Consider the following 139,065-nt stretch of genomic DNA (forward strand, 5'->3'; position numbering starts at 1 on the left):
GATAATATTTAAAAAAAGAAATAGAGGATTGGAAAATGTGAGCTATAGGCTCTAATTCATATCTGATAACTCACTGTTTTGTGATGGAATATTTAGAGACAGAGACATGTGGCTAAGACCATCTGGCCACCCCATAGGTGAACTCAATGCTTTTCTAACTTCCAGCAGAGAGTCTAAAGCCGTCAGGAATCAAGGTAAAATGTCCTTGTTTTTTTGGATGAGCTCTAATGGGGGTTTTCTTCTGCCCATGCCGAGTGTCTTGGAGTGCTACACGTAGTCATACTTGGAAGGATGAGATTGTACCTCGTCCTCTGTGCGAGCACCCCCACCATATATCTTCTTGTTTTTGGTGGTGGGCTCAAAGCCAGTGCTGGCCTTGAAACCTCCGGTCTTGTAGGCGACATTGTGGCCCGAGGCGTGATAAGACACGGCTTTGTAACTGAAAGACAAAGGAACATTCCAGGATCATAGATGTATTTGGGAGGAGGCCAAAGCACCTCATTTATGCTGGAATGTCTCAGTTTTAGCACCAAAGTCCAGTGTCCCAGGAAACCCATAGACCTGGGCAGACTGAGAGAATTGGTCACTCTAGGTTTTGGGACAGTGGTTTTTTGACCTCTGCAGTGGAACAGAATTTCTCGCTTTGTATTAGAGCTGGTAGTCACTGACTACCAGTTCCCTCTGTTAATCAATTCAAGCAGGGGTGGGGAACCTTTTTTCTGCCAAGGGCCATTTGGATATTTATAACATCATCTGCGGGCCATACAAAAAAATCAACTTAAAAATTAGCCTGCTATATTTGGTCAAACATATAATTAATTCACCCCTTAATACCTTGGCAGGGCCAGACCCAATGATTTTGTGGACCTTATACAGCCCAAGGGCCGGATATTCCCACCCCTGAATTAAAGTGAAGCTGAACCAGAAACAATGTCCAGGGGAACATGGTTGTGCCAAAGAATCATAGAATTTGTGAGCTGGAAGCCCATCTCCTCTACTCCGCTCAGTTTATGGGTGAGGTAATGGAGGTCCAGAGAGGGCAAATGATTTGCTAGCAGTCGCAGGGCTAGTTAATAGCAGGACCAGACTTTGATCCCGGTCTTCAACTCTGTGCCCATTTATGGAGTTACAGCAAGGTTTCTCAACAGCAGTATTATTGGCATTTGGGATGTATGCTTCTTTGCTGTGGGGGCTTGCCTGTGCATTGTGGGATGTTTAGCAACATCCCTGGCCTTCCCCCACTAGATGCCAGTATCACTCATCCCCCCATACCAAAGTTGTAACAATCAAAGTGTCTTCAGATGTTGCCAAACATCCCCTGGGGGCAAAGTTGCTCCAAGCTGAGAGCCATTGAGTTACAGAATACTAGAGCCAGAGAGAACCCCTGGATGGTCCCCCCTCCCCACACATCTCCCTCCCCACTTTCAAAAATTTAGGATCACACCTAAATTTGCTCAGGTAGAAATATTCCTATTTGGGTTTTTTTCTATTTCCCATAAAAGAGAAGGTTCAGACTCAACAATGTTATTCCACATGCCTAGACTGATCATTCTGGCTGGAAATTATATGTTAAAATGGAATCCAATCAGACCTCTGATTACATTGGGATGGAGAAACTCACGTGGTTTCATGGGTTGCCAGGCCCCGGCAGGCGATGCACATCATTACTCCCCCAATTAGCGTGAGGCCTCCAGCGACCCAGCCCACGAACAGAGCCGAACCAAAGGTGTACCTGAGCGGGGAGATGATGGCTATGAATGTGATTGACTCTACTCTCCAGGTTCCACCCACTGCGTTTGGCCATGCCTATCCTCTCTGTTTCCCCTTTGGATTCTACACCTATCCTTGCCCATGCCCCCTGAACACATGTGCCTTTGGGTCACAGCCAACTGAACAGGTGCCCTGGATCATAGCATTGGAACTAAGCTAGCCAGCAAAACAGCTGCAAGATTCTTGGACCTCTTAGATCACTGAGGCATCACCAAAGGGGAGAGGCTTGACAGTGTAACCAGAGAAGTTTGAGAGAATCAGTTTCAATTTCTGAAGGAATTTTGGTGCCTTGAGTTCTTACTGTGGTCCAGGAAGCATTCATCTCACCCACCTCCATGTAGGGAGGAGTACCGTCTTCATAAAGAACTAAATTGATGTGACCATCTTATAGATGAGGAAATTGAGGCTCTGAGAGGCTAATTAACTTTTCCAAAGACCCAGGAAGAACATGGCATTTCCAGGATTCAAATGCAGGTCATTCTGCCTCCCTAGCCTTCACTGTTAATCATTAAACTACACCATCCTCTGTGCATGAGGAATGAGGTCGCCTTCCTCAACTTAGACACTCTTTTATTTTTTTTTAATTTGCCCATTTTATTTATTAACTAGAGGCCCGGTGCACGAAATTAGTTCATGGGGGGGGGGTGTCTTTCAGCTCAGCCTGCACCTTCTCCAATCTGGGGCCCCTCGAAGGATGTCCAACTGCCCGTTTAGGCCCGGACACAGGATTGGGCCTAAACGGGCAGTCGGACATCCCGCTCACAATCCAGGACTGCTGGCTCCTAACTGCTCGCCTGCCTGCCTTCAAGATCAGATGCACATTGGTCTTCAGACATTTTCTGTCGATAACGCCGGCTTCTTTCGGCTTCAGAGCTACTTTGTATCAATAGTAGATGTTTAGACATAGTCCCACCTCCCTGCTGTCAGGTGAATGAGAGTCCTGGCTGTCAGGTGGCAGAGAGCTGTCTGACCAACTGCTGATTCTCTAAGGGTGGGACTTCCTCCTCCCTGCTGTCAGAGTCTGGGCCAGCACAACTGTGACACAGCATCAAGTCCCCCTGTGCCAAAAGACCCAGAGCCAACTCCCTGCCCACTTGCATGTGCTCCCTGGATGCAGCATTCACCCTCATGGAGGGGCTGACAGGCCCAGACACTTCCAGAGGCTGGGGAGCAGTAAGGCTGGATCCGCCGCTGGAGTGGGTGGATCCCGCCTTTCCCCTTGGTCCCTGTGACCCCTGGCTGGGCCAACAGGCCCAAATAATCCAGCCTCGTTGCTCAGCCCCAGACACTCCAGAGGTGGCAGAGCAGCGAGGCTTGATCTGCTACCAGAGTGGGTGGATCCCACCTCTCTGCTTGGTCTCTGTGACCCCTGGCTGGGCCGATAGGCCCAAACACTCCAACGGTGGGGCTGCGGGGACTGGGCGCCACCATCTTGTGGCTATGGGGGCTGCCATTTTTTGTCACGGAGTGATGGTTAATTTGCATATTACTCTTTTATTAGATAGGATTTTTTGTTAATTCTCACCCAAGGATATTTTTCCATTGATTTTTTTTTTTTTTAGAGAGAGAGTGGAAGGGAGTGGGAAAGACAGAGAAAGAGAAACATCCAGGTGGGAGAGACACATCAATTGGTTGCCTCTGCACTTGCACTTTCCCTGACCTGGGGCCGGGGATCAAGCCTGCAACACTATCCACTGAGCCAAACCGGCTAGGGTAACTTAGACACTCTTTTTTTTTTTTTTTTTAAAATAAATCTTTATTCAGATTATTGCAATTATTTCTCTTTTTTCCCCCCATAGCTCCCCTCCACCCATTTCCCACCCCACCTTCTGCCCTTACCTCCCCCCCACTGTCCTCATCCATAGGTGTATGATTTTTGTCCATTCTCTTCATGAACCCCCCATACCCCTTTCCCCCTGAGAATTATCAGTCCACTCCCTTTCTATGCCCCTGATTCTATTATATTCACCAGATTATTCTGTTCCTCAGGTTTTTAATTCACTTGATTTTTAGGTTCGCTTGTTGATAGATATGTATTTGTTGTTCATAATTTTTATCTTTACTTTTTTCTTCTTCCTCTTCTTTAAGAATACCTTTCAGCATTTCATATAATACTGGTTTGGTGGTGATGAACTCCTTCAGCTTTTTCTTATCTGTGAAGCTCTTTATCTGCCCTTCAATTCTGAATGATAGCTTTGCTGGGTAGAGTAATCTTGGTTGTAGGTTCTTGCTATTCATCACATTGAAAATTTCTTGCCACTCCCATCTGGCCTGCATAGTTTCTGTTGAGAAGTCAGCTGACAGTCGTATGGGTGCTCCCTTGTAGGTAATTAACTGTTTTTCTCTTGCTGCTTTTAATATTCTCTCTTTGTCTTTTGCTCTTGGCATTTTAATTATGATGTGTCTTGGTGTGGTCCTCTTTGGATTCCTTTTGTTTGGGGTTCTGTGGGCTTCCTGGACTTGTAAGTCTATTTCTTTCACCAGGTGGGGGAAGTTTTCGGTCATTATTTCTTCAAATAGGTTTTCAGTATCTTGCTCTCTCTCTTCTTCTGGCACCCCCATAATTCTGATGTTGGTACGCTTGAAGTTGTCCCAGAGTCTTCTTACATTATCTTCAACTTTTTGGATTTTTTTTTTTTGCTTTTTGCTTTTTCGGTTGAGTGTTTTTTGCTTCTTTGTATTTCAATTCTTTGACTTGATTCTTGTGTTCCTCTATTCTGTTTCTGGGTCTCTGTATAATATTTTTTATTTCAGTCAGTGTATGTTTAATTTCTAGTTGGTCCTTTTTCATATCTTTGAGGGTCTCGTTATATTTATCGGCCTTTTCTAGGATATTCTTAAAAAGTCTTATCACCGTGGTTTTGAATTCTATATCCAGTCGTTTGTTTTCCTCCATTTCTTTCGTTTGTGATCTGATTCTTTGACCCCGCATTTTCACTGATTCCCTGAGTTGGTAAGGTAGATATTTGTGCTAGGTTTCCAATATGGCCCAGTGGGTCTGCTTCCCCAGTTAACCTGAGGTGGACACTATTGGTGCACCCCTTTGTGGACTGTGTGTACAGCCTTGTTGTAATTAAGTCTTGATTGTTGTTGGTATCACTGGGAAGAATTGACCTCCGGGCCAGTTGGCTGTAAGGATCAGCTGTGTCTATGCTGGGAGAAGTTCGGTGCTGGAGACAGCCTTATAGGATTAGACTTGCCAAATTGCAATAGCCTCTGTGCTCAGCTTGGATGGGGTGGAGTCTCAGTCTTGGCTTCCTGTCAGCCTTGCCCTTGTGCGCATGTGCGCTTTCAGTCCTCTGCCTTCCCCAATTCGAGTCTCCGCCTGAGAGTCCAGACTCCCCCCACAAGAGCGTGGGTCCCCAGGGGCTCGCCTGGAACTGGGGTTCAGTGCAGTCAGAACTGGGGCTCAGTGCAGTCAGGATCCTCTGACTCCCTTCCACTAGGGAAAGCCTGTGGCAACCTCCGCAGCCTTTGTGCGCACTGGGCCGCGTGCACCTTCAGACTTCTGCCTTTCCCAGCTCGAGTCTCCGCCCGAGAGTCCGGACTCCCCCCGTAAGAGCGTGGGTCCCCAGGGGTTCGCCCAGAACTGGGGTTCAGTGCAGTCAGAACTGGGGTTCAGTGCGGTCGGAGGCTTCCTTCCCCCTTCCGCCAGAGAAAGTCAGCCAGGCTCTCAGCCGCCCTTCCTCTCTGCGCGCACAAAGCCCCTTTGCCGCACCTCCAATTCTCTGTGAGCTTTTCTCTTTCTTTCTAGTTGTAGAATTTTCACTCAGCCAGCTTTCCTGTGGTTCTGGATGGTGTCCGTTCCGTCTTTTAGTTGTAGTTTTGAAATTGTTGTGCGAGGCAGCAGTTTAGGTGTTTACCTATGCCGCCATCTTGGTTTCTCTATCACTTAGACACTCTTGATCAAGGTTAGCAAACTTATATATCTATCTGGGACAGGTAAGAAACTTAAAAGAGCAAAGTGGGCTAGGTGTTAGGAAATATTTCACTTTCTTAACTCTTTATATGGAGGGAAAAACCATAAACGTGATGATAAATGATTTCAGAGTTGGGCATTTGAGAGTAGTGGGGACTGTGGCAACCTGGAGAGTATGAGCCCCAGTTCAAAGGGCAGCTGCCCCTCAGCTGCAGAGATGTTGCCATCTGAGAAGGAGGGCCCAGTGCTGCCAGCTCTGATTTTTTTATAAGAAGGTGAAAAAAAATAGACCTGTGTGTGTATGTGATGTGTGTTTGCATTAGAAAATCTCTGTGTGGAAGGTTCAATGGTGCTCTGCCCAGTTCCCCTTTGTCCCTTTATCCATTTCTGTGCCTTTCCCCCGGCTCACGTGTTATTTTGCCTTTACCTGCTGGTCCCTGAGACTCTCCCTTGAGTTCTGGCTTTGGTTCAGCTACTGGAGTCCCCACATGCACAGAGGCTGGCTGGATGCTGAAATATGAAAGACCTCACAGCTCCCTAGGATCAGGCTGAGTCCAAGACTTCATCTGCGATCACCCCTTCCCTGTTCTGCTTGCCCCACGCCCTAATCTGTCTCTCTGTCCTTAATACATCACTCACACACGGATCCTCAGGATCTGTTTCTGAGCAACCCAACCTGAGGTACTTCTAATTTTTAAAAGTTGGTTATAAAATGAGATGTTTAGGCTAATACAAAACACCTTGCAAGCTGTCTACAGGGCAAGGTCAGACAGTTTGTAGCTCTGGTCCAGGGTTTAGGTTCTGCAAGTGTCAGGGGTTGGGGGGTGGGGTGGGCAGGGCAGGAACCAAAGCCCCATCGATTGACTACCAAGGTTTTTCTTGGCAGCTGTGCTCTCTGTATAGAGAAGATGAAAGGACAGAAAGAGGAAAAATGCTGCCCATCCATGGAGGAAAAAGTTCAGGAGGCCAACTGGAATCCTCTGATCTCAATTTCAGGCCTGTCAGGTGGAGATGGTGTGAGAGGTTGATGGCACACATTAGCACTGGGTGTCAGGTGGGTGGTAGGTGGCTCCTCTGGGCAGGAAAAGTGACTCTAGGCACATAGAAACTGTGGACAAGGTGGGCTCTTCTGATTTGCCTGTCACAGAGGAGCTTTCTAGGACATGGGACTTTCTATGCTAAAATGGGGAAAGTCCCAGGCAAACCAGAATGAATCGGTCAATTTACTTCTGAGTTGCTCTTGTAACCAAGAGAACCTGGGGGACCATGGAAGCAGATAAGGGCAGCTACACTTCCTTCCCATTCTTGAAGCAAAGCAGGGACATAGATGGGGATAGGAGTTCCAGGGAAGCCAGAGAGTAAATGGTTTTATCATGTCCTTACACCCTGTCTGTATCCCATAATTGTGTGGCTGAAGAAATACCAAGTGTATTTACTCCAGAGATGACCAGTTACTTAGCTATAATATTTGCATTGCTCTCTTAGAACAAGGCCTTTTTCCTTCAGGGATTTGCTGCTGCTTCTTACTATGAGAAATGTCCCTTTGAAGTTGCTATGAATACACATGTTAGAATTGCTTTTTCATCTTTTAAAAGTTCTGCCCTCCTTCAGATACCAATTTATGTGGGGTTTCATGTCCTTTTGCTACACCATAACCTCCATGAGAATTGTGAACTTGTCTTTACCCCAGCACTCAGAACAGTTCCTGGCCCATAGTAGGTGCTCAAGACATTCATAAAATGAATGAATTCATGAACAGGAGAAAGAGTCAAGCTGAAAGAGGACGAAACATTACTTTTCTCACCTAATCTTGCTCAGTTCTATTCAATCTTTTACCTGTCCCTAACTGGGTTCCCATCATGGACTAGAGATATGGGTTGATGCTCATTTACATGCCTTGGTTAATAGTGCCACTTTCATGGCCACCACAATGGGGTCTGTGTAAGAATGTTAGATAAATATCATGAACTGTCACTGTATTTCAATGCAAATGTCAGATCAGCCTCAAGTCATATCACCAAGGATATTTCACTGAAATGAAGGTTATGAATTTACAGATCATTGTTGATTTACAATATGGCTTGGTTGCCTCTGATAAATTTTTGCTATTTCAGGCACTGACAGTCACATTAGGTATATGTGTTTAATTGGATTTCTACAACAATATTCACCGTAGAATCCTGAGACCTAGATTAGGAGGTTACCTGGTTTGAACGGTCTGCACCATCCCGCCCATGCCAGAGTACATGTTAGCTGTAGACATCCAGAAGTTAGTAACCAGCATGTTGGCAAACACGGACACTCCAGCTATTGCACAAAGACCTGTAGATAAAGAACAAGAAAGCTCTGGAGTTAGCTTTAAAGTGACCACAATGTTTCTGAGGCAATGTATACTTAAATGAGTGTAGAGGAATAGGCTTCAGAACATTCCATTCCTATAACAGACAGTTAATCCAAGCATTGATTATTGAATTCTCACTGTGTCCTAGACATTGTGCTAGGTGCTTGGACTCTCTTATCTCTCTAATTATGGAAGGATTTGAATATGTGCAGAAAGAGATTTTGTATGCATTTTAGAACCAATGGTTAATAGTACAAACATTTGGGACCTGGTTCTTTGACAATGTTAAGAACTCTTCTCTTAAAATCATTTTCTAGAATCTTATCAAAATAATGCCTTTAGGAGTTGAGTCACATGACTACCTTAGGGTTGAGAATCCTATATAATAAAAGGCTAATATGCAAATTGACTGAACTGCAGAATGACCAGTTGCTATAATGGCACTGACCACCAGGGGGCAGATGCTCAATGCAGGAACTGCCCCCTGGTGGTCAGTGCACTCCCACAGGGGAGTGCTGCTCAGCCAGATGCCAGGCTCATGGCTGGCGAGCGCAGCAGCAGTGGTGGGAGCCTCTCCCGCCTCCACAGCAGAGGTAAGGATGTCTAACTGAGGGCTTAGGCCCTCTCCCTGCAGGCCTAAGTCTTCAGTCGGACATCCCCTGAGGGCTCCCGGACTGCGAGAGGGCATAGGCCAGGGTGAGGGGACCCCACCTCCCACCCCGCCAGTGCATGATTTTCGTGCACCAGGCCTCTAGTCTCTTACAATGGGACTGGGGTGGCAGCTAAGAGGGACATTAGTACTCATGATAATTTTGCATAACAGAGATGGGGAACTTTCAATCCAAGGGCTATATAATTTGGCCTGGCCCTGCCAAGACAACAGCAGACAGGACTCGAAATGCAATAAATCTAAGAGCTTTTTTCATAATAACAATTTTTAAGTTGATAATTTTGTATGGCCCATGAATGATATTATAAATATCCAAATGGCCCTTGGCAGAAAAAAGGTTCCTCACCCTTGCTGTAATCCAGTGTGCAAAGCTCTGATTTGTGCTCAAGCTATGCTCAACAGGAAGAAGCAGTGTTTCCTCTGCCAGAATGATTTTGACATTCCCAGAAGCATGTCTGACATCAGGAACCCCAGGCTCCTAGTTTACCTGAGATAATGAACATGATTCCAGAGGTCAGTGTCATGTTGGCTTTGGCAGAGTCCTCCATGGTGCCAATGCGGATGCACTTCAGGGCAAAGATGGACACCAGGAGGCCGATGGCACCCAGGACGATGCCCACGATCATCAGAGCTCGCACCGCCTGCAGCATGGCTGTGGGTCAAGGGGCAAGACACAAGCAGACAGACAAGATCATCGCAATGTGATTGATCAGGCTCTGGTTTAATAAAACCCAGCAACCACAACCAACCAGCACTGAGTTTCTGGGGAAGAGCAAGTCCATAAACCATAATGTGAACCTTGTTATTGTCAAGGGATGTGGAAGTGTGGGAAATGCAAAACCATCACTTACAATCCTCTGATTGATGAAGGACATGCATGCAAATACCTGTAGAATGAGAAAATTATGGACAGTTGGAGCTGGGAGGGCCCATGGAATTTATCTATTTCATGTCCTTATTTTAAAGCTTGATATCCTGGGGACCAGGAAAGTGAAATGGTGTGGCATTAAAAATTATTGATAGAGCTTATAGTAAAACTGGGTTGCTTTGACTTCTAACCCAAACATCTGTCTTCTCTAGTCTTTCCATGTGGGCTCAATGTTTCATATAGTTGTGTCTACTTTAGAAAAACCCAGTATTAATTTATAGTTTATAATGAAGTAAGGTCACTAAGTGATATAACAAGGGCACTGTATTTTTTGCCTCCTCCCAAGGGGGCAACTAAGATCATGGTGAACTGTAAGTTTTAGGTACTTATAAAAAGATACTATATCAGTCTCAGGCCTTTCAACATGACCACACTTTACCAGCAGTTTCCTTGTCAGGATCAGTGGAAGCTGTAAGTCCTGCTGGGACTCTCCTGCAGTGACCTTCCCTTTAAGGACACCCTAGAAACCTTCAATGATTTCTAGGGTGTCTCTAAAATGCAGTGATTAATCTCAACAGTTTTCTACTGAGCCCCATGACTAGGCACAAGATGGGAGCAATTAACAGGGCAGACATGGTCTTTGTTCTCATGGAGGTTCTACCAAAGTGGGGAAAGACAGTCAGTAAACATGTCCATTGCAAGCATAATGAATCTTACAAAAGGAAGACTTGATGTCTTCCAGAGGGAAAGGCCCCTAGCTTGGAGAGTTCTTAGAGCAGGACTGGAGAACAGTATGGAGCAAAGCAGAAAGCTCCATCCTACTCGAGCTGTTATAGTAATCAATAAAATATATTGAAAAAGGACAGGTAGATCATGTGGAATTCATTAAAGAGCGTTCCGCAGTCAGAGGAATGGAGGCCCTTTTTCATCAGTTATCTCCATGTGTAGAAACAATGGTATCCAGCTTCTCTAGTTCTGTGCCACTGACCTCCATTTATTATTATTATTATTATGTTCTAAAAATATATTTTTATTTATTTCAGAGAGGAAAGAAGAGGGAGAGATAGAAACATCAATGATGAGAGAGAATCATTGATCTGCTGCCTCCTGCATGTTCCCTACTGGGGATTGAGCCCGCAACTTGGGCATATGACCTGACTGGGAATGGACCTGGTGATCTCTTGGTTCCTGGGTGGATGCTCAACCCTGAGCCACACCAGGCTGGGCTGACCTCCATTTATTAGGTTCTGACTCTCTTCTCTATAAAGACACTTCTGATTTTAAATTTGCTTCTCTCCTGAGAAGAGGATTCTACAAGCAGCCATTATCAGTCTTGGTTCTATTAGCAACTATAGTTTCAAAGTAGATGTGTTGGTTTATGATGTGGATCAATTCTCTGTGATCTGACCATTCATTCCTAGGAGAATTGATGACAGTGTCATCTTGGACCTGCAGCTGAATTCTGATGCTAGAGCCATGGTAACATCACTAAGGCAAAGAACTCCTGAGAGTGGCCCTTGAATCCATTTAGAAAACAGGAGGGCGCTAGGGTGTCACCTCTGACCTCCCAAGCCTTGCCTGATGGCTTTGCTGGCCCCAAAGGATTTTGGTAACAAACATCCTGTTCATCCCCTCATTGGCAAATGCAAGCATGTGTCACCTATTAGTATATTCATTTACATATTTCCAGCACATGTTGCTGTACTCCCATAGTCAAACAACACATTCATATGCTCAACCAATCAACCATCCAACTAGCTAACCCACCAAACAATAATTAACTAAGTAGGATAAAGGATGTCTTTTTCTCATTCTATGAAAACTTACACTTATCACACACTCTTGGCAAGGATAGGGTCATCGAAACTCTTTTGATTGAGTGATTCTAATATTTGTTCCTGAAAACATATAGCATGTATGCTGTGGTTATGGCTGAGATATGTGACCTTCCCTGACACTGTTGGATGAGAAGGGAGGGCCATGCTGGCAGGTGAGAGGTGGAAGCACTGAGGGCTTGGGTGATATGAAGAATTGCTGCTGGTGTGCCATAGGAGTCCCTAGGTACTGGAGCCCTGGCCAGCTTGTCCCAGTCAACCTTTGCCTTAGGCTTTCAGATGCCCTCTTGCCTCTACTGGGGTCAGGTTTGCATGACAAGTCCTAATTTCTTTCCTGCTCTTTCTTGACCTTTGGATTTCTGATGAACATTGGAACCTGCTTTGAACCAGGGGGTCCATCCAGACTATGAGCTCCTTTTCATATCTGGAATCTCCTTCTAGCTTACTCCTACCTCTTTATTTCAGCCTGCAGTTGGAAAAGACACAACTTAGTTTTATATCTTGTCAGAACCAGAATTCAGCCTGGATGGATTGACCAAAGTCTTTCATGCTTTGGAGACACCTTGGGAGGTCCTTCTGAGAGTGGAAGCTGTGATGGAGGCAGATGCCAGGAAGTAGGAGGAAATGTTCTCCATCACTCTCTGCTAGAATCCCCCTATGTCTAGTAATGATGATGGTGATACATAGTTGTGACCCAAACTTCCTTTCTAGTTAGAAGATTCTACCAACTGGGATTCTAATCCTTTTCCATAGACAGTTAAGAGAAACTGCTCTTAAAGGAGGTAGGTTTCTCTTTTAGCCACTCTGCCTCTTATTTGATATTCTGAGCAAGAAGCATAGGCTTATCAGCTGATAACAGGTGAGTCAACGGGTTCTATAGATTGATTCCCTGCACCAAAGGTGTGATTATAGAGTTCTTTCCAATGAACAATGAGGCATTATCAGACATGAAGGGTGGGCAGAATTCAGGGCTGATAGAAGCAAACAGAAAAATGGAAACTCAGTGCTATCTCCCTGTTGCAAAATTTCTTATTCCCCTAAAATGAACTGATAGGCCAGGTGCCTTCAGGTGTGGTTCCCAACCTGGGCTGCACCTTAGCATCTCCTGGGGAAACTTTTAAAGAAATATTAATGTTTTGGCCCTATCCCTAGAGATTTTCATTTAGTTGTTTATTAACAAAATTTCAATTGTTTAACTTGGGAAAACTGATATCAAGAGAGCTCAGGAGGAGGTGCTCAGAGTGGGGAGTTGAGAGGAACTGAGTGGCTGACATCACTGAGCTGGCTAGGGGTGAGGGTGGGGCTGATGACACAGCAAGTCACCAGGAGCCAAAGGCCTGGGCCTGGGGCCTTTGATAGGGCTGGTGGAGGAGGGGAGCCTGGAGGAGGCAAGTCTGAGGTCAGACCTCAGAGGCAAGGCCATTCAGAACAAGGTGAAAGGCCTAGATTTTCCATAGATCCCAGGGAACTAATAGGGAGGTCTTTTGTATCTCGAGAAATCCTATAGAATGTGTGATGCCAGGTAAGTTGTTAGGAAAGTAATTTAACCTCACTGTAACCTAATTTCCTCAACTTGGAGTGGGATAGAGATGGCTTTTGCACAGAGATATTGCGAGGATCAGATGCTACTTGGCACCAGCATAGAACTAAGCCAGGCTCAGTAAATATCAGTTCCCTTCTCTTCTTCAAAAAGAAGTTACCTCTCTCCAACTCCTCATGGCTTTGGCTTGTACTAACTATGTACAAACCTGAATCCTCTCTCCTGGTGACAAAATATGGTTGAAGATTTTAACTCCCTCATGGGTGAGGGAGTATAAAGGGCAATAGGGGAAGAAGATTTGAGGGAAAAAAAAAAGGAAGAAAAAGGCATGGACTAAGGAATGAGGGAAGATCAGGGAAAATGGGCTCAGGATCAGCTGGCAATGAACAGGGGAAGTGGGTGATGGATGAATCAGTGTAGGTGGCTAATATCCTCATTGACCTTTCTTTTCACCTCTAAGATGGGGTCCAACTATATAAGTCTCACAATGGGTGGCCCCACCACAAAATGATGCCCCTCCAGTGACTAGCCCATGCTAGGGCTTGAAGCTTTGTGGGCGACTGCCCTACTATCCAAGCAACTACTTCCACAACCACAAGCTGAGGAGGCATTCAGATTCTTACATAACTTTGATTATGAGAAATCAGGCCTAGCAGCCTCATTTTTATACTCAAAATACAGGTTCTCTTGGACTTTGTAGATGTGTTCTCTGTGGGATTTCCTTCCATGTACAATAGTGTGTACACATTTAGATGTTTGCCCACATATTTAAAAAGGCTAAAACATCTCTCTCTTTTTTAAAATATATTTTATTGATATTTCACAGAGAGGAAGGGAGAGGGATAGAGAGCTAGAAACATCGATGAGAGAGAAACATCGATCAGCTGCCTCCTGCACACCTCCCACTGAGGATGTGCCCGCAACCAAGGTACATGCCCTTGACCGGAATCGAACCCGGGACCCTTCAGTCCGCAGGCCGACGCTCTTTTTTTTTTTTTTTTTTTTTAAGAAAGGAAATGCAGCTTGACCAAAACCTAGGAGGCTCCTACAAATCTCATTTCAACTTTATAACTAACTTATAATCAGTTCACCTCCTAGGGCCAGTTTCTTCTACCATACACTGGGGAAAGACAAGCTGGTTTTACATGATGATGAGCATTAGACTTTATGTGAAACAGCCAGTTGTAAGAAGAAGCAAACAAGGCAGCTCCTTTAGAAAGGATACTAAGAGCAGTTTCATAGTTTTTTTTACCTTAAGGATTTTTGCTTTAGATTTTATCAAAGATTTAAACCGTAACCTTTTCTGCCAATTCAGTCCCACGAAATGTCTTTCCTGGCTTTTGGTGGAATCCTGTTTCCCCGACCCAGATGGGCAGGGCTGGGGTACACCTTTTTGATGGCTGCCTGGGTTTCTCAGCTTTCAGATTTGTGAGCAGAGTCATGGGGGGAGGGATTGGGGGGAATATGCTCATTGGTATCAGAGTGCTCTGGGTTTGGTGCAAAGGTTTGTGGGATCCTAGTCAATATGAGGATGTGAAGAGGCTTCAGGGAAGAGGTGGTATTTGAGCTGGACCTTGCATATGGTAAGATTTGTGAAGATGGCATTTGGGGTGGTGGTGGGGGGCATTTTGGCAGTGGGAACAATGGGTGTCCAGGACCAAGCCCAAAGTATCATTAATGGACAGGGAGAGACAGAACTTGACAATGACCAGAATTAAGAGAAGATTTCCAGGAAAGGAGGATATAAGCATAAGTCAGGAGGAGAGATGAAAGAAGCAAGAAGGAGAGGGACTAATCAGCTGAATGACCAGACAGGATGGTGTGGGGCCTACAGAGCTCTGGTGGAGAGGCCGGCTTTGCACAGGAGAGAGAGGGGATCTTGTTCTGCAGAGGGTAGAAATGTCAAGGGGGAGAGGAGGAGAGTTTCTCTCAGTAAAACCGGAAAGACAAATGGGTTTGGCCAATTAGAAAAGTGAAAATATTTGGGAGTTCTACATATGGAAAGATAAAAAAAGAGCAAAAGGTTGATAACGTGTGGTGAGTTTCTGTGAAGAGGTTATGGAGTATAAAGTCATGGGATGTCATGCCTTAATTTTGAATATGAGGTCAGTCACTTTTCTTCATTTAACAGTTCAACAATCCATGGTCTTGCAAGTCCCTTCTGACCTCTCTCCTCACACTACAGCATATCCCTCCTTCATAGGGTTCCTTTCTTCCCTCTGGCCAGGTTCGACCTCCCCTGCTTCCCTAAGCAGGTCTTCCATGTAGTGTGTGGTCCTGTTGATCCTGCAATACAAGTAGCTTCCAAAAATGGAATAAATAACCCAATTCTTCTACTCTGCCACCCATCTTCTATTTCTTTCCAAAAATAAAGACAAATTAGATAAATTGCTTTTCTCAATTCAATTTCAAGGGCTTCACAGGTATTTAACAGTTTCATGCACATTTATTTCTATCTATCTATTCACAAAGTGTTTGTTTCAGAGGCAGAACCCAATATCATTTTCCTTTCCTCACCAAACTCATATCCTGGACACTCCTTAGAGCCACTGTTTAGCCTGACCTTTTATTTTCTCTTTTCTTTCTTTCTTCTTCTTCTTTTTTTTTTTAAAACACAAGTAGAGCTCCCATAATACCCTATGATGTGTATTTAGTTCATCTTCAGGGGTGAAAGGATGTCACTTTTATAATTATATTTAAATTCTGACATTATTATAATATAATTATAGTTCTATAATTATATATTTTTAAAGGATGGATGGGTGGGTGGACTAAAATAGATGAATGAGTTAATCATTTAGAATAAATGATTACTTTCAAATCATTGAAGAATGAGTGAATAATTTTTGCCAGTTTCTTCATCCTGTATACCTCTAAAGTTCTGAATGTATTTTCTGAATTTAAACCTGAACCCTGACTGAGAAAATTTGAAATATTATCTACCTTACAAGAAATCTATACTTTAAATGGGAGGCAAGTTAAACCATAGAAACCAAGCCATAAAAATTAGAATAAGTGAAAAATTATGGGACATAGACTTTGAATGCTACAGGCATTCAAGGAATGGTGAAGTCTGTCCTCCAGTTCAACATACTTGTCACTTACTCCTGATCCAGAAGGATAAGGAGAAGGTAGAGCAAATAAAAACCAAACTAAGTGGGCCAGGCCATCAAAACAGAAGGAGAGTTGAGATCAGAATGGGGTTAGGAGGGAAACTCAGGACATTGAGCCCTTCTGGGTTTCATTCAGTGAAGTATGTGTTCATCCATTGTTCACTGTCCTAACACATATGCATGCCTGATGCCTGTGATAGTTATTTTTAATGTGTCAACTTGGCAAAGCTATAGCACACAGTTATATAGTTATATTCTGACAGACATTGCTTTTTGGAGTGCATACTAGAACTTCTCACCATAAATGCAGAAAAAGACTATGATTTAATGGCAATGTATATATTTTTTAGCACCTACAGAGACCCAACTTTTCAAAGAAAAACTTAATTGAATAAAAAATGAAATAAAATTAACTCAACTTTTTGGCTGTAAGGAAATAGTCACCATCCTACTTCCTTATTCCTATGTATGTGCAGGCAGGAGCAAGTCACACGCACATACATGCACACAGTTAATTTCCTCCTTGAGGATCCCTAGTCTGTTCTGGCATCATGAGCATGCCCTTACATCAGACCCATCCTTTTCATGACCTGCGTTCTCACTACCAGTTCCTTTGACGAATATGAATTACCTGATTTTCTCCCCTATGCTATTGCCCTCTTTGACTTGGGGCCAACGCTTCCTAGTCACACATTCCATTCTTAGCCAAACCTGTTCCAAGGTTCCTCCTGGCTGCAGTGGGAGCTCACAGCCCCTTCCTGCCCTCACCTGGTGGGGCCCCTGGGTCCTGCCCAGTGCCTACCTGGAAGGCCCAAGATGGTGAAGAAGGGCCGGCATTCGGTGAACCCTGAGCTCTGCCTCACACAGCTCCGCCAGAGCCCTTCGTACTGGAACACGGACGTGACCGGGTTGTCGTACAGGTCCTGGGTGCTCCACATGTCCATCCCCGTGGCGGTGATGCAGCCCGCCAGGCCCAGAATGGACAGGAGGAAGCCCACCACTTGGCATGTGGTGGTGGACATGGCGTTGGGCCTCTGGCACTCTGGCCTTCGCCTTGGGACCAGCTGCCACCTTCCTCCGGTGGAAGGTGTGGGCCTACCGTGCTCAGGAGGGGAGCCGCTCTAATCAGATGGTTTCCCTCAGCTCTTGGTGTTTGCTCACAGTGTTTTCCTTAGATAGTTCAGTTTCACTCTTGGTTCAAGGGCATTATTTTTTCATTTGTTAGGGAAGCAGCCCCAAGAGGCACTTGTCCTGCTGATCTGCGCAGGCCCCGCTGGTTTGAGAGCAGGGCGGGCTGAGTGGACACCCTCCCCCAGGGCCGTGCCCCATTCCTGGTTCTGGCTCTGCCCCCAGCACGCCACCCTCTGGGGGAAAAGCTGATGTGTCCACCGCTGGGAACCCCCACAAGCCCTTCCTTTAGGCTCTGCTCATCACAGGAAACCACCTGGCTGACCTCACTTTTGAAAAATGGCCCAGGAATCTCCATCTTAAACCAGACTTCATATTTTCTCCTCACAACTCATAAACCACTTTTCCTTTATATCTTTTCATTTTAATCTTACAGAAATGGGCAGGGCAGTGTTACTATTCCCCATATATATATATATATATATATATATATATATATATATATATATATATATATATTTTTTTTTTTTTTTTTGCGGGGGGGGTGGTGTGTGTGAGTCAAGTGAGGTACAAGTAGTTCAAGGAACTTGTCCTAGTGAACACAGATGCTTAAGTCAGCAAAGGTGGAGCTCCCTGATCAACTTCCTCTCTGGTGCTCTTTCTCTATTTCCATACAGAGAGCTAGGGTCAGACTAAGTTTCCACACTTTTGAGAACAGGAAGCCAAGTCCTAGAGGTATTGGAATTGGGATAAAAAGACATGAGACATCCTATTGACCTCCACCTCACCCTTTCACTCATGCCACAAGAAGCACATGAAGACCACGTGGCAGTCACAGAAGGTTCCACAAAGGCCAGAGGAGGGACTCGGGCTGGCTGGACCCTGATGGGTTACTGAGAGGCCGAGGATCTGCTCCTGACACTATCACTAACACATGCTGGGCTGGGTGATTTGGGACAAACTGCTGAGCTTCTGCAGTTCACAGTGTCTTCATCTGTAACATGGGGACTAAACAAGGACACGCCAAAGCCCATTCACATTTTACATAGTCTTCTACATTTTGCAGAAAAGTTTTCACTGCAATTGATAAAAGTATCAGGAATTATATAATGACACAAAAGAGAGACGTGGCCAGAGATCAGCCATTGCATTTTGTCTGCACACTTTTTTTTTTTTTTTAGAATTAATTGAGTGTGCATTTTGCCTCTGAATTTAGACACATTTTAATTAGAATTTCTCTAAATCTATATTTCAAGGCCCTGACACACACACACACACACACACACACACACACACACACACACACACCTCTAACCTGGACAGGTTCTCCAGGAAACAAGCCTGAGCAACTGGACATTTCAATGTTATCTTGGGTGCTCCCAACCACTGCTCTCAGGACTTTATTCCCAGCAAACACAGAAAGCAAATATGAAAGGTCTCCTTCCTAATTTGAATGGAGGCAACACTTCCCTCAACCACACACCTTGCTTTAGGTTCTGTGGACAGGGTGAGTAGAGAATGAAGTATGAGCCAGAAATCCCCCAAAAAGAGAGCAAGCAAGAGTCATATATGACTTAAGGTGATAAATAGTGTTGTTGTCTCTGTACCCCCTGAACTGAGCTACAAGGCCAAGTCTAAAAGGTAGGGAGGGGACAACTAGCAAAAGTGACTATGGTCTCTGCTGATGGGCAGGGATTGACCAGTTAGTTTGGAAAATGGTGGAATAATTCAGGAATGATTCTATCACTGTTTCTGTGGGCAAAGTCCATTTTACTTACTTCAACCAAGACACAGGCTTTTAATTCATAAAGAGAACAATAAGAGTTTTGTTTTAAGTTGTTCATTTTATGCCTTTTGTCTAACAACCCCCAACACATTGACTATAATATCACTAAAATAATTACTGGATAATGGAAAAATTAAAAAATAGGTTATTATACATTATCTATTCTCACTCCCATTTCCCTATGCAAATGTTTTTATGCAAAACTTCAAGACAGGGAAATATTATGCAGGTATAATGAATCAAGCTTTCTTTCTTGTTTGAGATGGCGACAGTAACTTTATTTTTTGGACAAAGGAAAGGTTAATTTTAAAGAATAAACTAAAGCCACCCCTACCTAGGCAGAATACTGAATGAGTAGAGAGAAATTGTAAGTCTACATGCTTTTTTATGTGAAGTAAACATTGACTATGTTTTAAAACATCTGGAAGATGGGATTTTTCATTTCCTGGAGTTCCTGTGCTTTGAAGTGAGATGACCACGGTCCGAGCTGCCATTTCCAAAGAGTGAATAAGGTCCGCAGGGGAAGAGCCGGCTTCCCCGTTCATGGCAATAGGTGTCTTTTTTTTTTTTTTTTTAAATTAAATGTAGATCTAACAACACTGATAATTCATGGTTTGATTATAATAATATGTAATAATAATGATAATTCATGGTCTGATTCTGTCTAACAATAATGTAATAATGTTGGTACTACTTAGTTTAATCATTTTTAAAATGGAGCAAATGTTTTGCTGACGTCTTAGGGAAAACCATCCCTATATTCAGGGTTAAATATGGTTCTGGCAGTGCCATTTCAAGTTATAAATTTCCAGAAGCTTATATTATTTTACTGATGATGGAGAATAAATTTCCCTCACCTTTGCTTTACCATATTTTAGGAATATAAATATAAATCATGTGTGGTAGTTAAGCAAAAATGGTGGTCTAATGGCAATATAAAATAAAATGTGGGAGGAGTAAAATTAGTAAGCTAGTAATAAAAATAATTGATACATCTATTAATTTAAAAATATATTATCACATTGTACAGGGTGGGGCAAAGTTAGGTTTATAGTTCTTCATTAAATAATGCAATAATTAGTTAACACATAATAATACTATGTGAATAAACTCTGTGTTGCACAAACTCACAACTGTATACCTACTATTGTAGCACCCTGAATATCTCTAATTTCTGATTCCATCTTTTGGTGCTCTTAATAGAAAATTTGTAAGTAGTGATAATTTTAACAAATCACTCATAATTTTAAATCCTAGACAAAATTTGTAATACTTCCTTTTTGTCCATTCTCTGTATATAATTTTTTACCTGATTAAAAAATTATACCATTTGATGTTTTTCTCTTTTCACTTAATTACATATATGTACAATCAAAGCTTTATAAACACCACTTAATATATTTAATGTTAAATGTTTAGTTTGATATGAGTAAAATAGTATTTTAATAGGAGCCTATTAGTATTCCATTACACAGAAGTGCTATTATTTATCTAAACATTGTCTACTCCTTTTAAAATTTATTTTGTTTTTAATTTTTTTTTCCCAGTTATAGTGACCTTCAATATTACATTAGTTCCAGGAATACAGCATAGTGGTTAGACATTTACATGACTTACGAAGTGATCTCCCTAGAAGCTGGGACCAGGCACAAGGGGGCCTGGAGAGAGATTCACAGTCCCCAATTTAGGAAGGAGAATCTTGGGGCTAAAGTCTGGGCCTCCTGAGTCCTGTTACTGTGGGTGATTGAGACTCAGTGCCATTGCTCACATAGAAGTTATTTTTAAAATGTGCCACTTGGGGAGAATTGGGCATTATCCAGTGAGGGGAACAGGAGCCCTGACAGCTCCAGAAAGCTCCCCTCCCTAAGGTGTCTGTGGTCCTGTTCTTACCCTGGTGGTGGGGGCTGTTGCTCCTCCCTCCCCAGCAGTCCCTCCATGGTGCCTCAGGTAGAGGCCCAGCGGCCCCTCCCAGCCTCCCAGCCTCCCAGCCACCAGCCCTTACCTGGCAGCCCCAGCATGGTGAAGTAGGCCCGGCACTCAGTGAAGCCAGAGCTCTCTCGGACACAGGAACGCCACAGCCCTTGGTAGTTGAATACAGCTGTTACCGGGTTGTTGTACAAATCCTGGGTGCTCCACTGGTCCATGCAGGTGGCAGCAATGATGCCCCCAACCCCAATCAGTGAAACCACAAACCCCAAGCCCTGGCAGGCGGTCACGGTCATGGTGGGGTGCAGCGTAGACACAGGGCACCACACGCCAGAGGGACAACACAGTTCTGAGAGTGCTGAGTGTAGGGATAGAGTTTTCTGAGACAGGCTGGTGCATACGTCACAAATGGGCCATGAAATGGAGGAGGGGACTCAACAGTGCCACCTGGGCTCACCCTGCTCCTTTATCTACCCCGGTGAGATAATTTCCACAACATGGTACCAAGACCCATTTGTTTTCCACCATATGTACACTCTCCTCGCTGTTTACCTTTTGAGGGAGTTTCTTTCCTCATTAGCCAGGTTTCCTTCTGTAGAGGGTAAAGCAAGTGCAGAGGGCACTCTTGGAAGGTCCGGCTGGTTGGCCAGGCAGGGCCTCTAGGAGCTAAAGCTACGAAATACTTGGAGATAAACGGGCTTCATCTGATGGCTCTCCCAAAGTGCCATTGCCACTTTAATTTAAAAACTTAAGTAACACTGGTTAGGAGGCAGAGTGAAGTACTCGTTAATCACGGTAGTTAAGTTCTAGAGTCACCAGGAACACTACATTAGCAAATACTGAACCATTGCCCCTAGAGAAATACAGGGTTAGGTTCCTGCGAGCCTCTGAGGGTCACAGTGTCATCAACTGATCAATAAATAATTTTGTTTTGTGTGTGTTTCTGTTTAAAGATACCCAATTCAATCTTTATTGTTGCTTCATTAACGTTGACCAACAGCACTGTAACTCATGCCTGAACGAAGCTTATGTAACACATGCTTTTCCCTGAAAGGCACCAAATAGCCTTTTTGCACTGGGAACCACCAGACAGCAGCTTCAGCACTAGGATTGGGAGCCATTTTAAATAGAGAAATTCATTTCACAGAAATGTGGAAACATGGCATTAAACATGAGGACACCAGATTACAGTAGGAGAGCTGAAACGAGGGGGCAGAGCTTTGCCTTGTTCCAGGTCAGCTGAGAGCACGCACTTCCAGCAGCTCAATGCATGTGTCCAATAATGACCAAGGAATTGTTTGGAGTATTAATTTTGGGGTATAAATTTTAGTGAGTAGGTAAATTTGCAAATATGAATCTTCAAATAATCAACTGTAGTTATTTGATGGGATTGAGTAGTTAGCGTAGTCAAGCTGTCTGCAGCTTCTGTGGCTTTGACTCGGCCTCCAGCAGAGAGACCATGGAGGAGGAAGACAGCAAAGGCAAGCAGCAGGAAGGGCCTGGGCTCTGGGGCTAGGCAGCCCTGGTTCAATCCTCACTGCATTGCTGACTGGCTGTGTGGGACAACAGCGAGGTCACTTAACCTCTCTGAGCCTCATTGTCTTCATCTGTAAAGAGATGATAAGCATTTTATCTTCCTGTATTGTTTTGTAAATCAAATGTGATTATGCATTCGAAATGCTAAGCATTGCATGTGGAGCAATATACTCAGACAATTATAGCAAACACAAAGCAAGAGCAGAGGTCATATCTTGGTGATGTGGTCAGTCATGGGACGGTCTAAAGTCAGAACACACATTCAAACTCCCAGTAATGGGGTAATTGTGAAGCCTGAGATGAGAAGAGAGAATTCTGACGTAACATGCCCTTCAGTAACTATGAGACTTGCTCCTGGTACCTCTGCCCCTCTGGCGGCCAGAAGTCCACCTTAGCCCTATGGCCAGGGGAATACTCCTCATGTCTGACCTCCTGTCCAGATGGTCAGTGTTCAAGAATTATTGGGAAACTTGTAGAAATTTTTATTTTATTTTATTTTTTACCAATCTGGGAATCAGAGGCAAAGCATTTTATATATGTATGATAACACGTGAAGGTGTTCATGTCCTAACTCTGGCATTGTTGTAAGATTTTACTTATGCCATTCAATCAAAATTGGCCCTCTGTCTCCCAGAGCAATAAAGACTATTTCTCATTTACAGTATAGAAAATATTTTGAGAAATAACAAACTGAATATCACTATGTCCAGAAGTCTCCAAGCACTGAATGTGGGCTCTGAAAAACAAAGTCAGATTTCTGGAAGTGAGAGAGCCAACCTGTTCCTTCCAGGTGAAAAGTCCATCCCAGATTCTGTAGGAGAAACTCAGCATATTCTTGACATGAGCTCATGTTGCCAAGTCAGAGATGACTCAGAAAAATGACCACTGAAACCTGATTTTCAGCCTAATATGGGTGTTCCAGGAACAGGATTCAGCCATGTAGTGACTCATTTCCATTTGGTTTGGCTTGTGGGAGGAACAAGATAATGCTCCCTTGACTGTGGACCAGGGGTATAAACGATTCAAGTACCCACCCCATTTCAGTCTCAGGAGTTCATTCAAAAGCCAATAAGCATGGCCAATCAAAATGCCACCCAGCATCCATTGGCTTTTTAGATCTGGATGTGTTTTGAGTCTCAGTTTGAGTGTATAAACTTTTAATAAAAAATATGCCTAGTATATTTGGAAAATAATTGAACATTACACATCCTCTCAGGCAGGACAAAAATTAGGTCCCTATTTGTTTGCCAAATAGAATTTTAGTTGGAAAACCCAAACCTTGTTCCCTTTGGTGATAGAGTAAGATGCAGCAGAAATATGGACACTATCCACTTTGTCCATGTTTCTCCAACATATGCCAATATCAAGGTATACCCTGAAATATAGAAGGCCCTTTGAGGACAAAATTTCTGAGACAGAATCAGCCCTTGGCATGGGTGTGATGACATCTCGGATGATTCTCTGACTCCTCTGTGTATGTTTCTCTGAGATTGCCTTCCTCACTGATGTTCAGTACCCCAGGCCCCTCACAGTCCCTCTCAGATCTAAACTCTGCTATTGTTATTAGGAAAGAGATGTCCAAGGCATGATGATTAAATGGCAGGCTTTAGTTTGTAACCTCTTGTGGACTATTTATATTTTACTCCATGAATTGTCTCCTGGCTTCACCTTAAAAACAAATCAAACAGAACAATTTCTGTTTGCTGATGGGTTGGTGATCCCAGACTTTTGGATTGTATGAATGAGTAAATTTGTATACAAAAGATTTCAGGACCTAAAGAGGACTGCCAACTTTTCATTTTGTCCAGTAAGAACAATAACTAATTAGCATAATCACCATCATTCATAAGAGAAAGAATATTTTATTTTATTATTTTCAGAAAATAATTTAATAGGGAAACAATAAATGATACACTTCATACTGGCCTCTGATAGGGCAGAAAAGATGACCCTTGCCCTAGGAGGCACTGAAGGGTGGAAAGGTTAGAAATCACCAACAGCCAGAGTTTAAAAAACAAATCCCCAAATAACTCCTGGTATACACATTGTTCTCCAGATGAAAGTCACTTGGTACTCCTAAAAGCCCACATCGGGGAGGGGGATAGGAGGTAATAGCAACACCAATGGAGCTGGGAAGACCCAGGCCCAGAGGAGGAACGGTGCTTGCCCAGGGCACAGGCTGGGGTAGCAGCCATGTCAGCCCTTAAATGTCTCCTGGGCTAGTGAGTCTCTAAAACCTGAGGAGTCGGGCAGGCGCCATGCCTCCTTGTTCCAGGCCAGGACCAGCTCTGCAGAAAATAAGGTGTTCCCTAGAGATGAAGGCTGGAGGAATGAGGGTTAGGGACCCTTCCCTCATACCTCTGGGACAGGGCAGGGACAGGCAAGAATTTCTTCACTTTGCCCCACCCTACGAAATAGATTCTTTTCATGGCTTGCAGGATTAACTTAAAATACTGAGGGTGGACAGACATCAGCTTCCAAAATGACTGGTGTTCTGCAGGGCCGAGTGCAGACCATGGGGGCGGGGGGTGGTCCCTGAGGGGTCCCTGAGCGCCCTGGTCCACTGCGAGGATAGAGGTGAGTTGAAATAGGGCTCCCAGGAAGGAAAGGGGTGGGCACAGGCTACATCTGAGCAGGTTTTGCTTCTGAGAGCAAAACAGAGCCTTGATGCCCTAAATTGACAGGCTCAGGGTCCAGCAGTCAGCAGTTAACCAAAGCCACATGAGACACTCTTCTCTTAGAGGCCTGCTCCCCTCCCCTGGGGCCAGACCCAGTGCTCCCAGCCCATACAAGGGCTGGGCCATCAGAGCCTTTGTGGGGTGGAGAGCATCCTGAAGGTGGTCGCAGAGTTGCCCATCCAGGAAGGCTACCCCGCCATGGTGCAGAGGGCCACAGAATTCTGGGCATCAGTCTGGTGTGTCCCCCAACTTCAGGGGGACATGGTCTGTCCAGTCATCTTTTTGCGGACACTGCAGGGTGCAAGAACTCCGAACAGACTCCGACAGCCCCTCCTTGTCCAGGGTCTCAGCTTCCCAGTGAGGCTCCCTCATCTTGACTTGCTCTTTCAGGTATTCAGCTCGAGCCATGAGGTTCTGAACCTGCCAGCAGCAGCAGCAGCTCCCCGAGGCTGTGCTGGTACAGGTCCAGGGCATCCTGCTCCCCGCCAGCTTCCTCCTCCTTGGCCACAGCAGCTGAAGCCACTTCCGGAGCAGCCAGGAGGCGTGGCTTGTCCCGAGCCATCTCTGGGATGAAGGGAAAAGGCTCAGGGTGAGGGGAGCAGCTTGTTTTCTCATCTCAGGGAGCTGACCCCAAGCCACTGTCCCAGTCAGGAGCTGGGCCTACCTCTGAGCAGGACTTGGACAGAGGCCCCCTGCCTCAGCAGGGCCTGATTGGAGAAGGACACGATGGCCTTGAGCTCCTCAGCCCGGGACACGTACTGTCGCACCTTTGCCTTAATTGCCTCCTTCCACTGTGTATCCACTTCGTAGTGCAGGGCAGGCACAAAGAAGTCCAGGGCCTTGCAGTAGAGTGATAAGGCAGCCTCAGCATCCCCCTCCTGGTCCTTCTTCACAGCCTGCACCACCAGGATGGTCCCTAGTGGCCTGCTCACTGCTCGTGCCAGGCTCTCCTCACTGGGCATATGGTCCAGGTCCACTCAGGGGTGGGCAAAGAAATCCTGGAAGGAGATGTGACGACCAGGTTCCCGCTCTAGGAGCTGCCGCAGCAGGTCCTGGCAGTCTGGGGAGAGCTGGGGCCGAAGGGGAAGCTGCCAGTTTAAGGTGGGGCTTCTCCAAGGAGCTCAGCAGAATGTTCTGTGGCTTCAGATCCAGGTGAGATATGTTTCGTTCGTGCAGAAACTGCAGGGCACTATCTGGGGAACAGGACACATGCAGAGAAAACAGGTCAGAGGGACCCATCTCCCACCTGCCTCTCGCCTTCCCTGACTTACATCTCGAGAAAGAATATTTTAATATAAAAAAGTATAATCTCAATAAAGAACAGTCATGGACAGCTAGGACATACATATTTGTATTTATGTTCTACATTGTCCTCCATTTTTTCCTCATCTCTTTTCAAATAAGAAAACTGTTATGATGGACCAGCATGAGTGCAGAAGCCTGGAGCTGGAGGACTAGGAGCTGTCTTTATCCAGTGAGATATTCACCGTTAAGGTGCATTGAGGGGGAGCATTGCCAGGATATAGGTATTAGAAACATGACTCTTGAGCTGAAGGTAAGAGTGAACATTTTGGTGATTCTGAGGGGAGGTGATGACTGTGAGAGAGGACAGGAGATCTTGAGGACTTAGGATGATCTGGTTGAGGGGGCAGGGAATGAGGTGGGTGGAAGTGGATGGACATGGTGTACCTGGTGAAAAATCTTTCACATCAGGCATGGAAAAGAAAGGAAACAATGAAACATCCCTAAGGTCAGGGACTATGACTTTACAAGGGACTCTAGAATGTTTTGTGGACAGGGACTAAGAATCATCATTGATTGATTGGTTGACTGATTTCATGTAATTGATTTGACTCATTTCATAGATTCATTTATTTAAAAAGCAACTGCTGGGCCAGGCAGTACACTAAGCACTGGGAATTCGGAAATGAATAAGATACAGTCCTTGTCCCCAGATATGCATAGTTGTTTATACATGATATCATGTGTGCTACTATATTTATGTATTACATTGTAAAACATAACTTATCTTGGAAATTAAAGGAAGATAATACAAAAATAATTGTAAATAGAAGTTCTGAAATTATCTTCCTGTATACCAGTGGGTTGTTTTATCTGTACCTGTGCTGTGTGTATTTCCTATTTGGAAATTGTTAGCCAAAACAGCTGTGAGCACGTTGAGGAAGACTGGCAACTAGGAATGATGATGGCTTTGAAGAGCGAGTATTACTAGAATACTGAGGAATAGACTTGGGCTCAAAGAGAGGTGGCCCAAGTTTTGTGTGCCAAAAGACACCATCGAAAAAGTAAAAAAACAAGCAGCAGAATGGAGTGCTGTGAGAAATCATCTTACTTAAGAATTTGAAATCAAAATTTCACTTGGAAGAATAGAGGTATGCTAAAGGAAAATATACTGCTATCCTTGGTGGAAGATTTCTGTATGTTGGGTGGGTAAAAGGGACTGTGATGATGCTTCAGAACACTCCCGAAAGGTCCTGTGCTCTGACTGTGTTTTACAAACTAAAGAGTTCATGTACATGAGCTGAGGAGGATATTTTTCTTCTGACCTCTAATTAGTTGACATAAAAAAATTAAAATGTAAGATCAAATCACCTCTAGTTAATTAATGCATGCAACAAGATGAGAAGAAGCCCATTGGTTGGGCAGTGGTTGGGGTGATGGTCACTGAGGTTTTCACTGACCCACCCAGCACACACCTTATCTGAGCCGACACTCAGAATCAGGAAGTGGTTCTCTGTGTTTCCCGCTCTCAGGAAGAGAAGGAGACGAGAGAACAAACGAGTGGGAGGCTGGTTTCTGTTTAACTAGCTGTAGAAGCAGGAGGCTCCTGCCTCCTCCTGATTCTCCGCACACAGACTGCATGTTCACCTTTGGGTGCTTTTATTCAGGGAGCTGAAAATATACTCGAAGAGTTTCTCAGTCCCAGGGAAAATGAAAGCTGCAACCTGCATTTCCCTTCACAAAAGGGTTTCTTTAAATGACAGTATTTTTTTTTTCTTATTGTAAAATGGTAGAAAATGTTAAAGGATAAACAAATTTAAAAATCCAAAACAGGGATGAATAGGTGGAGCATAGGATTTCTAGGGCAGTGAAACTACTGTATGATACTATGATGGTAGATACATGTCATGATATATTTCTCAAAACCTGTAGAATGTACAATGCTAAGAGTGACCCATAATGTAAACTGTAGATTTTGGGTGATAATAATGTGTTAATGTAGTTCATCAATTGTAACAAATGTACCACTGAGCTGGAAGATGTTGATAATAACAGAGGCTCTGTGTGTGTGTTCATGGGGTGCAGGGGGCGGGGGAGAGCAGTGGATATATGGGAAATCTCTGTAAGTTCTATTCAGTTTCGATGTGAATCTAAAATTGCTCTAAAAATAAAGTATAATAAAAAATTTAAAACAAAGGAGAAAATTACAAAAAATAAATAAATAAGAAAAGCATCCTATATAATAAAAGGCTAATATGCAAATTGTCCCCTCGACCAGGAGTTTGACCGGGAGTTCAACCAGGAGTTTGACCAGGGGGCAGGGCTGGCTGGCCAACTGCCCATGGCCCCTCCCCATGGCTGGCCTGGCCTGATCAGCCCCAATTGGGGTGGGCTGGCTGGGCTCCACCCATGCACAAATTTGTGTACTGGGCCTCTAGTAGAGAATAAAACAATAAACTGTGATTCTACCTTTAAGAGGTGCCATTGGTAATATTTTGGCTTTATTTCTTTCTAGTTTTCTTTCCTTGAATACAATATTTTTAACGTAGTATCATACTACACATATACTTTTTATCATACTTTTCATTTATATTTATAAAATATTTTCTTTATCAAAAATTCATTGCGAGCATAATTTTTAATATTCTATTATCTGGGGTACCATATTTGTTTAACCATTCCCCTACTGTTGAGTGTTTAGGTTATTTTACTGTTTACTTTTTAAGGGTAATATGATTTTTTTATAAAATAGACCATCTGATTTTTGAAATCTTGATGGTTAGAAGTTGAAAACACTAGCATTTAAACTGTAAGTAATGTTCTATTTCACTAGAAACAGAGGTTGTAATACTCCTTCAAAACAGACTGCATGTTGTTCTGGGCACCAAAGGAATTAACACTATAATTGCACAAATATAAATTACTTACTATTCTTAGGGAAAGTGTGGTGTTGCCACCAACCAAAATATAAATGTTTGTAGACTGAGAATTCAAGAATACTGATGGCTAAGGTGCATTATTTGGGGGCGGGAGGAAGCAGGGGTTGTGTATGCTTGAGTCAGAATTGTGTCTCTGCAGAATTTTCTCCCCTTCTTTGGTAAGGAGAAGTGAATGAAGTAATTTCAGATAAACAATGAATTTTATTTTTAGCACAAGTATGTTCCAAATATTGCATGAGACATATTTATACTGAAAATATAATAAATAGCCCTAGCCGGTTTGGCTCGTTGGGTAGACCGTCAGCCTGTGGACCAAAGGGTTCTGGGTTTGATTTTGGTTACAGGCTCCTCCCCAGCCCGGGCTCTGGTCAGGGCTCGTGCAGGAGTCAACCAATCATGTGTTTCTCTTCCATTGATGTTTCTCTTTGTCTTTCCCTCTCTCTTCCACTCTTCCTAAAAATCAATGGAAAAATATCCTAGGGCAAAGATTAACAACAACAATATATATCCTATATAATAAAAGTGTAGTATGCAAATTGTTCCCTCGGGAGTTGTCCAGGAGTTCAACCAGGGGGCGGGGCCAGCCAGTGGTAGGGAGGGAGTACCCGGCTGGCAGCCTACTAGTGTGAATTTCATGCACCGGGCCTCTAATATATATATAAACTTACTTGTGTTTATCTGAAATACAAATTTAACTGGGCATTCAGTATTTTTATTTGCTAAATCTGGCAATCATACATATGAGCTGAGGGCCACATATGTAATTTTAAATTTTCCAGTAGCTACATTTTTAAAAATAAAAAAGATAAGCAGGTGAATTAATTTAAACAATATATGTTATTTAGACCTATATGTCCAAAATACCACTTCAACACATAATTAATAAAAAAAATTATTAATGAGATATTTCACAGTCTCTTTTTTGTACTAAGTCTTTGAAATCCAGTGTGTATCTTACACTTACATCTCAATTTGAGCTAGCCACATCGCAAGTGCTCAGTAGCAGCATGTAGCTAGTGGTTATTGTATTGGACAGTGAAGGTCTTAATCTCCCTAAATATTCTTATTTCCCTGGCCTGGGAAATGAGTAGGTTTTAACAGCTCCCAGGTGATTCCAATGTGCAGCCAGGTTGCCACCAGGGCTCCACAAGACTGCCTGGTCCCAGATCATTCAAGGATGAGCCGCAGCTGCCACGAGAGGGAGCCAGCTGCTCAGGATACAGGCTTCTCAAAACACCTGGTCCTCACTAGGCCCAGGAAGCAGGAGATAATGGGGGGAGTCCACAAACGCAGACCCTGAACCCGTTCTTTAGATGTTCTCCCACTGGTTTTCCCCAGCCGAGGTTTCCCACAGTCTGGCCACCACCACAGATCCCTCTGTTAAGTTGCTGCATAATTATCCCTTTCGTCTGCAGTATCTTGATCTCTCCTCCCTCCTCCCAGCATAAGGTCTTTCTCCTGTACAGTGTGGAAAGGGACAAAGACCAGGCAGCAGGGCTCCTACAGTTTGGGGTCTGAACCACAGCTCTGCTACTGGCTAAGGGCCCCTTTAGCGCATCACATAACTGTTCTCAGCTTCCTCACTGGTGTGGCGATAATACCAGTCTCATCCGCATGTTGAGGAAGGACGATGTGTAGGGATATACTCAGAGCAGTCCCCAGGAGATGCTCTAATAAAGTAAAGCAAAGCAAAGTAGGTGCCCAGGAAATAACAGGTCATCTGCCTCCTGCCCTACAGATATGTTAGAGGTAATGTGATACACCTAACATATTAGCTCCAAACTCGCTGCACCACAGGAGCACCAAAAAGCTTATGAACAAGTTTTACTTTGCCCTCTCCCAGCCATTCTGATTCAGTGGGTTTGGGACAAGACCAGGGATTATGGATGATGAATTTTAAAGAAGTTCTTCAGGTGACGTGAGCAGCCAGTCAGATGCTGGTTTTGTGGGTTGTTTGGGAATCACCACTTGTGGAAGGAACAGGGGATTGGAATAGGGGTCCTGGGTTTAGTGTTTTGCTTTGCTGCTTGTTCAGCTTCTCTGAGCCTCAGCTACGCCTTTAGTTAGAGGAGACTCATGAGACACCCTGCTCAGGAGGTAGTAATACATACAAGACAGGTACATGCTGGGTATCCATGACTCCTTCCCTTTGCTCCCTCTTTTCTAATTCCATGGAATCCCTATTGTTACTTGCACAGGGCATTCTTTCTCGTCTCCCAACCACTGCCCATTTCTTTTCTGCCACTTGGGATGCCCTCCCCTCCTTTGTACCTTCTCTATCAACAAACAGCCCCAGCCACTCCCCTTGGATTTCAGATTAGATTCTGTCTTTAGTGTCTTATTGTTCCACACTGGTTTCTGGTTCAATTTGTTTGACCAAGTAATGAGTTTACTGTTGAACCAGTTCAAGTAAGACCTTTCCTATCCCCTGACGGATGCTCCCATCCCACATCCACCCCACCCCACCCCACCTCAAGGAAACTTAGTGACTGATCTTCCTGGGAGAGGAAGGGTGCATAGGAGAGGGGAGGAGACATTCGATATGGAGAAGACACCTCCACTCTCCTTTTTAATTATAGGCTTCTGGCCCGAAACAGGTTTGCTCTACAGCAAAACATAGCACAAAGTTAAAAGACAAATGACAAAGGGTTAACATCTTAACAGGTCTCATATGTAAATGATATTAAATCAAATTTGGAGTTTTGATTAGAATCACGAACCAACCATTCTGATTTTTGAAGTGGCTGGGCTGTTGGTTTAGCTGAGACAGTAATTGTAACTTAAAGTGACTGTGGAATTGTCTAACCAAGAGTGAGCAGAAAAATCATGGGCCTGCTGGAATTTTATCTCATTGCAGAGTAAATGTATACCCACTGGCCAAATTTTTAAAGTGTCATTAAAACCCCCAAAATAAAGTTGCATTATTATTATATCAACAGTGGTATATATTCAATGTACTGATCACACTCAGTATTCTATAACCTCTTTATTTTTAATTTAATATATCATGGAATAATTTTTATGTCATTACATCAAAATTTACCTCAATCTTTTTTTTTAAATATATTTTTTTATTGATATTTTACAGAGAGGAAGGGAGAGGGATAGAGAGCTAGAAACATCGATGAGAGAGAAACATCGATCAGCTGCCTCCTGCACACCCCCCACTGGGGATGTGCCCGCAACCACAGTACATGCCCTTGACCGGAATCGAACCTGGGACCCCTGAGTCCGCAGGCCGCCGCTCTATCCACTGAGCCAAACCGGTTTCAGCATACCTCAATCTTTTACAAAGCTGCATAGTATTCCATAATGTGACTATATTATAATTCATTTAGTCAATTCTCTATGAGTGTATATTTAGATGTTTCTAATTTTTTATTATAAAGAACAATGATATTGGTATCTTAGAACCTTAATCTTTCCCCACGTGTTTTATTATTTCCTTAGGATAAGCCAACTAAAGTGAAATATCTAGTATGAACCTAAAAAGATTCACATTTAAAATTTTGATTGTATTGTTCTCTCAAAAAGTAGATCAGCTCGGTCAGCGTGGCTTAGTGGTTGAGCATCAACCTATAAGCCAGGAGGTCATGGTTCGATTCCCGGTCGAGGCATATGCCCGGGTTGTGGCCTTGGCCCCCAGTTTGGGGCGTGCATGAGGCAGCCAATCAATGATTCTCTCTCATCATTGATGTTTCTATCTTTCTCTCCCTCTCCCTTCCTCTCTGACATCAATAAAAAAATATATTTTTTTAAAAAGTAGGTCAGCTTATACTCCTAAAAAAGTATGTTTAAATAACAATTTTCCACATCTTTAAAAATTGAGGATTATCAATATTTTTACTACTTCCAAGAAAGAATACATGGAAGTGATGTCTAGGTTAACCTGCAATTCTTTGATTATTATCCACCAGTAAGTACATTCTCCTGTATTCGTGGGCATTTTAATTTCTTCTCTTTTGATTTGCTTGTTCATGTTGGTGAATAAAGTTTTAATCAGATTAATAATTCCATTACAAGGCTGTGTTTTAATATCTTCTTTTAGTGAAATTAATGTCAAATTGATGGGCAGAGGTCTCTACTCTCCAATTATATATAAATTAATGCCTCCAATTACAGTTTTAGATTAGAGTACTTTGCAGATTCTTATCTTCTGTATAACTCGAGGTTTTATGGTATTTCTGTTTTTTCCCCGAAGAATGTGAGCGTAGCATGAAACTCACTCAGACAGAAATAAGGTTGTTAACATGGCCTTTGGTGGGGGAGGGAGCTGCTTTCCTAGTTTACCTCTTTGTGGGATCCACTCATTGGTTCTAAAGTTGCAGCTGTCCAGATCTATTTGAAACAATCTTTGGGGGATGTTTATAAAACCTAAAACTGGGTTTGTTAATGAGATAGAACTCATTTAAAAAACAAACAAACCGGGCAGTTAAATATAAAGCATATACAGATGGATTCTGTGATCAATTTCAATGCATTCTTCACTAAGGAGCTTGTTGAAAGTCTTCACCCGGGATGATAAATAAAATGGTCATTTGTGGCCCATTGGCAGTGACCAGGTTTCTGGGGACACCCTCTGCGTGTCTCAGCAGCTCTGGCTGTGCTCAGGCACATCCTTACACGGAGTGTAATGGTGGCACTTGGTGTTCTCAGACATTTTCTGCTCTTCCCATCGCATTTCAGTTCAGTGTAGGGGTCCAGTGTAATCATGAGAGAGAGGCTTCCCTCCAGTATGCTTCGCAAAAAACAGCAAAGGAACAGAATCCGGATGTTGCAAGCGCAACACGACTTTCTTTCCCAGTGTTCTCTCAAACCCACGCTTGGAATAGCTCTTTTCCTGATCGTGGATGACTTCCCAAGCAGGTCCCATAGCTTTCCTGATTACTCATAGATTGCGAAAAATCCACAAGTCAGAGTGACCAAAACATAGCCACATTTCAGTAATCAGTATGTCCACTTACAATTGTGTGTCCAGTACATTTGATATTCACAGAAGATCATTTGTTAACATTTTCTCCATCTATATGACCAAATTTCTTTCAGCAATAACCATGAAAGGAAACAATAACAATGTCCAAAGATGAACATGGATTGTGACATTTTAAAAATAAAATTTCCATATATGAGCAAAAAAATAAATAAAAATGAAAATATTATAATACAGAAAAGGGGGAAAGTCATGAATTAATACTTTCACCTGAGGATGTTTAATCTTCACCTGAGGATGTTTTTCATTGATTTCTAGAGAGAGAGGAAGGGAGGGGAGAGAGAGAGAGAGAGAGAGAAACATCAATGTGAAGGAGAAACATTGATCAGCTGACTCCCATAACTACCCTCCCTCCTGCCCCCTCCCATCAGACTCCCCAATACTGAACCAGAAACCTAGGTATGCAGGTATGTGCCCTGACTGGGAATTGAATTTGCAGCCTTTTGGTACATGGGATGGTGCTCCAACTAACTGAGCCACCTGGCCAGGGTTAGTTTTTTGTTTGTTTTTTTAAGAAGAAAAAAAATTACACTGTAATTTGTATTCTTTTACATTTTAAACACAAGAAAAACTCCAAGTGCACTCATAGAATTGAAATAACACATATTTTTTGTCTTTGAAATAAATAAGCTATTCTGGCTTATTTTAAATCTACTCATTAAATGCAGGAATATGTTGTAGTATAGAAGTCGGAGACATTAAACTGTGCCAGAAGCAAACACAATGATTCTGAACCCTTAAGAGCTTACTCTTGAAACAAATGTGTGTAGCTAAGTTCAAGTGTGTCAGGCTAAGTAGATAGCAGGGTACTTTCTGAATTAACTTCTATGCAAAAAATGTTTATTAAAAAGAAGTAATAAAATGTGCTAATTTGAAGATTACATATGTATTAGTATTAATAATCAAGAATAACAACAATAACTGTTTAGATTTTTAGACCAACAAAAGATATTTTGGAGGAGAATTTTATTAACACTAGAGGCCTGGGCACGAATTCATGCATGGGTGGGGTCCCTCGGCCTGGCCAGTGATGGGGGCTAATGGGAGCCTTGGGAGGTTGACTGGGGGAGGGGCCATTGGGAGGTTGGCTGTGGGAGCGCACTGACCACCAGGGGGCAGCTCCTGTGTTGAGCATCTGCCCCCAGTGGTCAGTATGAGTCATAGTGACAGTAGTTCGGTCGTTTGGTCACTTAGGCTTTTATATATATATACACTAGAGGCCCGGTGCACAAAATTTGTGCACAGGGAGCCGTGTCCCTCAGCCCAGCCTGCACCCTCTCCAGTCTGGGACCCCTCTCACAATCCAGGACTGCTGGCTCCCAACTGCTCGCCTGCCTGCCTTCCTGATTGCCCCTAACCGCTTCTGCCTGCCAGCCTGATCACCCCCTAACCCAGCCTTGGGCAAACTACGGCCCGAGGGCCGGATCCGGCTGTTCTATCCGGTTCTCTTGCTCTCCCCTCCGCTCCTTTACTTTGAATTTATATTAGTTCACACAAACACTCCATCCATGCTTTTGTTCTGGCCCTCCAGTCCAGTTTAAGAACCCATTGTGGCCCTCGAGTCAAAAAGTTTGCCCACCCCCGCCCTAACCACTCCCCTGCCAGCCTGATTGATGCCTAACTGCTTCCCTGCCAGCCTGTTTGCCCCTAACTGCCCTCCACTGATGGCCTGGTCACCCCTAACTGCCCTCCCCTGCAGTCCTGCTCCCCCGCAACTGCCCTTCCCAGCAGGCCCGGTCGCCCCCAACTTCCCTCCTCTGCAGTCCTGGTCACTCCTAACTGCCCTCCCCTGCAGGCCTGGTCCCTCCCAACTGCCCTTCCCTGCTGGCCATCTTGTGGCAGCCATCTTGTGTCCACATGGGGGCATCCATCTTTGACCACATGGGGGCAGCCATCTTGTGTGTTGGAGTGATGGTCAATTTGCATATTACTCTTTTATTAGCTGGGATATAGATTATATGGAATTGTCACATGATGATACTAAAAAGCAGATGGACTTTGAACACATTTTATTATTGTTTTAAAATTCTTTATAGCCCATCCTGTGTGGCTCAGTGGTTGAGTGTTGACCTGTGAATCAGGAGGTCATGGTTCAATTCCTGGTCAGGGGACATGCCCAGGTTGTGGGCTTGATCCCCAGTAGGGGGTGTGCAGGAGACAGCTGATCAATGATTCTCTCTCATCATTGATGTTGCTCTCTCTCTTCCTCTCCCTTTCTCTCTGAAATAAATAAAAATACATTTTAAAAAATAAAAGAAAATTCTCTACAGATGATGCCTCCCTGATGCCTAACTACCTAGGTTTGGATTCAACCTTTAGGAAAACATAGGAAGAGGATCTGAGTTTCTGTCATTGGGTGAAATTGGGCTGAAAGTAAAAATTATGCTGTTATTAAAGAATGGACAAAGTTATTTTCTTAAATATTTGAGTTTGTGGCTAGAAATTTGTACTAGAAATTTGTTCTTCCAGAAACTGCTTCCTGGTGTTGTGGTATTACCCTCTCTCTCTCATCTGAACTCTGGATCTCCTTCCGTGTGGTACAGTTTCTATTGCATGAGTAGAAGAGATTTAAACTTTTATTTTGGAGAGAAGAATTACTTCTCAAATGAGATTCAAATTGAACACGATGGCCCCCTGGGCAGAAGCATGAATATGTAACCTCAGTACACAATCTGCACAGAATTCAAGGAATCGCCATGCTTAACATCAAGTCAGCCACAGAGCACCCTTCCATCTTCACTTCCCTCCCCTCCTTAAGGGCATTTCATGCCCTCATCTTCTTCGCCTGCAGCTGTTCTAGGGAGCTAAAATGCCAGGTGGGCCATTGATTCCTAATGTCTTCCTTCTGAAAAGCATTGGTCTACATTTCCATGGCAGAGAGGGCTAGGCCTGCAGTCATGGAGGAGGGGCTCTTTCATGGAGCAATGGAAATTTGTCTGAATAATGAAATCCGATGTGGCTTTGCAAATGACCACTGGTGAGTGTGTCTTCAATCAGGATGTCTCTTCCGTGGTGTTTCAGCTTGCAATTATCTCCAGAGTCCTCTGGGGGAGGCACATTCGGTATGGTTCCCCATCGGGCCTGATAACTCTCTGAGGCGTCCCTGGGGGTGCGGTGTCTATGCCAGGAAGGCTCTGCAGCAATTAAAGAAGGCTTTCTCCCTGAGCTCTGGGGTATATTTATCTTCAAGCTAATGTTACAGTTGGTGCTTTCTTTTGCCAAGCGTCATAACAACCAGATCTCCTATTCCTTCATAACCTCATAACAGAGTGAGGGGACTGTTCAAAACAAAAAGAAACCTTCCTTCTGGTGACAGGGGAAGAGCGCTAGTTGAATATCATTAGATTCAATAAGTCAGCCTCATTTCAAAGGCATCTGGTCGACCTATCTCAGGTCCTACTGAAGCTGTTACCTAGAAGAGGCGCTGAGCCTTTTGTCCCCAAGGGCTGGCGGGAGGGAGGATGCCCTGCCGGACAATGGGGAGCATTGACGAAGTGCTCCCATTTATTGGCTGAGCGACTGCATCAGTCATTCATTCACAGGCACAAGGTCTAAATTGCAGAACCAATTAACAGCACTAATAGCCCTTGCCTGAATTAATCTTTGAGACAAAAGGGAGGAGAAGTGGAAGTGCTATTAGCAAATCAAGCTGTACCATCCCTGCTTTATTGCAGAAATCTCAGTGTCTGTATGTGGCTATTGTGCACTGACTGCAATTACAGCCCTCATTTAGAAATGATTAAGTGGTTATAATTATTTTTCAATTAAAACTTATATCTTCCATTTATGCAACATTTCAGACTTCAATTAAACTTCCTTTTAAAAGTGCCACTGAACCAAAAGATTCCTGTTTCCTCTTTTACCAGGAAACCCTATACTCAACCCAGATAGGATTTTGATTTCCAACCTTCAGAATTAGTTTCATTAAGTGTAGACATGGTGATGAGTGTTACCAAGCGATACACAAATTTTGCATTGCCTGGGAGGTGACCACCACCACCACCACCACCACCACAGAGGGAAGAGAGACAGTTCCAGGCTCTTTCTGGAAATGTGTGTCTACTGAAGAGAGAAGGGTGTTCTTGTCATTGGAACATAGTGTCTCTATGAGAGCTGATACCCAAGATTAAGTATTTAGAGCAGTACTCTCAGTTATAAGAAAGATGTGAAGTTTTGAGCAATTTAATTCATTAAAAATTAGACCAGTTTTGGGATTCTCCCCTTAAAATCCCTCGTATTTGCCTTTAATGTGCTTTCTTAAGGAGAGAAAGAAATTGCTAGGACTTAGTAGTACACATAAACTGTCGCTTATTTTATCTTTCTGCTGCCTATAATCACAGCACATACATGGAGTATGATCCTCATGGGGACATCATGGGTCATGTGTGCCATGATAGAAAAAGGGGTCGAGAACTTCTGGGGTCTAGAGGTTCCAACCAGGACTGTTTCATAGACCCCTGCTCACTAACTTTAGTAAAGACCAGAGCTGTACAAAGCCATTCTTGGCCTCAGAGAAGCAGTGTAAGGTGTTCGTTGTTATTCTAATACTGGCTAACCTTGGCTTCCTATTTTAACTGGATATGCTGAGTTAATAACCTCAGTTTATTCTGTGCTGTGGAAGGCCCACATGCCGCATATAATAAGTTTTAAACTCACACAATTAAAAGAAATTATTTATAATTCTTATTCCTTAGTAAGTCCTGGTTTCTCTGACCTAGTTCTGGCTCTGGTGAGGAAAATGATGTCGACAGCAATAGAAAGCATTGTCAGTAATGAAACCTGGAGCCTGTACCATGAACCAGACCTTCTCAAGAAACTCAGACAAAACTGAAGGCCCCTTCCTGCAAGGAAGAGATGTACTAATGCAATACATTTTCCCCCTTAAAAATTAAATAAAGTATATTATCTGATGTTATTTAGTTATGCTTATTACATAATGTTAGTTATAGAAGAAGAGATAATTTGGGAAACAAATCTAGGCCAAATAAAATAAAATAAAATAAAATTACCTACAACTACAGTTAAAGGTTTCAGGTAATACCTTCTGGTATTAAAAAAGTTAGTGCTAATTAAAGTTAGATAGCAATATCCCTGTTACCTTGAGCATCTTATTGGCTCATAGACACAGGGAAGATAGGCTGTGTGCTCTCCCTCCTCTGAGGGCTGTGTCCAGGTTACAGAAAGGACCAAGGAATTTACTGAGGGCTATCTGTCTGTGTCCAGGGCAAAGAAACCTATGAGGACTTCTAGGTTCAGAAGAGAGTGAGGAATTGTGCTTGGTAAGTGAGCATCAGAAATAAAAAGATAGTCAAGACCCAGTAACAAGTAAGGAGCTTGGCCAAGAGCCTTTGGATTTTTTTTTTAAAACACAGGACACACAGTCCTGGCAGTAACGTGAGGAAGACCCCTGAAGACCAGGAGAAACCAAAACATTTGGAAGTGCAATTTCCGAATTAATATTTTAATAAAGCTTGACAGTCTGTTTGATGCTTTACTGCCTCTGCTACAGCGGGAAGGTTAGGGAGAGATGGGGGAAATAAGAGATCAACCGAAGGACTTATATGCATGCATATAAGAATAACCAATGGATGCAAAACATTGGGGGGTGAGGGCATGTATGGGAGTGGGGTGGGGGGCAATAGTAAGATATGTACACATATAATACCTTAATAAAAAAATAAAATGCAAAAAAAATTTTAATAATGCTTGTTACAGCTGAATTACTCTTTTTGGTTTTCAGATATGTATCTAAATACCCTATGTTATGTCCCTACTATTTACATCAGTTATTTTATATATTTTGCATAACACACGTATGATCTAGATGCTATAAAGCTAAATTTCCAGATAGGATTAAAGAAGATGTTGAGAGAGGCTAAAAATTTTGCCCCAGGTCACATAGCTAATAAGTGGCAGAGTTGGATTTACTTGTCCATCTGGCACCAGCACCACTCTGTCTTCATTACAATGGGTGTACAGACAGTCCAACAGGGGGGAGGGCACAGAACTCCTCCCTGCCTTCCTGCCATCCCATGGTCCCACCTTTTCCTCACCCACCCGCGCACCCACCACCTTGTTCCTCTTCTTCAAAAGAGTCATTGATTTTCTTGGCCCTTTACTCCTCCATGTGAATTTAAGGATGAGCTTGTCACATTCCATAAATAAAACCCCTGTTGGGATATTGATTGGAATTACATTAAATTTATAGGTTACTTTGGGGAAGACTTGACATCTTTATAAGATGAAGTCTTCCTATCTATGAATGTGGAGTATCTATCTCTATTTATTCAGGTCTCCTTTCATGTACTTTATAATGTTTTATAATTTTTTTTTTCTGTAAAGCATGTGTATTACAAGACTCTTTGTAGATTTTAATGTTTTGGTATTGTGAATGGATCTTTTTCTATTATTTGTCCTATTTGATTATTACTATTATACAGGATTTCAATTGATTTTTGTATATAAATCTTGTCTCTAGCAAGCTCGCTGAATTCTTTTATTTGCAAATAAAGACAGTGCTGTTTCCTCTTCTCAATTCTCATGTTTGTTTCAGAGTTGAATTGCTTGTATGCAGTACAATGGTGGTTAGAAACAATGATGCAGGCATTTTTGCCTTGATCTTGATTTTAAAGGGACACCTCTAATGTTTCACCATTAAGTGTATTATTTGTTTTAGGTTTTAACAAATGTTCTCTCCAGATTTAAAAAATTATTTTCTGTTTCTATTTACTAGAAGTTATTTAAAACCTGAGTGTGTTGAATTTCATTAAATATTTTTCTGTATTTGTTGAAATGATCACATAGTTTTTCTCATTTAATCTGGTATTGTCATTTATTATATTAAGACATTTCCTTGCATTCTTGGGATATGTCCTATCTTCTAATGTATTGTTGTATTCAAGTAAGTGATATTTTACCTAATATTTTTCTGTTTAGTTTTATAAATAAGATTAATCTATAATTTCCTTCCTTTCTTCCCTTTTCCTTCCTTGTCTTGTTTTAGTACTGAGAGTATACTTACCCTCCTCCATGAATTAATTTCCATCATTCTGTATTTGTCCATTCTTTGAAAAAGTTTATGTGTTATTGAGATTGTTTAATTAGCACATATTTATTGCATATTCACTATGTGCCAGTTCCTCTTCTAGTCCCTGGGGATATGGTAATGGACAAGTAGAAGTCTCACCTTACATATTTCTTAACATTTTCACCAGACTCCCCTGGCTCTACGTCTTTGAGAGTGAGGAAGTCTTTCAATTTCCAATTCAATTTCTTTGGTAGTTTTTGGTTTATTCAGGTTTCCTATTCTTCTTCAATTTGCTTTTTAAATTTTTCTTAGAAACTTTTCTAATATACCCAGTTACCAATATATTTGGATAAAATTATTTATAGTATTAATTAAATAATGTTTTTAGTATCATTTTAGATGTAAATTTGTCTCTCCCCTACCCCCTCCAGAAATATTGTTTATTTCTGCCTTTTTATTCTTGCTTAGTTTGGTTAATTGTCTGGTTAAAAGTTTGTCTATTTTATTATTATAAAACCAATTGTATTAGTTTTTGCAAGGAACAAACTTTTAGTTTCTAATTTCTGCCCTTAGCTTCAATATTTTATTCCACTTCTTTTTAAATAAATGTTTGCATCTAGCTTCTTGAAATGACCACAGTACTAATTTATTTCTAATCTGTCATTTAAAAATGCATTTCTCTAAATATCATTACCACTGGAAGAAAGCAGGGTTTCTTGCAGAATGGCTGAGTCCAGATCTGGAGCAGAAAATGTGTAAAATGATTCCAGAACATCTGTCACAATAGATAATAAAGAAGCTATCAAAGACTACCAGGGTCATAACACTAGGACCCTGATGCTTAATTAAAGGGGTTCATTTTCATTGGCCAAAAATGGGACAACATGACCATCAAAATATTGTCTTCTGTGAATTGAAATATATCATATATATATATATATATATATATATATATATATATATATATATATTAAAGTCCATGAACTCATAATGATACTAAAAATATCCTTTATGGTAATTTCTGATGTTAGAATATCAACTCATTATTCTGAAAATCCTTTAGAAAGGGAAGTGTCAGCTCTTATTCTGATTTTCTTATACAAACTATACCTCAGAGTAACTAAATAGTTGATGAAGGAAAGTTCTTTTTAGAATAGTTGATGAAGGAAAGTTCTTTTTAGAATAATTTTAGTTAAGAAATAGCCAAAACCGATTTGGCTCAGTGGATAGAGCGTTGGCCTGCGGACTGAAGGGTCCCAGGTTCGATTCCGGTCAAGGGCATGTACCTTGGTTGCAGGCACATCCCCAGTGGGAGGTGTGCAGGAGGCAGCTGATCGATGTTTCTCTCTCATCGATGTTTCTGGCTCTCTATCCCTCTCCCTTCCTCTCTCTGTAAAATATCAATAAAATATATTAAAAAAAAAGAAATAAAGAAAAATATCCTCAGGAGATCACCACTTTGCAGCCCTTAATGACCAAATGGAGGTGGGCAATGATCCTAAATGGCTTCTAAAGGCTCCTGACTTGATGTGCTGGTACCTATTATGTATTCTTGCTAAAAATCCAAATCTTGATTGAATTAGCTGTCAACATCTAACTACTGGGAACCAAAGAACATGTTAAATGACCTCATGAAGATGGAATCAATAAAATCCAGACTGGGAAATTCTTCAAGAAAAACAATAGGCTTCTTCAACAAACAATTAGTAATAGGAGAGAGAGGGGAACTTATAGATATATAAATCAAATAATGACCATATATTGTTTAGAATCCTGATTCTGACTAACTAGCTAGCTAAAATATTACTAAGGAATTATTATTAGTTGTTTTGGATATGACGATAAAGATGCTTACCTTTTAGAGATACATATTAAAGGATTTATTGATGGAATGATATGACATATTTTGCTCCCAAATAATCCCAAATGGCCAAATGTTTAATAAAGGTTGAAGCTGGATAGATGGGTACAGAGAGGGTCATTACACTCCTCTTTACTTTTGTTTGAATTTTTTCAGGATTAAAAATAGTGCATCTAAAGGTTGAAATTTGCTTCTAAGTAGTACTTCAGCTTCATCCTACAAGTCTCCTAGGTAGTGCTTTTATTAATTTTCAGTTCTAAACGTTTTTCAGTTTCCATTGTGATTTTCTCTTTAAGTAATGAATTATGTATGGGTGCATTTATATACGTATATACATACATATGTATATATACATACACACACATTTATGCTTGCTTTATATATTTTAATATTATGTTTTATATACTATCAACTTGTGATTGTTCATTTCTAATTTAATTCTGTTATATCAACAAATGTTGTATGTATTGTATTAATTTTATTCTTTGAAATTATTTGAGACTTCTCTTGTGACATAATACAAGGTCAAGGTAAATTTTAAAAAATTAACTTTAAAATAAGTGTTGCCTTTGAATTTGTAAAGAACCTGCATTACTTATTTTGTGGGTTCAGAATCCTCCTTATATGTATTATATCAATTTGCTAATTGTGTTATTCTTTGTTCTTAGAACTTTTTATTTGCTTCATCTATTTTTTTTATAGAGACATGGTAACATTTCCCACTGTGATTATAAATTATTTAATTTTCTTTGAAATTTTATAACTTTTTACTTTATATATTGAGCCTATGTAGTTTATTTCTACTTGATTTATTTTTGAGCCTATTCTGGTCATCGATCATTGTAAAACAGAGCAAGCTTACTGTCAAAACACAGCACCATTTTTATTATGCTCATGGATTCTGAGTAAGTAATCTTGCAGGGAACATCTAAGAAGGCTTGTTTCTGTTCCACAATGTGTGGGACCTCAGTAGTGAAGACACAAATAGGTGGGAATGACTCTAATGGCTGGGTGCTGGACTCACCTGGAGACTTCTTCACTCAAATGTTAAGGACATGAGCGGGGGTGACTCAAAGGCTGGGGCTAATGTCCAGGACACCTACCCATGGCCCCTCCATGGGCTTGGCCTTCTCAGAACATGGCATTCAGCTGGGAGTGTTTGGAGAGCAATCATCCCAAGAGACCAAGGTGGAAGCTGCAAGGCTTCTGTGACCTTTCCCGCAAAAGTCTTGTAACTTCACTTCTGTTGTATTTCATTGGTTTCAACCCAGTAGCTAAGGCCAACTCAGATTCAAGGGCAGGAAAATCAGACTCAGTCTCTGAATGTGGAGTAGCAGGGTCACATTTTCAGAAGAGCATGTGGGATGGGCAATATTTTTACAATCACCTTTGGAAAATATAATCTGCTCAGAGTCCATGTTGTTAAGTGCATATTTGCAGCCTTTATTATGACATATTTTTGTTTGAATGTTAATATTTTTGATGCAATTAATATTGCTTGCCTATTTTTCTGTTTGGTAATATTTATATGCCATATTTTTTTTTATTCCTTTATTTTCCATCTTTAGTATGCTGGATGCTGCCCAGAAACCTCTGGGTTATGGTAATGACAGACCTTTGCCATGTATCAGACATTTAGCTTAATTTCCCCATTTTTTCAGGAGGAATAAAGACAGAACACTATACTGATTACAAACCAGTTCCAAGTTGTTTTAAATAAATGACTGATAGGGTAATACTTGAATGATTGAGTCCTTCATAATGTATGTTTAAATCACTTTTAAAGCCATATTATTATTTATCATTTTCATCAATAGTTTTGTTAATGCAAACTAACTCTTCACTGTTAGAGCTAAGTAGAATTTATAAGTAGGAATAACAGCTTCTATCACAGTGTAATGTGCTAGAATCAAGTAGCTTTCATACTCAAGATCATCAATGGAAAAATATCTAAACAGTAATCAGCATCTGAAAAACTAGTGCTAAGAGACTTAGAAGATACCATGAATAATTTAGTTGTGTTCAAAGTTTTACATCCTCTACTCCTCACTTACATTAAAACCAAATCAGGTTAATGTTAGCTTTTGAAAAGTAACACATCATTTAAAGATCAGTCAGTCCCTCAGATATCATTGAGCCATGAATATTTATCTTGATTAGTTCTGTCCATTCTGTTGATTATTGGCATTACCCATAAATGAGTATCTTTGTCAGCTTGGATCTTATGCAAGGAAATGAATGCAGCTCAGTTAGCACCTGGCCAGGACATGGGCCATTTCTCAGTCTGCAACAGAATGATGCTCTGAAATAACCTTTTTGCTCAAACTCTCAGCTGAAGTACTCTCCAGAGAAAACCACCAGGCCACTGTCCTGCCTGCCTCACAGACACACTGAGTCAAAGCATTGGCCTAAAGGGTTGGCTTGGACTATATCAGGATTGTCCTACTGCCATCCACATATTCAGGGAAAGCCTGAAAGGTAAAGAGATCTCCTCAAAAACAGCACATGCCCAATGGCTTCTTGATGATCTGGAGTGCTTCTGACAAAAGATGCCCTCAGGTGTCTCCCTGGAGAAGCCTATCTTCCAGAAATGCATCAAGACCCCATAAACGACCCTCCTGGTAATGCTCCTACTTATTAGTTTTGCCTAGTCGCAAACACATATCCAAATCCTTGAGAAATTATGCTATTTGCCCACAAAGCCAAAACAAATCAAATACTCATCACATCCTCCCTTAATGTATTTGACATAAATTGCATTTAAGCGGAACAGGGGTGTGATCACATAGCTGTTTGATAGCAGTCATTTGTGCACACTGCTCACTTATGCTCTGGGTTTATTACTGATATTATTCTGTACAAAAAAATGAATCTTTCCATGTTGAGGAATTAACTTGGTCTTAATGGAGAAAGTCTAGAGGTCACAAAAATGGTACAATTAATTCAACACTTCTGTCTCCAAGTGACTGTATTGCAACACATTATGAAGTGTAATTATAGTTACAGAACATCAGAGCATTTGGCAAATTCAGTTAATTCTGTTGAGACAAGTAATTCAGAATTGGCTTTGGCTTTAGATTGAATTATTTGTGTTTTCATTTGGTGCTTTGCCATTGCATGTACACATGTGAGGAAGCTTCAGGGGCAGGATTTTGGTGGAGTGCCAAATCCAAGAAGGAAAAGAGAATGGCTGTGATATAGGCCCAGTTTCCTGAATACTGCTTTGGAGATAACGCTGCTAACCCCCACTATATTGCATCTCTGCTTCAGTTTATAACTTAGATTATCATATGTGGTTGCTTTGAGGATTAGGAATGAACAAAATGAAACATCGATGCACAAGGGATCCAGTTTACAGCACTCACTCCTCTGGATTAACCATAGTTTCAGTGATTCTTTTTGATTCATACATGAATCCAGCAGGGTGAATGACCTCTGGATTTGCTCTTGTGATTAGAAAGTGGATCTCTCCTCACCCTCTTCCCTGGGTATCTTCATAGACTCTGCATTTGGATCCTGTTTATGACAGCTATGCCTAGCTTGTGGCTACAAAAGGGTGACCTCAGTCTTCTCCATTCTGTGGAAGGAGACTCTACGGTCCTAATGAAAAAGAGACCCTGAATTGATTTTCTTGACTTTAAGTGATAGCATAAACAGATTTAGAACTGGGATAAGAAAGAATTTTTGGTCATCAGTTGTTCACTCATAAAAATGCTTGCTAAGCATGGGCTTTTGTCAGGTATTATGTATGTTGTTAGGCCTAGAGAGGTGAAACGAGGCCAGCAACTCCCAAAGGAGTAGGGAAGACTTTCAGTACAGCCTGGTAGGCTCTGTAATAGGACTAAGGCAGAGGCCTGCGGGAGAGGCGGCCCCTCATTCAGCCTCGGAGTTGGAGGGCACACTGTTGGTTAACACTGAGGTATGAAGCTAGATAAGACATGAGCTATATAAGTGAAGAGAGGAAACAAGGGATATCAGTCAGAGGGGACAGTTATGAGCGAAACAATGGAGGTGAGTTTGGGACCAAAATGATTAATTGGGGGAAGTCATAAGTCGTTTGCCCTGGACAGCTTTAAGAACAGCCACATCTAAAATGCCTGAGATGTGTGTGTAGAATGGGTGATGTCTGAAGCCCGGGTAAGCCTCTGATAATTGCACAAGGTTACTCCAGACCCAGGAAGCATGTGGAGCATTTCCCCCCCGACACATAAATTTTCAAAGCACCTTGGGCTTCTCAGAGCGTTAAATGATATATACAGACACATCAGCCACTTGGTAGTGCCTTCAGCATCTTTGGTGCACACCGAATTTACCTCAATGAAAGCAAAACTCCATCTGCTTTCTGTTACTTCTCTCCTAAAAGGGTGGGGGGCGGGCGGGGGGTGGGCTATACATAAATGCTTTGATTGCATCCTTCATTTGTACAGACACATCATACACATTGTATTCCCTGCCTGTCATTTCTCAGTAAAAACACACCTTTCCTCCATCCCCGCTCTGCACTAGAGCCCATTAATTAGAACAAGCTTTATCTAGCAAGCTTAGAATTCCTTCTTTTCTGGCCTCTTCTCCAGCGACACTTCTCTTTGGCTTCTGAAAGCAAGGACAGGTCACTCGCTTTTGTCATGAGCATTTGGATGAAATGTTCTGACGAATACTCACATATGTGTGTACACAAAGACATGAAAGCCCATTTTTAATCGGAAGTGTTTTGTTTTCCATGGGTTTTTAACTTTAAATGGAGCTCACACTCCCTCTCTCAGTCTAGCCTTTCAGGCTGTTTTATTTCTGTGTCCATGCTTTCATAGTGCAGTATAATAGCTTTTGTTTCAGAAGTACAGGCCAAGAGCAGCCCTGGATGCCAGAGGTCCACATCATATCCATAATGGTAGATTTGGACAGCAAGGCAGAGATTGGGGGAAGGTGAGAGTGAGCGTTTTCCATTGGTGAGCCTCTGTCCTTCTAGCAACACAGGCACAATGGACACCATTCTGAGTACAGAACAGGCTCTGGCAGTGGAGGGGCTGACACACATAGTCACACAATCCCACACAATGGGCCCTGCGCTGTAACCTTGCCCAACATGATGGCACTCTCTTCCCCAGGTGATTGTTACTGAACAGAAAGAACTTTGTCTCCTGTGCATCCACGGAGCCTTATGTGTTAACACTTCTTTCTTAAGAAAAAAAAAATTAAGTTTTGTTTCCCCCTTTTTTCTTTATTCCTCTCTCCAAAGTGAATGGGCTGAAGTGAATGTCAGCTTTGGTGCCAGGATCAGGAAATCCAATGGAGAACTTGAAGTGGTTGGTAGGAAAAGAAGAGAGCGGATGGAGGTAGCAAAATAAAGAAGCTCTCAGTTACTGTATCTCTTTAATCATTTTATTACTAAGGAAGGGGGAAATGTAGGCAAAGTGCTGTCTCAAGCTTGGATCCCATGAAGAGTGATGACCAATAAGAGCTTGTGCTTCTAGATCAAGACTAATGAATTGTCAATGGCTCAAGGCAGCACCTAGCCAGAAGAATTGCTCCTCTACTAATTCAGCATCTAAACCCCTAAATTCTCATAATTCATTGCTGTGGAGACAAAGGCAAATCTGTGTAAGTATCAGTATTTGTGGAAATTTCAATGCCTTCATGCCTAATTAAATTTATTATTTCAAACCTTAATCATTTATTTTAAATTATGTATTTAGTCAGGTAGCTGTACAAAACCTCCTGCTATGCTTTGAAACTAGTTTTTTTTCTTTCTGAAAGTTGAATCATTTGGGGTAGTTTTTGGTTTATTGGGCACAACTGATTTATGGCCATGTAACCAACATCAAGAAAACAATGTCTGCAGCTAAGCATTGCAACAAGACCTTAGGAACTAGTCTAGTGAACATTATGGTTCTTCAATTACTGGCTCAATTGGTGGGTCTCCCCATCTTTCAAGCTCCTATCCTACCTTTTTAAAATATGTATTTTTATTGATTTCAGGGAGGGAGATAGAAATATCAATGATGAGAAAGAATCATTGATTGGCTGCCTTCTGCATGCCTTCCACTGGGGATCGAGCCTGAAACCCGGGCATGTGCCCTGACTGGGAATCTAAGCATGACTGCCTGGCTCATAGGTTGACACCTATCCACCAAGCCACACTGGCCAACCTTTTTTTAAAGGGAACTTTTTAACTTCCTCAGTCTATGTTGTGCTGATAACTTCTTTAGGATTCTACTCATAGGTAACAAAAATATGGCAAACTGTTAATCCCCCAAAGTGAAGAAATATGAAGGAGTCATAAAAATAAGAAATTAAAGTAAAAGCTGTTTAGTCAGTACCAGAATTCTTCATTCTCCTCATCGCCTCAAAGAGATTTTGCCAAAGCCTCAGATCTGTATTGACAAAACTCTTAGATCCCATCTGATTAATTCTGGTCACAGACAGATCACCTTGTCTGAGTGTAGCTGCTCAGAAAAGAAATAACTAAACAATTTTTAAAGATTAAGTTGCTCCAATTCCATCCAGGTCTTGTTATGTTTGGTGCCATTCTCAAGTTTGAGAGAGCAAGTCTAGCACTCAAAAGCCGGTTATTTCCTCTTCCATGTGTTACTGGCAAATGGGAAGGTATGTGATAGGTATAAAAGGACTGGCGTTAGCTGTAGCCACGAGTAACTAAGAGATTGTCTTGATTTTCTCTTCGATTATCTTAAAAAAGAAAATATAAGTAACTAAAATACTGGGTGAAAAGTTGTATTAAGAGACCCCCCCCCAAAAAAAATAAAACCCCTCATAGACACAGACAACAGTATGATGATTACCAGAGGGAAAGTGGGGGCAGGAGGTAGTCCTGGGTATAGGGGGGAAAATGACGATGAAAGGAGACTTGACCTGGGGTGGTAAACACACAGTACAATATACAGATGATGTATTAGAAATTATACACCTGAAATATATAATTTTATTAACCAATGTCACCACAAAATTTAATTAAAAAAAGAAATTTGAGGGTGACAAGGAAGGCTATTTTTATTTTACTTTATTTATTATTATTATTTTTAAAATCCTCATCTGAGGACATATTTATTGATTTAGAGAGAGAGGAAGGGAGAGTGAGCAAGAGAGAGGGAGAGAGAGAGAGAGAAACATTGATGTGAGAAACATCAATCAATTGCTTTCTGCACAAACTCTTATTGGGGATCTAACCCACAACTCAGGCATGTGTCCTGACTGGGAGTCAAACCTGCAGTCTTACAGTGTATGGGACCACGCTCCAACCAACTGAGCCATGCAGCCAGGGCAAGGAAGGCCATTTTTTAAATAAATTAATCTAATTAAAGACCTGGAAAAATATATAATTTATTAAAATAGCTGATCGCAGCAACTATATGTAGTATATTAAAACAGGCTTCTTTTCTGGGTTATTCTATGACCATTAAAAAAAGAAATCAGTGTTGCAGCGAAGAGGAGACTTCTGGAGTCAGACTATCTGAGTTTTAACCCCAGTTCCCTCTCTTAGTAGCTGTGTGACCTTAGGCAAGGCAGTTATCCCAGGCAGTTATCTTTTCCCCTGTTTGTAAAATGGGGATAATGTTAATGTCCACTTAAGGACTAGTTGTGGTATCAAATGTGAAGCACTTAAGGAGTGCCCTGCACCAATAAGCCTCAATACACTCTAACTGCTACTATGCAGATTAGCTAGACATCAAAGACCCTAACTCAGTGGTCGGCAAAATCATTAGTCAACATGGCCAAATATCAACAGTACAACGTTTGAAATTTCTTTTGAGAACCGAAAACAGACTTCTGCGCATGGGCCACAAAGTTTCAATCGCACTGTATGTGCGCGCCCGCACGTGGTATTTTGTGGAAGAGCCACACTCAAGGGGTCAAAGAGCCGTATGTGGCTCACAAGCCACAATTTACCTACCACTGCCCTAACTGAGTTTTCCAAGTATTTCTTATTGCGGTTGATGGCTTCCTTCACCCTAATCACCTACCACTAGCTAACTACATAAAGAATCAATGTAGTTGCTCTTGTAGCCACCCCTTTGGCTAGGAAGGCTGGCTCTACCTTTTTATGTTCTTGCTTTGCAATCCATGTGGATCAGTGTAATCCACCAGTATCTGAACTACTTATTTCCATGACCACATTTTTCCAGAGGACAATTTTTGGGTCACTTTACTAATGAGTTGCCTTTCTCATTCCTGGTCAATACATGATTTCAATAACAAACATTGCATGTTAAACATTTGTTTTTTGTTTTTTTGTTTTGTTTTTTAATTTTTTAAATAAATCTTTATTCAGATTATTACAATTGTTTCTCCTTTTTCCCCCCATAGCTCCCCTCCACCCAGTTCCCACCCCACCTTCTGCCCTTACCTCCCCCGCACTGTCCTCATCCATAGGTGTATGATTTTTGTCCACTCTCTTCCTGAACCCCCCCATACCCCTTTCCCCCTGAGAATTATCAGTCCACTCCCTTTCTATGCCCCTGATTCTATTATATTCACCAGATTATTCTGTCCCTCAGGTTTTTAATTCACTTGATTTTTAGGTTCACTTGTTGATAGATATGTATTTGTTGTTCATGATTTTTATCTTTACTTTTTTCTTCTTCCTCTTCTTTAAGAATACCTTTCAGCATTTCATATAATACTGGTTTGGTGGTGATGAACTCCTTTAGCTTTTTCTTATCTGTGAAGCTCTTTATCTGCCCTTCAATTCTGAATGATAGCTTTGCTGGGTAGAGTAATCTTGGTTGTAGGTTCTTGCTATTCATCACTTTGAAAATTTCTTGCCACTCCCGTCTGGCCTGCATAGTTTTTGTTGAGAAATCAGCTGACAATCGTATGGGTGCTCCCTTGTAGGTAATTAACTGTTTTTCTCTTGCTGCTTTTAAGATTCTCTCTTTGTCTTTTGCACTTGGCATTTTCATTATGATGTGTCTTGGTGTGGTCCTCTTTGGGTTCCTTTTGTTTGGGGTTCTGTGTGCTTCCTGGACTTGTAAGTCTATTTCTTTCACCAGGTGGGGGAAGTTTTCTGTCATTATTTCTTCAAATAGGTTTTCAGTATCTTGCTCTCTCTCTTCTTCTGGCACCCCCATAATTCTGATGTTGGTATGCTTGAAGTTGTCCCAGAGGCTTCTTACACTATCTTCAACTTTTTGGATTTTTTTTTTCTTTTTGCTTTTTCGGTTGAGTGTTTTTTGCTTCTTTGTATTTCAATTCTTTGACTTGATTCTTGTGTTCTTCTAGTCTGTTTTTGGGTCTCTGTATAATATTTTTTATTTCAGTCAGTGTATGTTTAATTTCTAGTTGGTCCTTTTTCATATCTTCAAGGGTCTCGTTATATTTATCGGCCTTTTCTAGGATATTCTTGAAAAGCCTTATAACCGTGGTTTTGAATTCTATATCCAGTCGTTTGTTTTCCTCCATTTCTTTCGTTTGTGATCTGTTTCTTTGACGCCGCATTTTCACTGCTTCCCTGAGTTGGTAGGGTAGATTTGTGTGCTAGGTTTCCTATATGGCCCAGTGGGTCGGCCTCCCCGGTTAACCTGAGGTGGACACTCTTGGTGCACCCCTTTGTGGACTGTGTGTACAGCCTTGTTGTAATTAAGTCTTGATTGTTGTTGGTATCACTGGGAGGAATTGACCTCCAGGCCAGTTGGCTGTGAGGATCAGCTGTGTCTACGCTGGGAGAAGTTTGGTGCTGGAGACAGCCTTATAGGATTAGACTTGCCAAATTGCAATAGCCTCTGTGCTCAGCTTGGATGCGGTGGAGTTCAGGGCGAAGCAGACAGTCTTGGCTTCCCGTCAGCCTTGCCCTTGCGCGCATGTGCGCGCCTTCAGACCTCTGCCTTCCCCGGCTCCCGAGTCTCGGCCCGAGAGTCCAGATTCTCCCGACAAGAGCATGGGTCCCCAGGGGCTCGCCTGGAACTGGGGTTCAGTGCAGTCAGAACTGGGGCTCAGTGCGGTCAGGGGCTTCCTTCCCCCTTCCGCCAGAGAAAGTCAGCCAGGCTCTCAGCCACCCTTCCTCTCTGCGCACACAAAGACCCTTTGCTGTACCTCCAATTCTCTGTGAGCTTTTCTCTTTCCTTCTAGTTGTAGAATTTTCACTCAGCCAGCTTTCCTGTGGTTCTGGATGGTGTCCGTTCTGTCTTTTAGTTGTAGTTTTGAAATTGTTGTGCGAGGCAGCAGTTTAGGTGCTTACCTATGCCGCCATCTTGGTTTCTCCCTGCATGTTAAACATTTGACTGCAGTCCTTAAACACAGATTTGGCTCAGAAGTTTTTAAAAAAGTCAAATCAAATATCTGGCACCATAATTATTTATAAACATTTTTATTATGATGATATTTTAGCTATTGTGAATAGTTTCTTTAAACGACTCAAATTGAACATGAGGATTCTGGTCAAAGATAGAATTCTTGCCCATTCTTCCCCCAAATGGAATGTGTAACATTAACCTAAAAAAACCTGGATATAATTGCATATTTATAAGAAATATAAAAAGATGAACATTAATTTTAATGAAACATCAAAGCAAAACATGAATTGTAGCAAATACTTTATATATAAGCAAAGGGCAAGTACATTTAGGCTATGGAGGTAAGAAAGAGCGATAGAACGAATCTGAGAGAGGTGGTGAGTTTCTGTGGGGGACACTGAATTTGTGAATCTCTGTCAGAATGGAAAAGAGGCTGCTTGAAGGACAGAATGTTCCAAGAAAACACCTGGACCAAAGGTTTAGAGCTGTTCCAGTTCTTCCATGCACCCGATTCAGGCTGTGACTGTAGGTGATGTCACCAAAGTTAATCCCTTGGAAATTCCTGGCTATGAAATCCTTCTTACCTCTACTACAAACGCAGAAGTAAGAGGGTCTTATAGATCTAAATAAAAGGTTTGAGTCATTTATAGAACCATTCTTGGGGGATCCTTGGGGATCTGACTATAACAGTACAGTGACAAGAGGCAAATAGACCTATCATTCTATGTAGCTGTTAAACCTTTTGCAAACTATTTACCTCTTTGCTCCCTTCAGTTCCCTTATCTATAAGCTAAGAATAGCAGTAGTAAGTGCCTCTCGGGTTGTTGATGTGTAGGAAGGGCCCAATAAGTAGTCATTATCATCATCTTCACAATCTTCATCATCACAATTATTACTTAATAGAATAACTGAATTGATTGTGACCATCTCCGTAACACAACACAATGCGTATCATTTAGCATCAATCTATTCATTGTAGAACTCCTTGCCTCTCACTTTGCCATTTCTATGCCCTGCCAAGTAAGAACCAGCTCCTGGAGGTAAATATTTCCACCTCAAACCTTTCCAAATACTTTTCTTTTAAAAACAAATGAATTAGGCTCTATTTGAAATGAATCTATTGCCATATAAATTCTGAAAAAACTTTAGGCACAAGTGTTGGTCAGAAATGGACCTGTGTGTCAATTCCAGCCAACTGAACCACCTTCTACTCAAGAAAGGTTGGTTCATTGGTGATATATATCATCTTGGCTTCTAAGTTCTAGAGGCCATCAAAGGTATCCTGATGTTAAAGATATCACTATTTTAATGATCCCTGCTGAAGAGTATTAAAAATAAAAAAAGCTGTGCTTTCAGGCCTTAAGACTTATTGCCTGTATTTTCACAGTTTTCTTAAAGTAAAAAGGGGTGTTGTGGAAAATGATAAAATTTATCATTTATAGCGAAATATTAATGTAGCAGCAGGAGATTCGATGAGGCCATCTATCTATGAGCATTCAGACTCCAAAGGAAGCATAAACACGAAATTAATGGTTTGTCTAGTGTAAGAGACAAATAAATGCAAATGTGGGCTCATTAATATCAAGTGGATGACTTCTTGGTTTATGGGGTTTGGATTGATTTTGTCAAAGGCCAATAGATTTATTTTTAAAAGTCTTTGAAATTTAGCATCCATACACCTATTATTGAGAGAAATAAAACTCCCAGCACTCTTGGACGGCCTCTCTTCCTCCTCCTTCTCTCCCCCTTCCTAGATGTTGCTTTACTGAGATAAAGTTCTTACATTAGGACTTACTTTCACACTGAAATATGTCCCTTGTAGGAACTGCTATAAACGTCAGCATTTTCTACGGCATTAGTTTATGGGCAGAGTGAATTTTAATGGCATCATAATCTCATGGCAATCAATTGCGGTGCATGGAAAAAAAAGCTCTGGGGGTGCCCATTAAATGGGCTTTGCATCACTTTTAATGCTCCAAAATCTTGAAGTCTCTCCCCATCTTCCCAGTTTGTCGGCAGACAAAATAGTTTTTCTGTCCCCCGCAGCCCGCCCTGTTTTAGGCTTTAAGTAGAGTTAAATACTTTTATTTACCATTTAATTCCCTGACAAGGAGGGAAAAAACAACAACACTTTATTTTCTTTTTCATTTGAACAAGGTCATGAGTCTGTTGGCTCTGATACAAGACAGAAAACCACAGCAGGAGTGCTGGTGGGTTTTAGCTCTTTCTAGATTGTCAAGTGCCTCTGCTGTGGTCAAAATCTAGCTTTCATGGTTGTTAAGTTATCCTGAGTGGAGTGGTCTAGATGCCGTAAAGGGAACTGGCCTACAGTGGCTCCTGCTCTTTCTGAGCTTGCGCTGTATGCCTATGTCCAGTTCTGCCTCCAACTCCAATATGATTTCCATATCTCGTTCTATATATCCCATACCTGAATATTGAGTATAGATAGCATATGGGTTATCATAATTATTTAAAGTGAGTTTTCCATTTTCTTTTTTTTTTTTTTGCTTAGTTTTGTACCCTCAAGAGATGACATGGTGTTTTTTCCCCCCAAGTTAACTGTATTTGTTTCTTAACCATTTTGTGACATTTTCTTACTTCAGCATCACTGACCCCTCTTGAAGATTTATGTGCACAGTCAATATGAAAGTGTGGGAATAATATTACATTTTGAGGATTAAATTGTAAAGTCAACACATGATGAACAAGAACAAAGATATACAAGGTAACCACAAAAAGGAGAAGGCTCTGAGGCTAGCAGAATTAATTACAACCTGTTTTAGTGTACTTACCAATTAATGGTGAACAAATGTGTCAATTAGGCAGCCAGATACAGGAATGGAGAAAAAGGAAAACCACAGAAGCAAATGTTCACATTTCCATTCACAGCTCCATCCATGTGAGAAGAAATCATATAGCCAAAGAATGGAAAAGACAATTCCTACAGCGAGATGACTACATCAGGATACATAGCTAGGGCCATTTGTGAAAGCTGCTTTTTAGAAAATCTTCCCATGTCCTCTGACCCAAGTTCAGCTATTTGGAATTTGGCTCTTGCTAATTTGGATGGTGATTTGAGATAGTTTTAGCTGACCCCTTACATTGAGGACATGAAATTACTAAAATTCACTAGCCTTGAGGTCACCATATTTGCTCATGAGCAGTAAAAACAAATCAGCAGAATAAAAGTTAAAGATGAGAAAAAGGCATGGAATGAGAAATAGAGACAGAGACACTGGGTGAGGAAAGGGAGGAAGAGAGAGAAAGAGAGAGCGAGAGCGAGAGCGAGAGCGAGAGCGAGAGCGAGAGAGAGAGAGAGAGAGAGAGAGAAAGAGAGAGAGAAAGGGCTTGAGATCCTGAGGCTTTCTGGTTTCTAGTTTTGTTTCTAATGAAGCCAGGCTGTCCTGTCTGCCTTAGTGATACCCTGATTCCTTAATCTGCCTGGTTTGAGGGGAAAATGTGGGAATTAGAGCATGAACTCTCACTCATTACTTCACTTTCAAGCTATTGCAACATACTACAGTGTAAGAGTGCCCAGTTAAGTAATGTAAAGATAATACTATATGATTTTAATTAAATAAGAAATATTGGTTGAAGATGTTATTGCAAGTGAAAAAAACCCCACAAAAATGGCTGAGCCGACCCTTCTCCTGCTTCCTCAAATGAGTGCTTCATTAGTCACCATATGAGGTAAAAAGAATGAAAATCTTATCAAGTATAAAAGGAAGAGAAGCACAGGTTCCAAATTCTAAAGACTATTAGAAATATGAATTATATCTACTATCATGAACGAAACTCTTTACCCATGTCATACATTGACCTTGAGATATTAACCAGAACCAAAAATTAACAGGACATAAAATCCAGATAATTAGAGCATGAGGGAAAATCTCTATAATTTCTATGCTTACTCTTCTTCTGAATTATCATTTATTCTAATTTTTCTAGAACTTCTTTATGTATTTGGGAAATTAACTCTTTGTCTGAAATATGAATTACAACTATTTCTTCTAGTGTGTCAGAGATCTTTTTACTTATCTAATGAAAGACTGTTTTATTGTATGTAATCAAATTACTAAAATTTTAAGTGGCTTCTGAATTTCGAGTCATAGTTAAAAGATCTTCCACATCCCAGGTTTATAAAGGAATTCATGTTATTATCTGAGCTTGCATAGTCTCATTTTTTATATTCAAATCATTGGCCCATTTGAGTTTATTCTAGAGGGAGCCTCTCCTTCTGGAAGGAGATTTCCAAGGTCTATGAGCCCTCCTATCCCCGCCATACTTCCGTTTTTCCTGTGACACCTCTGAAACTTCCAGCACAGGCTTGTGGTTCACTCTGCCTTTGATACCACTTACATGTCAAGGGGAATTTTCAGGATTCGTCTGTCTTTTAGTTTCTCTAAAAATGTGTTTTGTGAGGTTTTTCACCCCCATTTTTCTTGTTGCTCTTTTTGGTCTCTAGGAGAAGTGAGAACTTAGGAAGGTTAAGTCCTGATGAAATTTTTGCTCAATTTGCTCTTTATTTATTTTATTTTATTTTATTTTATTTTATTTTATTTTATTTTATTTTATTTTATTTTATTTTATTTTACTAGAGGCTTGATGCACGAAGATTCATGCAAGAATGTGCCTTCCTTCCCCTGGATGCCAGCACTTCATTCCCTTTAGCCTGGAGCCGCCTTTCTGCCCTGCCCCCAGCCACTCAGAGCCTGCATATGCAAATTAATCTGCCATCTTTGTTGGGTTAAATTGCATACTCAGTCCTGATTGGCTGGTGGGTGTTGCAAAGGTACAGTCAATTTGTATCTTTCTCTTTTATTAGTGTAGATTTTATTTTACTGCAAAAGCTTTATTGTTTCACTTGGTCCAATGCATGGGAAGGGCTTCAGGATGGTTAAAAGACTGGCTAGTAGTTTTGGGAAGAGGCTCAGGTAAAAGCCAGAGACACCAGGGAATGCAGAGGGGCCTCTGAAAGGCCTCTGGTCTCCAAAGGCTACTGGTCGTGCTTGAGTGTGAGCCTTTCAAAGAGATACTTGCCCTGCCCAGCCTGGGGCCGGCCTCAGGAGGTGAGTCAGGTGTAGCCCATCTTCTTGATGAGTTTCACCTCCTCACCCAGGAAGTGGTTCTCCAGGAAGTCACAGAGCTGAGGGTCTGCGCGGGTAGAACCCAGGGCCTGCAGCTCCAAAAGGGCCTGGTTCAGGTTCCTCTCCAAGACCAGGGCGGCTTCCATGGCGTCCTGAGTTTTGCCCAGTCATCTGGGGAAGGTTCCTGCATGTCCTGGAAGAGAATGAGGCTGCCACGCTTATTTTGCAACTTTAGGAGACACTCAGCGCCCTCGTGCTTCTTCTCCGCCAGCTCACGGAAGAAGTGGCCCACGCACGCCCTCGAGAGCCACATCGTCCCTGTTGGGATAGAAGCCCAGAGAGAGGTAGGTGTGGGAGGCCTGCAGATGCAGGCTGGCAGGTGGTTGGCCGCAGCCTCCACCTCAGGGAATAATTCTGACTAATGTGGGAGCTCATGGTTGTTCGGCAATAAGGAGTTAAGGTAGAAAAAACCTCCTGTGTGTTGGCTGGTCCCAGAGGTGGCTCTGAAGGTGGTGACAGGATAAGATGCAGGAGAGTGGCAGGAGGCTGGAAGAAGGGGTGTCCCTGGGTCTGTTCGGTCCAAACACTGTTAAAGCAAGATACAGATCCGGGACCTCCGAGTGCACTGCCCAATTTGCTCTTTATTATAAAAATTTCAATATTCATTTGTGTGCCTGTATGCCTCTTATTGATCAGCCTTTGAGGTACTACACAACTAAATTTGTGTAGTTATACAAGATGGAGCAGAACTGAACTCAAAAGCTGTGCTGGGCCAGACATCAACAAGATGGCGAAGGATTTCATTTAGTCTAAGATAGCGAATTTCAACAAGAATTTTAAAAATAGGCAATTCCTGACTTTTTAGTCAGGGGCACTGACCTCTTTTCCCTTAGATTGTAAAAAAAAAAAAATGACAACAGTCAACACAACAATAGCCATCTGGTATGAATGAATCCAAATTATACCTATTTTTTTTTTTTGTCAAATTGGCCAAAAATATATTTTTTGGTGTGCTGCAGAATTTTAGTAATTAGTTTATGTGTGCCATGAGATGAAAAAGGTTGAAAATCATTGGTCTTAGATACACATCTTTAGACAGTTAACGTCTCTGAGATCAGGATGGCATTTTAGTCTAGAAGGAAGTAGAACTCTTCCAGAGAGAACCTGGGGGCACTGCCAAGCTTAGATCACTTTAAATTCTCTGCTTGATATTGTTGGGGCCACATAGATAATGAGAATTTAGACTGCAAATTTGCTTGAGCAGTTTTTTGGTTCAGATTTCCAGAAAATTATTTTTCTGTTTTCACTCAGGGCCAAGATTAAAAAATGCAAGTATATTTCTTGTTTAGTCCTGCATGGAACATATAGGGCTTTCATATCTCAATTTTTTATACCATCTTAGGTATTTTTTTCTTCTCATAATGGTACATAAAATAAGGGTGTAAGTGTTGGAAACTGTGGAGCCCATAGAAGACACAGATATAAATGTGGGAGTTTTCATAAGAATGGACCAACTAATTCTGTCTTTCTAATGAAAGGTAATTTTAATGATTCAAAGAGTGATTTTAAGGAGCCATCCTGTGTACAGGGGTTTTTGCTCCATGATACCTTGCGTATGAACTTGGCATTTGAAATAAAGTAAGAGTTCTTTGGTCTTTCCCTTTCTTGATGAAATATATCAGGAAACAAATTTGATTTAGGAGAAATAGTGTTTCAATTTTTAAAGAAGTTTTGACTTTTTTTTTCTGGAACTGACTTTTCTGAATTTATTAGTCCTTTTAATTACATTCAAAACCCAAAATCTCTTTGACTCTCAGTTGACCAGCACATTAACTGGCTTTATCCCTTTGACTTGGACAGCAGCAGGGTTCTGAGCTCTCAGTTCCTGAGCGAGACACAAAGTCTAATAGCAATGGAAATAGATTAGCTGTACTTGAGTTGAAGAAGTGGAAGGGGAGAGAAGTGATTAGATTCGGAATAGAGCTGACAGGATTTGCTAGTAGATCTGATGGGGTGGGGGGGTGAGAGAGGAAGTGAGATGTAGAAGATGACTGTAAAGATTTTGGGATGAGTAGAAATAGAAAAAAAGCAAGTCTTTGGGGAAGAAATAAAGGGCTCTGTTGAGTGGCTTCATTAATTTCCATTACCATTTTGGAAAACTCAATTAAATCACACTTCTCCCCTCTCCCTCCTCTCTCCCCCCCCCCAAAAAAAAAGATTCACAAAATGTGATGCTGCCTCCAGCAATGGGGGAGTCAGGGTTGTCAGACAACATGCCTCCAAGTCACTGGAAATAGCTGAAGAGCTAAATAGAAGCGCAGGCTCATTAGGGCTACCAATGGGACACGGGTCTTTTTGATCTCGGTCTGCATGCTAAGGAAAGGGTAAGTGAGCCTCCTTTTCATCTTTCCCATCACACTTTAAAGGGCAGTTGTAATGTTCCCACCAACTGAATAATTTTCATTTCCAACTCTAATCAGTTTGTGAATAAATATCCTTTGGAGATGTGAGCTGCTTTAAATGATGGCTGTCTTTCCACCTTTAATCTACAACACTACAGTTCTCTTGAGAGAAAATAGCTCCTTGTGTCTTTATTCCCTCTCTGAGTTCATAGATGAAGCACACCTCCTTTTTTATTATTACATAATAATGGCTTTAGTAGGTGAATAAAAGGTTTCACAAGTTTTGCAAAAATGAGAGGCTATTCACCCTTGCTACCTTTAATCTCCTGCATTCTCCTGTTAATGAGTATAAATTATCAAAGCTATTTCTCAAAGTCTTTATATAGTACAATACCAGTGGCAGATCATTCTCAGGAAGGGCTCTTTTTAAATATCATAATTAGTGGTATTATCTTTAATCTTTTGTGGTATGAAAATCAAGGACAACATGAAACTTGATACAAGGTGAGAGACTGCTTACTTTGGTGAGTTTTCGGAGGTGAAAATGTAGGTTTGAACCAGCTCTCCTTCCTTTGGAGAGCTCTGAAAGATTTTCAAAGTATGGGAAATATTGATAAATTTCTTGGAGTGTATTTTTTCTAAGAATTGGTTAACTACTTTGATCAGATGAGATCCAATTTCATTCTTTTTCCTACTTCAAAAGGACCAAGAGCCAAGCATTTTCTGAAAAGGTCTGAATATATTAAACTAATTGCTCCTAATGGAGCATTTGGTTTTTGGGGCCCTATTAGATTAGTTTTGAAATATATTCATATCAAACTTCCAAGTTCAAGCTGGTAAATTGAATCACTACAGTTAACTCACATTCCTATCAAAATCCTAAGTATGTTAAAGTATAAGAACAAACAGAACAAAACAAACAAAAAAATGCTGTGACAGGAAGATGCAGGGTACCACAGATAGACTAAAAACCATGAAGAAATTCTGAAAACTAGAAAACAGATTGTACAAAAGTAACAGAAAAGTCCATGCTTACAAAGTCCATAAATCAACACAAATAAAGTAGTCAATGAATTTCCCTGAGTTCCAGAAAAACTGAAAGCTTGCAAGAGGAGCATTGTTTGAAGGCTGTTGCTAAGAAAACTATCATCTACCCCTTCTCCTCACATCCCCAACACACACACACACACACACACACACACACACGCTTAGATAGGCTGCCTCTAGCCCTCAATCTCTGGCCTCATTTGGTTGGAGTCTTGCTATGTCAATGGGGTATTTTTCTTATAGCCATTTTAACATTGTTGATAAGTTCAAAGAAAGAAGGGACAGGGCTATAGTTTATTTTAAATGTTACAACAATAATGGCAAAACAAAGCAAGTAAAACCAGATAGCACAGTGAAATTCCTGAAGACCATTTTACTCTGCATATTGCCTTTGATACTTTCTATTGTCAATAGGTCTTTAATAAGACTCAGGCATGTTTTAGATGCCCAGCAAAAAGTTAGAGGTATTTTTAAGAAGGGGACACAGGAAATGACCTTGGGAACTGCATCAAAGCCTGAACTTGTGGTGGCTGGACACCATGAAGCTGTCAGCTCCCATTGGGTCTGATGGCACTCAGGGGAAGTTAGGGCTTTTTTTCCAGGTAAACAGTGGCCTTGATTAACAGGTGGGCTGTGGACTTGTAGTCTACTCGAGGGCATGGAATCATGAAGGAAAGTTTTTCCCCACCATTCACAATGATAGCAAAATCCCCACAAATTATCTCTGATGATAGAAGTCTAAAAATTTGATTATACCCTAGGAGGTGGGTAGCTATTGACTGGAAAGGCTATTGACTTTTTGGCATGATAGAAACATTCCTCTTGATCTAGTTGTTAGTTATGAGGTGTACACATACAGATACATTTATTGAGCTATATACTTAAAATGTGTTTATTTTATACATTAACTAAAGGCCCAGTGCATGGATTTGTGCACCGGTGGGGTCCCTCAGCCTGGCCTGCACCCTCTTGCAATCCGGGACCCCTCGGGGGATGTCGGACTGCCGGTTTTGGCCCAGTCCCTGCAGGCCAGGCTGAGGGAACCCACCGGTGCATGAATCTGTGCACTGGGCCTCTAGTATGTATGTAAGATCTTTGGTTAATCTCTTCTCGCCCTCCCCCCTCCCCCCTTTCCTCTGAGATCCATCAGTCTATTCCATGTTTCCATGCCTGTGCATTGAGCGTCTGTCCCCTGGTGGTCAGTGTGCATCATAGCTACCATTCGAATGGTTGAGCAGTCGCTTAGGCTTTTATATATATAGATAAAGAAATAATACATAAATATAGAATATCATATTGGATAATATAAATGCTATTTTAGAAAAATGTAAATCACCAAAGTTTACCTAATAAAACATAAAATACCCTGACAGGACACAAACAAGAAACTAAAGAGGAAATAAAAGATATATCTCTATTATAGACTTATACAAGATTTATTATTAGCTAGGTTTAAACTAAAACTTTAAAATCCAGATGGTTTACATATCGATAAATTTTTGTATTTCTGGTGCTACATGGAGAGTGAGAGGCACCCAGCTGAGCCTAGCCTTCAAGCCATACCTGCTAAGGCACCAGGCATGGGAGTTAAGCTAACATCATGTGCAGCATAAGAATGACGCAGCGAAGTCCAGCTTGAATTCCTGACCCACGAAACTATAAAATGGTTGTTGTTTTAAATTATTGAATTTGGCATAGTTTGTTATAAAGCAACTGAAAACCAGAACAGCCACTGATAATGGCTGTAGATACAATTACTGAGAGCTAACTTATGCAATAACAGGTTTGCTCCTAAAAGTCATCTGGAACATGGGGTTCACCTAATCCACAAGGTCACCCTTTATACACTGGAAGCTAAGAATTATAATCTCCCTCTTGACATACAACTCCAGTTCCTTCTTTTGAAGGAACAATCTTTTTCATTTTATCTTTTTAGCAGTATTCCTTCTCTTTGGTTTTCCAAGATGTCTTTTAAAAATCCTGTTTGCTATATGTTTCATCATCCCTCTGAATTTCATATCATTCATACATGAATACTCAAGCATGCATTTGTTTCCTTTTTTAAAACTTATGAGGCTCCTTTTTTTTTTTTTTTTTTTTTTTTTTAGAAAACTCATTAGGCAAAATTGCCAATAATATTTTTCAACAACAATGACAACAAAAACTAAAATTTTCCACTAGCAGGCACTTTCTTAAAGCCTGTACCAATAGAAAAAGACAAATTCCCATCACCTTCAAGTCAGAAACGTGAGGAGAGTAATGAACCACAGCACGGAATCTTTGCCTGGTAATCCCACCAGCACCTGTGAAAAGGGGCAGGAATAGTTCCCCAAAGGGAGAAATGGGTACCCGGAAAAAGGATACAGTACCCCAAAGGAGGGAAAGGATACTGGGTAGACAGTAACAAGAAAGTCTACTATAGTTTTCCAAGCTGTACGTGAATAAAGGCCTACAAAATTTTTCTGATATCACTTAATGTTTATCTTTTTTTCTTTTCTTTTCTTTTTTTTTTTTTTTTTTTTTTTTTTTTTTCACCATCAAAGCCCTATAATATGTCCTGTTCAATTGCTCTTGCCTGAAATTGGATGAAAAGTACTTTACTAATCAGGGCAAATATTACAAAGTCTCTGGAAGGCAGGAAAACAAGCTGTTTTTATTTCAAAGAGCAAACAACTCAACATCTTGTTGGTGTAACCAGATGTGTCTTGGCTTTTGTTTTTGCATATTCATTAGATTTCATTGTTCACAGTGATCTTGCAAGAATCTGGCTAAGCTTTGCAAGGGGATGTTATACTGGCCTCATTCCAAAGACATTAATAATCTTATTTCAAGCTGCTCTCCCTTCTCTTAGCCATGTGCTTGTAGGCAAGGCCACTGGTGCTCCCTGCTCTATGAATTGCAAGGTGGTTCAGGCCCCCAATATTTCTATTATAGAACATTCTGTCTTTCATTTAAAAATTGCCTCTTATGAGTATTATTCTCTCTTCTAAAAAGATTTCATTGTTTCACTCCTATTCTACACTCCTCTGTGTTCAAGGTCGCTAGTTACTCTATTATTCAGGCAGACAATCTTTTCATAAATTTTTTTCCCAATCAGTCTCAGTTCAAGGACTTACATTCTCAACATCTCCCATAAGTTTTGCCATTTCTTCTCATGAAAACATTTCCGTAGCTTTCTTTTCTTCAGCACTTCCCATGTATTCAATTCCTCCTAATGCATTGCTGTTTGGAATGTAGGCAAGCCTTGTTTATGGTGGGTTTTGTTTGGGGAAATATTTTTTTCTTGTCTCCTTAGAATCAGCAAGAATTAAACTAAAGTTTATTAACTGATTTTGTAAACCAACTGTTCTCATCTCGCTTACATGGATAGGGTCCTCAGCTTTCCAGGAGCAAGAGATAAAAGGTTTAAGGGTAGCCCTAGCTGGTTTGGCTCAGTGGATAGAGCATCGGCCTGCAGACTGAGGGGTCCCAGGTTTGATTCCCGTCAAGGACACGTGCCCAGGTTGCTGGCTCAATCCCCAGTGGGGGACGTGCAGGAGGTAGCCGATCAGTGATTCTCTCTCATCATTGATGTTTCTATCTCTCTCCTTCTCCCTTCCTCTCTGAAATCAATAAAAATATTTTTAAGAAAAAAAAAAGTTTTAAGTGTAGTAGAGCACAGATCCAAGGGCAATGCTAACTGAAGCAGAAGTTTTGTGGGAAAAATGAAGAAAGCAAAAAGGTCTTTTAGATCAAAGTTCCAAAATAAAATAGAGGATCATCAGAAATCTTGCTCAAACTAAAAGTGTGTGTTGTATTGTTTTATTGAGAGACCACTCTTTAATGCTTACAGTAACTACTAATTAATGACAGTCTATCATATACCACTTATAATCATAAAAAACTGCAATTATAATCAGCATTTTACAAAACCTAAGATCAGGGAGGTGGGAAGAGATTGGTATGTTTAATTATAGTCAGTTACCTTTGGAATTAAACAATATGAGCAGTGCTGCCTCGTCATACAGCACACAATGTGTGTAAAGCTGATCTTTAAATAAGAAACTAATTCTCATTAGGGGCACCATTTTTAATGAAATAGCTAAGTATTCTGTAAAAAAAATATTGGAGGCTTGAATCTTTTTATATACCTACTAGAGGCCCGGTGCACAAAATTCCCCTCAGCCCAGCCTGCACCCTCTCCAATCCGGGACCCCTTGGGGGATATCTGACTGCTGGTTTAGGCCTGATCCCGGTGGCTCCTAATCGCTTACCTGCCTGCCTGCCTGGTTGCCCCTAACTGCCCCCCCTGCTGGCCTGGTTGCTCCTAACTGCCCCATGCTGCCGGGCAGGTCACCCCCAACTGCACCCCCCCACCGGCCTGGTCACCCCTAACAACCCCCCTCTGCTGGCCTGGTTGCCCTTACTGCCTCTGCGTGCCAGCCCGATCACCCCTAACTGCCCCCTGCCAGCCTGGTCACTCCACGCAGCCTGCTCTTCAGTCATTTGGTCGTCCCTCACTAACCCCCCTGCCAGCCTGGTTGCCCCACGCAGCCTGCTTGTTCAGTCGTTTGGTCGTCCCTTATTAACCACCCTGCTGGCCTGGTCATAGGCAGCCATCTTGTGAGGGCATGATGGTCAATTTGCATATTACCTCTTTATTATATAGGATTAAAGCCATATGTAATATTTTTGGACTTAAAATCTGAATAGACCCAATATTTTGAAGTTAGGGAGGCCTCTAGAGTAAGTCCATAAAACATTCTGGCTTCTCTGTCTCTGTGCTACCATTATTACACCAATCCCAACAGACAGTTATTATCATCATGATACCTACCAGTCCCACTGCACTTCCTGGCTGTGTGACTTTGAAAAGTTACTTAGTCTCTCTAAACCTCATTTGCTGCATCTGTAAAATGGAAAAAAAAAAGAGAGTGGGTGAAAATGACACACTAATGACACACATGTTTCAGCCTTCTTTTCTCACCCTAAGGCCCTAGAAATGAAAAAAAAAAAAATTTTTTTAAATTCATAATGGTCTGAAAAACAAGAAAAGATTATATAAATTGACCAGAAATTGTAAGGAATTATTGAAAAATCACAGCCCCAAACACACTCAGACAAGGATGATTAGAGGAAGTGGGAGGCTTCAGAGGAAGCAGATAGAAGAGCAGAAGAGCAGAAGGGAGTCTTGGAACAACTGCCAGGTCATCGGAGGGAGTGTCTAGGAGAAGAGCAGCTGGGATGTTTGGCCCTCCTCCACCATCTCCTCCTTTCTGGTGCCATGCAGTGAATAGAAGGATCTGATGCCTGGGTAGGAGCAGAGAGTTCCAGACTGAGGGCCAGGCAGGCATTTGAGGTGGCTGGATACACCCAGGAAGAACCCAGGGCCTGCTGCCCAGAAGTGCAACTTGTGACTATTCCACCCAGAATACTCCCAGCATCCCCCAACCCAACCTCCAAAAGAAGAATGTGGCTATAAGTAGAATGCAGGATCCACAGACAGGCTGACAGTTTCTGCAAATATAAAGACAAGAGTCACCAAACTGCCAAAAACTAACACCATAAAGAAAAGTAAAAATCGGTTGATAATAGAACTAATATCCAAGTAACACTTAGTGGTGGAAACAATAAAGTATGTTAAAAGAAATATAATTTCTTTAGATAGTGTTAGCTTTGATTGAGCAATTCAATTGATACTCCTCCCCCAGGAAATGGCTTTACAGGTCATTTCACTATAGACAGTCCCTTTGCTGAAGACCACATTTCACGTGTGGTGACCATATTCCATTATCTCCCCTCCGGGTATGCATAAAAAAGTCTCCACCCAGAAAAAAAGCCCGCCAAAAGTCCTTTAAAAGCCACTGACTCCCCATCACTGGGTGCTGGAGCCGCGCCCCTGGCACCCCCCTCCCCCCACCCCGGCTCAGCCGCCTGGTGTATGGATGATCAAATAAATTTGTAATCCCGATACGAACCAAGATGGTGGCATAGGTAAACACCTAAACTGCTGCCTCGCACAACAATTTCAAAACTACAACTAAAAGACAAAATGTTTATCACCCAGAACCATGGGAAAGCTGGCTGAGTGGAAGTTCTACAACTAGAAGGAAAGACAAAAGAGCATTGAGATGTGCACAAGCACTGAAAAGCTGAGGTACGGAAGCGTGCGAATTGGGCTGGCGGCAGGCGACTGGGTGCGCTGCTTTTTTCAACCCGAAGGGAGACAAGCTCCCGATTACTCTGAACTCCAGTTTCTGGGGAGACGCTGGGGACCCAAACTCCTACAGGGAGAAGCTGGATTGTCTGCCATCGGGTCGGAAAGTGAGGGTGGCTTTCTTGCAGAGGTGCACGCAGCAATCAATGTTTACTGCACTGGGGCGCGGGACGCGAGGACTTGGAAACACGGGAGATGCAGAGACGGCTGACTGGCAGCCATCGCTGTTTGCCACATCCTAGCCTAGTGATTCCCTGAGACCCCGCCCTGCACAATCTACAAACCCACCCAAGCTCCATGTAGCAGCTTTTGCATATAAATGGCCCGCCCTATTGCAGCTTAACCTAACAAACTGCAGCTCTGGTCAGATAGCTCCAAAACCTCCAAACCCCAAGCAAAGAGGAGAAAACTATAGTTCTCGCTGTAGCTCCTGCTGTGTGTCCTCAGACAGTAGCTGACCTACACCCCATTGGAGATCCAGAAGCTAGTGTATCTAGTGGTCAGTATGAGACGACACCAGATTTCAACTCCTCACATCCATAAGTGACACATTCAAGAGGTAGACTCAGTGAGCACCAAAGCCCCACTGAAGCAAGTCCTGCCCCATGAGCATGTCTCCAGCACAACAGTTCTTCCATTATAAACACAGCGGGTCCTCACAGCCAATTGGCCTGGAGGTCAATTCCTCCCAGTGTACCAACAGCAATCAAGGCTTAACTACACCAAGACTTTGCACTCAGCCCACAAAGGGGTGTACCAAGAGTGTCCACCTCAGGTGATAGGCTGAACCACTGGTCACCTACCATAGAAAGCACTCCATCAACACAGGGAAGCAGCAAAATTCGGAGACAAAGAAACATGTCACGAATGAAAGAAATGGAGGAAAGCAAGCTACTGGACACAGAGTTCAAAACCACATTTATAAGGTTACTCAAGAATCTTCTAAAAACCACCAAGAAACTTGATGAGAACTCCGAGGAGCTTAGTGAGACCTTCAAGGACCTTAATGAGAATGCCAAAAAAATGGAAAAGGCCGAAACCGGTTTGGCTCAGTGGATAGAGCGTCGGCCTGCGGACTTAAAGGTCCCGGGTTCAATTCCGGTCAAGGGCATGTACCTTGGTTGCGGGCACATCCCCAGTGGGAGGTGTGCAGGAGGCAGCTGATCGATGTTTCTCTCTCATCGATATTTCTAGCTCTCTATCTCTCTCCCTTCCTCTCTGTGAAATATCAATAAAAAAAAATATATAAAAAAAAAATGGAAAAGGACCAGTCAGAAATTAAGCATACACTGTCTGAAATAAAGAATATACAGAAGTTCAACTGTAGATCAAAGGACCCCAAAAATCAAACCAAAGATCTGAAATATGAGGAAACAAAAAACACCCAACCAGAAAAACAAAAAGAAAAAAGAATCCAAAAATATGAAGATAGTGTAAGGAGCCTCTGGGACAACTTTAAGCGTACCAACATCCGAATTATTGGGGTGCCAGAAGAAGAGAGAGAGCAAAATATTTAAAACCTATTAGAAGAAATAATGACAGAAAACTTTCCCTACCTGGTGAAAGAAATAGACTTACAAGTCCAGGAAGCACAGAGAACCCCAAACAAGAGGAATCCAAAGAGGACCACACCAAGACACATCATAATTAAAAAGCCAAGGGCAAAAGACAAAGAGAGAATCTTGAAAGCAGCAAGAGAAAAACGGCTAGTTACCTACAAGGGAGCACCCATACGACTGTCAGCTGATTTCTCGGCAGAAACTATGCAGGCCAGAAGGGAGTGGCAAGAAATATTCAAAGTGATGAACAGCAGGAACCTACAACCAAGATTATTCTACCCAGCAAAGCTATCATTCAGAATTGAAGGTCAGATAAAGAGCTTCACAGACAAGAAAAAGCTAAAGGAGTTCATCACCACCAAACCAGGATTATATGAAATGCTGAAGGGTATTCTTTAAGAAGAGGAAGAAGAAAAAGGTAAAGATAAAAATTATGAACAACAAAATGACAACAAATACATACCTACCAACAAGTGAATCTAAAAATCAAGTGAATAAAAAATCTGAAGAACAGAATGGACTGGTGAATATAATAGAATCAGGGACATAGAAAGGGAGTGGACTGACAGTTCTCAGGGGGGAGGGGGTGTGAGGGGTGCGGGAAGAGATTGGACAAAAATCTTACACCTATGGATGAAGACAGTGGCGAGGGGTAAGGGCCTGGGGTGGGGTGGGGAATCAGGTGGAGGGGAGCTATGGGTGGAAAAAAAGAGGAACACCTATAATAATCTGAACAATAAAGTTTTATTAAAAAAAATAAATTTGTAATCCCTCACTACTCTGGCCTCCTGTGTTCCTCCTTCGGCGACCTAACAGATAGCTCTTAAAAAATATCCAGGCAGGGGACCAGCAAGTGCACAGGTGTCAAGGGTAAGAGAGAAGGAGTGAGTCTTAGGACAGTGAAGGTAAAGCAAGGTGACAAGAGGGCAGATGGATCAGGCAGCCATGGGCACCAAAAGAGGAGAGGTGGGCACAGGCCCTGAGCTGTTAGGTGGGCAGTGATCAGCATGCCAACTTGAATGGAATTGCCACCCAAGCCCTGTCCACTGTTGACTAACCCCAGTGGCCATTCTTATCATATATCAGCTGGCTTGGAAGGTTGGTGGGTGATTGTGGGTGGAAGGTTGCACCAAGAGAACTGCAGATGGCAGAAACCTCTTGCATTCTTTGACAGTAAGGCTTGATACCTCTTCTCATCCCCACTCATATCTGCAATTTCTAAAGCTGAAGTGGGCTGTCAAAAATACATTTAAGAAGTAAATATGGAGTAGCAGTTTGAGTGTGGACCGATAACAGCTACTCACATATTGGTGAATTGCATGCTGCAGGTCAGCGTTGGATTGGAGGTCTAGTGGACAATGAATTCCACGTTCTTTATCAGTGGCATCTTAGCTGTAGAGAGGGAGTGAGATTAAGGAAAGTCAAGAGCCTGAGGATTGGCCTGAAATGGGGCCTGGACAATACTCTTCACAGCTGCAGGGTGGGGTTGAGGCTTTAGAGAAAGTTCAATGGAAAGATTTCAAGAGGTAAGAGTCATGAAAGGGGAAAATTCATGAGCTCTACTCCAAAATGGTCTAAAGGATGACTAATTTGTAGAGCGGTATATCTGCATCACAGAGCTATAGGCAATGAGAGTTATTATAGAGAAACTCCACCGTAACTTGGTAAGTAGGATTCTAATTTTTCAATCCTATAAAACACAAGTAGGCACAATATTGGGAGCTTAATAAAAACCAGTATTTTTCAGTGAGTCAACATTGCCAGAAAAGCAAAAAGTAAAGATGGTAGATAACGTACTGTGCACAAGTGGATATTCATGGAAAAGGGAATGTCTTAAATGACCATGGGCTGTCACTTCCTTTCTACCTGTCCTCCTTCAACTTCTGCCCGAGATAAGAGTTTCAGCTGATCCTGCTTGAGAAAAGGACATTATACCTAGGTTTCATACTTGGGGGTGGGTGTAGGTGTGGGTGGAAATTTAGGTACTACTATCCTGGAAAAGCCACCTTATAGTGCTGAGTGGGGCATGGTGACCTCAGACATAAGGGAAACAGAAGAAGCTATAAATATGGGTCCATTCCTGTGGGTCAAGCAACATTTGGAAGAATTATGATATCCCTACTCAACATATGTGCAGTAGAAACCTACTCTCAAAGATAGGAGAGTCAGAAAGAGAGGGAGGAGAAGGAGGAGGAGAAGGAGAAGAAGAGGGAGGAAGAGGAAAACTCAGACCAGTGAAGAACAACAACTAGTATGTATCAGCTTTTTGTCTCACAACCTGAGAGTCAAAACCTTAGGTTTTGTGGTAGCAAACCACTTTTGTTATGAATCCTAAGCATATCCTCTCAGGGATGAAAAGTTCTATCATTGCATAGATGCTAAGAGAAAATTCTCTGATCAGAGTCATTACAATCAAAGGAGAGACTTGGGGACTTGATAATAATGAAAAGAGTTTTAATTAATGAAGATCCAACAGTCTATAATTATTCTGTATCATCCCAGAGAGATATATTATCCTGTGAAGGCAATATGTGGGTCCACATGCAGGAATTACACCACTCCCTTCCAATTCTTGCTTTCAGACCAGAGCCAGGCTGACTGTGGGCCTGTCTTCTGTTTTGCTGCAGACAAGGGGGCGGAAAGTATAGTCTCATCTCATAGATTGCTAAACTGAGGAATATCCTCCAAGGGGTATTTTAGGTAGGTTATTGGGGCATCTCAGTATAACCTGGAGAGGCCAAAAACTCTCTGTGACCCTATGTGTGCTTCCAGGACATGCAGGTCAGAGGTGAGCCTCCTTCCAGACGGGAGGGCTGAGAATATTTGGGGAACCTGCATTTAAAGTGCAGAACTCAGGACCCCTGCCAGGTTATGGAATGCTCTTGGAGACTAGGGTTGGTCTGTTGCAGTGCTGTATTAGCACTCAGCCTATCTCCACTTGGTGGGGGATCCCCCTCAGCACCATGACATTCACTCAGAGGACAAAGGGCAACAGGCAAGTCTCCAAAAGGACCTGAAGGGGTTCCAGCATCCCCCCTGTCAAGAGGGTGGTGATGGTGAATAGAAGAGATGGCTACCTCTTGGGTGGAGTGGAACAGTTGTCTTTGCAAAGAAGTGGAACATCTATTGCCTCATTTTGGAGAAGCAGCAAGCCTCCTCCACAAATTTGAGTCCCAGGGATCAGGATGGAGCATCTGTATCAGGAAAAATCAGTATCACTGAGGAAGAGGTGATGATTTTCTCAGGATGGGAGGAGAGCTAAGTTTCCAGAACTGAGAAACAGCTACTGGTTTAGCAACTCATGATGTCCTAAGTGGGTGTGCCTGAAGAGGACATCTCTCATGAGACTAAGATGCTGTATGTGACACACAATGGTGTTATCTCGGATGTCCCAGTCCTCTTTTCCCCCTGGGCAGGTGGAAGATTTATATATGTTTCCTAAGGGTTGTTGAGGTGTCCCACCATTCCTGGAGTGTGAGGTAATAGGAAGGGGTCCTTTGTAATACGACTCAAGGTGTGGACTAAGTCAGATACTCTTTGAGATAGCAGTATGTCAGAGGTGTGCGTGCAGGCTAGACCTTGCAGTCCATCTCTTTGGCTCCCAGGTCAGGCTTGCCCATGTCCTTGGTGTGATGTCCTTTTATCTTATATGGTTTAGACCCGTGGTCGGCAAACTGTGGCTCGCGAGCCACATGCGGCTCTTTGGCCCCTTGAGTGTGGCTCTTCCACAAAATACCACGTGCGGGCGTGCACGTACAGTGTGATTGAAACTTCGTGGCCCATGCGCAGAAGCTGGTTTTCGGCTCTCAAAAGAAATTTCAATCATTGTACTGTTGATATTTGGCTCTGTTGACTAACGAGTTTGCCGACCACTGGTTTAGACCATAGCCCCAGAGGGGAAGGAATGGGAGCAGACACACCTATGGCCCTGCAGTGAGTGAGAGACATGTGGCACTTGATTGAACACTGTATATCCAGGTTGCTTAGGTCAGTGGTCGGCAAACTGCAACTCGCGAGCCACATGCGGCTCTTTGGCTCTTTGAGTGTGGCTCTTCCACAAAATACCACGTGCGGGCGTTCACATACAGTGCGAATGAAACTTCATGGCCCATGTGCAGAAGTCAGTTTTCGGCTCTCAAAAGAAATTTCAATCATTGTACTGTTGATATTTGGCTCTGTTGACTATTGAGTTTGCCGACCACTGGCCTAGGTGAATCCTGCTCACCAACATTAGCACTAATTAAGTACTTCATCAGGCTTTTACCTGATGATTCATCTGGATGGTTCTGGGACCTTTCAACATTTAAGTGCAGGTTCTAATATAATATATAACTTTGTTAGCACATTTTATCATTTTTGATAGATCAGAACAGTTCCCACATCAGTTATAAAACATTGTTGCCAAAAGGATTTTTAAAAACCCAGGCTCCTGTCTGTGTAGCATAGGGCCCCGGAGACAGTGGGGTGGCTTTAGGTCCAAAGCCATCTTTCTGCCTGAAGTGTTTTCCAACCAAAATTATACTACCAGAATGTTTACATGTTGGTGATCATGGTCGTGTTTAGGCTGCTACTCAGCCTTTACCTATTAGGTTCTCTCAGCCTGTCCCTCAATCCTCTTCTCATTTTCATAGAACTCAAACAACTCATCAAACAGCTTCTTTGCAAATTATTTTTGTTAATATTTAGGAAAAAAAATCTATGGCTCCTATCATCTTCTTTGCAACCCAGAGGAGGAAGAGGGGCACTGGGAGAGTCTGGGGCCAAGGGCACTGCTAGACAATGGGGCTGGGAATTAGGAAGAGGCTAAGCCCCCACATCATTGTGTGGTGGGTTTGCTTTGGTTTACCTCTTTGTAAAGCTCTGCAATGAATGGGCCTTGGTTAGAAACCCTTGTTTTCCCTTGTACTTCCTTTGCTTTGATTCTCCTTGTTGTGAAGGGGTCCAGTGTGGAGGGTTAAATCCTAGCAGTGTACACGAGAAGAGACGCTGGGGCAGGCCATATGGCTAGCTGGGGCCGAGGCACAAAGACCCAAGCTCACAGGTTTGGTGTTCCATAAAATGAAAATAACAACTGTGTCTTCTGCATTTCTCCCCCATAGTGTATAGAGCTAATGGGCAGCTGATTGGGAACTAGAATCTGGCCATCTCTATCCCTTTCTTCTTTAGTGCATATCAACTTCCAGACCAATTTCCACAGCTGATGCCTCATCTTCCTCTGGGCTTCGTGCAGACTTTTGTCATATTACCTATCACTCCAGGCCACAATTACTTTTTATTCTCATTTCTTCCCTTCTAGACAGTAAGTTGCAAGGAAGGCTTTGCTTTCCTTCTTGCCTTCCTTGCCTAGGGCCGTTGGAAAGAGCATGGCCCTGCTGACACCTTGAATTTGGACTTCTCACCTTCCAGACCTGTGAGAGAATACATTTCTGTTGTTTTAAGTCACTCAGTTTGTGGCACTTCTTAGAGATGGCCCTAGGAAACTAATATAGGACCTGTATTTTGGTCACTGTTGATTGCAAGTGCCTAAAATAGGGTCTGGAATAGAGAGGCAGACTGTTAATGTTTGCCAAAGGTGACTTGTATGTGGATGTAGGGGATAAGAGCAATTTGATGGAGGAGAAGGCAGACACAAAAGATAAAAAGCTTGCCTCTCTTGGCCCAGTAGTTGGGATGCCTGGAAATTAATGCATGCACTATATGCCCAATAAGTGCTCATTCAATGAGAGAATGAATAAATGAACAACCGAATTGGTGATATTGAATTTCTCTCATTTTCACATTGTACCTGAAAGAATGAGCAATTGATATACCTGGTGACAGGAAACAATGACACTCTCTGTCTAAAAAAAAGCAACACAGCAGAAGTATGTCAAGACACATATATGTACAAATGACTTGTAGAAAGTGTGACAATTCAATATGCCCAAACCAGCAGGGGTCAAGGCCCAAGGATCAGACCAGCCTCAGTCATGAGAAGCAGTGATGCTTCTTAGTGTCACAAGGTGCCTGCCATTCTGCCTGCAGTGACCCGGTTCCCTGCTGAATTGCACCCAAGTCTTTTCTTCCCCCTCTTAGCTCTGCCACCTGGTTCCCCCAGGCCCCATCCCTGCACTGCTGGAGCCTCTCTAGAAAGCAGACTGAGTTTCTTTGCAACTGCTTCCCCTTCCCTCCCTCACTGCTCTTCATTGGCCAGTCTTGTTTGCAGCACAAGGACATGAAGAAGACGTTCTTCCCATTCTCTAGCCACTGTCACTAATTGAAATGGGAAGCAAGACAAGGCTCCAGAAGAAAAGCGTATTATGGGCTGCCTTGTTGGAAGAAAATGAATCACCTAAGCAGATAGGTTTCCGTGATCTCAGGCAAACCTCACTCTTTATTCTACACAACCCTGTCTAATTGTTCAAGAAAATGTTCATCTGTTTCATAATGGAACAGCCATAATGGGAGTGTTGTGAAATCACTGAAAAGTTTATTCAAGGCTCGCTCCTGAAAGCCAAGCCATAATGCATGGGCTTTGGAGGAGTTAATAGAATTGGCTCTTATTGAAATTGCATGGATAACAAATTTCCCTAACATGTATCCTTTTAAATACGCCTGTTGATGGAAGTCTGAATTGGCATTTGACAGATGCAAAGCACTAACAAAAGGGGTGAATTTCCCAGCTCTGTTGTTAGTCCTTCCCCTTGTGGCTGTGTCATCAGAGTCCCTGCCCGGCTTCTCACTACTGAATGGGGCCTAGAAACTCTATAGTCTCCATGAAACCAAGTCTTGTAAACTGGAGATACTGAACTCTTTACATAAAGTGTAAAACTTAGAGAAAAGAGAAAAAAAAATCACCTTAGTTCATCCTGGCTGCCATAACAAAATACCACAGACTGGGGGCCTTATAAATAACAGAAATTTATTTCTCACAGGTCTGGAGGCTGGAAAGTCCAAGATCAAGGTGCTGGGAGGTTCAGTGTCTGATGAGGGCTTTCTTCCTGCTTCATAGGTGGCCAGCTTCTTGCTGTGTAGTCACATAGGGAAGGGAAAAGGGAGCCCTCTGGAGTCTCTTTAATAAGGAAACGAATCCCAACCACAAGGGCTCCATCTTCATCACCTAATCACCTGCCAAGTTGCCACTTCCTAACATCATCACCCTGAGGGATTAGGATTTCAACATGAATTTGGGGGAGGGAGGAGACACAAATATTCAGACTATAGCACCATCCCATGAAGTAGAAGGAAAACATCCAGAAAGAATGGATGGGCAAAATGAGGCAGTGGAAGACAAGCTATGTTATAGTGATCTTTCCTCCCAATAACTTATGCCAGGATGGAGGAGTCAGAATCAACTGATGAAAAAGAAAAGACAAACAAAAAAACCCAGTAAGGCCAATGCACTACATAGTTCTTGATAAATACAAAGAAGATATTTAAGATGAATTTCTACCTTCATGAAGCTAAGTCAGATTCATTCATTCATTCATTCATTCACCAAAGAAATAAATCCTTTGGAGCCTGTAGCCACTGAAAAATGATTATTTAGGTACAAAAACTAGAGGAAGCTGGCCATGTACGGAAAAGGAGAAAAACATTTGAATTGGAGATTTAGGAATTTTTTTTAATCCTCACCCAAAGATATTTTTTCCATAGATTTTTTTTTTTTTTTTTTTTTTTTGGCAAGGGAGGAAAAGGAGAGGGAGAGAGAAACATCAACATGAGAGAGACACATCTATTGGTTGCCTCCTGCACATGCTCTGACGGGCCAAGGACAAACCTGCAACTGAGGTACGTGCTCTTGGCTGGGAATCAAACCTCTGACCCTTAGGTTCACAGGCCTACTCTCTAACCACTGAGCAAAAACGGGGCTAGAAAATTTATTTGGAGACCTCTCCTCCTAGCCCACACACACATCCCACCTCTCCTCGAGCGTCACCCAAGCCTACCCTTATGAAAACGTGTGACTTGAGTTGCTGGGTAGTAATTATAAGGGTGATTCTCTTTGCTTATTTTAATGTTCCCAAATGCCACATACCACACTCTGGGAGCCATCTGTAACTTAATGTTTCTTTTTCTTCTTCCCACAGTGAGGAAAAGTGCAGTGGCCTCAGATGACTGCATATTCATTATACTCTTCATAGTGAGTCCCCTCCTCAGGAAGCTCTCATAAAATATGGTGGAAGGGATGCTATGCCAGTTTCCAGACCCAGGCCCTCTGGGAACATTCTGTGTGGGATCCCTGATGCTGGAGAGGCTACAGGTAGGTGCTCTAGTGGGTAGCCCAGCTGAGCTCATCAGCCTTCCAGACATCCTTTCCTAAGCCATTTTGGGCCCTCAGACCAGCCCAGGTAACAGGTGAGTGCCATCAAGTCACCTCAGCTGATACTACATGGAGCCAATGAATCATCCAACTGCACCTGTCAGTCAGGTTCAGAACCGTAAAACATCCTATATAATAAAAGGCTAATATGCAAATTGTCCCCTCAACCAGGAGTTTGACCGGGAGTTTGAACAGGGGGCAGGGCTGGCCGGCCAACTGCCTGTGTCCCCTCTCCCCGGCCAGCCTGGCCCGATCAGCCCCGATCAGGGCTGGCCGGCCGGACCCCACCTTTGCACAAATTCACGCACCAGGCCTCTAGTATATAATAAAACTAGTGACCCCGTGCACAGATTCATGCATGTTGAAAGAAAAATAATTAGAAGAAATCTATATATATAAAAGTCTAATATGCAAAGTGTCCCCTCAGGAGTTCAACCGGGAGTTCGATTGCTCGCTATGACGTGTGCTGATCACCAGGGGGTGGCACAGAACGAAGGAAGGTCCTGGCCAGCAGCTGCTAGGAACCCTACTCATGCACAAATTTCATGCACTGGACCTCTAGTATTTTAATATTGCTATTTGCCCTGGGAGCCATGCGGTGGCCCTGCCCCCTGCTGCTGCTGCTGGTTGCCATCTGTGGGGCGATTGGCGGGGTTATCGGGCCCTCACTTGCACTCACCTTGGCCTGGCGTCGCCCACTCACCTACTCCATCATGGTCCTGCTCTCATCGGGGCCCATTGGGGCCTGCAACACCTCCATTGCTGCCTTCTGCCAGTGCCATGTCACCAACGCCTGCCATGTTCCACGCCGTCTCCTGGTGGTTAGCTCACGTCATAGTGAGCTGTTGAACTCCCAGTTTCCTGGTCAAACTCCTTGTCAAACAACCGTCTGAGGGGACAATTTGCATATTAGGATTTTATTATATAGAACTAGAGGCCCAGAGCATGAAATCGTTTATGGGTAGGGTCCCTAGGCCTAGCCTGTGATCAGGGCCATATTCTGCCTGCTCGCTGCTCGCCGCCACTCACCAGTCCCTAGTCCCACCCCGCTGCCACCCCCACTTCGCCGTGGTTCCCCATTCGCCATGCTGTGATCGGAGCCTGCAGGCCGGGGAGGTGGGGGGGGGCAGGACGGGGAGGGACCAAGAGGTTATTGATGCACCTCATGGTGACTGGTTGAGCGGTCATTCCGGTCGTTACACTTGAGTGGCTGGCCTTTTACTATATAGCATGGGTCCTCAAACTACGGCCCGCGGGCCACATGCGGCCCGCCGAGGACATTTATCCAGCCTGCCGGGTGCCACTGCCTGTCCTGCTTAGCAGCCAACTCGTCCCGGGCCTGCAGTGCGCATAGGAATTTGTTCATAGTTTTTTATAAAAACTATAGTCTGGCCTTCCAACGGTCTGAGGGACAGTGAACTGGCTCCCTGTTTAAAAAGTTTGAGGACCCCTGCTATATAGGATGGCTGTTATTCCAAGCTACTAAGTTTTGGGGATGGTTTATTACATAGTTACAGATTAACTGAAGAGAAGGTTAAGAGCACCAATTATAGGAGTATTTCATTTCTCCCTCCGGTTTGAGAACTTTTTTGCTTTCATCTTTGGTGCGTGGTGTTAAACTCAAATCCCTCCTATCCTTTCTGGTGACCCATAAGAGAGCTACAAGGTCACATAGTGAGGGCTCTTCTATTTGAGGCTATTTTTCGTTCTCAGAGACACATCCCTGGGCTAGAAGGAACTTGCTCACACAATGGCCCGTGTGTATAAGTGTGTGTGTGCTTCTTGTTTGTATGAGACATATATTTTTCATTACCAGACTTTATTATCTGTCTTCAATAGGGCCTTTTTCCTTTTCTTTTTCCTTTTGGTGGGGACTATAGAAACCATTTCACGGCAAAGCCTGTCTATTGCTTTTGTTTTTTCCTCCTTGTTTGGCGGGAGCGCAGCACTGGCGTTCCTTGCGGTGGTCGGCATTGTTCCTCTCTCCCGGGCCTGGCGGAACGCTTGGAGGGTCAGTTGGAAATGAAGCTTCTATTATCTGCGATCTGCCTCACCCTCTAAGCCGGTCCGTCCCTACACTAAGGCTCAGCCAAGCATGAAGAAAACTAATTGTCCCCACTCTCTGCTCTGCTGCACACCAAACCCCTGTGTGCGCTTCCCCAGTTGGGGCCGCGGAGAAAACCTCGCCTAGCGGAGGCAGAGGGAGGCGTGGTCTTGGGTACCCTCTGTCCCGGATACCTGACCTCAGTAGCCAGAAACTCTAACCCAGTGCTTCTGCAGCTGCCAGGACAAGGGACCAGGCAGAGGGAGGGAGAGAAAGCTGATGACTCCGCGAGTTCTCAGTAATTGCAATGGGCATAGGAAAGGGGACTTGATTAATTTGCCTGATGAATTATGCATCACCTCTACAAGCTGCCCTCCCAGCCTCAAAGCTTTATTATTCACAATGCTTGAATCTGATCAACTCTCCCCTCCTTGCCTTGAAAACTGCTGTCCAACAAGTATCAGCGAAACCTTTGGTGCTTGATCGCTACGACCATTAACAGTGTGCTTCCAGGAAGTTGGCAGAATGACTGAAATAGGAGCGGTATTTAACACACACACACACACACACACACACACACACACACACGCACGCACACGGTAATTCATCAACAACAAGCCCAAGATTTATGATGTGAGGGAAAACTCAGCTGTCTTTTGTAGTCTAGGACAAAAAAAAAATTAAATACAGAAGTGGCAATTACTTTGTTAGTGGAGTTTTAAGTTAACACCACATGAAAGAAAGTCTCCTTTAATAAAGAAAGAAGTCAAAAGGAATGCCACAGCAGTGAGATTAACTTCGGGTGTTTTCAAGGCCTGTGGATTGCAGATTTGATCTCACAATTTTTCATCTCTCTGGTCTGTTCAATCTTAGGTTTAACCAGGGGCCCTTTTCAATCCCTCCTGAGTGGTTAGTGACAACCTGGCCTTTCATTAAGGGTCCTTGCACCCCCTAATGGATGCAGCCTGCCTCCTTACCCATCTCTCCCTGTCAAGACAGAACGCTTCCTGTTACTAATCAGAGTGAGATAAAGGCAATACTTCCTGCCAGTGAAGTTGGGGTTGAAACATTGGGAAGGGCCCATTTTTTTTTTTTTTTTTGGTCAAACTACTTCTGTCAAAGCTCAGCCTGAGGGGCAAAGCTAACAAGATATAATCCATCCACTTAAAGTATACAATTTAATAGTTTTTAGTATATTCATAGGGTATTTTTGGTATATTCAGAGGGTTGTACAACTATCACTACAACAAATTTTAGAACATTTTCATTATCCGCAAGAGAAACCCTGTATGCACTCTTTAGCTATGACCCACCTAATTTCCCCCTCCCCCAAATCAGGGTAACCACTAACCTGTTTTCTGTCACTATAGATCTGCCAGTTCTGGACATTTCATATAAATGGAATCCTAGAATAATTGTCTTTTGTATCTGACTTCTTCCACTCAGCAGAATGTTTTCAAGGTTCATCCATGGTATAGCATGAATCAGTACTTCCTTTTTGTGATAGAATAATATTCCATTATTTGGTTATGCCATATTTTGTTTAACTATTTATCAGTTGATGGAGCAATATGATGATACTGTAATCTTTTTACTTGGAGTTTTTATGTTTTCTGTCTTTATGGTAAGAGTCTCATATCAAGTTGCCAAGAAAGCTTTAGGTAATACACTAGACTGAAAGGAGACCAATGGAAAACTCTAAGCAAGAAATAGATTTTAGGTTCTTCCAAGCTGGGGTTAGAGCAAACAATGAGTCCTAATACATTTCCTATAGGATTTGGAGAATGCTTTAGAAAATGAATTCTTTTGCAAAGCACTAATAAAAAAGTGACTTGCATCTTTTTAAAACAAGAATCCTATTCAATCCTATATTGGGCACTCATTTGATTAGAATTGCTGACCTCAAGGATTTAAAAGTCTCATAAAAAAAGAGTCACAGATGATGGATGACATGTAGAGACAACACCTGAGGGCACAAAAATGGTCCGTTCTGATGGGCATGTTGAGAGCCACGTAAACTAGAAAGGTAAGCCAGCTAGATAACACAAAGGCCTGGCTGGACGCTGCCTCTGTGCTGCTTCCAGGGAAATGAATCAGTCCATCTGGGGAACTCAGTTTCCCTGGCTGTAGGTAAAATGAAGAGTTGGATTTTATATTCTGCAACATCTCCCCAGAAGCATAGAGTAGAATGGGAAGACTTCAGTATTTGGCTTTGAATCCTGACTCTCTACCACTTACTAGCTGTGTGATCTTGGGCAGGTCATTTTATATTTTCCAAGAGAGAGTTCTCTCATCTATAACGTGGGAAGAATACAACTTATGTGTAGTCATAGTGTAAGGATGGAATGAGGTAATGTCCATAACGTGCCTTTCATTAGAGTAATAAGTAAATGGTAGTTACTTAAGGCTCAACTAATGCTAGCAATCTTTAATGTGATACAGGTCAACTACTCAGGCAACACAGTATTTACTGAGCACTTACTAGGTGCCCCAAAACAGGAGTGAATAAAAGTAATGTGATGAAGAGCCCGATCTAGTCTATATAAAACAAATAATGACCAGGATAAGATGTTATCCCCCAGCTGGAAGTGGCTGCTCTGTCACCTCCCATGCTCTCTCACAGGGTTCTCAGCACTTTCCCCTTTGGGTTTGAATTATTAGGTTAAGAGTTTTATCTTCTCCACCAGACTGCAATGTCCTTGAGGTTGGGGACCATGTTCTTTCATATTAAAAAATCTGGCCTTATCAGGGAGTTCCCAAAGAAATCACACTGCTTCTCTACTTATCTTTTTCTTCCTCTTTGTACTTATTTGCAATCTCATCGTTAAAATTTCATTTTTAAAGCCTCTTGAGCCATATTTCCTTGTAAGGCATAGTTCTACAGTAATGGCTATCTTTGCTCAGAAGTCAATGTTTAATTTCCTAAAGTCTAGGGCACTGCTTTGGTTCACATGATTGACGAGATGGGGTATTTTGACACCACTGGTGCTGTCATGCTGATTAGCAAACTCAAGATAGGAATTACACTAAATTTTCCCTACTTTTATAACCAAATAGCTGTTTAAAAGGCAAGCCAAATGTTCTTTCTTTAGTAGAAAAGCCTTCCCCTTTAGCTCTAGACAACTGAAGACTCTATGGCTTCCCCATCTTGCCCAGGTGGCAGGAATTCTTGTGTAACAGATGACCACTGACCAGTCCAGCTGAGCTCTACTCCATATTTAGATCAGGCTGAGTCTCAGCTCCCTTCCGAAAGAATGAGAGAACGTTTGAGCAATAAAATCCTGGAATTTTAACCTGGAATAGGTAGATGAGTTTATGGATATATGAGTATATCCAAAAAGGTAATGTATTGAAAAGAACTTGGGTTGGCTCACCAGATCAAGGAAAGAATGAATTCAGAGCAGGACCTTCAGGAGACCTCAGTAGCAGGATCTGTGAACCACCTCCCCAGGGGCTGCTATTATGTTAGCTCCACTCCATGTCTCCAGTCACTGGTTTTATAAATCTTTAAGTTTCAAATTGTGGAAGAGAGACCAATTGGCCCTGCTTCAGTCAGGGGTCTATCCTTCAACCAATCCCTCTCACATAGTAAGATATAGTCTCTGATTGCCCATACCTTTGTTTGGGGATATTCCTAGTGAAGGGAGATGTGTTGTGAACTGGGGAGCCACCACCCTAGTTGGTGTCCACTATAATGGGTACTTCCCTCCTTGCCCCAAAGAGATCAGCAACAAGCAATACAAGGAAAAACTCTACTCAAGACTCTCTCTGAGGCAATCATTCTTTCATCTGGTAAAAAGTTACAAGATCAAAGGGGGAAAAAATCACCAACCTGTAATTTTCTGTATTTATGAAGCTATCTTTTTTTACATGCTTACCTAGCATTTTAAGTTTTGTTATTTAACAGGCTAGAAATTCATGAGGCCAAGTATTTATTGCAATACGCAAATTTTATGTACCTAAACTGTGCAGCTGGGAATAAGCATTTTCTTAAAACATAGTGCATTCCTCAAGGAAAAGATTCTAAATCAGAAACCCCTAAGGATTCTTATCCAACAGAAGAGTTCAGCACATTACTGAGGACCTACTAAGTGTCAGGCTCTGGGCCGGGTTCCTGAGACACAGCAAGGAGTGGCCACTCTCACAGAGATCACACAAAAACACAAAAGTGTGTACCAGCTGCTGAATATGTTGTTATTTTAAAAGTCAGCACTGTGGAGAGTGAGAGAGAGCTGTCCTTGCCAGGGTGCAAGTTGAGCTTCTAGGCCTTTGGCCATCGGATGCCAGGGCTTTGGAGGAAGGAGCAGCTACTCCACATGACAGTGTCTTCCTGGCACTATGAATTGAAAGGGTGGTGATAGAGGAGAGGAGGGATACTCAGTTCAATGTGAGGGTCAGAAAATACTTTATAGTGGAGGCAATACCTGGATGTTAGTTAGCTGGGCCAGCTTGCAGAAAAATATCCCAGGCAGATGGAACAGAATGTCCATGAATAAAGAGGATAGGCTAAATAAAATGTGAAGTGTTGTCATATGATGAAACTTCGTAGAATACTGAATAGACAGTCTCTAAATCTATATGTAGCAACATGGGCAGATCTCAAAAAACAATGCTGTTTTAGAAAGGCAAGCGCAGAATTACATATGTTTACATGTAATGTATATTTGTTTATATTTATTTATATTTGTAGATAGATATACATAGATGTAGATAATGTAGACACCAACCTAGAAGGCAAACACACCAAACTCATCAGAGTGATTACCTCTGGGGAGTGGAGAAGGGAGTGAGGATGGAGGTGAAGAGGTCTTCAGCTTTACTTGTCGTGTTCCAGTCTCTTGAAAGGAGATATATTCATGAGTTATGTAGGGATTAGAAATCTATAATACCAAGTGAAAATTGGTCAGTGCTATAGACAGATAGAGCTGGAGTCCATGGGATACAAAGGGTGGGAGAGGCACTGCCAGCCTGGAACAGTGAAGGAAACACCATGAAGGAGAAAGTTCCAGCTGAAGAATGGGCCAGGTCTGGCCTTGCCGAGGAGTGGGAAGAGACGAAGCCATGGGGATAGGAAAACGCAAGATGGACGAGGGAAGAACAATAGTTTGCCTGGAATGACTGTGTGAAGGTGAGCATTGGGGGTCAGGGAGAAAAGTTGGATTAGGACCTAGTTCCTGGGACCCGGGTTGAGGGCTCTGGGAGTTTTGGAGCAAATGAGGAGCACAGTGGGGTGGGTGGTCACAGGCAGTCACAGGCAGTGCAGTAGGTGAGAGTCAGGTCAGGAGATTGTTACAGTGGCCCAGGGGCCTCGGACAGGTCTGAACCAGGGCAGCAGTTACAGGCAGACAGGGATGGAGAGTGAGGCCCCGCAGGAGCAGAATGCCAGGTATACAATAGATGTAAGTAACCTTTGGCAGATCATACAGTTCAAGCCTAAACCCCTACCCAGCCTCTTAGAAAAGTTCTCACCTCAGCCTTAAACACTGTGGGGCTAGCCGAGCTCTGAAGGAGGCTGTGCTCCTTAAACTCCACTCTTGAGAAGAGCCTTAGTTTCCTTGGAAATTTCTCTATTAATTTAAACACCAAGGCTTTGTGCTAACACTAAGAGGAGATTATAATATTCCAGTGGGACTTCCTTTGCTTAACATGAAAATAAACCTGACAGAGGATTACAAAACTAAACATGGACTATTACAGGAAACACTAATTACCTCCCATTCTTTCTTCTCACTCACCAAAACAACTATTTAGACAAACCAAGAAGTGGAGAGGAGTGAGCAGAGCTGTAGGGGGTGTGGCCCTGCTAATCCCCGCTGCTTTGATAAGTCTGAAATGGGATCCTTTGACATCTGAGGAGTGGGAGGTGACTTTCAAGGAGTGCTTTGCCTTGGGATACCTCAGGTAACTCCGATTTGCCTTTTGAATTCAACAGCTTTGGACTGAACATATAATTTTTTCTCTGTGAAGCCACCGTGGAACCCTTCCTTCTCCTGCTCTGTCTGAGGTAATTACCCCTCCTCTGGGCCCGGAGCCCCCTGCTCTGTCAGCGCACCTGGGCAGAGATGGCTGTCTGCAGGCAGGAAGCCCAGCCAGCCCAGGGTCAGAGCACCCTGCCTTGCCCAGTGCCTGTGCTTGTAAGAATTTTCTGAATGAGAAGTTCATTTGGGCAAGAAGAAGAGGGGACAGAGGAAGCGGGAGGAAGAAAGAAAGGATGGGTGATTCCATCCTCAATATTTGTATTCTGGATCCTGGATTTTAATGCGACAATTCATTGCCATCCTCTCCCCCGGCCTCCACCCCTTTCATCAGCTCCTTCTCTTCAGCATCCTTTGAAAAGGTCCTTATGATGCAGGAATTCCAACTAAAAACTCAAGAAGGCCTGAGAGCAGCATGAAATGAATGAGATGCCATTTCCTACGCAATCAACCTGAACATGCACACGCTCACGTCCCTTGTATATATAAATACTGGCATTACTGGGTTCTCCGAGGTGACCTACCCACCCTCCCGTCACATCTTTCTTTCTTTTTCTGTGACAGGTTTGGAGCTTCCAATTCCATCACAGCCCTGGCTTTGCCTTAACTATCACCTTGCTCCTGCAGCCTGTGTTGTCTGTCTCATTGTGATCAATGCTGGCTAGACGAGTCTTGGTCAAAGGGCTGATGTCATAATTGCAGGAAACTCTCAGTCCCTATGTGCATTTTTCTTACCCTATTTATTGTTGCTGCTGAAACCCTGCGAATCCTGGGAGCATGACTCTCCTCCAATCAGTGTCCCTGCTGGTGGGTACCTGAACTGCCTTCTCGGAGCTGTGTGTTAGACCACCTGGGCTTTTTGGGAGAAAGAGAAGTTTCCGGGCTGAGTGTCACCTCAGTTTCCTTCATTTCCATAAAGGCCCTGGTTTCATTCAGCTCTTGGCTGCAATATCATTGGTCCATCTTATGTTTTGTCTGAGCATTATTTGTTTACATACTCACCTGTCACAAGCATTTCTTGACTATGTATCCCTAGAGTTAGGCAAAAAGCAAAATAACCTGAAAATGTAAAACAAAATGTGTATATGTTTAAGCTTTTCACCATCAAAACTTAAACAAAAAAACCTTATTAGTTTCTGGTGGGGGAAGGGGAGAATACCCAGCTTCATCAAGAGTAGTTACTAATTCATAAAATGCTCATTTTCAGAAACACAATGAGAAATAAAGACTTGAAGGAAATAGTCAAGAACATTAAAAAGATTTGGGCCACCAAAATTGGATTACTAAGATTCCACTTAGGAATTGAGGACCTCTCTGCTCATAAGGCCCCACAGTGATTTCTTACCCTGTTTGTTTTAAACTGAAGATGGGTCTCTATGGGATCCTCAGGGTGCACTGGAAACCTGTTTTGGGTGAGTGTAGTAAGGCTTATAGGCAGCAAATAAGAGTTAGAACTCCTCCAACTCCTTTTGTGTCCTATCATCTCTGCAAAAAGAGAACAGCCCCATGGTGTCCCCGAGCTCTGAGCCTGGAACAAGTGGGAGGACTCTAGGGTGTGCAGGTCTGCTGTCCCACATGTGTTCAGCCCTGCAAGAAAGTCTGTTATGGACTGATTTGTGTCCTGCCCCCCCGCCCCCAATTCATCATATGTTGAAGCCACAATTCTCAATGTGATTGTATTTGGAGGTAGGACCTTTAAAAAGCCAATTGAGGTTCAATGAGGCCATAATGGTGGGTCTTGATCCAATAGGGCCGAGTCCTTATAATAAGAGGATGAGACTCCAGGGAGGCCTGTGAGCAGAGAGGAGGCAGTGTGAGGACTCAGTGAGAAGGTAGCCATCTGCAAGACATTCATCTTAGATTTCCAGTCTCCAGAACTGTGAGCAAATAAATTCCCCAGCCTGCAGTATTTTGTTATAACAACCCTAGCAAACTAATACAGGGCCACACAATTTTCTTTGTCTTACAGAAAATAAGAGTTACAGAGCTGCTGGGAGTTTGTGTGTGGGATCGAGTTTCTCCATCTTCTAAAAGGAGAAAAAAATTAGATCTTGCAGTTTCCTATCATCTGGAGCTGTCGAGAGATTTAATGGCCTGCCTATGGAAATAGCTTTCTGTCCCTAAAAGTAGGTGTTAAATGAGTAAAACTGTAAGAAGACATGTTTAAGACAAAAACAGTTGAAATAAAATCACAGCCCTAATTGGTTTGGCTCAGTGGATAGAGTGTCGGCCTGCGGACTGAAGGGTCCCAGGTTTGATTCCAGTCAAGGGCATGTACCTTGGTTGTGGGCACATCTTCAGTAGGGGGTGTGCAGGAGGCAGCTGATCAATGTTTCTCTCTCATCGATGTTTCTAACTCTCTATCCCTCTCCCTTCCTCTCTGTAAAAAATCGATAAAATATATTTTTTAAAATCACACTGGAAATTCTACATAGGAGGATACTATACAACAATTTTGTTTGCTACTGGATAAGATTGTGAGGCCACCATCATCGCATGTATTCAAGAAGGAGGCCTTTTGCATTGGATGGGAATTATGCTCAATGACCTCTCAAGTCCTTTCCAATTTTCAGCTTTTTAATTCTATATTACCTAGGCCCCAGACAGGGAGACAAAATAGAATTCAAGTCCAATCTCTCCTAAATAAAATAGGAGGTGAAAAAGGGGTCCTCTGAAAACTGGAAAGAAACATAGGATTTGCTGAAGGGGACTGCCCACGCAGATGGTGAAAATACAGACACCAAGTGGTGAGAAGGCTTGCTTTTATGCTTACTACTATTGCTACTGGAAATATTGCTAACCAGAGTTTGGTTGCAGATTTTTGGTGCCTTTGTTTTTGTGCCATGAGTATTGAGCCCTTACCTTTCTCTGTTGCTTCTGCATTGCCTGGTTAACACAATCCTTGGAGGCATGCGCTTTCTGACTATCTGAAGAGGTACACCCTTGCTTGTTCCTATTCAGAGCCATAATGTGAATTGGGGTGAAATATCAGCTGCCCATCACACATAATCTCTCCGTGTTAAGAATCTGTACTTCGAAAGGAATATTGGGATATAATGTGCAGTAACAAGGGCTGCTTTATTATACAATCCACACTGGTTCCCCACCCCACCTTTTTTTTCCATTGAATTGCTTACTTGGTCATACTAAACATGGAATAAAGTGAAATAAATAAATATATAAAACTTAGAGTGCACTGAGTCTTTTCACTGTCAAGCTGGCTCAAATGTTCTCAAAGTTTATCGGAGAGCTTGGTTGCCCTGGTGAAAATAGCATTGTGCAGTGAGACAGAAAATAAGATGTCATGGCAAACTAAACATCTTCACTTTCTGGACAAATATCTGAGGTGACTGAACCATGGAGAGGGGCTGGGGAATGACCAGAGGGAGGACACCCGGTTTTCCTGTCCTATGTTTTGGGCCTCCCTGGGGTTCAGGTGAAACTCACCAACACCTGGCCCCTGCTAAAGGTTCTGGCAATTTCTGGGCAGGTCAAATCTATATGTAGGGAGCTCCTTTGTATGTTGTGAAAGTGAAGATGTTTAGTTTGCCGTGACATCTTATTTTCTGTTCTACTGCACAGTGTTATTTTAACCAAGGCGGCTTACTCCCTCTCTGATATACTCACTGGGACTTGATATCTGCAAACGACTCCCATTAAAGTAAATGGTTATAAGAATCACTGTGTGTGTGTGTGTGTGTGTGTGTGTGTGTGTGTGCGCGCGCGCGCGTGCAGAAACGAGATGGTGAGAAGGGGAGAGGAGGAAAAAGTCAGATGGATCCAGATTCATTTATTAGGATATAATTTAATCTGTATACAACCCCCAATTAAGAGTGGGGACAACAATACTACTGATCTCAGGGAGAATGTTATGAGGATTAAATAAAATACCTGGATCACACCAAACACCCCATAAACAAAATCAAGTGAGTACCTGGCCAGATTAAGCACTTCATAAATGTGAATGATTATTTTACTATTTATAAATATATAAGAAAGAAAAGAAGAAAAACAGAAGGGAAAGAAATTTTAAAATTGAAGAACACATGGGAGACAAGAGATAAATTTATTTCTTTACAAAGATTATATCTACAAAGCCAAATTCGTTCAGTCACTCATTCAATAAACAAGGGCAAACACCTGTGAAACGAATAAAACTGCAGGCAGGTAACATATGCTGTCAGTGCTCCACTAATATCCCCTCAAGCCCTTTACCATTTTTCTATGCTGGTTCCTTAGATGTTATCATCCCCAAAGCTAGAACTTGTGTTTTTTGTTTGTTGTTTGTTTTGTTTTATCAGAGGGCTTCTCTCATGCTGTTTAACCCCACTTTGCCTAAGGCTGCAAACAGCCCACCTGCCTGAGAATTTTCAACCCACCTGAGAGTAGCTGTTGACTGAGGGGTGACACCCTTGCTTTCCCTTCTTTTCCTTGGTCCCCCTTCCCAATCCCTTATTGATTTTTCGTGAAAACGTATGCTAATGAGTCACTTTAGCATGAATTTTCAATCTCTGTTTGTTGGGAATCTAAGACAAGGATGTCCCTGATTTACAACTATTGCCTCAAAAAAAGGTTTACAAATCAGTTAAAAATGTTAAATAATATTCCCTGTAGAAAATATATTAGAAATATTGTTAGAATCCACAAATCTCATTTAAGCGATCATATTATTAAACTACTGAGCATTTGCAGAAAAACACTGTATATAACTTTACTGTTGCTCTACTAGCGACAAAATGTAATAAAAAAAGTAAAACCACAGCAATAACAACAACAAGCAGAGTTTTCCTTGAGCCTCAATAAAGACTTAGATTGTGAAGGAATTTCTAGGAATTTCCAGGCATATGAAAAGTTGCTAAAACAGGATCTTCTTTGTCTAGTCTTTCTTTCCTTCCCTTCATGCAAATGCACCATAGATAAGCACCATACTTCCCTTTCAAAGTAATGCAGGGACCTTTTTGATTAATTGTGTAGGGAGCAGGGAGCAAGTAGGAGGAGTCTGGGGAAGGGAAGAGGGGAGGAAGGAAGGGAAAGGATATTTCTTAAGGTCAGAGTAGGGGTTACAAAAAGAGAGAAATCTCCATACTGTTTTCCATAATGGCTGCACCAGTTTATACTAAAAAAAGAAGAGATAAGGAGAGAGAAAGAGAGGGGAGAGGAGGGGAAGAGAGATTTAAGAGAATGACTGTAAGTACAGGGGAAGGAGATGTAGAGGGAGGAAATCATCAAGCAGTGCGCACAGAAAGACAAAAAAGGACAGGCATATGTCTCCAAAGTGGCCACACTAGGAGGTTATAGAGAACTCAGGAACAAAGGATCTAGAGTGGAGAGAAATGAATATGAGGCTGTGGAGTTATTATTTAATACTTCCTTTGTGTCATATCCTGTATTGGGCACCTTTTATCTTTATCTTCTTTAATACTCACAACAACCATATAAGGAAGAAGATATTATTTTTCTCTCTTTGTGTCAGTCAGGATCCAGTCAGAAAAACAGGGATCCACCCAGAGAGAATTTAATATAGAAAATGAGTTATGACAGTTATAAGGTTTTTGGGAAGATGATGCTACCCAGAGCCTATTGGTGTGTGCTCACTGCTGAGATTGACAGAGCTCTGCTGCTGTACCCATGCAATGGGTAGCAGCAGCACTACTGCTGAGCAGAAAGATTGGATGCCTCTCCTTCCACTGTTGCTGCAGCTATTGCCTCAGCTATATTAACCACTGTCACTATTGCAGGGACCTGTTGTGGTGGTTGTAGCAATCACTACAATTTCAAGAAACAAGTCACCTGCAGTAGCCTACAGTCCCAATGTGGTCATTGCTAGATCCAGAAGCAGAAAAACAGCTTCTGTCTTCCACCTGTCTTCTAATCTCTTAACAGTGCCTCCCATTGGCTGACTTTAACAGAAGTCAGTGGCAAAGGAGTTTGGGAAATGTAGTTTTCAAGCTTCCAGCTCTGCTGGTATATAGAAGAGTACAGTAGAACAAGTGTGGGGCTGAGAGCCCAAGAGAAATACCCAGAACAGTTCACACCTTTGGCTACTCAGCATCTGTATATACTTTTCTACTCTTTTAAACGTTCACCAACAATATCAACAAACTCATGCTTCCACTTAATACAATACAGCTACCCCTTACAAACCAATGTATTTTTACCTATTCCTAAAAGGAGAAACAAAAGTTCAGTGGTTATCCATCTCTGGAATGTACCTCAATTGGCCCAAGCCAACATTTTGTTCATTTTCCTTAGTCTATCAACCGTAATCCATCTCCATGTATATTACTTAGGGTTTTGCCAATATAAATGAACAAAATCTTGCAATTATTTTGGTGTATAAAGTATCCTCAAGGCCAGACTTTAAAATTTTGCCCCTAGAATGGCTGGAATCTGACAGCAATTAGGAGTCTGGAAGCCATGAAAGGTGGAGAGAATAAATCTTAAGAAGAATCTGCATCATCCTGTAAGACAGCTGCCTTGGGTGAGGTTATTCACAGGGTCCTTCTGCAAGGGAACTAGTCTTCTCAGCTGGGGACCCAGGGGTGGAGGGACTGCTCCTGCTGACAAGGGGACAAAGGGGACCAGGAGTTTCTCATATTTGCATGAGTCTATCCAAATATCACCATTCCAATTCTCAAAGTTCAAATTATGCCGGGATGGAGAAGATGCTATAGAACAGTGGTCGGCAAACTCATTAGTCAACAGAGCTAAATATCAACAGTACGATTGAAATTTCTTTTGAGAGCCAGATTTTTTAAACTTAAACTTCTTCTAACTCCACTTCTTCAAAATAGACTCGCCCAGGCCATGGTATTTTGTGGAAGAGCCACACTCGAGGGGACAAAGAGCCGCATGTGGCTCGCGAGCCGCAGTTTGCCGACCACTGCTGTAGAACGTTAAGAAGCAACCATAGTATAGTAGTTAAAATCACAATTGCCTGGGTGCGTAACCCTGTGCCCTATAAGCCTATGATTTATTCTTTGTCTAACCTTGAGCAAGTATGTAACATCTCAGGGCTCGGTTTCCTCATCTGTATAGTGGTGATAATACTCCCTGCTTCATGTAGTAGGTGTGAGGAATAAATTAGTTAGTCTACAGAAAACTCAGAGAATAGTAAAATCTAATTGTTATTATGATGATATTTAATTCCATTTGACTCCTAAGAGGTTCCTAAAAACAGAGAGCTACCTTCAATTTCTGTCTCGAAACAAGTTGTATCTACTAAGAGTTCTTAAAAGATGTGGATCCAGCCCTGGCCAGGTGACTCAGTTGGTCGGAGTGTCAGCTATACACCAAAAAGATGGTGGTTCGATTCCCTGTCAGGGCACATACCTAAGTTGTGGGTTCGATCCCTGGTTGGGACCCATATGGGAGGAAACTGATTTATGTTTCTTTCTCTTTCTCTGTCTCAAAAAATAATTTAAAAAGTAAATAAAAACATATCCTCAGGTGAGGATTAGGGAAGAGAGAGAGAGAGAGAGAGAGAGAGAGAGAGAGAGAGAGAGATCTAAAAACTCTCCCAAAGTGAAAGAAAGGCAGGGGAGGACCCAGGTGTCCCTGAGAGAGGAGAGACCTGAGAAAGGAGACCTGGAGTAAAGGTGAGTATCCACCATAGTGTGAGAGAGCCCAAGAGGCCAGGTATAGATGTGGTCTGAGGCTATATCTTGTGCAAAACCAGGGGGAGAACCAAAAAAGTCACCTGCCTATCTGGGAAACAAGGGGGACTCTGTCATTGGATACTACAAAAAAAATAAATAAAAATAGGGGAGAACAAGGAGGGAAGCCATATCCCTCTGATATCCTGGCTGAGGTGTGGTCTGGAATAAAGGACTGGGCAAACTATCAGACTTCTTAAAACTTGTCCCCAGCTGTGCAAGACCAAAGTGATTCTGGGTTGTAACTGGCATTGTTTAACCTTGTCTCTTAGTCCTTCCTTTCATTCAACAGCTGTTTATTGAGCAACAAATTACACAGCAAACTGAGTTGGGCTCCTAACACTCACCCCATTTTACAGATGAAGAAACTGACATGCAGAGAGATTAGGTAAGTTGCCCTATCGCACAGGAAGATTTGAAGGGGGATTCTTATTTCTTATAAGAGATGAAAAGGGAAAGCTTTGTTTTATCAAGTTGTATTCTCTAACGAATCCTCTGGTCTTCAATGGGGTAGCAGAAAAACGAGGAGTGAGATCAGGTTGCTAAAAATTGTGTCATAGTTATTCAGGCAATTGATGGATGGAAAAAGCATTAGGTAACACTCTTCATTATCAACTGGAGCTCTTGCTGCTTGCTTCAAGGGGTTTGGCCTGAATCCGTTTTTTGTTCTTTTGTTTTGTTTTGTTGGTGGAGGAAAAGAAACTATCTGATGATAATGTAACTGGAAAGCCGGGTACCTCTGCTTCTGGCCCAGTAGAAAACCTGAAATGCACCAAACTTACTGGGAAAGGACAGGCTACAGCTGAGTTTGACCCAAACCCTAGTGCCAGGTGGAGGAAGGGATGCTACTTTCTGCAGGTCCTACGTCTGTTGTATTATTCATGGTACCTGCCCGATTGCACAAGATAGGGTTAGGAAGGTCAGTGCAGCATTAGTATGTCGAATTGGAAGATGGCATGGGCTGGAGATGAAACTTGTCACACCAGAGTGATTCTTATTGAGAAAGCTTGATTTGATATTAATATTTATTTGGTGTTTCTTCCCATCTTCAAGAAATTTGTCCTAGCCAGGTAGGAGAAAGCCTGAATGTTAGCCCCATGCAAAGCAGTAGTGTATGTTGGGTTTTATGGTGGGGGTGGGGATTTGGGGGCAAGGGGAGGGAGGATCAGATTGTCTACAGTCTTTAGTGTGAAACTCTACCATGGATATTTGGGAAGGTACAAATAGAGCCTTTAGTGGGAATTAAACAGGCTCCACATTTCTGTCCAAATGTAGAGCTCCTAAGGGTGTCTACTGAAAAAGCGTAAGGGCCAACTCCCAGGGAGGGGAAATGCCAGCAGAGTTGTCATCTCCACTTTCCAGCCTCACTCCAAGCTTAAACCAGTGGTCCTCAACCTAACTGCACATTAGAAGCATCTGGGAAGCTTTGGGGATATCGGGCATGATTGGGCTCTAGCTCACAACCTCTGAGTCAGAATCTCTGAGGTTGGGTCTGGGCACAGGTGTGTTCAAATGCTTCCCAAATGATTCTAATCTGCATCCAGGAATGCAAACCCCTAAGACAGTGGTCGGCAAACTCATTAGTCAACAGAGCCAAATATCAACAATACAACTATTGAAATTTCTTTTGAGAGCCAAATATTTTAAACCTAAACTGTATCGGAAGGTACATTGTTATTAACTTAATTAGGATACTCCTAAGCTGGCCTTTGCTAAAAACTCAAGGGGCCAAAGAGTCGCATGTGGCTTGCGAGCCGCAGTTTGCCGACCACTGCCCTAAGATATACTATCTTGAAAATTTCTTCAAACGAAGCAAAGGGGGTGAACCCTCAAGGACCAATATCCCTTTTACATCTTGACCTCCATCCTCCCAATGATGGGCTCTTCTGAGCAGGCATGAAAAGCTGACTCCCAGCCTCAAGCCTGGTTATGGTGGCTTCTCTGCTTTATACACCACTGAGTCTTCAACCTGAACATGCATCAGAATCACCTTGAGAGTTTGTTTAAAACAGAGTGCTGGGCCCCACCCAATAGTTTCTAAATTCAGTGGGTCCAGGGTGTGGCCTGAGAATTTGCATTTCTAGCCAGTTCTTAGGTGATGCCCATGGGTACTAGTTGGGGATCACACTGTGAGAACCATTTGTTTCCTTCTCCCCAGTCCTGCAAGGTAGTTACTAACCTGATTTTACAGAGGAGGTCACTTTGCCTAGAGACGTGAAGTAACTTGTCCCAGGTCACCTAGCTAGAAAGTGGCACAGCCTGAGTCTGCCCACCTCCCATGCCCACCACTTTCCAGTGCTCTGTGTTAGCAGAGGTTGCTCATCTTCAGACCAAACCTAAAAGCCCACATGTGTGTCAACCTGTCTTCAATTCCTGAAAAGGGATGAAGCTGGTATCTCTTCCCAAAGCACAAGCCTTCCCACCCTTCAACTCCTCCTTTGCTGCCTGTCTCCCACACTCCCTCCACCCCAACCCAGATTGTGTCAGATTAAGATCCCCTTTTCTTCCTCCTCCCATGCCAACCCCTTTTCTCTGCAATTCCAGGGCTCCTGAGGAAATGTCCTACTTAGTGTACAAGCGCATTGGAAAAGGGCTACAGGTACACGGAGGTGCTAATCTTTGCTCTCCTCCACCCAGCCTTGGACCCTGGAACTCCCCCACCAGGGAGAGCAAACTGGCATAAGCAACCTCTTCTAATTCCCTCAGCTCTGTGGTCGGCAAACTGTGGCTCGTGAGCCACATGCGGCTCTTTGGCCCCTTGAGTGTGGCTCTTCCACAAAATACCACGGCCTGGGCGAGTCTATTTTGAAGAAGTGGCGTTAGAAGAAGTTTAAGTTTAAAAAATTTGGCTTTCAAAAGAAATTTAAATCATTGTACTGTTGATATTTGCCTCTGTTGACTCATGAGTTTGCCGACCACTGCTTCAGCGTACCAGACACACGCTATCTTCTCTCTGTGCCATGCTGTATTAAGGGCTGGGAAGTTCTGCAATACATTTTACCTGTTGAGAGAAAAAAGCTAGCAGAGGAAGAGTCTGTGATCTGCGGAGAAAGGAGATATAATTAATGGATCGTGGATATAAAGTTTCTGTCAATTAAAAAATACTGCAAATAAAACCTGATTACAAATAAAACTTGGCCTCTATTTCACTCCTTACATTAACCTGAATTCCAGATGAAGCAAAGATTTAAACATTAAAAAATAAAACCATAAAAGCACTAGAAGGAAATTATGAGTGTATAGAATGACTATTCTGTGATTTGCATTTTTCTTTTTTTCAATTAATAGCATTTTGGATTGGTTTCTGTCACAGCACTTACAGACTAACCATGTTCTTCTCAATAGGTACATGTAGTTCAGCCTACATTTGTACTACATTTTACTTAACTAGTCCCCTACTGATAGGTGTTCAGGTGCCTGCAAGGTTTTTTATTTATTTATTCTTCTATTGTAAATAAGCTTGCAGTGAACATCCTTACACATATGGGTCTCTTTCCCTTTTTTTTTCTCCCCCCCCCCCCCCACATTTTTTTGAGTACAGTTAGAGGATGAATTCCTAGAAATGTAATCATTAGGTCAAAGTGTATATTTGTTTTTAATTTTTAATAGCTATTGCTAACTTTAGAGGCTTTGAAATGTGGATAGTCAATTTTACTAATCTTCCCCACTATGGTTTATGGGTTTTGTGCCAAGCTTAGAAAGGTCTTCCCTTTACAAAAAATTTCCTTCTGGTGCTTTTATGGTTTTATCTTTTTAATGTTTAAATCTTTGCTCCATCTGGAATTCAAGTTAGCGTAAGGAGTGAAATAGAGACCACGTTTTATTTTTTCCCAAATGGCTAGCCAGTTGTCCCAACACTGTTTATTGAATAATCCATCTTTTTTCTTGCTGATTTGAAATGCTACTTTTATCATGTACAAAACTCCCACATGTATTTGGCCTATTTTTTTCCAATTCTGTGCTCTGTTCCATTAAATCTTTCATCTAATCCTAAGAAATTTTTAATTACTGTAGCTTGATTATATATTTTAATATGTAGTTGGGTTAGTCCCCCTCATTACTCTTCCTTTTCAGAGACTTTTCTGGTCATTCTTACTTATTGAATTTTGTAGTTACACTTAAATATAATTTTGTTGAATAAAAAGTGCTGCAGGTATTTTGATTGGGATAATACAGAATGTAGAAATCCACTTAGGAAGAATTAACTTCATTCATTAATCTTCCCATTCAACAGGAAGGCATTCCTTTCTATTTATCAAAATATTTTTGTTTGTTTTTTTCTTCAGAAGTGAGTAGAAATTTTTCCTCATTTTAGCCTTTCACATTTATTTTCAAGTTTATTCCTTTTGGGGGATGGAAGTGGAAGGATGATTTCAGTTGCAACATTGAATGGAATATTTTCATTCATTTTAATATATCTTCTAACTGGTTTTTTGAATACAGGAAAACTATTCTTTATATTAACCTTGCAGCTATTTATCTTACTAAATTCTCCTGCTGTTTCTTTTAGTTTTCAGTTAATTCTCTTGGATTCTCCACATATCCAACCACAGAGCCTAAATATAGTGATACTGTATTCCAATGGGAAGTCAGCTTTGACATTACACATAATTCTTGCTTTTGAAGTATGTGTTTATTATACACATATATCAGTATACATCTATATATATACATTTGCATATATACACACAAACATATCTGTGCATTAATCAAATTAAAGTTTCTATCTATTTATACTTTACTAAGAATTTTTATTGTAGTTCACATAGAATTTTACCAAATGCCTTCTTTATATCTATAGAGATGCTCAATCAGTTTTCCTCCTTTGACCTATTAGTATAATGAATTATATGAAAAGATTTTCTAGTATTTAACTCTCCTTGCATTCCTGAATGACTTCTACAGTTTAATGGGTTGTTCATTTGAAGAATTACTATATTGTATTTGCTAGTATTTTATTTAGAATTTGTGTCTCACCATTTATAGAATGATTAGCCTGTATTTCCTTTTCATGCTGTCTTAGGCAGGTTTTGATAAATATTTTTTAGATCTTTTATTAAAAGAGTTTGGCAGCATAGCTAGTCTTGAAATAAAAGTACATGTCATGGGTGAAGAAAGGGTATAAAACAAAAACAAAAAGAAAGAGGTGTATGTTCAGGTTTAGAGAGAAATGTGTTTAGAGAACAGGAGCCATATAATAGCTTGGTGTGTGTGTGTGTGTGTGTGTGTGTGTGTGTGTGTGTGTGTGTGTGTGTGTATAACTTAGAAGGGTCAATTGTGGGCTCCTTCTAAGAATTGCCCTATGTGGGCCAATATCAGGGGCCAAAATAAAAAATTCAGTAGGTATTAGAAGACAAAATGGACAAAGTTTCTTGGAAAGGAGAGGAGAAAGACAGTGAAATTGAAAATAAAAAAATAAGAGGATCTAATCTAGGAGGCCCATCATTTGATCCACAGTTTTTCTGATAGGGAACCCAGAGAGAATAGAGGGGATAAAGTTATTTTGAAAATACAAGAAAATGTTCCAGAGCTGAAGGATGGAAGTAGAGACACTTATCTAAAATGCCATTTAGTAGCCCAAATAATGAATTAAAAAATGGCTTACTAGTATATCAATGTCTACTATGAAATTTCAGAGCCCCCAAAATAAAAAAAATCTTAAAAGCTTCTAGAAGGGAAAGAAAAAGAACATCACAAGTGAATGAGAATTAAAATGGCATCATATTTCCCAATAATGTTATTTACACTAGAAGACAGTGGTGTGGTGCCTTCACAATGAAGAATAAAAATAATTTTCAACCAATGAATTTTACATTCACCCAAACTATTAATAAAATATGAGGAGAAAACAAAAACAGTTTTATACATGCAAATATGCAATCAACTTCTTGTCTTAGGATCTGCTTGAGAAGAACTGGGCATGAAACAAGAGGGAAGAAGTTCCCAAATGCAGAAAGCACTAGAGTCAACCCAGTGGAGCAGTGGAGGAGAGACCGGGAGAGCACCATGCAGCAGGATCAGACAGTAACCAGTGCAAATGAAAGGGAAGGCCCTGGGGAGGGTGCCTTCAAGAAAAAGGGGACTCAATACAATGTCCAACATGATGAAGCATTTGGAAATCATTAGGGTATGTTAATGCCTGAAAGACAGCAGGAAATTAGTAAGGCAATTAGAGACACCAGATAAAACAAACTATAAAGAGATAAAATGTAGTCACAGTACACTCCTTTACTTTGTAGAGGCCATATGTACTGTGTCATAATGGTGTAAACTACTGATTATAGATTTAACAAAAATAGTGAAATAACTACATTAGGAGGATATAGACGTGTGAGAAAGGGACAGCCCAAGAGTTAAGCATCCATTAATCTTAACACCGTAATCAATAGATAATGTCAACAGTGAACAAATCAAGATATAGTAGTAGAATCACATTACCTGGAACTGTAGAAGTGCCAGAAGAAGAAACAGTTAAAAATGCTTGTATCTGGGGACAGGAATGGAGATGGAAAGGGCTAAGATAAAGGACCACTGTTTTCCCTTTTTTAAAAAATGCAATTTTAAAAATCATGTGCATGTATTACATGGGTAAAAATAAAGAAAATAATCAAAATCAACTCAAGCTGGGGTAACAGAAAAACAATGTCAATACTATTTAGAAGCCAATTTATTTGTGATTAAGACAGCTATGCTACACAAATATAGACAATATAAAAAACATTTTAAATCTTATTACAAATGAAAAATGTCTTCCTTAGAAAAGAGGACAAAACTGCACCAGGCAGAAATGAGCTTTAATCCATTTCCAGAAGAAAATTCACATACTATTCTCATTATGAGAAAACATATAGGGTGTCTCTGTGAACCTACAATCCGAGTTGTTAAAATTTATCAGTTTTAAAACTTTACAAAGACCATGAAGAGCTTTTAGAATGCTCTAAATTCCAACCTGGGTGGAGGCATGAAGTCCACACAAATTCTGGCTTCCTTCAACTTCAAGTGACTCAGCATGTAAATCCTTAAGAGTCAAGATGAATCCTAGAAGTGAAATATTTTCACCTTTGCAGAAAAAGCCATTGAACAGCATGTAGGTCAGTAAGAATGGAATTTTAAATTATACCCAGTATGTGCATACACCCAGTATGGCCCCAGAAGGGTTTGGAGTGTCTGAGAAGTTGCAAGGGCTAAGGTAGGCAGAAATAGAGGCTCTTGTCAGGGTTAAACCCTTCTTGGTTCCAAAACACCACAGACATCACAAGGTATATCAGTTAGCTTGGGCTACCATAACAAATCACCAGAGACTGTGTTGCTTAAACAACAGGAATTTATTTTCTTACAGTTCTGGAGGCTAGAAGCCCAAGATCAAGGTGCTGGTAGGTTTGGTTTCTCCTGAGGCCTCTCTCCTTGTCTTACAGATGACCGTCTTCTCTATGTCCTCACGTGGTCTTTTCTCAGCAATTAGGGCCCTACCTTTTGCCTCAGTTAACCTTAATTACCTCTTTAAAGGCCCTATCTTCAAATGCAGTCACATTGGAGATTAAGGTTTTAATGTATGAATTGGGGGAGAGGGGGGAGGGGTGGTGGTATAATTCAATTCATCACACAAGGGATGGGCAAAGAGCTATTCCAGAGTATGTTCTGTTTAACTCTGGTGGGAACCAAATGACCAAATGGCCCTGCTTCCAAAACTTACATACCTTAGCAGGGGTCCTCAAACTTTTTAAACAGGGGGCCAGTTCACTGTCCCTCAGACCATTGGAGGGCCGGACTATAGTTAAAAAAAAAAAACTATGAGCAAATTCCTATGCGCAATGCGGGCCCGGGACGAGTCAGCTGCTAAGCAGGACAGGCAGTGGCACCCGGCGGTCCGGATAAATGTCCTCGGCAGGCCACATGTGGCCCGCGGGCCGTAGTTTGAGGACCCCTGCCTTAGAGATTTCTACTGAAGAACACACATCAGTCAAACTTGTAACCATCCATGAAGTTGTGCACTGGAAGCTACAGCTCTTGTTGGCCAGCTGTCAGTGTCTGTCAACAACAGGCTGCCACAGAGAAGAGCTCCCCAGACTGCATGATGGACAGGTGAGACAGCCAATCAGATCCAGTTCCAGAAAAGCACATCCCATTTGTCAGGTTTCAATGATTTGAATGAGTCAACATATTAAAGCATAGGACACTGACTTGAGCAGAGTTTTCTGTTTCTGTTTTCCAAAGGACTTTCCCAGCTGGGTCACAATTCTGAAGTTGGAGGCGGAATCTCCAGTTCTTTGGTAAAGGTTCCTGTGGAGACAAATGGATCTTGGACAGGAACACCTGGACACATACTTGGGGACCAGAGGTTGTACAGGAAAGAAAAAATATTCATATTTACTACATGTCTTAGCTGTGACAGTGTTCAAATGGTTATAATAATGTCAACATGGAATATTAATCTAACCAAAACTAAGATTAACTCTACTGGGGGATTCATGGATGAGAAGAGTGAATATATACAATTAACCAGAAAGTAGGAATTCCCGTTTCTCATAGAAAGAGATCAATAAATTCTCATCTTTGTGAGAGGGAAGTCAACAAATAATGCCTAAAACAGAAAAATAATGAATTAGCAATGCAAATATACTATTTAGAAACATAGAGGCAAGTCCTAAGATAATTAGCTAAAACAGGAAAAAGCAATGGCCTGGGGGAAGGAAGAAGAAAGAGATGAAAAAGTACAAAAGAAAAAAGAAAGAAAGAAAGAAAGAAAGAGATGAATAAGGGGCCTGCTGTTTTATTTTTTAAATAACATACCTTATAGAAGTAGATGACACTTTAAACTTTGGGCACGTATACATTTGATTAAAAAGTAAACAGATAACATTATAAAGGGAAAATGAAAGAAAAATAAATGATGTTGACCCAATTTCATTTGTCCTGAGATGATTATATAGAAAAGGCAACAGCTATTAAGAAGTACAGATTGGCCCTACCTGGTTTGGCTCAGTGGATAGATCATCAGCCTGTGGACTGAAAGGTCTCAAGTTCGATTCCAGTCAAGGGCATGTACCTTGGTTGCGGGCACATCCCCAGTAGGAGGTGTGCAGGAGGCAGCTGATCGATGTTTCTCTCTCATGGATGTTTCTAACTCTCTATCCCTCTCCCTTCCTCTCTGTAAAAAATCAATAAAACATATATATATATATATATATATATATATATATATATATATATATAAAAAGTACAGATTGGTAGTTCCAAAATAGTCATGAGGATGTAAAGTACAGCATAGAAAACATAGTCAATAATATTGTAATAACTATGTATGGTGCCAGGTGGATACTGGAAATATTAGGGGGAATACTTTGTGAAGTACAGGGGTGGGCAAAAGTAGGTTTACAGTTGTACAAGTGAATAATACAATAATCAATAAAAAATAATACAAGAATAAACTCAGTGTTTTATGTATTAAAGACTGTAAACCTACTTTTGCCACATCTGTATATGATGGTCTAACAACTATGCTGTACACCAAAAACTAAAGCAAAAAATATTGAATGTAAACTGTAGTTGAAAATATTTTGAAATTTTTTTTTAAAAAAAGGAAAAAAAAAGGCAGCAGCAGTAGTAATAGTGGTAGCAATAACACCAGGGCAGCATTGATCAGCATTGTTGAGAAATTTCATTCATTCAGTGAGCACTTACAGAGCACCAACCATGTGCCAGGCCATAATAATCATAGTAGTCAAGGTTCCTGCTCTCATAGATTTTATTCTAGTGGGGTTGATAGAAAAAAAAACACATACACAATCAAATAAATAAGATTTTTTTTATAATGTTGAGTGCATTGAGGAAAATAAAGGGCAATGGGGTAGAGAGTAACTGGGGAAAAGGAATGATTGTTTAGACTGTATTCAAGGAAGGCCTCTTTAAAGAAGTGAGGTTTGAACTCAAACCTGAGCAATGAAGAGGCAGCTATGGGAAAGGCAACAGTAATAGGACATGCAAAAGTCCTGAGGTAGGAATAAACTTGGTGTGTTTGAGGAGTCAGGAAGCCAGTGTGACTAGATTGCAGTGAGCAAGAGAGAGGGAGCATGTGAAAAGGTATATGCACTGAGATAGACATACGAGGTAAATTTTATTCTGAGATGATGGGAAGTTGGAGTTTTCAGCAGAGTAACAATAGGTTCTGATTTACACATTAAAAAATCAGTCTGGTTGTGGGGTGCAGGCTGGATTGGGGCAAAGGATGAGAAGGGAGGCAAAAGTGGAACCAAACATTTAGTTGGAGAGTCTTGCAGAATTTGGGACAGGGTGGAGGCTGTGCAGATAGAAAGCCGTGGACAGATTCAGGTTGGAGTCTTACTTTAAGTGGAGCTCTAAAGGGCAGCTAAGAGGTTGATGGGGGAACCTCAGAGAGAGAGAGGCAGAAGGAAGAAATTCTGCTCCTGCAGCAGGTCTCCTCAAATTCCCAGGCTCCCTTTGACATATGTGAACAGGGAGCTCTGATCAGGAGCACCTGAGGGACCTGAGTGATTATGCAGGGAATAAAGACTTGCCAAATTGCTTTAAACTCAGCCCATCTCCATCCTGGCTTTTACCACACTTGACGCGAATGTGTAACTGAGCTTGTAAATAACTGTGCTTGGAGGCAGAGCTGGGAATTACGCCCCTCTAGACAGCTATTCAGAGGCTGAGAGAAAAGGGCCCACTCGCTGTAATGCTATGCATTAAAAAGCACTTATGCTGCTAAAACCAGCATTAGAATTGCACATAAACATTGCTGTCATGCTCTCAATGGGACTCTGGAGTCCAAGTGGGACTCTCAGAGTCTGCGGAGAGGAGAAAAGCCATCTCACGCAGTGCAATGATCTCTCCCCTACAGCCCACTAACAACACTACCCCTCTGTGTGAAGAATCCTCTCCATAAATGGGAAGAAAAATGAGCTTATTTCTAAGCCAAGATTAAACTGGTCCACACTGCATGGAGATGATGGGTCTCTGAGAGAAGAGAAATGAAACCAAGCCAAGGAAGTAGATTCATTCCTAAGTGGCAGGCAGGGATGTTCCAGGTGTTTTGGGAGTTTCATGAAGCTTAGTGCCCAACACATGGCAAGCTGTCAGTGAATGAATGAATGAACAGACGATGGGTAGGTGGATGGATAGATGGATGGATGGATGGATGGATGGATGGATGGACAGGTGAACAGACAAATGTGAGATCCATACACTTCCAAAGGTCTAGTCTCAATAGCCTTTTGCATTCAGTTTCTGTTTAAGAATCAATGAATCTCCTGGGCCAAGTCTCTACAAAAGGCCTTAGGGGTCAAGTGTAGGCAGTTGGTATCCATAGAATACATGAATTAGTACTGCATACAGAGTACATCCATCCTGCTTCAGTAATTCATTCCCTAATGTGATCTGAAGTCTAGAATTATCCATGACCAAACAGAAGGAAGTGAGTCAAGATCAAGCAGTCATCTGGAGTGTCTCTACTGGAAGCCAGTCCACCCTAAAGAAATAATTGTGGGGATTAGCTGGCTGTTCAGATAATTGTCAACTCTCAAATTTACTTGGTTTCCAAAGAAGTGAAAAGAGGTATTTCTGAAATCTCAAGTGCCCAGATGGGAGGATTAAGACCTTGTACTAAAAATGCTACCCTGGTGTGAGACCAGCCTTTATGGATTTTGCCATATTTCTCACCTATAAGAAGGAGTCAAGTTACTACCAATCTTGAAAGGATGTTACAAGGATAAATCAATCAATATGTAAAAATACTCTACTTCAGGTCCAAAGTATGTGAAACTCATGGAAGGGGAAAAATTTGTCAAAAACAAAATTCATTTAACCCTTAAAACAGCTGCACTAAGGTCTTGTCACTAAAAAGTCCTTTACTGGCTTTTACTTGCCTTTAGTGTCAAGATGATTCTTATTTAACATATAGTTATCAGTAACTTATATATGTCTCTACAACCAAAACATACATTAAAAATGTGTGGACCTTTAAGAAAAAGTCCTAATGTTAGCTAGAAAAGAGATGGCAATCTCAATATAAAAATCAGACATTAACTTACCCAAACTCATCTAATATTTGTGTATCTAAAAGAGATACAGAAGAAAAAGAAAGAAAAGAAAAGGAGACAGCAAAGCATATCACTCCTTGACAGTAGCCAGCAAGACCATGGTTAGGTTATGTTTCTGGACCTCCCAGACAAAAAAGCATGTCAAGCTTTTCAGAAATTTAGCCATAGAAATGTCTAAAATCAAAAAAGTTCTAGGCATTTCTGGAAATGTTTTCTGTCTTGATCTAGATGGTAGCTACATGGGTGTATATGTATATAAAAATTATTAAGCCATTAATTTAAGAATTGTGCACTTAATATGTTATACCTCAGTTTAAAAAAATCTTAGACAATGAGGGATTAAATTCTAGAAAGATTAATTTACATGGAACAGATAAAAGAGGGATCATTTTGCTTTTCATACATGTTAATTATAAAAGTAGCTACCAATGATGGCGCATTTAGCAAGTATCATACCCTATGCTAATTGCTACATAATTATATTATTTATATTTTTATTTTTATTTTTTAATCAATCTTTATTGTTCAGATTATTACAGTTGTTTCTCTTTTTCCCCCCATAGCTACCCTCCACCTGGTTCCCACCCCACCCTCTGCCCTTAACCCCTCCTCCACACTGTCCTCATCCATAGGTGTACGATTTTTGTCCAGTCTCTTCCCACACACCCCCACACCCCTTTCCCCCAGAGAATTGTCAGTCCACTCCCTTTCCATGCCCCTGATTCTATTATATTCACCAGTTTATTCTGTTCATCAGATTTTTTATTCATCTGATTTTTAGATTCACTTGTTGATAGATATGTACTTGTTGTTCATAGTTTTTATCTTCCATTTTCTTCTTCTTCCTCTTCTTAAAGAATACCTTTTAGCATTTCATATAATACTGGTTTGGTGCTGATGAACTCCTTTAGCTTTTTCTTATCTGTGAAGCTCTTTATCTGCCCTTCAATTCTGAATGATAACTTTGCTGGGTAGAGTAATCTCGGTTGTAGGTTCTTGCTATTCATCACTTTGAATATTTCTTGCCACTCCCGTCTGGCCTGCATAGTTTCTGTTGAGAAATCAGCTGACAGTCGTATGGGTGCTACCTTGTAGGTAACTAACTGTTTTTCTCTTGCTGCTTTTAATATTCTCTCTTTGTCTTTTGCTCTTGGCATTTTAATTATGATGTGTCTTGGTGTGGTCCTCTTTGGATTCCTCTTGTTTGGGGTTCTGTGCACTTCCTGGACTTGTAAGTCTATTTCTTTCACCAGGTGGGGGAAGTTTTCTGTCATTATTTCTTCAAATAGGTTTTCAGTATCTTGCTCTCTCTCTTCTTCTGGCACCCCATAATTCAGATGTTGGTATGCTTGAAGTTGTCCCAGAGGCTCCTTACACTATCTTCATATTTTTGGATTCTTTTTTCTTTTTGCTTTTCCAATTGAGTGTTTTTTGCTTCTTTGTATTTCAAATCTTTGACTTGATTCTTGCAATCCTCTAGTCTGCTGTTGGATCTTTGTATATTATTCTTTATTTCAGTCGGTGTATGCTTAATTTCTAGTTGGTCCTTTTTCATATCCTCAAGGATCTCACTAAATTTATCAGCAGTTTCTAGAAGATTCTTGAAAAACCTTATAACCGTGGTTTTGAACTCTATATGTAGTAGTTTGCTTTCCTCCATTTCTGTCATTTGTGACCTGTTTCTTTGTTTCCGCATCTTGGCTGCTTCCCTGTGTTGATAGAGTGGCTTTGTGTGCTAGGTGTCCTATAGGGCCCAGTGGCTCAGCCTCCCCAATTACTTGAGGTGGACACTCTTGGTGCACCCCTTTGTGGGCTGTGTGCACAGTCTTGTTGTAGTTAAGCCTTGATTATTGTTGGTATCACTGGGAGGAATTGACCTCCATGCCAATTGGCTGTAAGGATCAGCTGTGTCTATGATGGGAGAACTTCTGTGCTGGAGACATCCTTATGGGGCAAGACTTGCTTCAGTGGGGCTTTGGTGCTCACTGAGTCTGCCCCCTGAGTGTGTCCCTTATGGATCTGAGGAGTTGTAATCTGGATGGTCCCACTCTGACCACTGGGTACACTGGCTCTTGGATCTCCAAGGAGGTTCAAATTTAGCCTCTGCCTGAGGCCACCCAGCAGGAGCTATGGAGAGATCTGCAGATTCCTCTTCTTTGTTTGGGGTTTGGAAGTGCCCAGATGAGGCCCAGCTGTGATGCAATGCAAGCTGCTGTGGGGCCTTGGGCCTTCTTTTGGAAGTTATGGGGCTTTCTGACCCAGCTGCAGTTTGTTAGGTAATTTTAGATTGCAAAGGGCCAGGCCATTCATTTGCAAAAGCCTCTGCGCACAGCGTGGGTGGGGCGGGGTCTCAGGGAATCAACAGGGTGGAGCAAACAGCTATGGCTGATCCTCAGCCCTGCCCAAAGAGGCCCCTTGTCTCAGTGTCCCTTGGTAATCACTGCAAGCACCTCTGAGAGAAAGCCACCCTCGAGTTCCACCTGAAGCCAGACAGTCCAGTTTCTCCCCATATGAGTCTGGGTCCCCAGAGTCTCACCTGGAACTGGAGTTCAGAGCAGTCAGAAGCTTGTGTCTTCCTCCTGATTGAAAAAGACAACCGCATCCTCAGTTGCCAGCCCTTTCCGCGCACCTCCGTACCTTCGCACTTTACTTCCGCACCTCCTTTGAGTCTCAGTGTGCTTTTCTCTTTCCTTCTAGTTGTAGAATTTCCACTCAGCCAGCCTTCCTGTGGTTCTAAATGATGTCCGTTTTGTCTTTTAGTTGTAGTTTTGAAGTGGTTGTGCGAGGCAGCAATTTCAGGTGTTTACCTATGCCGCCATCTTGTTTTCTCCTAATTATATTATTTAATCTTCACAAATTCTGTGCCTTCCATAATAACTGAGTTTCAAAGAAGCTAACAGCAAGATGTAGAACAACAGAAAATGGTATCTGTGATACTGGCCCAGGTGTCTTCTGAATCATTGTATTCCCAGTATAGACTGGTGTCTGGAATATGGTAGGTACTTAACAAATATTTGTGAAATAAAAAATACTTTGTTCAATGTCATATAATTAATATCGGAAGACTTAATAGCCCAAGCTCTTAACCATTCCATGGTATCCATATTAAGTAAAACACTTGAGTCTATATATTAGTCTAAACAACTATAAAGCAATTGATGTATACCATACAAAAAGCATATAAAACATAGCTCTAAGTTTAAAGAATAATAATAAAAGAAACACCCAGGTGCCCACCACAGTTAAGAAATAAAACATCATCAGTTCCTTAGGAGCCCTGTATGTGCCCTCTTTTGACTGCATCTCCCTCCCCTAGAGGTGATCATAGCTGATTTTTTTTTTAAAATCAATTATTTGGCTTCCTAGATTGTTTTAATACATGTTGATATTCTTTTTTTTTTTGAGAACTTTTTATTTATATTCATAGAGATATTTTTTCTGTAGATATATATATTGATTTCAGAGAAGAGGGGAGAGGGAGAGAGATAGAAACATCAATGATGAGAGAGAATCATTGATCGGCTGCCTCCCACACCCCCTATGGGGATCAAGCCCGCAACCCAGGCATATACCCTTGACTGTTATTGAACCCGGGACCCTTCAGTCTGCAGGCCAATGCTCTATCCATTGAGCCAACCAGCTAGGGCTGTAGTTTTCTTATTAAAGATATAGCCAATGAACTTAGATATGCATAGCCTATGGACACAGACAATAGTGTGGTGAAAGCCTGGGGTGAGGTGGGGGCTGGGAGGAGGGGGCTAAGAGGGGGAAATGGGAGACATCTGTAATACTGTCAATAATAAAAAATAAATTAAAAAATGTACATACAACATAACAACAAACCCCATTGTGTGCGTGAAATGACTTTTTGAATTCGCCATATATTTTCTAATAGAATGAGCCACATACTATATTTTAATATTACCTCAAGGTCAGCCAGGAGTAACAAATTAGGGATTTCTCAGGTCTTCACTGGGCCCATGCATGGTCATGTACATGTGTGTGGCTTTCTAGTTTAGGAATATTTCAGAGCTTTGAAAAACTCTGTGTGGTCAATTCATTCTTCAATTTCACCTTTTAAGTTTTTTGGTCAGTCTCTTATTAGCTTCAAGAAGCTACAATGTTAAACAATTTCTATTGATTGTTTTGAATAATGGCCCAGGGAAAAATGTTGTTTGCAGTGAGTGAGTTTTGAGTCAGGTCAAATAAAGATGCACCCTGAGAGGGAATTTCCTGAGAGTTTCCAGATAGGTTAAATAATGACAGTTCTCTGTATCTTTAAGATAATATTAGTTCCCATCCCAGGGGAACTGGGATTTTAAGAAAAATATAAATACCTTCTATTCAGCATAATAAATGACACCCCCAAGAAAATGTGAGAGCGTTTTCTTAGGTATTTAGAGACTAAGGTATGTAACATTCATGTTGGTATCCTTTAACCATATAGTACTTTGGCCTGTTTTTGAACTATAAATAGCAGATGACCTTTTCACTGTTCTCACTACATTGGTCTTTAACCTTAATGAGTCATCTAGTCCATTAGTTTTTACATGTTTCTAATCCATCAGCCCCCCTTACACTTCATGTTTTTTTTTTTAATTAAAATTTAATAATTAAATTCAGTAATTTAAATTTTAGTAATTCTGTTTCCAAAATTGCAATCTTTTTTATTTTTTATTAAGTAGGATGCTGGTAAATGTTAAATATGCAACTTGAGAGAGTGGCTGATTTGTAACCTTTGCTGATTTCCCTGGTGTAAATTTTCCCACTGTGGCTTGCTGGTTGCAAGGAAGAGATAAACAGAATTGGCTCTTGCAAACTGGTACAAACCACCTCCAACACATCCCTGCACCTACAATACAAAACCTCAACCCTGGATAAACCCAAACTAAACATTTTTTTCCTAGTTGTACCTGAATATCCTTATGCCCTATTATACCAGTGCAACCAATTGTGCTAAACCTAACCAGAAATCATAGGGCAAAGGAATCATTTGTACAATTGATGAAGGCCAGCATCTTCAGGGCACAGAACGGGGTTGTGTTACTTTCCAATATTCCTCCTGTAACAAATTATCACAAACTTGGTGCTTAGCCAACGGAAATTCTTTTCTAGTTCTTGAGGTCAGAAGTCCAAAATGAGTCTTTTAAAAAAAATTTTTTTAAATAAATCTTTATTCAGATTATTACAATTGTTTCTTCTTTTCCCCCCCATAGCTCCCCTCCACCGGGTTCCCACCCCACCTTCTGCCCTTACCTCCCCCTCACTGTCCTCATCCATAGGTGTATGATTTTTGTCCAGTCTCTTCCTGAACTCCCCCATACCCCTTTCCCCCTGAGAATTATCAGTCCACTCCCTTTCTATGCCCCTGATTCTATTTTATTCACCAGATTATTCTGTTCATCAGGTTTTTAATTCACTTGATTTTTAGGTTCACTTGTTGATAGATATGTATTTGTTATTCATAATTTTTATCTTTACTTTTTTCTTCTTCCTCTTCTTTAAGAATACCTTTCAGCATTTCATATAATACTGGTTTGGTGGTGATGAACTCCTTTAGCTTTTTCTTATCTGTGAAGCTCTTTATCTGCCCTTCAATTCTGAATGATAGCTTTGCTGGGTAGAGTAATCTTGGTTGTAGGTTCTTGCTATTCATCACTTTGAAAATTTCTTGCCACTCCCGTCTGGCCTGCATAGTTTCTGTTGAGAAATCAGCTGACAATCGTATGGGTGCTCCCTTGTAGGTAATTAACTGTTTTTCTCTTGCTGCTTTTAAGATTCTCTCTTTGTCTTTTGCTCTTGGCATTTTAATTATGATGTGTCTTGGTGTGGTCCTCTTTGGATTCCTTTTGTTTGGGGTTCTGTGTGCTTCCTGGACTTGTAAGTCTATTTCTTTCACCAGGTGGGGGAAGTTTTCAGTCATTATTTCTTCAAATAGGTTTTCAGTATCTTGCTCTCTCTTCTTCTGGCACCCCCATAATTCTGATGTTGGTACGCTTGAAGTTGTCCCAGAGGCTTCTTACACTATCTTCAACTTTTTGGATTATTTTTTCTTTTTGCTTTTTCAGTTGAGTGTTTTTTGCTTCTTTGTATTTCAATTCTTTGACTTGATTCTTGTGTTCCTCTAGTCTGTTGTTGGGTCTCTGTATAATATTTTTTATTTCAGTCAGTGTATGTTTAATTTCTAGTTGGTCCTTTTTCATATCTTCAAGGGTCTCGTTATATTTATCGGCCTTTTCTAGGATATTCTTGAAAAGCCTTATAACCGTGGTTTTGAATTCTATATCCAGTTGTTTGTTTTCCTCCATTTCTTTCATTTGTGATCTGTTTCTTTGATGCTGCATTTTCACTGCTTCCCTGAGTTGGTAGGGTAGATTTGTGTGCTAGGTTTCCTATATGGCCCAGTGGGTCGGCCTCCCCAGTTAACCTGAGGTGGATACTCTTGGTGCACCCCTTTGTGGACTGTGTGTACAGCCTTGTTGTAGTTAAGTCTTGATTGTTGTTGGTATCACTGGGAGGAATTGACCTCCAGGCCAGTTGGCTGTGAGGATCAGCTGTGTCTACGCTGGGAGAAGTTCGGTGCTGGAGACAGCCTTATAGGATTAGACTTGCCAAATTGCAATAGCCTCTGTGCTCAGCTTGGATGGGGTGGAGTCTCAGGGCGGAGCAGACAGTCTTGGCTTCCAGTCAGCCTTGCCCTTGCGCATGCGCGCGCGCGGTTTCAGACCTCTGCCTTCCCTGGCTCCCGAGTCTCCGCCTGAGAGTTCAGATTCCCCCCACAAGAGCGTGTGTCCCCAGGGGCTCGCCTGGAACTGGGGTTCAGTGCAGTCAGAACTGGGGTTCAGTGCAGTCAGGAGCTTCCGACTCCCTTCTGCTAGGGAAAGCCTGTGGCAACCTCCGCAGCCTTTGTGCACACTGGTGTGTGCACCTCCAGACCCCTGCCCGCTGGGGCTCCCCTGGGTCTCCCCCGGGTCTCCGAGTCTCCAGGTGCCTTTCTCTCTACCTGACAGTCCAGACTCCCACTGTATGAGCCTGGGTCCACGGGGTTTCGCCCGGGACTGGGGTTCAGTGCAGTCAGAACTGGGGTTCAGTGCAGTCGGGGGCTTCCTTCCTCCTTCCGCCAGAGAAAGTCAGCCAGGCTCTCAGCCGCCCTTCCTCTCTGCGTGCACAAAGACCCTTTGCCGTACCTCCAATTCTCTGTGAGCTTTTCTCTTTCCTTCTAGTTGTAGAATTTCCACTCAGCCAGCTTTCCTGTGGTTCTGGATGGTGTCCGTTCTTTTAGTTGTAGTTTTGAAATTGTTGTGCAAGGCAGCAGTTTAGGTGCTTACCTATGCTGCCATCTTGGTTTCTCTCCAAAATGAGTCTTGCAAAGCTAAAATTAAGGTGTCAGCAGAGCTGCAGTCCCTCCAAAGGCTCAAGGGAACAATCAGTCCTTTGCTTTTCCAGAGTCTAGAGCTGCATTCCTTGCATTCCTTGGCTCATAGTCTCTTCCTTCTTCTTAAAGCCAATGATGTATATATCTCTCTCTGACTCTGCTTCTCTTGGCATTTTTTCTCCATGACCTTCTTCTCTTCTGTGTCAAACTCCTCTGTCTACCTCTTATTGGCACATTCTGGTTTCATTTAGGGCACACTGAAATAATCCAGGACAATTGGTCCATCTCAAAATCCTTAACTTCATCACATCTGCAAAGTTCCTTTTGCCATTCACAGATTCCAAAGATCATGACATGGATATCTTTGGGGGCCAATATTCAGCTTCCCACAAGGGTAGAGGAGGGCAGACAGTGGAAATGGAAGAGCAAATGGAAGGAAGGTATCAGCACAATGTACTCATTTGCCCCACAGCATTCATTCTTATCCTTCCTTCAGGTGAAAAGTTTGTGTTTCTGACACAGGAAACACTCAAAGTTCCCTGAGGTACCATGTTATTGGGTAGTGATGTCAATTTGGTCACACTCTCTTCTGAAGCCTAGTATGTTAGTCACTACCAATATTCTTCATATATGGTGACTTGGGGAGAATGGGAGAGGAGAAACAATTAACGTAGAACATAGTTTTTATAGTCTCTGTTTCAATAGCTGGTCCTGAGGTCTATGTTGGTAATCACAGATACCAAGGAATCTAGGGTTCTTGCTGCTTCTGAGGTCCCCTTAGCAAGGGTCTCGTTAGCTTAATGTCATTAATGTAATGAAGCAGGATGATGTTCTGTGGGCTCTCAGGATGATTGCAAGCTCTCCACTACACAGCTGCTGCATCAGGATAGCATGGGGACTATTCTAGGAGGCTTGGCTATTTCCCTTGGTCTCACCTTGGCATGAGGCATAACTCTTCTCTAATATTCTCTCTCCAAACGAAAGAAGGGTCTATCAGACTCAGCCCATGGTGTGAGGGGGCATGAAGGCAAGTAAGACAGCTCAGAGGGTCTTTCATCACAGCCATAGGGGGAAGGATAAACTGGTTCTACAAGTACACATCTAAGTCTTCCATCTTACACCCAGACAAGTCATTTATGAAAGTAATTTGCTGTCATTGTCTATCTAATTTCATAGCGACCTCTTGTCCCAAAGGAGTGTATGATTCTCGTTTAACTGGGTTGACTGGGATAATGGAAAGTCCCTCAGGGTGTGAGGGGAAATTTATTGAGTGGCGAGCAGGTGGGAGTGGCAGGAAGCACATCAATGAACTCTTTGAAATATTATCCACATCATCTTTTTCATTTGCACTTGACTCTCCAGCAGTGACTCTCTTTTCTCTTCCCCATTCTCAGCCAAACTTGTGAAATCTCTTCATTCTTTCACCAGCCATTCATTCTTCCAGCCACTTTATGTTGCCTTTCACAACATCTCTCCACCCAATAGCTCCCTCTAAGTTAACCAGGACCTCTATGTCTTCCAGTGGATGCATTTCAGTCCTCTTACTTGCCCTCTCAGCAACACTCTTTCACTGCTTCTTGCACTGGGCTGTTTCCGTTTGCCACTCCAGATGTTTTTCATCCTTTCCACCCTGCTCCAGGGCGCTGCTTCTAAGGATCACATCTACAGGATTCCATACCTTCTAGCTAACAGTTAAGTTTGACCAATAAAAGTCCAGGGGGGAATCAGAAGGAGGGAGGAAGGAAAGGCCAGGGTATTCATTCTTCTGGCTTTCCCCCCACCAGGCTGCAGTTTGGCCATTGTTGGGAAGCCCACTCTGACAGCTCTTCTAGACTCAGGTAACCCTTCTCTCCCCATGCCCCTTCTGACCTAGAGGTGATAATGCTGACCTGCTGCTGGCCCAGGTGTGCTTCAATATCCCTTGTTAGTTTTCCTTAACATTGCTCACCCCTTTGCAAATTATTTATTAAACTGTTTCATCACCTCTTTTATATGTGCTCTTATAGATCTATTTCCTCTTTCTTGAAACACATTTTTCACCTGGCTTCCATGATACTTCACTCTCCTGCTTTTATCCATTTTTTCTTCTCATACCTCTGTCTCCTTGTCAGGTTTCATCTATTTCACCAAACCATAAATTTTGGAATTCCTAAGTCCTCAGTCCTCTTCCCTTCCTACTATATTCCATCCCAAGGCACTTTTTAAACTAAACATATTTTGAGGCTTTTCTGAATCTTATAAAAATGTCTTACAAAAATTCAGCCAATCAAGAGATGAATAAAAATAAAGAACTAAAAAATAGAGAAGTTGTGTTAAACTGGTGTTGGACATTGAATCCATTTAACATAAACTTAAACTAGACAACTGTGGGAACTATGGTTATACACCTTGATTAAATGGAAATAAGGAAGGATAGATTTGGAAGATGGCAGAAGTGATAGGAGGAAAAACAAGAAGGCTAATTTCCTAACCCTTTAGACCAGTGGTTCTTAACCTTTCTAATGCCGCGACCCTTTAATACAGTTCCTCATGTTGTGGTGACCCCCAACCATAAAATTATTTTCGTTACTACTTCATAACTGTAATTCTGCTAGTTATGAATTGTAATGTAAATATCTGTATTTTCCGATGGTCTCAGGCTCTACAGCAGCGGTTCTCAACCTGTGACCCACAGGTTGAGAACCGCTAGCAGGGTCGCCTAAGACCATCGGAAAACACAGATATTTACATTACGATTCATTAACAGTAGCAAAATTACAGTATGAAGTAACAACGAAAATAATTTTATGGTTGGGGGTCACCACAACATGAACTGTATTAAAGGGTTGCGGCATTAGAAAGGTTGAGAACCACTGCTTTAGACCAATGAATCAATCACTGCTGCCTAAAATTTAAGCATCTAGTTTATTTTAAAAGGTTATCATTCCAGCCTCCAAAAGTGCTTCATAATCTTTGCTCTCAATCTTAGTGCTATACTTTAGGAATCTCTTAGAGTGAAGACACATTTATCTAAAGTTCAGACATCTCTTCAGTTTCTTTTTCTTTTTAATTCTTTTTAAATTAAACTTATTGGGGTAACATTGGTTAATAAAATTATATAGGTTTCAAGTATACATTTCTATGACACATCATCTGTATATTGTATAATGTGTTATTTCTTCGATTTCATTTTGGTTTCTGTTCTTGAAATGTAATTAAATTTCAATGTAATATTTTTCTTAAAATTAATATATAGCATAATTTTATGTTTATAGAAATATTTCTCATGCTCATTCTCTCTCTCATTCATATAGAAATGTGTAAGTAAAGTTTATCTGTATTAAAAATAGTTATTTTGGGGTAGTGGAATTTGGGGACATTTTCCTACATCATCACAACTCTGTTACCACAACTAACAATTAACAGTGATACCTTAACATCATGTAAGGCCGAGTCCCCAACTGTCTCCAAAATGGTTTATTCAAACCAGATTCCAATCAAGGACCACATATTGCATTTCACTAAATGTAGAACAACCTCCTTCCTTCATTTTCCGTAACAATAATTTATTGAGACTAGGCCAGCTGTCCTCTAGACATCTCACCTTATGGGCTTTTGGTCCCTTGTGATATAGTTTCACTTGTTCCCCTAGTCCCTGTAATTCCTGTAAATTGCAAGTTAGAACAAAAGGCTTGATGAGATTCAATAGAAATAGTTTTGGCAAGAATGTGTCATAGCTGCTGTTATAGTTCATCTTGCTTCATTATGGAAGACACATACTGGTTGTCCCACTATTATTGAGGCTGAGACAGAGCAGTGAGCCCTCCTTTGTGAAGTTACATTTTCCCCCTTGTGATCTAGGGGTGACATTTTAGCATCAGACAGCTATCTCCTCTGGTTTTAGCATCCATCAATGGCTCATGCCTGAATCATTTCTCTTATCAGGGATTTCAAAATACTGATTTTCTAATTCTGTAAGCCCATGTATTAGTAGCTGGGGTTTTACTGTAAAGAAAAATGTTCTCTCATCATCTGGGGCTGGCTGGCTACAGTTGCCAGTAGAAAGGCAGGATAATGCCTAATTCTTCCCATTAATTACAAACTTTACAAGTAAGGAGTTGTTGAAATAGCCTCCTGTGATGGTGACAGATCTTCTTTCTTTTTCTTTTTCTTGTTGACTTATAAAGGACAACTTTTATGTCAACACAGTATATTCCATACTGGAAGATTGAAGAAGGCAATCAGAAGTTTAGGCTAGCAGTGTTGCCAAATATCTTTGGTGCTCAGTTGTCCTGCCAAAATGCAGCTTTGTTGAACCTATGGTGATTCCTCAATAAAGTAGATACAGGTTGAAAGAACAAGAATAATTCGCCTCTGCTTCCTCCATCTTCTTCTTCTTCATTATCATAATGGAATGTTATCAAAACTAGGGTTCTATTTAATTAAAGTTTCTGATTAATTGAGGTGTATCAGCTAACCCTTGTCATTTTCACATTTGTCAGACCTCATTCTATAACACATGAACCCACTCTATTATCTAGTATGTGTCATCGTGGGACATAATTTGATCTTTCTTTGATGATTTTGGAGCCTATAGTGCCACAGGGTGGTTATCACAAACACTTTAAAAAAGTACAATTCGGTAGGAAAAATGAAGAAGGCTGGAAGAGTTAAACTGAATTAGTATTAACCCCAGGAAATAATCTCTTTATAAAGACTCATTTTAACATATTTCTTCTAAAAGCAATTCTAGCTTGCAAATGCACTTTGTTGGGTCTGGTTAATCTAATTTAACCAGCGAGTAAAGAGGGCTCCCTAAGTTGTGTTTCTTTTTTCTTAGGTGCCATGATGATTCCCTGGAAGTTCATTCTGTTTTCTGCCAGGCTCTGGGTTCAGGGGCATCCCCATTTGGTGCTATTAGCTACTTTCTTCCCCAAACCTATCTCATCCTGTCCTGCCTTGTTACTGAATATACATCATTGCAATGAAGCAAAATTAAAATATCAGCATAGCATGATATAAAGCTGTTGCATAATTTCTGTTCAGATACTTAATTATGCAACAATTGTATTCTTCCTTGTGAGATGTTTTGCCATTTTTATAAGCTTGTAGTGAGAGGAGCTTATTTGCATTTCAAAATACAATTTTACTGGTGGAGAATCCACACCAAGAAGACAGAATCAGAGATTATTTTTCTGATAGTGACAGCTCTGTAACAATACATCTCAGTTGAACAAACAGCTTTCTTAAGAGTAATTTAGATGCACACAGGTTTCTTTTCTCTAAGGGATAACAGGCATTTTAGTCTTTAGCTGAACCATACAAGAAGGAGTTTCATCAAACAGAAAGTTTATATGCTTTTAAAAAAGAAAATAGTTTTATCTCAAGAAAATTATTTTGTATTACTAACATATTTTCTAAACTATTTAATTTCTGTGCTGATTCTATTTCCCCAAATACCTTTGGGGGTTTTTCAGCATCACTAAAACCCGGTGTGTTCTATACCAAACTCTAATACATATATCAACTGGAAACATCTAATTCCACAAAGTTCAAAAGGATGTTAGTGAGTTTCTGTAGTAGAAATATTTCTCATATTTAAAAAGTTAAATCACTGAGCCTATTTTGTCTGGAGACCACATGTCCAGTAGAGTAATTTTTTTGCAAGGGTAAATCAAGTCACACAGCATGCCAGTTCACCCATGGTACAGTGTTGCCACATTAATGTCTTATTGGAAAATTTTTTCTATTAAATCTGATATATGCATCTTTTTTTGTTGTTAATCCTCACCAAGGGATATATTTACCATTGATTTTTAGAGAAAGTGGAAGGGAGGGAAGAGAAAGGAAGAAAGGGAGAGAGAGGGGGGAGGGAGGGAAGAAAGTAGAGAGAGAGAGAGAGAAAGAGAGAGAGAGAGAGAGAGAGGGAAATAAACATCAATGTGAGAGAGACACATCTACTGGTTGCCTTCCACAAGCACTGAGGGATGGAACCTGCAACCCAGGTATATGCCCTTGACCCCTTGACTGGGAATCAAACCTGGAACACTTTAGTGCGCAGGCCCATGCTCTAACCACTAAGCAACACGCGCCAGAGCCGATGTACGCATCTTTTAAAGTCCAGTAACTCTTACACAGCAAGTTCCCAAAGTTTGTTCAAGATCTCCACGTGAATAATAGGCACTACAAATTATCAACCCCAACCCCTCTGGACAACTTCAGTCATCTGGGAGCCCCATGCGTAGAAGAGAAAGAGCACTAAGAAGACAGTTACTCCTTGGCCGGGTGGCTCAGTTGGTTGGAGTGTCCTTCGGTATACCAAAGGGTTCCATTTCTGGTCAAGGCACATACCTAGGTTGCGGGTTTGATCTCCTGTCATTGCGTAGGGGAGGCAACTGATTGATGTTTCTCTCTCACATCCAAGTTTCTCTTTCTCACTGTCCCTCTGTAAAATCAATAACCATATCCTCGGGTGAGGATTAAATAGAAGAAGAAGAAGAGGAAGAGGAAGAGGAGGAGGAGGAAGAGAACTCTCATTTGTGCCTGTAGTAGAAAAAAGGCAACTTTACTTTGGGATGAGCGCATGGCATTCCAAGTGCCCACAAGATGGCACTATTGCCCTGGGACGCTAAGGCAAACGTGCATTGGGCCTGAATTCAGGGAACATTTTGGATACTGCTGAAAAGTAAAAGGACAAGGAGCACAGGAGTGAAGAGGATTGTATGGGGAATGGAGAAAGCTTAGGAAGTAAAAAACTGGGTCAGCTCCAATTTAAGGATTGTGTTTGTAGAAATACAATCATTTTACACATCTAGGTTCTGGTCACTTTTTGAGAAAGAGGCAGGTGAAATTTACAAGCCCTTTAGATTTTGAATTAACTTTTCTTATGGCTTATCTTATTATTTGCCAAGAAAGCAAATTGAAATCTGGGGGGTTTTTTTAGGAAGAAGTTTCTGGGCAAACACATACATAGGCTAGTGCATCCTCTCTGACCCAAAAGACTTAATCATTGGAAGACATTTTTTCAAAAAAGCATAAATTAGAAATATTTATCCATATTTACCAATTATGTTTTCTTTTTTTAAGTTTATAAATGTTTGCTGCACTACTAAATATTAATGTCTGTTATCTATACTATTACTACTTTGGATAATTACAGTATCTCTGGACATGATGGCTTTCCTTTCTTTTTTTTAGTCTAAATAGATCCCTGGCTGGTTGTAGGGGTCTGGAGGCAATGCTTCAACACTGGGAGGCTCAGGGTGTGTCCGCAGGAATGTGCATGTGCTTCTGTGTTATACTGGGAAATTTATTTTTAAAAGGCCAAGGTTGTCCGTGGTGCCTGTGGCTCCTCTTTCCTCACCTCCTCCAGCCTTGCTACCCCTCGTTACCTCCAGGGCATAAGGATTTGTCAACAGGAAGATAGTTTTCAGCAACCTTAAATCAGACCATACTGATTCTATTTTTCATAGGAAGAGCCCTGCTTTTATCTTAGGGAGGGAGAATCCTGGGCTCTTTTGATTAAGTAGGATGGATTACAGGGAAAACCAGCAACTCTCTTCCTCTGATGTGGGCTCTAATCCAGGTAGAAACAGAGGAGAGTTGGTTCAAGTAACGTGACAGTGTAAGTCCTGGAGTCTAGGGCTGGAACTTGGAGAAGATCAGAATTAAAAATGAGGAAAGAACTTATTTATTTATTCATTTATTTTGTAGGAAAGCACTTTTTAATAAATGTATTATATAAAGTTAGCTAAGCAAAATTTAAAACAACAGCATTCATTACTGATAGTAAATATTGGAAAACACTTTTCAAAACACAAAATGCAAAAGACCTTAAAATGTTTCTAGACTTTAACCTGGAACACTAATAACAATTACTCTTTTTTTTTTAATAAAAAAGTTTTTTAATTGATTTCAGAGAGAGGAAGGGAGAGGGAGAGAGAGATAAAATCATCAATGATGAGAGATAATAATTAATTGGCTGATTCCTGCACACCCCCTACTGGGGATTGAACCCAAAAATTGGGCATGTGTCCTGACCAGGAATTTAACCGTGACCTCCTGGTTCCTGGGTCGATGCTCAACCACTGAGTCACACCCGGCCGGCAAGACTTATTCTTAAAAAAAATCATTCAACAGAAAAGCAAAGAGCCATAAGCAAAATATTATTTGTAATATTATCTGTAAATCTGAGAAGCTGGACAAATTAAATGTCAGACACTATACGAGATTGTGATTAGATAGTGAAGGTATACCTAGCTACTAGATGAAACATTAAGTAGCACTAAAAATAAATATAAACATCATTTAATAATGTTTTTTAAATGCTAATTTGAGGAGATAGAGTGAAAAGCAATGGTCTTCCATAAGACAAGGATCATAGACTCTGTGCTTCTGGGCCTCCCTCCAGACAGTACCCCGTGCCCAGTAGGTTCAGGGACAGCAAATAGGTTCAGGGTATATCTGTGTCTCTCTAGCAAGTCCTGTGATCATTGTCTGTGTGCCCAGTCCGTGCACTTTTCTTTGTTGCAGAAGGAAGGTTGGTCCATGACAGTGGACTCGGCTTCCAAGCGATTGGCACATGGTCTCATGGACTCCCGTGGTCTCTAAGAACTCTCTGGCATTGCTGAACACAGTCTGCAAGATGGAGGCAAAGAATCACAACTGCTCCCTGATCTCCCACCCGCATTGACCCTTATCTGCTTTAGTGGAACAAAAGATACTATAAGCAAGCAAAGGAACTTCAACTCTCCCCTCATTACAAAGCAGCATCCACTTGGCCACCTATCCACCTTGGAGAGATTATTCAGGGAAAATTTGATTTCCCCATGACTGACGACCCTCCTCCCACCATCTAACAGATTCCTTCCCTACATAGACTACCTCTGCTTCAGATTAGTCGAAATCATACATACTTAGGGAGGCAAATTGGTCGAAAGAGAAATCACATCATGTATTCCAAAGACAAATATTAGTGATTTATGGATAGGGTTATAAGTTCTCTGGGAGGGTTTTTGTGTGTGTGTGTGTGTGTGTGTGTTTGTCAGTTCTTCTCTTCAGGAGTCCAAATAATTGACAGTTAATTGTATATTGATTTTTGTGCAGATACAGTATAATATAAGCTGATAAAGTTCCAGGTTCCTAACCACATAACCCTCAGTGTCAAAGCAGGACAGGAAGAACTTGCCCTGACTCAGCAAGCTCTCTTCAACATCGGTTTTTCACCTTGAGACCCCAAATGGTGCCTACAACTTTATGTACCAGAGTCCTACTATTGCTGTGCCCCCTCCACTAGGGGAAGAGTTAGGATGAAGAAAATTCCAGCCAGTTGTGGATGTCTGCACATGTCAGTGAGAGAAGCCTTAATTGTTTTGTGAATTATTTCCTGCATAAATTAGAATAAATACTATAAATTACATGAGAAAGATTAATTGTGTCTTTGTAACCAATTTGGATGAAAAGGTGTTGCCAGTAAGTTATTAAAATAATTTTAAATGCCATCTAACTTTTATGTAGAGACTATTATTTTTCTTCCCACTCTCAACACAAGGGATACATTTTGAATTGTCCTTTAGATGCTGGTCATGTTTGACCCTTGTCAAGTTTTTGAGGTTCGAGAAGAAAAGTGATAGAAGTACAGTCTGTAAATTAAGTGCTATTTTAATTAAAAGTGGCATGAAGGCCAACTGCTATTTACCTGTGCCTGGTTTGCTCATGAGGGGGTTGTCTAAGTGGTGGGGGCTGGGGACCAGAAGATAGAAGGATATTGGGCTGAAAAAGAAGGATATTGGGCTGAGCTTGAAGGGCCACCTTCCAGGCACTGTCGTCAGTACCTGTTGCTCCAGGCCTCAAAGAGCAGCCAAGTTCCCAGTAACAAGGCCAGCATCTAGAAAGGAAGGGAATTAAAAACAAAAGTGAAAACAGACATCACTTTCCTAGATTAACTTTCTTTTCCTTTTGTTGCCATGATTTTATACACAAATGGGCTACATCGTGCCTCTGCAGCCAAAATGACTTCCGTCTTATATTGTGCCTATGGTGAATGGTTGGAACTCAAGCCTTCTGAGTTTTAAAGAGCTATTACAGCTCTGTGTGGGAGCCAGGACTCAGGGGCTGCATGCATCAGTAATCACCATTGTGTGCCGGTCTGGTCCAAGGCCAAGAATGTAACCATCCTCCAGAAGGCAACAGAACATTCCAAAAGTCTGACTTCTTATTAGTAAATTCAGGACATAAAAGTTCTGTGCATTTAAAAAAAAGTTGATTCAAGAGTTAAAAAAAAAAAAAAAAAAGCAGATGCATTCCACTCTGGAAATCAGATGCATGATGTGTCTTCCTGTGTCAGCCTGATATTAGCTCATAGCCTGTGCATACTAGTAATCTCTGCTCACAAACACCAGAGATTTACTCCAGGCCTTTCTCCCATATTGATAAATAAGTAGAATCACGTTTCAGCATCTTGTTCAAAGAAGCAGACACATGGGGGTCTCTACACAGCATTCTCATCAAATTTTCTTTCCCCTTTTTGGGAATGGTAAGACAGTGGGAGACATGGCTGGTCTATCTTGTTTAAATTAGAAGGATTTAAAAAAAATTGAACCAATATGGAGATCACTAAGAACAATATATATCAAACCCAGGTATTCAGCATTCAATTTAATAAAGATAACATAATGTTGTATCTTTTAAAGAAATAAAATATTTAAAATAATTTCAAGGTCCTCCATTTTCCTCTTCATAGCCCCATTCTCTCTCCCCCTCTTTAAATAAAATCACTGTCGTGAAATTGGTGTGTGCCTGGTCAATATTTCTATAGTCTACCATTTTTCTAATAAAAAACACATCCATAAGTAATAATTTCTGTGGGTGTTTTATAAAATTATATAGATGCATGCTCTCGTACCTAATGCAATGCTCTCCAGATTTAACTTTTTCTTAACGTTGTTTTTGTTTTTGATCTCTACTCATATATCTGTGGATTTGGTTAATTAACATGTTTATTCCATCATATGGACTATGCCATAATCTGTCTGTTTTCCTATTCCTAGATATTGAATTATCTCCATTTAAAAAATCTTTACAATTATTTTGAAATGGACAGTCTTGTTCATGTTACCACGTAAAACTAATTGGCTACTTAATTTGTGTGCCCAGTGAAAAATGACCTTCAGGACTGCCCCTCTCTCCCATCCCCATTCAAAACATAGGAAAAAGGTGCTGTTAAAGGTACTGAAATATAAAACTTTTTCCTTTATTCCATGGTCTGTCTCTTTGTTTCTCAACTTGTCATGGTGTTTTTTATTTGGCATCCTAATGTGGTTCTAAGCAAAATTAAAAATTTAAATGGTTATCATGAATTTTACCTTTTATTGTTATACTAGAGGCCTGGTGCATGAAATTCATGCACGGGTAGGTTCCCTAGGCCTGGCCGGCGATCAGGGCTGATCTGTGGGGCGACCAGCAGGTGAACGGGTCCCCTGCTCGCACCTGCCTTGGCCGGCCTGGCGCTGCCCACTTGCCAGCCCTGTCCCCCGCTGCCACTGCTGGTCACCTACCTCTGCGGGGCAACCGGCGGGGTGATTGGCGGGGGGGGCCCACTTGCACCCACCTTGGCTGGCCTGGGGCCTTCGGTTTGGGGGCAACTCCTGCATTGAGCGTCTTCCCCCTGGTGGTCAGTGCACATCATAGCAACCGGTCATTCTGCTGTTTGGTCAATTTGAATATTAGGCTTTTATTATATAGGATTGTGCAATGCCAATTTTAAATGCAAATGTAAACAAACATATTTAACTCATATGGGAAATCACTGAAATTATACAACTTGCATTTTATAGCTCCTATTTGCAGATGCATTTTATCTTACCAGAAAAGTAGAAACACCTCACAAAACTAACTCAGCTGCTTTTATTTCATTTCTTGACTCATGCACCCTTTCCCCGCACTCTTCGCCATCAGCTCACTGCAGAGTAAGGAAGGGCTGAAAGGAAAAGGAACTGAGTTGGTCTGTCTTTCCTTTTCCTTCTGGTGACATCATGTTCAGCCTAAGTGGTTGGTTAACACGGGGAAGTGCCGTGAGGAAGGATATGGTGGGCTTCTTGGTTGCTCATGTGCTTCCGTTGCTCCCGTTTTTTCTGCATCTGAAGCAAATTCTGGTTCAGATGGAAAGCGTGGCCTCTCAGGGCTGTCAGCTCCCCGCCTACTCAGTCCTAGATGTCACATGCTTACTTGGTTCTCGCCGAGTCCCTGCTGAACTCCCATGCATCCTGGGTCCACTGGAATTCTGTGCTCATGGGGCACTGTGAATGTTATATGTGAATCGGGCAGCAGGGAATGGGGTTATGCACATTGCACCAATTTCCTCTGCTCATGACATGCTCCATTGTCCCATTGAATTTACTGAAAAGCACAATTTCAAAAATAAAGCTATTAACAATCGCAAGATGGTGAAAGCATGAAACCAAGCACAGGGCCCTTCTGAGAACAGGATCCTGTGGGACTGCACGTGCCCATGGCGCTGCACCTGCACCTCCTGTGAGTCTCTCTGGGAGAGATGGATGTCTACAAGTGGGTTTCTGAGTGGTTATGCACAGTGTTGATTTTAATCTGATATTACCAAAATGAATTTCATAATAGCTGTACAAATTTTCACTAATAGCAGTACTATGTGAAAGTTTCCATCAGCCCATACTCTCATTCCTACTATTTATTAATATTAAGTAATTTTGCCAAGTGTATCATTTTGTTATTTCCCTGTGAAGTTGAACATCTTTATTCTTCTGTGAACTTCTTGTTCTAGAATCTTTGCCCATTTATTTACTAGGCTGTCTGGCTTGGCATATTGATTTGTAGGAGTTACTTTTTTGTTTGGTCTTTAAAAACATTCTCAATACTAATCTTGACATTTACACATCTTGCCAATATCTTCTCTCAGGCTGCTTCTCATCTTTTATCTTCGTAAGTGAAGCTTTTTGTTTCGTAAAAGTATTAAATGTTTTTGATAGCCACATTTGTCAATCATTTCCATTATAATTTCTATTTTTTGTCTTCCCTGCCCTAAGATCACACAGAGTACATTTTTTGAAATCATTTGAAAGATTCTTTAAGATGTTTGCTTTTGTTTTCATCTTTAGATAAGTCATCTCCATTTGTTTTTAATGTACAGACTCTAGTAAAGGTGAGGTAGAAATTGAACTTTATATTTATTTTAACACGAAAAGTGGGTTGCCCCAACACCATTTATTAAGGAGTCCATTACCTGCTCCCCTGATTTCTGTTGGGTTGATTCTCATATCCCTACATTATATTCCACTGATTTATTAATATTTTCCACTTACTAGCAGAGCTTTTAGTTAGTACTGATATCTGTAAGTGAGAATACAGTATTTTTAAACAACACATTTTTTTTATTGTAAAATACAGAAACATATCAAACACGTTTTCTTACTTTTCAGAATGCATTAAGAAATTCTCTAGCCTACATACAGTGAAAACACGACTTTGAAATCAGACAGACTTGCGTTCTTATTCCAGGCTTGTCATTTTCTGGCCATTTGAACTTAGGGCATGGTTCTTAACCTCTGGGGCTAGACTCTAATCTGTAAAATGGGGATAATAAGATCTACGACCTAAAGCTATTGAGAGGATTAAGTGAGTTAAGTGCCTGGCACAACCTAAATACTCAGGAAATATTACTTTTCTTTCCCATTCCTGTCCTTGAAAAGAGCTGTGTGTCTCTTGGTTATTCTCTTTGCTCATGGACTCTACAAAGGATGACTGGAGCTTGCTTAAAGGCAAAACAAAATCCATCCCAGGCTGATGATCTGATTCAGTCACTTTTCTAAACCCCAAGTAATTGCCTGGGCTTTGGAACAGTAGAAGCTGTAAGGATGTCCTTAAGTGGTTCAGCCACTGGCTGCTGCTTTTCTTACTAATTAAATGACACAAATAGGTCATAATAAAACCAGAGCTAATCAGCCCCCTCCCTTCCAAATTACACAAACTTAGCTCTCCTGACATGTACTGAAAAGATCAAAAGGACGAGAAATCAGTAGAATTAAGAGTATGAAATTCTAACGTCTTACCCATCATGATTCTGGGACCTCCAACTCTCCAGCATTGCTCAGACCAATATTATTTCCTCAGCTGGAGAGGAATTCTTCCAACTAATACACCTTGAAACCTGGGATGGAGTTGAGAACATGCTTGGAATTTCATCATGTTCAGGTAGAAACTTAAATTGAAGTGGCTATTCTGGAAGATCAAAGGGAGGGAAAAAATGCATCAAGAATAAATACATGACTAACTCCACTGCGGCAAAAGCAGGAGAGTAATGGGCCTAATGAAGCGGGTGGGCAGGCCCTCTCCAGGAGCTTCGACCATGCAGGGCGCACGCCTGGGGAGACACAAACCAGCAGATGAGTCACGGAGAAAGGCGGGGTCTGTGCCTGTGAGGCTCTGGCAGGGGGAGAGGGCCAGCTAGCAGCAAGCTGAACGCAGAGGCCATGAAGGAAGGACTGTGGCTGCAGTTGTAGAGGGCAGTGGCCAGGTCTCTCCTGGAACCACCATGTGCTTCAGAACCTTCCACAAGAACAAGTATCAGTGGAGAGAGACATGCAGTGGATGGAGAGGGCCTTTGGGAGCAGACCTGTGTTCAAAGCCTGCCTCTGGGACTTGCTAGCTGGATGACCTTAGGCAAGTCACTCAGCCTTTCTGAGCCTTGGGCTCTTCATCTACTAAACGGGGGAGAGAATTTTAAACTTAAAGCGTTGTTTGCGAATCAACTGACATAAGATCTAGAGTTCTCAGTACAAGAGGGTTTCAATTAATGTACCTACTAGTATTTTCCACGCTGAGAAAATGTGATTGTCTTTGATGAGCCGGGGTGATGAGCAGCCCTGAGTTTTGCTCCTTCCCTGCAGATGCTCTAGGCCTCCGATACTCTGGGCCCTCCAAACCCACAGTTAGTTCTCCATCCACCTCAGCAAGCATCCCTTCCTTGCCCCACCTCTCAGCAGAGCCACCTCATTCTTGGCTCATCACTACTAACTATTGTGTGTATGAAGTTACATGTATGTGTCAGATTCACACTTACAGAATGTCTCCCCAAAGTTTGTTGATGGGATGTTTGTGACTCAGGACTGATGGTCCCTTGGTTACAATATTCTAAATCATTGTCTCCCTTGGACATTCTGATTCAGTAGGTGGAGGGAGGGTCCAGGAATCTGCATTTAACAAGTAGGTCTAGATCCTGGCTATCAGTGTGGTTGGGCAGCTCTGGTCTCACCTGGGAGCTTGTTAGAAATGCAGAAACTCAGGCTCCACCTCAGACCTACTGAATCAGAGGCTGCAGTTTAGAAAGATACTCAGGCAGAGTTGCCAGATAAAATACATGAGGCCCAGTTAAATTTTAATTTCAGATAAACAATAAATAGCGTTTTAGTATAAGTTTGTCATATAAGTATACTTGTATTTTTATTTGCTAAATCTGGCAGTCCTATCTTCAGGTGATTTTTATGTACATTAAAGTTTGAGAAGCACTGATCTAGATCAGCAGATCTTAAACTTTCACATGCTTCAGCGTCACCCAGAGGCCTTGTTAAAACCCGGATGGCTGGGCACCACTCCTGAGTTTCTGATTCAGTAGGTCTGAGGTGGAGCCTCAGTTTGAATAGGGGCCTAAGGATTTGCATTTATAACAACACTGATCAAGGATCACAGATCTCTGTGATTATCACTAGGTGCCCGAGATAGAGATAGATATAGATAGATAGAGAATAACAGTCTCTGATTCCAAGCCAACGGCCAATAAAACAAAACCCTCATATATATATGCCTAAGTGACTGCTTGACTATCCGACCGGTAGCTATGATGCACACTGACCACCAAGGGGCAGACGCTCTACGCACAGGCTTGGAAACATGGAACAGATTGATGAATCTCAGGGGGAAGGGAGGTGGGAGGAGGGCGGGAAGGGATTAACCAAAGATCTTATATGCATACTAGAGGCCCGGTGCACAGATTCGTGCACCTGTGGTGTCCCTCAGCTTGGCCTGCAGGGACAAGGCTGAAACCAGCAGTCTGACATCCCCCGAGATTGTGAGAAGGTGCAGACCAGACTGAGGAACCCCACTGGTGCATGAATCCATGCACTGGGCCTCTAGTTTATAATAAGGTCTATAAGGACAAGTATGGATGACCGCGTGAAGTACCAGCAGCTCATCTTCTTCCCAATTCCTGTGTTTCTTTCCTGCTCCCAACCTCCTGGAGGTAGTTCCAAGAGCACAGGGGGAAGAATGGGGGGGGCTGGGACTACATGGATTCAAAGTGGGGCAAATCTTTTAAGGAGATGCATATGAGTGGAGTCAGAATTGGGGTATGGAGAGACCAAGTGGGCAGAGTGGAAAATGGGGTGGCCAGTGTGGAGAGTAAAGAGGATGAGAAGTGGGGCAGGGCTGGTTCTTCAGTGGGATGAGGTGGCTCCAGCTAAAGTGGCCATTGGACCTTAGAGGAAGGACACCAGCTCCTGCAGTCTGAGTGGAGATTGAAACCCCAGCTCTGCCAGGGATTGGCCCTGTGGCCTTGTGCATGTGCTTCCACCCCTCTGAACTTTAATTTCCTTCCTTATTTAAGGGTGAGTGTGAGGAAGATATGAAACAATGCATAGAGATATAATTCCTGATACTTTGAGCAGACAATCAGTAAATTATAGTAGTTGCTATTATAGTTGCAAGAAGGTTTAATGTTACTTGATAACATTCTATGAGAATCTCTTTAGCTGTTTTTAATTACATAAGGTAATAGGTTTAGGGAAAATGTCCTTCATACTCAGAGATGATAAAGGCCTCTTACAAAAAAAATATACATTGTTAATTTCCACCTGAATCTGATTTCTCCTCTCATGTCCACCCCACCAGTACCAAAAGAAGGTCAGCTGGACATTGGGCTGTATGGAGAGAGCATCAGATGGTAAACCTAAAGTGGGCCAATTTAACTACTTCTGTATCCTAATGACCACAACCCAAGTGTCCTTCAATGAGTTTCTGTGCCTTGTTTTATAACATTTTGTTTTATTTTCAATAGAAAAAGGCAGTATAATTGCCTTTTTTGATGTCTAGTTCTATGAATGTTAACAGGTGTGCAGATTGGTGGGACCATTGGTACAATTGGGATATAGAACAGTCCCATCACTTGACAATATCCTGGTGCTTTGTCAGCCACACCTTCCCTCTTCTCTTGACTCTTGGCAACTACACTTTTGTCTTTTCAAGAATGTCATATAAATGGAAGAAATTAAGCTGAGTGAAAAAGCCAGCCCTGTCTTATTTTATATTCTTTTTAAAAAATATATTTTTATTGATTTCAGAGAGGAAGGGAGAGGGAGATAGAGATAAAAACATCAATGATGAGTGAGAATCATTGATTGGCTGCCCCCTACTGGGGATCAAGCCTGCAAACTGGGCAAGTGCCTTTGACCAGAATCGAACCCAGGACCCTTGAGTCCACAGGCCAATGCTCTATCCACTGACCCAAACTGGCTAGGGCTTATTTTATATTCTTAAATCAAGACAGCAAACCTTTTAAAAATTTGACACAAACAATGAATATGGAAAAACCCATTTGTAAACAAGACATTTTATTGTCACACTCCTCTCCCACCTCCATCCCCCACACATTTTCTCTCAGTTCTGGCTTGACAAATGTACTTCTTTCAGGAAGCCTTCTTGTATTGGTCCTCCAGAAATTCCTTATCCTCTCCCTCTGGTCCTTTTCCTCCACACTTTGTACTTCTCTTTTTATCACTTTCCCAAGAAGACAGTTCTGAGCACAAATCAAGCAGCATGACAAAGGGTAAAGCTCATGTACCTTAAAAACACACAGGTCTCATTTCCAACCTGAGACTGTTAGGACCATGGGAATACCTCCTTGAGCCTTAATTTCTTTTTTTTTAAATTTAATAAATCTTTATTGTTCAGATTATTACAATTGTTCCTCTTTTTTCCCCCATAGCTCCCCTCCACCCAGTTCCCACCCCACCCTCTACCCTTACCCCCCACCAATGTCCTTATCCATACGTGTACGATTTTTGTCCAGTCTCTTCCCGCACCCACCACACTCCTTTCCCCCCGAGAATTGTCAGTCCACTCCCTTTCTATGCCCCTGATTCTATTATATTCACCAGTTTATTCTGTTCATCAGATTTTTTTATTCACTTGATTTTTAGATTCACTTGTTGATAGATATGTATTTGTTGTTCATAGTTTTTATCTTTACCTTTTTCTTCTTCTTCCTCTTCTTAAAGAATACCTTTCAGCATTTCATATAATACTGGTTTGGTGGTGATGAACTCCTTTAGCTTTTTCTTATCTGTGAAGCTCTTTATCTGACCTTCAATTCTGAATGATAGCTTTGCTGGGTAGAGTAATCTCGGTTGTAGGTTCTTGCTATTCATCACTTTGAATATTTCTTGCCACTCCCTTCTGGCCTGCATAGTTTCTGTTGAGAAACCCACTGACAGTCGTATGGGTGCTCCCTTGTAGGTAACTAACTGTTTTTCTCTTGCTGCTTTTAATATTCTCTCTTTGTCTTTTGCTCTTGGCATTTTAATTATGATGTGTCTTGGTGTGGTCCTCTTTGGATTCCTTTTGTTTGGGGTTCTCTGCGCTTCCTGGACTTGTGAGTCTATTTCTTTCACCAGGTAGGGGAAGTTTTCTGTCATTATTTCTTCAAATAGGTTTTCAGTATCTTGCTCTCTCTCTTCTTCTGGCACCCCCATAATTCTGATGTTGTTATGCTTGAAATTGTCCCAGATGCTCCTTACACTATCTTCATATTTTTGGATTATTTTTTCTTTTTGCTTTTCCAATTGAGTGTTTTTTGCTTCTTTGTATTTCAAATCTTTGACTTGATTCTTGTGGTCCTCTAGTCTGCTGTTGGATCTCTGTATAATATTTTTTATTTCAGTCAGTGTATGCTTAATTTCTAGTTGGTCCTTTTTCATATCCTTGAGGGTCTCGCTGAATTTATCGGCCTTTTCTAGAAAATTCTTAAAAAACCTTATAACCGTCGTTTTGAACTCTATATCCAGTGGTTCGCTTTCCTCCATTTCTTTCATTTGTGATCTGTTTCTTTGTCTCCGCATTTTGGCTGCTACCCTGAGTTGATAGAGTGGCTTTGTGTGCTAGGTGTCCTATAGGGCCCAATGGCTCAACCTCCCCGGTTACCTGAGGTGGACAGTCTTGGTGCACCCCTTTGTGGGCTGTGCACAGTCTTGTTGTAGTTAATCCTTGATTGTTGTTGGTATCACTGGGAGGAATTGACCTCCAGGCCAAATGGCTGTGAGGATCAGCTGTGTCTATGCTGGGAGAACTTCTGTGCTGGAGACACCTTTTATGGGAGAAGACTTGCAAAAGCCTCTGTGCTCAGCTTGGATGGGGCAGAATCTCAGGGCAGGCAGACAGCATTGGTTTCCCATCAGACCTCCTCTAAAAGGCCCCTGTGTCTCAGTATCCTGTGGTAATCACTGCAAGCACCTCTGAGAGAAAGCTGCCCTTGAGTTCTGCCCGCTGCCAGACAGTCCAGTTTCTTCCTGAATGAGTCTGGGTCCCCAGAGTCTCGCTGGGAACTGGAGTTCAGCGCAGTTGGGAGCTTTTGTCTCCCTCCTGCTTGAGAAAGCCAGCTGCGCACTCAGTTGCCAGTCCTCTCCGCACATGCGTCTCAGTACCTCTGCCTCCTGCAGCTCCTCTGAGTCTCAATGTGCTTTTCTCTTTCCTTCTAGTTGTAGAATTTCCACCCAGCCAGTCTTCCTGTGGTTCTGGATGATGTCCGTTTTGTCTTTTAGTTGTAGTTTTGAAATTGTTGTGCGAGGCAGCAGTTTAGGTGTTTACCTATGCTGCCATCTTGGTTTCTCTCCGAGCCTTAATTTCTTCAGGGCAAAATAACATCTATCCTGGAGAGTGTGTGTGAGGATGAAATGAGATGATGAATACAAAGTCCCTGGCACAGAGTAGGCAGCCAATATGCAGGTAATTATTGTTCTGGGCTATCAGTAGTAAGAGTGCTCATTATTGTATGAATTTACATCTGCTTGTCCATCATGCAAGTTCACAGACCATCCCTTCAGAGACCTCTATATATGTATACACAAAAAAAATTATTCAGTATCAAAGAAGCTCAAAACAACGGACTACATTTTTTCACCCATTGTCCTGGCAGCATAGTGAAGTGGAGCTCACATAGAGGTAGGTATCCAAAGACCATGCTCTAGCATGGCCTCCTCTGTGACCTTGACCATAGCACCTTGGCCTCCTTGACTGTTTTTATATGAGAATGTGAGGCTGTCCTCAAAGCTCTCAACGGTTTCTCTCAGCTCCCAACTTCTAAAATCCCGGGTCCACACAGACCACAGATTTAGAATTTAGCAAGTTCTTATACATTTGTTCCTGATTCTTCCCGAAACTCTACTGACCTTGAAAATATAGACTAATCCCTTTCTTTTAGTTTATTATTCTGACATTTTACTGGGTCTGTACAGAAACATGGAGGGATTATCAAGTGAATCTAGATTCTATAAACAATTACTAGATAACTGACTTTAGAAAACATATAGGACTTTCCTGCTTAAATATCATAGGAAAGGAAAAAGAGAGAAGAAAAAGTCTAAATTCATAAAGTAGTCCACCCCATTGGTTTCTGCTGTGTCAATACAGTTTAATAATAACACATGGCAATTGGTATTTTTCCTGGGCATTTAATATGTGCCAGGCACCTGGTTGGGCACCCTGCATGTAATCTCATTTACTTCTTACAACTCATCTGTGGAAAATTGTTGGAATTGCTATTTTAATCCCCCCTGCCTTTTTAAAAAATCCTCACCGAAAGATATTTTTCCATTGATTTTTAGAGAGCGTGGAAGAGAGAGGGAAAGACAGAGAGAAATATCGATGTGAGAGAAATAGGTTGCCTCCTGCATGTGCCCTGACCAGGGTCCTGCCCGGGGAGGAGCCTGCAACCCAGGTACATGCCCTTGATCGGAATCAAACCTAGGACCCTTTGGTCCACAGTCCGATGTTCCATACCAGTGGTCGGCAAACCACATGCGGCTCGCGAGCCGTGGTTTGCCACTCTGTTGACTAATGAGTTTGCCGACCACTGCTCCATACTGAGCCAAATCAGCTCGGGCTAATCGCCTTTTTAACTGATAAGTAAACTGACCCTGAAAGGTATAGTAAGTAGCCTATACTTATACAGATAATATGTGGTGGAAAACTAGACAGAGCTAAATAAAGTGCAGGTGATTTTTGGAACAGGAATCATATTCATTCACTTCACTAAAGGCAAGACAGTAGTCTCCAGGGGTTGGCCTTGTTCCCCTCTGAATCCTTAGCACCAAAATATACTTGAATGTGATTAGTACTCCATGACTATTGGTTGAATGAATAAAAATGTAGTGGAAAGAGAAGAGAAGGAAGCTGGACTAGAAGGTAGAGAGAGGAGAGATTACAGTGAGACAGAAGGAAGAGAAAAGTGTGGAGAGGACAGACCAGATTCCCAGAGGCTGGCTCTGGAAGAAAAGACTCAGAGCCTTGAGGGATGCAGTGACCTAAAAGGACTGTGATGGATTCAGGAGGCAGGGAAAAGCTGGATGAGGGAGCAGGAGGAGATGGGTAATGTCTCCAACCTTGGAGCTGAGATACCCACTGAAATCCCCCTTGCCATTTCCAAATCCTGACCACCAAACGGGCCAGTGTGTCTGAACAGGAGAGGTGTTTTTCTTTTCTTTTCAATATAACTGGGAGGAAGCAAATAAGATATGTCAATTTAAAAATTCTTGAACTGTGCTTTTAACCCCAATTGTACTTTGAAGAAAAAGAAATGGCCTGTGTAATGATGGGCAAACTGTAGCCACATGGGAAGGGGGATGGAGGGGGATGCTCTTTGTGTCATTTTAAAAAGAAAAAGTATGACATACTTTGCAGAAATGGGCAGAACAGACCCTCAGCTGATATTCTCATTCATCAGAAAAAATATATATGGAAAAAAAGGATTTTAAAAAAGTGAAAGAAAATAATTAATAAATCCAAAATTATAGCTAACACTTATTAAGTGTGTGGCATAGAACTGAACGCTTTGTGACCATAATGTCCTCAAAACAATCCTGAGAAGATGGTACTGTGACTATGTCTATCTTGCAGATGAGGAAAGTGGGACACGGAGAGTCAGCACAGCTAGCAAGCAGCAGAGCTTCCGCTCAAGGATCTGATGCTAACACCCAAGTTATTAACCAAAATCATAATCTGATGCCTGGAAAAGACCCAAAAGACAAACCAAACACAAGGCAGAAGAGTCCTAATGAATGAGCTATCGCTGCAGAGGTAAGACTGAGGCAGGACCTGAGGACTCTGGAAAAAGAAACACAGAGGATGAACTTGCATGTGAATAACAGGGTGATAGCAAGAGCCCCAAACTGGGAGGGAAAAGATCTGACTTCAGGTCCTCTTCCTATTGGCTCTGTGACTGTTGGCAAGCTGTTTAACTTCTCACAGACCCAGTTTCTTCTGTAAACTAGAGATAATACCTACAGGTGTTGTGAGGACTGCTTGGAGAATGAGCAACTGTGCAAACTGAGGTAAGCAGGGTGACAGAAGGAAAAAGAGTAGTATATAAGATGTCAGACCTTCAAAAACAAACAAACAAACAAAAAAACACACAAAGAAAACCAGTCTGCAACAAAATACATGATTTGGCCCTGACCGGTTTGGCTCGGTGGATAGAGCGTCCGCCTGCGGACAGAAGGGCCCCGGGTTTGATTCCAATCAAGGGCATGTATCTTGGTTGCGGGCACATCCCCAGTAGGGGGTGTGCAAGAGGCAGCTGATCGATGTTTCTCTCATGGATGTTTCTAACTCTCTATCCCTCTCCCTTCCTCTCTGTAAAAAATCAATAAAATATATTTAAAAAAATAAAATAAAATACATGATTTGTCAGATGCTTTTTTTCTTCCATGGGGTCAAACTGCTTCATTGTGTTTTTTGTTTGTTTGTTTGTTTTTTGTTATTTTTACTTTTACTTTGGAATCTGTGCTAAGAGTAACAAATACAAGACTGCAAGGCCACATGATTTTGGAAACAACCACAGACTTAGCAAGGCCTCAGATTAAGAATTCAATCCTCTAGGACCACAGGTGCTCCAAGTTAAAACCAGGGCAGGCATGCAGTTGGGCAGTGCGCAGCCTTGGGACCACCCTGACTCGGGAGACTGCATTCCCCGACTCATTGCATTTTCACAAGGCACAGAGACCCTGGTGGCTGCCCAAGGCTGAACTGCTTATGGTTAGAGGCTTTTTCTTCCATCTCTGCCATGTCCTGCCCAGCTCACCTTCTTAGAGGTCGGGCAGCCCTGGCTCTCAAAGCCCCTTCAGAATCCTCCTTCCCATAGAGCCAGCCCCTCATCTTGACCCCTGCCCCCCAATTCCCATGAAAATGCATTAGGTTTTGTATAATTAACAGAATGAAGACATTCTGAATAAAGAGATAAGAAACTACTAAGAGAGCATTTAAAGTTTATGGGAGAACCTGGTGAATCTTCATAACTTTCTCCCCTAAGAGAAAGTGCTAATTAGCAAAAGAAACCATTAACAAAATGAAAAGGGAGCCCACTGAATGGAAGAACATATTTGCCAATGGTACATCTGATAAAGTGTTAATTTCCAAAATATATAAATAACTTATACTACTCAACACCAAGAAGACAACCCAATTAAAAAACAGACAAAGGACCTGGATAGATACTTCTCCAAAGAGGACCTACAGAAGGCTAATTGGCATATGAAAAAATGCTCAACGTCACTAATCATCAGATATATGCACAAATTAAAACCACAATGAGATATCACCTCATACCTGTCAGAATGGCTGTCATCAATAAATCAACTAACAACAAGTATTGGCAAAGATGTGGAGAAAAGGGAACCCTGGAATACTGTTGGTGGGAATGCAGATTGGTGCAGCCACTGTGGAAATCAATATGGAGTTATGTGAAAAAATTAAAAATAGGACTGCCTTATGACCCAGTGATTCCACTTCTGACAATATATTCAAAGAAAGCCAAAACACTGATTAAAAAGAATATATGCACCCCTATGTTCATTACAGCATTATTTATAATAGTCTAGACCTAGAAACAGCCCAAGTGCCCATCAGTAGATGAGTAGATAAAAAACCTGTGGTACATGTACTCAGTGGAATACTACTCTGAAGTAAAAAGTAAATAATAAATTTTACCATTTGTGACAGAATAGATGGACCTGGAGATTATTATGCTAAGTGAAATAAACCAGTTAGAGAAAGGCAAATACCATATGATCTCACTTATATGTGGAATCTAATGAACAAAATAGAAACAGACTCATAGATACATAGAACAGACTGACAGCTGTCAAAGGGAGGTTAGGGATTAGATGAAAGAAGGTTAAGGGATTAAGCAAAATTAAAACATACACTGAGTGGCCAGATTATTATGATCTCTGAACGCATAATAATCTGGCCACTCAGTACATATATATATATATATATATATATGGAGAGAGAGAGAGAGAGAGAGAGAGAGAGAGAGGCCCAGTGCATGAATTCTTGCATGGGTGGGGTCCAGCCTGGCCAGCGGGAGGGGACATGGGCGGTTGGCCGGCCTGCCTGCTAGTTGAACTCCTGGTCGAGGGGACAATTTGCATATTAGCCTTTTATTATATAGGATATACACTGAGTGGCCAGATTATTATGCATTCAGAGATCATAATAATCTGGCCACTCAGTGTGTGTGTGTGTGTGTGTGTGTGTGTGTGTGTGTGTGTGTGTGGGTGTGTATCACATAGACACAGACTACAGTGTGGTGATAGCCAGAGGGAAAGGGGAGGGGGGGTGGAGGTGGGCAAAGGGGGTGAAAATGGGGTCAGAAAGAGATTTTGCTTTGGGCGATACAGTGCGTAGATGATGTTTTATTGAGTTGTATACTCGAAACCTGCATGATTTTGCAAACCAATATCACCCCAATAAATTCAATTAAAAAAAAAGAGAGAAAGTGCTAATTGCCTGCCCTTTCTTTTAGCCTCTAAGAAAAATGAGATAAATAGAAGGAAAGAAAGGTTGCTGGGCCAATGCCTGAAAGATTTGGCTATAAACTAACCTTTTCTGTTTTCAGGTTGTGTGAATTTTGATAAATCACTTAACTCCTGTGATCTTTCTTCCCTTTAGATCAGTGTTTTTTCTAAAGTGTGTCACTGGAGATATTTTGACTATTACAGGGGAAATTTTTAAATTTTAGTTAGTATTATCTATATAAAAAAAGAAATCTACCACAAAAAAATCATGATTCATATAAAATGAGACTAAAGTGGGGAAAAAAATGAGTCAACTTAAAAAACATATATAAAGTGTGTGGGTTACATGCCTTTGAGTCAGTTACATGAAAAATGAATGAGGGATGTCGACAATCTCCTGTCCTCATTAACCCTGCTCAACTCCTGCAGACTCATGCCTATGGCTTCTTTTATAGAGTCAATCTGATAGATTGTCCCTTCCCCCAACTGGTGGGTGGAGTATGAGCATCTGCGCTGGGACATCCCTGAGACATTCAACCACCAATCAGCCCTGGGCCCAACCCCTTACTGTTCCTCCCCTCAAAAGGCATGTTCACCGCTGCACATGTTGCTGTCTCCCAGTCTGCGAGGCAGTCCGGCTGGCTCCTTCTTCTTCTCCTCCCCCTCCTCTAATTCTGGTCTTTCTACCTCCTCTGTAATGAATCTCGCTCGTTAGTGAGGAATAAACCTCCTCTTTAACATGCCTTGGTCTCCGACTCCCATTTCCTGCTCCTCGAACCTTACACAATCCATCTCATGTTTGGTCTTCTTCTTTTCTCTCCATTTTTTGCAGCATCATTGTCTTTTCTAAAAAACCTTGCCTCCTCTAATGTGACCAAATT

The 139,065-nt window shown here is 41.8% G+C and overlaps 1 protein-coding gene and 1 pseudogene across 3 annotated transcripts; both read right to left on the reverse strand.

The window, feature by feature from the left end:
• Window positions 1-267: 267 nt before the first annotated feature.
• CLDN18 (claudin 18) lies at window positions 268-21,192 on the reverse strand (the record flags this gene model as incomplete). 2 transcript variants are annotated; one of them, XM_080672251.1, is made up of 5 exons in its annotated part: window positions 268-439; window positions 1,622-1,732; window positions 7,894-8,011; window positions 9,188-9,352; window positions 20,973-21,192. In XM_080672251.1, the coding sequence occupies 5 exons, from the start codon at window positions 21,190-21,192 to the stop codon at window positions 268-270; spliced, it is 786 nt and encodes a 261-aa protein (XP_080528377.1). The 2 variants fall into 2 exon arrangements, with proteins under 2 accessions (XP_080528377.1, XP_080528376.1); XM_080672250.1 differs by lacking the exon at window positions 20,973-21,192 and adding an exon at window positions 16,859-17,078.
• A 4,135-nt stretch (window positions 21,193-25,327) lies between these two features.
• On the reverse strand, window positions 25,328-58,813 carry LOC308251856 (serine/threonine-protein kinase ULK3-like; annotated as a pseudogene). The gene is made up of 3 exons: window positions 58,664-58,813; window positions 25,775-26,198; window positions 25,328-25,674 (listed from the first exon to the last, which is right to left on the reverse strand). The product of its transcript is annotated as a serine/threonine-protein kinase ULK3-like (transcript).
• Window positions 58,814-139,065: the final 80,252 nt, after the last annotated feature.

Source organism: Plecotus auritus (assembly GCF_963455305.1).
Source record: "Plecotus auritus genome assembly, chromosome: 6".
NCBI classification, from domain to species: domain Eukaryota; kingdom Metazoa; phylum Chordata; class Mammalia; order Chiroptera; family Vespertilionidae; genus Plecotus; species Plecotus auritus.